General features: G+C 32.6%; 5 protein-coding genes and 1 long non-coding RNA gene across 6 annotated transcripts; 2 read left to right on the forward strand and 4 right to left on the reverse strand.

The window, feature by feature from the left end:
* Positions 1-15,234: 15,234 nt before the first annotated feature.
* On the reverse strand, positions 15,235-24,005 carry LOC122500036. Its single transcript, XR_006301432.1, has 3 exons — positions 22,623-24,005; positions 18,610-19,070; positions 15,235-15,837 (listed from the first exon to the last, which is right to left on the reverse strand). It is a non-coding gene; the product is annotated as an uncharacterized LOC122500036 (long non-coding RNA).
* A 38,485-nt stretch (positions 24,006-62,490) lies between these two features.
* LOC122500020 lies at positions 62,491-99,968 on the forward strand. Its single transcript, XM_043608697.1, has 4 exons — positions 62,491-64,098; positions 95,569-95,655; positions 95,813-95,899; positions 99,695-99,968. The coding sequence occupies exon 1, from the start codon at positions 62,541-62,543 to the stop codon at positions 63,999-64,001; it is 1,461 nt and encodes a 486-aa protein (XP_043464632.1). The 5' UTR covers positions 62,491-62,540; the 3' UTR covers positions 64,002-64,098; positions 95,569-95,655; positions 95,813-95,899; positions 99,695-99,968.
* LOC122499980 lies at positions 64,679-64,996 on the forward strand. Its single transcript, XM_043608604.1, has one exon. It carries the CDS (start codon positions 64,679-64,681, stop codon positions 64,994-64,996), a length of 318 nt encoding a protein of 105 aa, XP_043464539.1.
* On the reverse strand, positions 69,615-70,444 carry LOC122499981. Its single transcript, XM_043608605.1, has 3 exons — positions 70,407-70,444; positions 70,074-70,156; positions 69,615-69,808 (listed from the first exon to the last, which is right to left on the reverse strand). The coding sequence occupies exons 1-3, from the start codon at positions 70,442-70,444 to the stop codon at positions 69,615-69,617; spliced, it is 315 nt and encodes a 104-aa protein (XP_043464540.1).
* LOC122500021 (protein ALP1-like) lies at positions 74,794-108,897 on the reverse strand. The gene is made up of 5 exons (XM_043608698.1): positions 108,845-108,897; positions 77,771-78,050; positions 76,558-76,910; positions 76,185-76,404; positions 74,794-75,749 (listed from the first exon to the last, which is right to left on the reverse strand). The coding sequence occupies exons 3-5, from the start codon at positions 76,604-76,606 to the stop codon at positions 75,371-75,373; spliced, it is 648 nt and encodes a 215-aa protein (XP_043464633.1). The 5' UTR covers positions 76,607-76,910; positions 77,771-78,050; positions 108,845-108,897; the 3' UTR covers positions 74,794-75,370.
* Positions 108,898-126,945: 18,048 nt separating this feature from the next.
* LOC122499982 lies at positions 126,946-128,255 on the reverse strand. The gene is made up of 3 exons (XM_043608607.1): positions 128,241-128,255; positions 127,124-128,173; positions 126,946-127,017 (listed from the first exon to the last, which is right to left on the reverse strand). Exons 1-3 carry the CDS (start codon positions 128,253-128,255, stop codon positions 126,946-126,948), a joined length of 1,137 nt encoding a protein of 378 aa, XP_043464542.1.
* Positions 128,256-132,600: the final 4,345 nt, after the last annotated feature.

Here is a 132,600-nt window from a genome sequence, read left to right on the forward strand (position 1 = left end):
ATTTTTCGATTTTTTCTGACATTTTGACTAATAAACGAAGGGTCGCGAAAGGGCTAGGGCGATGAAACTTTTTTTACATATTCGAAGCATCAAGTGCATGTACTTCGCACAAAAAACGGGTAACCTTTCGAAAAAACCAATTTTTAAAAAAATATTTTTGAATTTTTTCAGAAATTTTGACTAATAAACGAAGGGTCGCGAAAGGGCTAGGGCGATGAAACCTTTTTTTCGAATTCAGGGCATCGACTACAGCAACTTCGCACAAAAAACGGGTGACTTTTCGAAAAAACCAATTTTTAAAAAAATATTTTTGAATTTTTTCAGAAATTTTGACTAATAAACGAAGGGTCGCGAAAGTGCTAGGGCGATGAAACTTTTTTTAGAAATTCGGGGCATCGACTACAGCAACTTCGCTTAAAAAACGGGTGACCTTTCGAAAAAACCAATTTTTAAAAAAATATTTTTCGATTTTTTCTTACATTTTGACTAATAAACGAAGGGTCGCGAAAGGGCTAGGGCGATAAAACTTTTTTTACATATTCGGGGCATCAAGTGCATGTACTTCGCACAAAAAACGGGTGACCTTTCGAAAAAACCAATTTTTAAAAAAATATTTTTGAATTTTTTCAGAAATTTTGACTAATAAACGAAGGGTCGCGAAAGGGCTAGGGCGATGAAACTTTTTTTACATATTCAGGGCATCAAGTGCATGTACTTTGCACAAAAAAAGGGTGACCTTTCGAAAAATCCAATTTTTAAAAAAATATTTTTGAATTTTTTCAGAAATTTTGACTAATAAACGAAGGGTCACGAAAGGGCTAGGGCGATGAAACTTTTTTTACGAATTCAGGGCATCGACTACAGCAACTTCGCACAAAAAACGGGTGACCTTTCGAAAAAACCAATTTTTAAAAAAATATTTTTCGATTTTTTCTGACATTTTGACTAATAAACGAAGGGTCGCGAAAGGGCTAGGGCGATGAAACTTTTTTTTCGAATTCAGGGCATCGACTACAGCAACTTCGCACAAAAAACGGGTGACTTTTCGAAAAAACCAATTTTTAAAAAAATATTTTTGAATTTTTTCAGAAATTTTGACTAATAAACGAAGGGTCGCGAAAGTGCTAGGGCGATGAAACTTTTTTTACGAATTCGGGGCATCGACTACAGCAACTTCGCTTAAAAAACGGGTGACCTTTCGAAAAAACCAATTTTTAAAAAAATATTTTTCGATTTTTTCTGACATTTTGACTAATAAACGAAGGGTCGCGAAAGGGCTAGGGCGATAAAACTTTTTTCACATATTCGGGGCATCAAGTGCATGTACTTTGCACAAAAAAGGGTGACCTTTCGAAAAAACCAATTTTTAAAAAAATATTTTTGAATTTTTTCAGAAATTTTGACTAATAAACGAAGGGTCGCGAAAGGGCTAGGGCGATGAAACTTTTTTTACATATTCGGGGCATCAAGTGCATGTACTTCGCACAAAAACCGGGTGACCTTTCGAAAAAACCAATTTTTAAAAAAATATTTTTGAATTTTTTCAGAAATTTTGACTAATAAACGAAGGGTCGCGAAATTGCTAGGGCGATGAAAATTTTTTTTACATATTCGGGGCATCAAGTGCATGTACTTTGCACAAAAAAAGGGTGATCTTTCGAAAAAACCAATTTTTAAAAAAATATTTTTCGATTTTTTCTGACACTTTGACTAGTAAACAAAGGGTCGCGAAAGGGCTACGGCGATAAAACTTTTTTTACATATTCGGGGCATCAAGTGCATGTACTTCGCACAAAAAACGGGTGACCTTTCGAAAAAACCAATTTTTAAAAAAATATTTTTGAATTTTTTCAGAAATTTTGACTAATAAACGAAGGGTCGCGAAAGGGCTAGGGCAATGAAACTATTTTTACGAATTCAAGGCATCGACTACAGCAACTTCGCACAAAAAACGGGTGACCTTTCGAAAAAACCAATTTTTAAAAAAATATTTTTCGATTTTTTCTTACATTTTGACTAATAAACGAAGGGTCGCGTAAGGGCTAGGGCGATAAAACGTTTTTTACATATTCGGGGCATCAAGTGCATGTACTTCGCACAAAAAACGGGTGACCTTTCGAAAAAAACCAATTTTTAAAAAAATATTTTTGAATTTTTTCAGAAATTTTGACTAATAAACGAAGGGTCGCGAAAGGTCTAGGGCGATGAAACTTTTTTTACATATTCAGGGCATCAAGTGCATGTACTTTGCACAAAAAAAGGGTGACCTTTCGAAAAATCCAATTTTTAAAAAAATATTTTTGAATTTTTTCAGAAATTTTGACTAATAAACGAAGGGTCACGAAAGGGCTAGGGCGATGAAACTTTTTTTACGAATTCAGGGCATCGACTACAGCAACTTCGCACAAAAAACGGGTGACCTTTCGAAAAAACCAATTTTTAAAAAAATATTTTTCGATTTTTTCTGACATTTTGACTAATAAACGAAAGGTCGCGAAAGGGCTAGGGCGATGAAACTTTTTTTTCGAATTCAGGGCATCGACTACAGCAACTTCGCACAAAAAACGGGTGACTTTTCGAAAAAACCTATTTTTAAAAAAATATTTTTGAATTTTTTCAGAAATTTTGACTAATAAACGAAGGGTCGCGAAAGTGCTAGGGCGATGAAACTTTTTTTACGAATTCGGGGCATCGACTACAGCAACTTCGCTTAAAAAACGGGTGACCTTTCGAAAAAACCAATTTTTAAAAAAATATTTTTCGATTTTTTCTGACATTTTGACTAATAAACGAAGGGTCGCGAAAGGGCTAGGGCGATAAAACTTTTTTCACATATTCGGGGCATCAAGTGCATGTACTTTGCACAAAAAAGGGTGACCTTTCGAAAAAACCAATTTTTAAAAAAATATTTTTGAATTTTTTCAGAAATTTTGACTAATAAACGAAGGGTCGCGAAAGGGCTAGGGCGATGAAATTTTTTTTACATATTCGGGGCATCAAGTGCATGTACTTCGCACAAAAACCGGGTGACCTTTCGAAAAAACCAATTTTTAAAAAAATATTTTTGAATTTTTTCAGAAATTTTGACTAATAAACGAAGGGTTGCGAAAGGGCTAGGGCGATGAAACTTTTATTACGAATTCAGGGCATCGACTACAGCAACTTCGCTTAAAAAACGGGTGACCTTTCGAAAAAACCAATTTTTAAAAAAATATTTTTCGATTTTTTCTGACATTTTGACTAAAAACGAAGAGTCGCGAAAGGGCTAGGGCGATGAAATTTTTTTTATATATTCGGAGCATCAAGTGCATTTACTTCGCACAAAAAACGGGTAACCTTTCGAAAAAACCAATTTTTAAAAAAATATTTTTGAATTTTTTCAGAAATTTTGACTAATAAACGAAGGGTCGCGAAAGGGCTAGGGCAATGAAACTTTTTTTACGAATTCAGGGCATCGACTACAGCAACTTCGCACAAAAAACAGGTGATCTTTCGATAAAACCAATTTTTAAAAAAATATTTTTGAATTTTTTCAGAAATTTTGACTAATAAACGAAGGGTCGCGAAAGGGCTAGGGCGATGAAACTTTTTTTACAAATTCAGGGCATCGACTACAGCAACTTCGCACAAAAAACGGGTGACCTTTCGAAAAAAACCAATTTTTAAAAAAAATTTTTTCGATTTTTTCTGACATTTTGACTAATAAACGAAGGGTCGCGAAAGGGCTAGGGCGATGAAACTTTTTTTACAAATTCAGGGCATCGACTACAGCAACTTCGCACAAAAAACGGGTGACCTTTCGAAAAAACCAATTTTTAAAAAAATATTTTTGAATTTTTTCAGAAATTTTGACTAATAAACGAAGGTTCGCGAAAGGGCTAGGGCGATGAAACTTTTTTTACATATTCAGGGCATCAAGTGCATGTACTTTGCACAAAAAAAGGGTGACCTTTCGAAAAAACCAATTTTTAAAAAAATATTTTTGAATTTTTTCAGAAATTTTGACTAATAAACGAAGGGTCGCGAAAGGGCTAGGGCGATGAAACTTTTTTTACGAATTCAGGGCATCGACTACAGCAACTTCGCACAAAAACCGGGTGACCTTTCGAAAAAATCAATTTTTAAAAAAATATTTTTGAATTTTTTCAGAAATTTTGACTAATAAACGAAGGGTCGCGAAAGGGCTAGGGCGATGAAACTTTTTTTACATATTCGGGGCATCAAGTGCATGTACTTGGCACAAAAACCGGGTGACCTTTCGAAAAAACCAATTTTTAAAAAAATATTTTTGAATTTTTTCAGAAATTTTGACTAATAAACGAAGGGTCGCGAAAGGGCTAGGGCAATGAAACTATTTTTACGAATTCAAGGCATCGACTACAGCAACTTCGCACAAAAAACGGGTGACCTTTCGAAAAAACCAATTTTTAAAAAAATATTTTTCGATTTTTTCTTACATTTTGACTAATAAACGAAGGGTCGCGTAAGGGCTAGGGCGATAAAACGTTTTTTACATATTCGGGGCATCAAGTGCATGTACTTCGCACAAAAAACGGGTGACCTTTCGAAAAAACCAATTTTTAAAAAAATATTTTTGAATTTTTTCAGAAATTTTGACTAATAAACGAAGGGTCGCGAAAGGGCTAGGGCGATGAAACTTTTTTTACATATTCAGGGCATCAAGTGCATGTACTTTGCACAAAAAAAGGGTGACCTTTCGAAAAATCCAATTTTTAAAAAAATATTTTTGAATTTTTTCAGAAATTTTGACTAATAAACGAAGGGTCACGAAAGGGCTAGGGCGATGAAACTTTTTTTACGAATTCAGGGCATCGACTACAGCAACTTCGCACAAAAAACGGGTGACCTTTCGAAAAAACCAATTTTTAAAAAAATATTTTTCGATTTTTTCTGACATTTTGACTAATAAACGAAGGGTCGCGAAAGGGCTAGGGCGATGAAACTTTTTTTTCGAATTCAGGGCATCGACTACAGCAACTTCGCACAAAAAACGGGTGACTTTTCGAAAAAACCAATTTTTAAAAAAATATTTTTGAATTTTTTCAGAAATTTTGACTAATAAACGAAGGGTCGCGAAAGGGCTAGGGCAATGAAACTATTTTTACGAATTCAAGGCATCGACTACAGCAACTTCGCACAAAAAACAGGTGACCTTTCGAAAAAACCAATTTTTAAAAAAATATTTTTCGATTTTTTCTGACATTTTGACTAATAAACGAAGGTTCGCGAAAGGGCTAAGGCGATGAAACTTTTTTTACATATTCGGGGCATCAAGTGCATGTACTTCGCACAAAAAACGGGTGACCTTTCGAAAAAACCAATTTTTAAAAATATATTTTTGAATTTTTTCAGAAATTTTGACTAATAAACGAAGGGTCGCGAAAGGGCTAGGGCAATGAAACTTTTTTTACGAATTCAGGGCATCGACTACAGCAACTTCGCACAAAAAACAGGTGATCTTTCGATAAAACCAATTTTTAAAAAAATATTTTTGAATTTTTTCAGAAATTTTGACTAATAAACGAAGGGTCGCGAAAGGGCTAGGGCGATGAAACTTTTTTTACAAATTCAGGGCATCGACTACAGCAACTTCGCACAAAAAACGGGTGACCTTTCGAAAAAACCAATTTTTAAAAAAAATTTTTTCGATTTTTTCTGACATTTTGACTAATAAACGAAGGGTCGCGAAAGGGCTAGGGCGATGAAACTTTTTTTACAAATTCAGGGCATCGACTACAGCAACTTCGCACAAAAAACGGGTGACCTTTCGAAAAAACCAATTTTTAAAAAAATATTTTTGAATTTTTTCAGAAATTTTGACTAATAAACGAAGGTTTGCGAAAGGGCTAGGGCGATGAAACTTTTTTTACATATTCAGGGCATCAAGTGCATGTACTTTGCACAAAAAAAGGGTGACCTTTCGAAAAAACCAATTTTTAAAAAAATATTTTTGAATTTTTTCAGAAATTTTGACTAATAAACGAAGGGTCGCGAAAGGGCTAGGGCGATGAAACTTTTTTTACGAATTCAGGGCATCGACTACAGCAACTTCGCACAAAAACCGGGTGACCTTTCGAAAAAATCAATTTTTAAAAAAATATTTTTGAATTTTTTCAGAAATTTTGACTAATAAACGAAGGGTCGCGAAAGGCCTAGGGCGATGAAACTTTTTTTACATATTCGGGGCATCAAGTGCATGTACTTGGCACAAAAACCGGGTGACCTTTCGAAAAAACCAATTTTTAAAAAAATATTTTTGAATTTTTTCAGAAATTTTGACTAATAAACGAAGGGTCGCGAAATTGCTAGGGCGATAAAACTTTTTTTACATATTCGGGGCATCAAGTGCATGTACTTTGCACAAAAAAAGGGTGACCTTTCGAAAAAACCAATTTTTAAAAAAATATTTTTCGATTTTTTCTGACACTTTGACTAATAAACAAAGGGTCGCGAAAGGGCTACGGCGATGAAACTTTTTTTACATATTCGGGGCATCAAGTGCATGTACTTCGCACAAAAAACGGGTGACCTTTCGAAAAAACCAATTTTCAAAAAAATATTTTTGAATTTTTTCAGAAATTTTGACTAATAAACGAAGGGTTGCGAAAGGGCTAGGGCGATGAAACTTTTTTTAACGAATTCAGGGCATCGACTACAGCAACTTCGCTTAAAAAACGGGTGACCTTTCGAAAAAACCAATTTTTAAAAAAATATTTTTCGATTTTTTCTGACATTTTGACTAAAAACGAAGAGTCGCAAAAGGGCTAGGGCGATAAAACTTTTTTTACGACTTCCGGGCATCGACTACAGCAACTTTGCATAAAAAACGGGTGACCTTTCGAAAAAACAAATTTTAAAAAAAATATTTTTCGATTTTTTCTGACATTTTGACTAATAAACGAAGGGTCGCGAAAGGGCTAGGGCGATGAAACTTTTTTTACAAATTCGGGGCATCGACTACAGCAACTTCGCACAAAAAACAGGTGACCTTTCGAAAAAACCAATTTTTAAAAAAATATTTTTCGATTTTTTCTGACATTTTGACTAATAAACGAAGGGTCGCGAAAGGGCTAGGGCGATGAAAATTTTTTTATATATTCGGGGCATCAAGTGCATGTACTTCGCACAAAAAACGGGTAACCTTTCGAAAAAACCAATTTTTAAAAAAATATTTTTGAATTTTTTCAGAAATTTTGACTAATAAACGAAGGGTCGCGAAAGGGCTAGGGCGATGAAACTTTTTTTACGAATTCAGGGCATCGACTACAGCAACTTCGCACAAAAAACGGGTGACCTTTCGAAAAAACCAATTTTTAAAAAAATATTTTTCGATTTTTTCTGACATTTTGACTAATAAACGAAGGGTCGCGAAAGGGCTAGGGCGATGAAACTTTTTTTACGAATTCGGGGCATCGACTACAGCAACTTCGCTTAAAAAACGGGTGACCTTTCGAAAAAACCAATTTTAAAAAAATATTTTTCTATTTTTTCTGACAATTTGACTAATAAACGAAGGGTCGCGAAAGGGCTACGGCGATGAAAATTTTTTTATATATTCGGGGCATCAAGTGCATGTACTTCGCACAAAAAACGGGTAACCTTTCGAAAAAACCAATTTTTAAAAAAATATTTTTGAATTTTTTCAGAAATTTTGACTAATAAACGAAGGGTCGCGAAAGGGCTAGGGCGATGAAACTTTTTTTACGAATTCAGGGCATCGACTACAGCAACTTCGCACAAAAAACGGGTGACCTTTCGAAAAAACCAATTTTTAAAAAAATATTTTTCGATTTTTTCTGACATTTAGACTAATAAACGAAGGGTCGCGAAAGGGCTAGGGCAATGAAACTTTTTTTACATCTTAGGGGCATTGAGTACAACTACTTTGCACAAAAAACTGGTGACCTTTCGAGTTTCTAAATTATTAAAAAAATATTTTTTTTTTGGAGGGCACTGTACCCCATAAACGAAGGTTTCCGAATGAGTTAGGGGGGCGAAACTTTGTAGGACCATGTTTGGCATCATTTTGAACAAGACTGCGTTGAAAAATTTTGACTTTTTTAATTTTTCGCTTTTTAAAACGTTGCGGACTTCAGCCTTATGTATTGATTGCATGTCTAAACTCATGGACATGTAAATTCCAGTCACGATTAGCATTTCCTATAAATGTTGATATCATGATTTTCAAAGTCCGATTACTTCTTTCTACCGGATTAGCTTGAGGGTGGTAAGGTGGTGTAGTAATATGTTTTACCCCATATTCCTCAAGTGTTTCTTTGACAGTCTTGTTGTCAAATTCTTTCCCATTGTCAGTCAAGAGAAAATCTGGTGTTTCCCATCTAAATAGGATTAATTCTTCTAAGGTCTTCGTCACCGGTTTTCCATCTGCGGATCTTAATGGTTTTAATTCAATCTATCTTGAAAATAGGCCTTGAAATACAATCAGATATTTACATTTACTTTTGCTTGGCGGGAATTCCATTGTATCTGCTGCAACTACTGCTCATGGTCTTTCTACAATTCTTTGTCCCATCATCCCATTTTGCGAGTCGTCCAGTCGGATCTTTTAAATTTTTCAACCACTTTAAAGCTGAATGGTCAGTAATGGCCTTGAATTTATATCCTTCAATGTAAGGTCTAAACTTTTGTATAGACCAAAGTAGTGCTAGGCACTCCTTTTCCGTCACAGAATAGTTCCTTTCAGCCCCGGTCAACACACGGCTGATATACATCACTGGATGTTTTCCATCATCAAATTCCTGAGTCAGAACGGCGCCAAGGGCATAACTACTTGCATCACACTGGATTGTTAATGGCAAATTAAAGTCGGGCCGAGCGAGTACTGGTGCTGTCGTCAATTTTGTTTTCAAAGTGTCGAAGGCTTCATGCTGTTCGTCTCCCCATTCCCATGTTCGTCCTTTATGCAACATCTTAAAAAGTGTCAGTCTGATCTCACTGTCATTTTTGATAAATCTTGAATACCATCCGACTATTCCTAGAAATCTCCTTAGTTGTTTAACATTCGTAGGTGGTGGAGGGCTTCGTACTGCTTCTGTCTTCTCTGGATCTGGTCGTAATCCTTCCCCGTCTAATAAATATCCCAAATATCGGACTTGTAAACATCTAAATTCACACTTATCAGGATTAACAGCCAGATTTGTTTTCCTAAGTTTCTCTAAAACGAATTCTAATCTTTTTATATGTTCGTCAAAGTTGTCCGTCACGATGATGATATCGTCAAGATATTTGAACACATAAGGTTCAACTTCTGGACCAAAAAGAGAGTCAATTAGTCTCTGAAAAGTACTTGAAGCATTCACAAGTCCAAAAGGCATTCGACAATATTGCCAAAGTCCTGATCCGGGGATAGCAAAAGCTGTATACTTTTTGCTTTCTTGGGATAATGGAATTTGGTGATAGGCTAGCGTCAAGTCAATGTCTGAAATGTATCTGGCTTTTCTCAATTTGTCCAAAATAGAGTCAATGGTCGGTAATGGGTACATATCCTTTATTGTGACCTTATTCACGTCTCTGAAGTCCAAACATTGTCGAAAATCACCATTTCCTCTAGGCGTCAAAACTGGAGCTGTCCTCCAATTGCTGCATGATGGCTGGATTACTTTTTTCTTATACAGTTCTGCTGTATTTTTCTGTGACCAAGTAATCATTATTGGCGACATACGTCTTTGTCTGTGTTGGACTGGGGTTTCTTCAGTTACCCTGATGTGATGTTCAGTCAAGTTGGTCATTGGTAGTTCTTCCGATGGCGGTAGTACTAATCTTCTCACCAGGTCTTGAATAATATCCTTTTGTTGGTCCGTCAACGCAGAGATACCAGCACATTCAGCATAAATTTCTTCTTCACCCTCGATAACATCTTTGACACAGAATACATGCCAATCACCATCAAATACTCTCCAGAGACCAGGTCCGAGTTGAACTTCCATATTTCAAGCTTTACAAAAGTCAATGCCCAGAATAATGTCTTGTGTAACTGAACTGAGAACATTAACGTCAAACTGTTTTGAATGTCCGTCAACTGTTACGTTCAGTTTTAACAACCTTGCTGTCTTTGTCTTCCCACCAATCGCACTCCTTATTGAGGTATTGCATGGCTGTAGTCGGTTCCTATATGGCTCTGCTACTCTGTCGCTGATCACAGATATCATCGCTCCAGGGTCAAATAGTGCCTCATAAGAATTGTTGCCGATGTGCATTCCCCTCCCTTGGAACATTTATACTGACCCTTTATCAGTATTATTCATCCCCTCAATTAAACTCCGCTTATAGAGTGGATAACTATCCCCACTCTTGGCCTCAATATCCCTAAATGAAAAATTAAATGAGTCTTTCTCATTCTTACTCTCTCCTTCATACCATGTCAATAGTTTGAATGAGTTTTTCTCATTTAATTCTTCAGATCCTATCCTATCCTTTTTCCAAATGAGTGGTATCTCCCCACTCTTGTCGTCTACTATCTCGTCGCCTATGTCCCAACTGCATGTTGCACCTTCATTAATAGGGAATGAATTTAAACCTTTAATTTTGTCTAATTTATCCCTATTTTTTCCAATTACTGTAACTTTTTCTTTGTCAAAAGAAACTGTAATTATTGGGTCTGAGGGAGGTTGATGGGGGGGGGGTACAGACAGTGTCTTCGCCCCCCATGGACAGTTTCCCAACGCATTTCTTACATTTATACAATTCGGGCAAGTCAAAAAATTTTCCCCTGGAGTTTTACAAACTAGTCAAATTTTAGTTTGTTTTACTCTACTAGGGCAATGTGTCGCGATATGCCCTGGCTGTTGGCATACAAAACATATTTTTAAAGGACATTCAGACACCCTATGTCCCACTGATTGGCAAGAGAAACATGCACCATAAAAAGGGATTGATGCATTTGTGTTACTTGTCGCACCAGTTTGACCTGCAGCAGGATTAACAGGGTTGTTATTTTGCTGCTTTTTCTTTCATTTCCCTGCCATCATAGCTGCATATAACATGGCTGGATTTGGAGTTGGTGTAGGTGTCACATTGGTGGTGGGGGACGTCTGGTTGAGAGCGTCAACTTTTTCGTCAGTTTTCTCAACTTTCTTCTCCCCTTTTGTCTTCTTGTCCTTTTTCTTCTTTTCACCCTTCTTTTTACTCTTCTTCTCACCCTCACTTGTCTTGACAACGCTTAGTCAGTGATTCTAAACTTGATGAGTCAACTTGTCTGCGGTAGGTGGGCGTAAGGCCTTTATAAGCAATTTTAACCTGTTGCTTGACTGGTAATGGTCTCTTTAAATGCCCCATTATTAGTCTTAAACTTGTCAAATATGAAGAAATCTTTTCTCCTTTTGCTTGTGTTCTGGCCCTATGTTCGTCAATTACCTTGTCATCGTCAACTGTTGTTAAAAATTCACGGCGAAAAGCTCTTTTGAACGTCTTCCATGTGTCAATTTCACGTCTAATAATCCTATACCAATGACTTGCTTGACCTTTTAAAATACTGGGAATTGAATGTACTAAGTCATCGTCGTCAATTACCATACAAATTTCACAATCTTTTAATCTGTCAAGGAAATCTTCAGGGTCAGCATTGTCTTCTCCAGAAAATTTAATATCCCAATTAATCAATGTTTTAATTGTTTTCGACCTATTAATTGCTATACTTTTGTCTAATTTTAATGATGTTTTACTTGAAATGTCTGAGTCTGAGTCACTTGATGAATCAGTAAATAATGTTCTTCGTACATTCTTTTCTTTGTATTTTTTATTAGTTCGTCGTTTGTACTTGTCCTTATTTTAAGAAATCTTTTTCTCCCTAGTCAAAAATTTGTCGTCTTTGTCTGAGTAATTTTCACTATCACTGTCGTCATTTGATATCCCCCCCTTGGACAAAAATTTTTTATTTGTCTGTACTGGTTGGGGAATATTTCTGTCACGTTTACTTTCTCTTGTCTTATCTTTATTTTGAATGGGTTGAGAAACATCAGTCTTGTCATTTTGTTCAAAATTCTGATTTTGATAATAATGTTGGACTTTTTCTCTTTTTAAATGAGGATTCATGTCATTTGGTGGCCATTCAAAATTATTTCCTAATCCAATGTAGTCATTATTTTTATGGATAGGGAGAAGAGTATTAGTCATTGTAGCTGAAATAATTGGCAGAGGTGTAGTCATGACTGTTGTAGTAATAGGTAAAGGAAGTGTATGGGAAGTTGTCGTCAAAATCGAGGTAGTAGGGATACTAGCTGTTGTCATGACTGGTATATGACTCATACTTGGGGAACTTTGTCTATTATACGATAAACTATTCTCCCCCCTCACTACTAACATTTCCTGATTTTTGTCAATTTCACCCAAATTACCTAAGTCTCTAATTTTGGGGCTGTCAATTTCCTCACCATTATCACTTGTCACTCCTGTACCCCTCGTCTGTCAAACATTTGGAATTTCTTCTTTTTTTGGCGGTGTATATGCTTCAAGAAGAAAAATTTTACTCGAATTCCCACAGTCATATTCTTCACAAAAGGGAATGTTTATTTCATCTGTAAAAATTGTTCTTAATTCAATTCGGAACAATCTTTCTCGGAGAACTTCTAATGTCCCTACAAGTGATAATTGTTTTGCAAGTAACATTGTCACTATTTGTCCTACTGGCATAGCAATAATAGATGTCCAGATATCTCTAATCTCGGGACTATCTAAAAGTATTGCCATCCTTTCTTTATAAACAATCATTTTTTCAATTGCGTGAGCCATCTCAATTGTCAAAAAAAATTTAAACAAATTCCAATGTCAAAAAAAATTTTATTACCTTAGTCAATTTTAAATTAGGGTAATTTTAAATTTTCACGATTTATCAAAAATCAGATTAAATTAATTTCAATTTGATTTTGAAAAATTTAGAGAAATTTTCCAATCATTAAAAATAAAAATTAATTTTTAGGGCCCAACACATGCTATACACGGTCCTGATACTATTCAATAATTTATTTAATTCATTTTATTCTTTATTACACTCAAAAAGGATAAAATTTTGAAAATTTGTTAATTACTAACAAAAAGGGGGCACGTCCCCAATTAATACGGCCCTGGTCCTTTTAAAATTTTCACTGTTTCGCGGCAGAAATTTTTATCTCCTTTCCTAAGTCAAATTTCTCTTGTCAATTTCTGCATGAGTAATATTTTTGAGCCTACGTGACTAATTTTTGTCATGCGCAATACTTTCCCTAATCGAAATTTTCCACTGACCGCCAATTTCTATGAACGAAAATGAATTTGGAAAACAACGCGAAAAATTATCACTACGCGCATGCGCTATATGTCACGTGACTACTATAATTTTTATTCAAAACCAAGCACGTGTTGGCTAATTATGTAAATAATAATGTCAAAAATATTTTATCACTCGCGAAAAATAAAGAAAAATTCACTGAATTTAATAAAATTAAAATTATTGAAATCGTCCAAGAGATACACGAGATATTCAACTTCAAAGAAAAATTCCTAACGTGAGGTTATGGCGTCTCTCGCCATGCCGTCAACAAAAATTCTCAAGTGTAAAAATATTTTGTTTTACACAATTATCTCCTCCTCTCCCAAAGTCAAACACACATATCCCAAAGTCATATCACAATAAATAATTTTCATGTCGGGTATTATTAATTATTGCAGGAAACAAACAATAATATCTTATTAACCCCTTGGCTGTCAACGAGATTTCCACTGTTTGGCCCAAAAATGTGTTGAAAAATTTTTTAATGGATTTTTATGAAACTTTGTACCCTAAGGTTTCTGGGGTCGCTGGTTACGAATCTGACATCAGTTTTTCGAAATTCAAAATGGCGGATCCAAGATGGCGGAAATTTTTTCAAAATTCGTCAAATTTGCTTGAAACTTGTTACTCGGGGGTTTTAAGGGTCACTGATTACGAATCTAACATTAGTTTTCCAAAATTCAAAATGGCGGATCCAATATGGCGGACAACGAAATAAAAAATTGATCAGATTGGCTTGAAACTGAATACTTGGGGATTTTCAGGGTCGCTGATTACGAATCTGAAATCAGTTTTTCAAAATTCAAAATATCTGGTTCAATATGACGAAATTTTTTTTTAAATTTATTGAATTTGTTTGAAACTGGTTAATCTGACATCAGTATTATAATTTTTGGTGAAATCAAATTTCGATAAATACCCTGAAAAACTAATGTCAGATTCGTAATCAGCGACCCTAAAAACCCCCGAGTATTCAGTTTCAAGCCAATCTGATCAATTTTTTATTTCGTTGTCCGCCATATTGGATCCGCCATTTTGAATTTTGGAAAACTAATGTTAGATTCGTAATCAGCGACCCTTAAAACCCCCGAGTAACAAATTTCAAGCAAATTCGACGAATTTTGAAAAAATTTCTGCCATTTTGGATCCGCCATTTTGAATTTCGAAAAACTGATGTCAGATTCGTAATCAGCGACCCCAAAAACCCCCGAGCACTACGTTTCAAGTCAATCTGATCAATTTTTTATTTTGTTGTCCGCCATATTGGATCCGCCATTTTGAATTTTGGAAAACGAATATCATATTCGTAATCAGCGACCTCGAAAACCCCCGAGTAACCGGTTTCAGGAACATTCAAGAAGTTTTTAATCACTTTTTTTAAGTTGCGCATATATGCGTCATGAACCACTTTTGGCCAGTTTAGTTTTGCGCATATATGCGTCAGCGACAGTCAACGGGTTAAAGAAAAATATCCAAATTCAAAATTTCAAAGAAGTCAAAATCACAAATATAATTTTAGTCGTGTTTCAAAATTTCCCATCAATGTACCCAACGTTGGGCGCCAAAATTTATGACGGTTGTTTTAATAATAAATTCAATCTTTTGTAAGTTAAATAAATTATATTCCCTTACTAGTCATAAATCAAAGACAACCAAACGTGATAGTCAGACGCCAGTCAATCTTCTTTGTAAAATTGACAAAAGTTAACATTCAAAATTTAAACAACAACAATATTACCAACAATAATCTCAGAGGAGATTCCGTCAGGAAATATAGAATTAAAAAGGGAAACAATTAATTCTCTGAGACACGACTCTTATAATAATACAATACACTTACTTTTACTTATCCGACGAAAAGATCCTCTACTCCAAGTCCAGAGAGATGAGTTTAATTAAATAAGTAGTCACTAATTTACTAATTTCACTATTATTTATTAATTTCTCTATTAAATTTACATCTCCATTATTTCTCGTTTCCTCAGTCAAATCAACACAAGTTTTCCTTGTACACTCTCTTCGACAGTCGTTATAATACTATATATTTCCATACATTTTTATCGTCTGCTAATAGACGCATTATATCATTTAACCATAAAGGGGAGTTTCTATTCCTCTATTAATTTCTAGTCAAAAGAATTTCCTACTAAAATTTCAAGGAAATAAAAGATAACAAAAGTAAGTTCATATTTTGACCAAAAGAAGGATATTAATTATAAGAAAAATAATATCATTAATTCAGTGACTTAACTACTATGTCACAGCATACAAATTCTTGAATTAGGTTCAGACATCTCTGCTTTTCCGAAGAATAGTGTAGATCATTGAGAACACCCCTTAATGTTGCGAGGCTCTTGTCGCATACGTGTATCCATGTAGTCACGAACTGACTCTTGACGATTTCAATCGTCAGACCATGTATTAAACTTGCTGCGTCTTCTGTTGTTTTGAGAAGAGCTTCACATTCCTTAAGAAGTGTTGCATTCGTCAACTTAGCCTTCTTTTGCGCCTCCTGGTCCAACTCAACGGTTTTTGGACGTTTACCAGGCATGCTTTAAAGAATAAAGCAAAATTTGTAAGTGGGGCAAAATTCCTCAATTGTCCTAACTTAAAATCGAAAGTCTTCAAATCGGGCTGATTTTTGCACAAACTTTAATACTATAGGAGAGAACTTTACCCATAAAATATTAAGATATTTTATTAAAAATTGTTGGGGGGAGAGGGGGTTAAAGTTTTTGGTAACGTGTGGACAGTGGATTCTTTTAGCTAATATATAGCTAAAATACAGTAGAGTGGACAAAATTTTGACCTATATGTTTTCGAAAGGTTTTTTCCTCCTCTTTCGAATGGTGTAAAATTTTTTTTTTTTAATTAACAATTTAACTAATTTTTTTCAAAATTAAAAATATTTTTCACTTTTTTTAAAAAAACGGCATTTTTTTCTCTTTTTTTGCTTTAAAATAAAGCTTAATATATGTACTTTCCATAACTGATTCTGAAAAAATGACGTTTTTTTTGTTTTCGAATTATTAATTAATTAATTAATAAAAATCAGTAAAAAATTACTAAAAAATGAAATATTTTTTAAGCAAGTAAACTTTTCTGAATTATGAGATTATCATCGTAAAGCTTACCTAATTCCGCATCCAACAAGTATAATTACACCTATTTTTACAAATAATTGTTAAATAAATAAATAATTGAAAATTTATTTATTAATTTTTTGAAAAAAGAACATTTTTTTCTTCTTTCTTGCTTTAAAATAAAGCTCAATATGTGTACTTTCAATACTCGATTAGGAAAAAGTGCCATTTTCTTTTGTGTTTCGAAAAATTAATTAATTAATTAATTAATTAATTAATTAGTTAATAATAGTAAGAAATTACTAAAAAATTAAATGTGTATGTGTGTATTATGTGTGTATGTCACAAAAATTGTGTACAAATTATCTCAAACAAATTTTGATGGATTGTCTTGAAATTTTGCAGGTTTATTGCAGTCATTAATACCTAAAATCTGACACAAGGATTTTCAAAAATATCTAAAAAAAAAAATTTTATACAATTTTTTTTAAATTCAAAAAAATTTTTTTTTTGTATTTTTGTAAATAATTTTTTTATCTGTTAATATTTTAATTAATTATTCTCAAAATTACATTCCTGACAAGAAAACGAATCGGTTGATGTATACAAAGTATATTTTTTATCAAAATTTATAAAAGTAATAGAAATTTTTCTTTTTCACAAAAAATTCAAATTTTGTATTTTTTCATAATTTATTTTATATTAATATTTTTAAATGATTATTCTATCATAAAAAAAGAAGCAATTTGCATATGAAATAGAGGTGTGCACTTAATCGAGTCGAACCGAACATTAATCGACTCGACAACAGAAAATTCGAATCATTTCGAATTGCAAAAGTTTGCAAACCGCAATATAATTACATTTAATTTATAAATTTATTTTGCTGCATCGAAAAGAAATTTCCTTAAGAAGAATGTATGCTTTGATTGTTATGCTTTTGAAAAATCATAATTTGGTTTTCATTTTTCATTTAAAAATTTTTTGATATAACAAAGGTTTTTTACAAGAAAAAATTACTAGAATCTATAAATCATTTATTTATGATAATGTTTGATTAAAATTAGAATAAAGTTTTAAACATAAAAAAACATTGTTATAAAAATAAATTAATATAAATTTTTTATTTTTAAACAAAATTGATAAATGTTTGTATGAATGTGTGTGTATGTTCCCGATTTTATGGGATAAATTTAATTTTATACATATGTTTAGATGGAGTTTGCTAGAATTTTGTAAGTGAATTACGTCACGAATTTATATTTTATATGTTGAGGAAGCTAAATGGTCATGAAATGAACAACTTGTTTATTTTTATTCTTATTTCAAGCAAAGCTTAATATGTATACTTTTAATACGCGATTAGGAAAAAATGACATTTTTCTTTTCGTATTATTTATTAATTAATTAATAAAAATTATTTTAAAAATTATAATTTTTCAAAGAAATAAACTTTTCTTAATTTTGCGCTTGCCAACGTAAAGCTTACCAACTTCCGCACCCAACAAGTTTATTTTTAACTATTTTTTATAAACAATTTCAAAAAATTAATAAATAAATTTTTAATTATTTATTTATTTAACAATTATTTGTAAAAATAGGTGTAATTATACTTGTTGGATGCGGAATTAGGTAAGCTTTACGATGATAATCTCATAATTCAGAAAAGTTTACTTGCTTAAAAAATATTTCATTTTTTAGTAATTTTTTACTGATTTTTATTAATTAATTAATTAATAATTCGAAAACAAAAAAAACGTCATTTTTTCAGAATCAGTTATGGAAAGTACATATATTAAGCTTTATTTTAAAGCAAAAAAAGAGAAAAAAAATGCCGTTTTTTTAAAAAAAGTGAAAAATATTTTTAATTTTGAAAAAAATTAGTTAAATTGTTAATTAAAAAAAAAAAATTTACACCATTCGAAAGAGGAGGAAAAAACCTTTCGAAAACATATAGGTCAAAATTTTGTCCACTCTACTGTATTTTAGCTATATATTAGCTAAAAGAATCCACTGTCCACACGTTACCAAAAACTTTAACCCCCTCTCCCCCCTACAATTTTTAATAAAATATCTTAATATTTTATGGGTAAAGTTCTCTCCCATAGTATTAAAGTTTGTGCAAAAATCAGCCCGATTTGAAGACTTTCGATTTTAAGTTAGGACAATTGAGGAATTTTGCCCCAAGTATAAAATTTAATATAAAAAAATAGTTAACAAATTTAAAAAATAAAATCTTACTTTAAAACTTTGTTTAAAATTGCTTCTTTTAAACAATGCTACCCTCTGTAACAGCGTTGCACTCCTCCACTCGGCAAAAACTTTTTCGACGGCGTTGAATCTCATCCACGCACACCTCGTTTGACCTTGATGAATTTCGATCTCAAAAACCTTTGACGATGTCGAATCTCGTCTTTAAAAACCTCCTTTAGCACCTTCTGCAAACTCGTCCAAGAAATCGATCACTGCTTCACTGGTTGTAGTTCCGTATCTCACAAGGAGGCTGGTACTTGTGCCGCTCCTCTGTCCAGCTCCACATTATGTACCCAACTTAGTGATAGAAAAGATGCGCACGCATGCATATTAGCAGTGGGGGTTCACAGCACTTGCCCACCATATCGGTAAAACAGTTCCCTACCTTACCAGCCGACTCAAAATTTTTGACAGAAATCTACCTTACCGACTGATGGTAATACAGAGATCTGCAATATCATAAAAGAGCCAATCCACTTTAATTCACCCCTTACTACTGGGAACACAACAAATTTGAATTTTTTTAAATTTATTTTTTGCAGAATCTATTTATTGCTTGCAGTTTTGTGCTTTATGAAAATCATGTTGGAGATACAGGAAATGTAATGTTCAGAAGGATTCAACTTACAAATTTTGAAGTAAAGCTTTATTCCCTATTTTTTCATACGACTTGTTCAATATGAAAATTATTCACTTGTGGTTTAAATATAATTTTTATTGAAAGTTACCAATGAATTTAATTGCAAATAAATTTTAAATTAATGTTTACCATTTATATTAACTAAAACAATTGTAAATCTTAAATATTTCTGTCTAAAAAGTATGTTAATCGAATTTTTAAAAAATAGATATCTGTTGAGCGAATTTAACCTACATTAGCAAAATTAGCCTCTCTTACGGTATTATATCAATTATTAAAATTCGAAATTTAACGTTTACTTGTCACGTATATGGGTAGTTCTACAAGCGAAGGAAGAAAATGAAGAAAATTTTGGCACAACATTTTTTTACGTTCAGGATTTAAAAAGTAGGTTAAATTCAAGTTAAAAGTATTATCAAAGTTTCCTAAAAGTGTCCAGTCAAAAAAATAAAAATTGTTAATTTAACATCTTAAGCACATGTGTATTTTGTCAGAAAGTGCAAGGAAACTGAGAATTCGGTCATCTTTCGTCTAAAAAATTAAAAAACAAGGCTCAGTAACAAAATACAGAATACTTCTTTGAAGCTTCTGGTTAATTCTGACTAAAGGTTTTTTATGCTCCTGTTGAATCCTGATGTTCATAAACTGTGATTATTTCTCATTAAATTCTTTTTTTTACTTACACCCCGTAACGAAATATATTGGGTAAATGTAAAATACCGTTAACGTTTCCAATTTATGTGTTACCTTTCTTTCACAACTTTTAAAACATTTCGTATCTTTAAAAATATTTAGATTTTTTTTACTCTAAATTAAAATCTTGATATGAATTTCTATTAATTTCAAATCATTTCGTACTTTTTGAAATATTTAGATTTTTCTTTAAAAAATTTTATTTTTTAACTTTAGACAAAGCTTGGAGCTTTGTCTTCTAAACAGATTTGCAAAATATTTCACAAAACCATTAATACGTTTAAATATCGATATATATTTTAGAAAATTTCAAAACATTTCGTGCTTTTTGAAAAATTTGGATTTTTTTCCTAACAATTACATAAATTTTTTTTACTTTAAGACAAACGTAGAGACTGAACGAAATTCAAATTTTTTTTTGAATTTAATTTTAAATTAAATTTTTAAAAAATTTATACTTTTTGAAATATTTAGATATTTCTTTAAAAAATAGAATTTTTTAATTTTAGAGAAACTTGGAGCCTTAACTTTTAAACAGATTTCTAAAATATTTTACAAAACCATTATTTCGTTTAATTATCTATATATGTATATTTTAGAAAATTTTAAAACATTTCTTACTTTTTGAAATATTTCTATTTTTCTCCAAAAAATCGATTTTTTTACTTTTAGACAAGCGTGGAGCCTAAACTTTAAAACGGATATGTGAAATATTGGATAAAAGTATTAATAGGGTTAAAATCTTGATACACATTTCAGGAAATTTCATTATTTTTCGCATTTTGTAAAATATTTAGATTTTTCTCCAAAATAATTAAAAAAGGAAAGAATTTTCTAAACAACTTTCCTCTTAATTACTTTATGTAATAATTAATGATATGAGAAAACATAAAAAGTTTTAAAATCTCAACATAAACATCTTTGATGCAAAAAGTTGCGCCAAATATAAATTGTTGTAATTGTCAAAAAAATTATTGAATTATCAATTATTCGCCTTAATAAAAAATTTTAAATCGAGGCAATTGAAAATCTTAGCGTCAATAATTTTTTAATCTTCTTGAATAGAAATTTTTTATTTAGACAAAGAAGTAATTTTTTTTCTTATGTTAATCATAAAATTAAATTTCACATTTGTTAACATTCAAAATTGAATGTATACTTGGTACAGTAGAACGGGGTGTAATAGACACATTTTTACATTTTAATTTATAAAATCTGAATTTATAATTTTATTTCAAATTTCCAATTGGCATTGAAAGTTTAGTTATTAAGCTTGAATATTCTTGACGGATATATTTTTTATCCCATGAAAGGACTAAGTTATAAGAGTTTTACGAAAGCTCTGCAAATGGTTTTTTTGTACCACCTGGTGGGGGGAGAAAGACACCTCGCGATTTTATCAAAATATGTTATTAATTTTGGTATTTTTATAGTTTTCCTTTATTTATATGACAAATAATCTTATTTTTAAAATATTTTAATAAATTTTAAAGAGCTTTTATCAAGGAAAATTGAATATTATGTTAAGTTGAGGCGCATCAATGTTCCACAAATCCCATTTGACATAATAACAATAGTATTTAATGTAGATAACTCCTCAGAAGATAAGATATATTTTCCCTCAGCATTACACACAAATACATCACAACATACTTGCGTTAATGAACTGCATAAAGCTGCAATAGAAGTGCTTGATCAAATTAGAGAAAAATTCAAAAACTCTACAAGTAATGCACAGAAAATACTACTTTTGACTCTTGCGCCAAAATCTTGGGGTCGAAGAAGGTTAGCCAGAGAATTTAATACCTCTAAGCGGCTAGCAAGAAAGGCTGAAATTTTGGTAGCGAAGCGTGGCATTTTAACATCGCCAAATCCAAAGAAAGGTAAAAAGTGAACTTCTGAAACCGAAAACTTAGTTTAAAATTTTTATACTAGCGATGAATAAAGTCGTATGCTACTTGGAATGAAAGACTATGTTTCGATTAAATTAAATAATGGATCTCGAGAAAAAATACAGAAAAGATTAATTTTATGTAATCTATCAGAATTATATGATGCTTTTAAAAGTAAAAATCCTGCAGTTAAAATTAGCCTATCAAAATTCTCTCGACTTAGACCTCGCAATTGTGTACTTGCTTGAGCTATCGGTACGCACACTGTTTGCGTATATGTGAAACATGAAAATGTAAACCTTATGATGGAAGCCGTAAATCTGAATGAACTGACCCAAGATACAATTTACCCGCTGATTTCTTATCATGACGCTATAAAGAAGATCGTATGTAGTAATGCCTCTCCAGAATGTTTTCTGGATGAATGCAAGTTATGTTCTGGTACAGATCCGCTTAATGATTTTTGAAATTTAGTGTTAATGAATCATTACATTGAAAATATTGAATATCAATCTTGGCAACATACTGACAGAAGTACGTTAGTAACTGAAATAACAGAAGTACTACTAACAGTAGTACTGTATTACAATGATGACAATAAGGAGCAACATCGATGTTTAGCTATCATATCAGATTGTCTCAATCACGACACAGTTGCTGTATATCAATTTCAGAAAATTATAATGACTTTGAAAGAGAATTTTAACCCAAAAAAATTGTTTTATTTTACAGATGGAGCCCCACAACAATTTAAAAACAAATATAATTTTACAAACCTAATGTTTCATAAGAAAGATTTTGGTATTCTATGTGAGTGGCACTTTTATGCCACTGCACATTGAAATGGACCAGGAGATGGCATCGGAGGAACTTTGAAAAGACTTGCACGCATTGCAAGTCTGCAAGCATCATCCAAAAATGCGATTTTGACAGCTGTTGATCTTTACCAATGGTCGAAGAAAAGCTTAACTGATATAACAGTGTTTTTCAGTAGTAAAGAAGACCATTCTGCTTGTGCTGAAGAACTTAGTACTCGTGTTGCATCTTCAAAAACGGTGCTTGTTACTCAAAAGTATCATTCTTTTATCCCTACTGAAGATTCAACTTTGTTTTAAAAAAATATTCGGCATCTCCAAAATTTGATGTTTTCCCAAAAATTAAAAGTGCACAAAAAATACACGAAACCGTAAGCGTACAGCATAAAAGACAAGTAAAGGTCTTTCTTATACAAAGAAGATGTTCAGAAAATGTAAGTGTTTAAAATATGTAATTACTAATTACTTATTTAATTATTATATACACTTGTAAATACGTTCTGGTACACTTCTAAGGCTAATTTACGGAGTACTGATGAGCTTCAAAAAAGCGAAACCAGAAAACCCATATTAAAAAATAAAATTTTTAATTAAATTCACTGTAATTTGAGACGTCTTTTTTTAAAGTGTGAAAGTCAGCAAAATTGTACACTTTATAAATAAAATATTTATGCGCAATAATTATAGTTTCGTGTGTAATCTATAGTTATCAGGATAATTCACTGCTGCAGATGAGCACGCACGCGCTGTGTTCGAATGCAGAAAATATTCTGTACGACTATCAGTTATTTCGATCCCATTTTTGGCCTTATATGTTTTTGTAGGAAAAAGTCAAGCTTTCGATTTATGATGTCGAAAAAAAATCAAAAATGCCAAAATGGGAGAAAAATTAAAAAATAACCTTAAAATTTAAAAATTTTAGACTAAATATTTTTATTTTTTTAAATCAATATTTTTTTTGAAAAGCTGACAAAAATTCTTTTTAAAGCACTCCTTGGGAACTAAAATTGATTAATTTTAGTAAAAGTTATAAAAATTTGAATTTTGACGCGCACGGAAAAAAGTGGAATTTTGAAACCTCTGTATCTTGAAGACCCGGCATAAAAGTCTTGCATTCTCCACAAATTTTAGAAAGGTCAACTAATACTTTAATTTGACAGAGTTACAAAATAATTGGGTGAAAAAATTTTTTAACGTGTTCACTTCAGGAATTTTTACTCATAGGTATCTGAAGTTCTGAACAAATGGCCAGATCTATGTATGTATGTGTCACAAAATATTGTGAAAAAATTATCACAGACACGTTTTGACGGATTGTTCTAAAATTTTGTAACCTTATTGCAGTTTTTAATACCTAAAATCTGACAGAAGAATTTCTAAATATATCCACAAATTTTTTAAAAAATATATATTTAAAAATTTTTAAAATTTTTTTTATATTTTTTGAAATAATGTTTAACTGTTTAGAAATTGTAACTAATTTTTGTCAAAATTATATTCCTGTCACGAAAAAAAATCGATTAATGTACATGAATTATGCATTTTACCAATATTTATATACACTACCTTCCACGAGTATCAGGACGATTACACGCGAGTCTATAAAAAACATGCCATGATTTTTTCAGTCATATCTCGAAAATAAAAGAAGATACAAAAAAACTTAAATACGGTTAGAAAGCTGAATAATTTTGCGTAAAATAAGCCGTCTTTGAAGTCATTTCGTTAACTATTTTTTGAGTTGTAGAGTGAGAAATAAATAAAAAAAATTATCAAATTTTCTCATTTTGGTCTCTTGACTTAAACTTTTACAAAAATCTATAAAAATTCGGATAAAATTTTTTTAAAAACATAAATCGTTGTTAGAATTTCAGCTTTAAAATAAGCCTTCAAAAATTAAAAAAGGTTAATCCGTGTTACGTTTGACTTCGTAACTATTTTTAATTTATTTTAATAAATTAAAAATTCTTATATTATATAACTTCATTAAAAAATTAGGTATTTTGTAATTATATTTAAGTACACTAGACATACAAATCATTCACACAAAGACAATTTAAACTATTTATCATTGAAAAGTAACAAATTTACTATTTGTTATCTTTAATTTTACCTAAATAGTAATTTGGATTTTTTTCTTTGTACCAACAATATTAAATGACATTTTATTTTATTAAAATTAAGAATCGTTAAGAAGTATGGACAACACACATATTTCGAAAGAGTTATTTTCCAGTGGAAAACTCTAAATGTATTGGTTTAAATACCAAGAAAAGGAACATGCATTAAAGAAGATTCTTTATAAAGAAATTAGAGAATATAAGCGATAAGCAATTTTGATGACAATAGTGTCATTTTTCAAGTGACATAACTTGGATTATTTGAGGAAAAACACAGAAGTCTAAGAGTAATAACAATATATAAAATATGTTATTTTTATTGGTGAGTAAAAATTGTCAAATAACTACTATTATTCACACACACATTGAGAGTCATACACAATACTATTTTACATGAATTTAATAAATTCTAAAAAACCTTTTTCTGTTTATATTAACTAAATATAAAATGTGCAATAACTATTGCTAAAGAGTTATAGCTAGTTATTTGGAATAACTATAATTGTCAATATATGTAAAAATATAAGATACACATTATTATTTCTAATCTTGGAGAATTTAAAGTTGAATAAACTGTGAGAATCACATTACACACACATTGTAGTGTTTTATTACAATTAACTTTTTCACACCTGTCTTTTTTACTTTATTCCTTTTATTTAAATATAACTACCGTCTATCTGGGATTATTGAACAATAATAATCTAAGAAAGGGTCCACTTCCTTTAAATAAATAAATTATTTTTGAAGGGCGAATAACGTTTTACCTTGAGACATTTTTTTATTTAAATTTTTGTGTTTAATTAATTTGTTAGCAAATTGTTAAAACTAATTTTTGTAAAAATAAGAATTTTGATTAATAAATTAAAGTATTCAAAATTCATCCTTAACAATCTGTCTTCAAAATATCATTAAAAATGTGAAACCGTGTTGCGACCGATTGGTGCATTGAAATTTAACTGTGACGACTCGATTCTGGCTTCGCGCGGCTGCAAATGAGAGAGAAAGCAGGGACGAATTCATGCGGGGGAACGATGAACGTTCGAGTTTCTTTATATTCTACGTGAAACATCATTATTTATTGTTTCCCAGCATTCGCAGCCGCGCGAAGCCAGATTCGAGTCGTAACAGTTGAATTTCAATGCACCGATAGGTCGCACACCGCTTCACATTTTTAATGATATATCGAAGACGAATTAACCTTTTTTAGTTTTCAAAGGCTTCTTTACAGATGAAATTCTAACACAGATTTCTGTGTTATTAAAAAAATTTTGTATAAATTTTTCTAGATTTTTGAAAAAGTTGAAGCCTAGAGGCCAAAATGAGAAAATTTGATATTCCCTGTAAAAAAAAAGTATTGGGAGGTACGGGATTCCGTATTGCAAGTGCCAACCTGCCAATGCGGTATTCGTGAATTACCGCATTGGGTGTCCTGGTGAATACGGAAATCAAGGGGTCCCAATGCGGTGCAAGTTTTAAGCTTTAAAAAAACGAAAATACGTGACAGGAGGAAATAATTAGTGTCAGTGCAGAAATATGCGAGTTAAAGGAATGAGAAAATAATAATAGTCAGTGTAAAAATGAAACTTTAAGAAAAAAAGGTAAGTTGAACTGTCAAATATGAGTCCAATGCGGCGTAGGCTGCTTTCAATGCGGTACACAATCGGTACATAGTGCAAGTCGCCAGTAGAGGGCAGAAGCAAGCAGAGCGAACACAGTGGCCCAGCTGACATATGATTTGCATTACATTACTTTCCAATTTTTTATTTTAAAATAACCACGTTTCTGCATGAATCTAAACAATATTTTTGATTATTGTAATTTAGAAGATGCTTACCAATTGTACGTTGGCAGATTTAGTGAAAAGTGTCTGTGTACGGAGACAAATGTGTTAGAAAATGTTTGTTTACCTATTTCACGCTATTAAAACCAGTCAAAGTTGCTTTTGCTGTGGCGCATTGAAATCAGCCTATGCCGCATTGGGCCCATATTTGACAGTTCAATTTACCTTTTTTTCTTAAAATTTCATTTTCACACTCACTATTATTATTTTCTCATTCCTTTAACTCGCATATTTCTCCACTGACACTAATTATTTCCTCCTGTCACGTATTTTCGTTTTTTTAAAGCTTAAAACTGGCACCGCATTGGAACCCCTTGATTTCCGTATTCACCACGACACCCAATGCGGTAATTCGCGAATACCGCATTGGCAGGTTGGCACTCGCAATGCGGAATCCCGTACCTCCCAATACTTTTTTTACAAGGTTTTTTTTATTTATTTCTCAATCTACAACTCAAAAAATAGTTAACGAAATGACTTCAAAGAGGTTTATTTAACGCAAAATTTAATCAGCTTTCTCACCGTATTTAAGTTTTTTTGTATCTCTTTTTATTTCCCAGATGTGATTGAAAGAGTAATATAATAGCATGTTTTTTCATAGAGTCTCGTGTAATCGTCTTGATACTAGTGCAGTAGTGTAATTTAAAGCTATAATATTAAACAAAAAAATGTAATTTTAATGTTTGCTAAAAGCTATTTTATATTCAACAAAAAAATAAAATTTCAAAGTTTTAATTTTTTGTTCACTATAAAATAGCTTTTAATTATATAAATATTGGTAAAATGTATATTTTATGTATATCAATCGATTTATTTTTGTGCCAGGAATATAATTTTCACTAAAATTAGTTACAATTTCTAAATAGGAAAACATTATTTCAATAAATAGAAAAAACAATTTTTGAAATATTTGTAAAGAAAATTTGTGGATATATTTAGAAATTCTTCTGTCAGATTTTAGGTATTAAGGACTGCAATAAATAAATAAATAAATTTTCACAGAAAACAAAAAGTATTTTATTTAAATCGAAATGTTGAAAAAACATTTCTATTTGGCCTTAAGAATGTGTCCACCAAAAAGCAGAAAAAAAATTATTTTTTATAAAAGTTATTGCAAAATTAATTTTTTAGCAACTTTTTAAACAAAATTTTATTTCTCCGAAATGAATAAACCGATTTAAATGAACCAAGCGGGAACATCAAGGGGATAAAATATACTTTCGTTTAGAAAATTTTTAAAAAGTTTTTTTTTAATAATTATTTAATAAATTTTTTATAAACAATTAATTTTTTTTTATGTTCTACGCCTTTTAAAAATTTGAAAAAAATATTAACATACACTTAAAACTATAAAAAATCAAAATCCGCTGAGAAAATTTTGGAGCGACAATTATTTTAAAAGTTATAAAAAAATTATATTGAACGGAGATGCGATTTTGATGGTTTTCTAAATTAAAACATTATTTTTAACTACGAAATGAACAAAAAACACTGTCAAATTAACATTTTTATTCAATTATATAACCATAAAAATTGATAAAAATGATCAAAAACTAGGTTCAGCGTTGATGCACAACACCGCGCTAATATAATTTGTTTATAACTTTTAAAATAATTGTCGCTCCAAAATTTTCTCAACGGATTTTGATTTTTTATAGTTTTAAGTGTATGTTAATATTTTTTTAAATTTTTAAAATGCGTAGAACATTAAAAAAAATTAATTGTTTATAAAAAATTTATTATATAATTTTAAAAAAATTAACTTTTTAAAAATTTTCTAATTCTAAACGAAAGTATATGTTATCCCCTTTATATTCCCGCTTGGTTCATTTAAATCAGTTAATTCATTTAGGAGAAATAAAATTTTGTTTAAAAAGTTGCAAAAAAATTAATTTTGCAATAACTTTTATAAAAAATAAATTTTTTTTCTATTTTTTGGTGGACACATTCTTAAGGTCAAATAGAAATGTTTTTTCAACATTTCGATTAAAAAAAATACTTTTTATTTTCTGTGAAAATTTCACGAATTCTGACCCAAATTGTTGTAATTTTTAAAAAAATTATTGAATTATCAATTATTCGTCTTAATAAAAAATTTTAATTCGAGGCAATTGACAATCTTGGCGTCAATAATTTTTTTAACCTTCTTGAATAGAAATTTTTTATTTAGACAAAGAAGTAATTTTTTTTCTTATGTTAATCATAACATTAAATTTCATATTTGTTACCTTTCTAAATTGAATGTAAACTTGGTAATCTTTTATTTCAATAATTTTTTTGACAATTACAACAATTTTTACTCGGTGGAACTTTTTGCATCAAAGATGTTTTTGTTGGGATTATTGTTTTAATAAACATGTTAGAAAATAAATATAAATCGAAAAAAATAATAATAAACTACCTAAATGTTATTTTCTTCTAGAAGTTGTACATTTGTGCACTGCTTGACCCGACTGCTGGATTAAGTCTTCTGGATGTGATTGAGACTCATCAATTTTTTCATCTGGAATTTTGAATTCTTGATCTTCTACACAGTTGTCTAAGATATTGTCTGGACTTTTTTCGCTTATTTCTTTATCACTTTCGTGATCGCTTTCTCCTCCTTCTGGACTTTGTGCTGATTCTAGCATGCGGACTACTTTTATAATTTCTAGTTCTGGTATCGGAATTCTGTATATATCTTTGTGAATTTTAGGGTCATGCCCTAAATGGTTTGCAAGGTCATTGACTTGGTTTTCAGAAATGTTCATTTTTAGGCAGTGAGTTCCTATGTGTTTCCTCAATTTTGTACTTCGAAGAGTGTGTTCAATATTAGCCCCACATTCTACACTAAAACGTTTCATTAATAGGTACGCTTTGTAGTACTTATGTCTCTGCAACTTTTTAAGAACGTCTTGTTTTTTCGAACTCAAAGGCAGTCCGAACAAATAAGGATTGTTTTCTGTAACGCCGGCTTGAATTCGGTGTTTTAATAAAATTTGGATGTAATTTACTAATTGAAGTGACAAAATAACAGGTACTGGACGACTTAATTTCCCCCTTATTGCAAATCTTGAATATTTTTGAACGGCTTCCTTGGCATCATTCGATAAGCTTCTAAAAATGTCTCTTTTGCTGCTCTCATCAACAGTGGAACGAGATTGAAAGTCGGAAATTAGAATCCTCTCGATCTCCCCAGGCCTGGGTCGATTAAATAGTTGAAGCATTAATAAAATCACTTCTGCCAAAGAAATCCAGTCTGTAAATAAGAACTCATTTACTAATTTTATATCGAAAGAAAATCGATATTAATAATTCCTCCGCATCGAACTTGCTTAATGCAACGCTCTTTTATTGTTAGAGGTGCAAGATTGTGGAATAAATTGGATCCAGCGTTGAGAGATGCACCTAATCTATTAGCGTTTAAAAACTGTTTTTTGAATTATTATTCAGAGAAAACAATGGAACATTTAATATTACATGTTGGTAGGATTTCTTATTATTAGCATATATTTTCTAAATCTTTTAGTTGGTTTCCATATATTTAGTAAAGTTGTTACATTTTTTATATATAATTTCTTTAATATTGTTATCAATTTTTTTTGTTTCTATTAGAAGCCGAGCCATTACTCTAAGTCTACTTCTTATCATTTCTTCTAAATATTCGGCTCTATAAAAATTACACAACTGATTCCCATAAATAATTAAAATTTCGTCAAATCTTATTAATTTACCGACTGTGTCTTCTTTTAATCTTGGTAATATAGCCGTTCTCATTCTGGTACTGGCCATTTTGTGAAAACTGTTAAAGGTCATTCGACCTAATTTGACTCCAATTTTGTCGCGTGAATTATCAATCTGTGTGCAGAATTTGAAATTTCTCCTGTAAGTTAATTTTCCGAAAAAACCAAAACATTTAGGGCAAGGTAAGAACTAATCCCCTGTTTTTTCTCCCTTTGTTCTTTTGCTTACAATTAATTCTTTGTCACTCTTTTCAGAATCTATGGAATACTGGTAATTGCCTTGTTTTCTTAATTAAGCTAAAATTGCATTTCGATCCGGATGATTTACTGGTAAAAGAAGTGCCTCGTGAACCTGTTTCTCATTTTTGTGTACCGTCTCAAGGTGTCGTGCAATTTTTTGCAATTTCTTTTTGCAAAAAATACAAATATTATATCTCTTACTTTCAATACTTTTAACAGTTAATTCATCATCTTTTGGCGCTGCTTGACCAACGGGTAATACATTTCTAGATATATTAAATATTATTTTATTTGATTGAGTTAAAGAAGGTTTAGGATCATTTGCAGATGCCTTATTTTCGTTCCTGGGTTGGTCGTTTTCAATCACAGGCGGTCCAGATGAATTATTATTTGTCGCATGAGTGGCATCAGAAATTAATTGAATTTCGTTTCTTGCTCTCTCTATTTCATCTGAATCATAATCCGAAGTTTCGTAAGCTGATGATCTTTGAATATCTGCCAAAATAAAACAATACATTTTATGTACATGTGAAAGTACTAGTATCTGATAATATTTTTACAGAGTATTTTAAAAACATTTAAATTATTTATATTATTTATTGTTACTTAAGGTATTTGTCGCGTAAATTCGTTTTCGACAGAATTTTTTTAAATTTCACATAATTATTCTTTGGATATTTATCTACAAAATAAGGCCTATTAAAATAAAATTGACCGTCTGTAAGTATCAAAAAATGAAATCAAAGTTTCGATTTTTAACATGTACGGTATAGGAAAACCATATGAAAACCACAGATTTTTAATTTTTGCACTTATACTAATCGACAGATTTTTTAGAAAAACTAAAGTTTTATTTATTGAACCAAAATGAACTTTTATAAAAAAAATTAAAATTTTTCACCGTCTTGTTTAAAAGATATTTAACATCAAACTTGAAAAATTATTTTAACATTTACTGTAAATGACAGGTGAATTTGTAAACGTGGCAATAGCGCTTGTTAAATACTACAGCTTGTCTGCTACTTTTGGCGCGAAATTTTAAAGACGGCCATACGCCAAACTTGCGACGTTGCCACGATCGTTTTTGCATGCGAGAGGTTATGAATATACTTTGAGAACATCTGTGTGTCAAACTGTACGTCAGCAAAAGTTTTTCGGAAACTCGCATTCATAATCGTTTCATAAGTACAGTCAACGGATACAAACTTTTGACAGTGACCAGTCGCGCGACAAATACCTTAAAGATTTTTAAACAATTTCATTAAAATAATTTTAACTCATTATTTTATTACATAAACTGAAAAAAAATTGTGGTTAAATCAGTGAGTAAATAATATACAAATATAATATATTTGTCGAATGTTCAAAACATCGAATTATCAATTTGTCGAATGCTCAAAACATAGAATTGTTAATTCGTCGAATGCTTAAATCATCGGATTTTCAATTCGTCAAGTGTTCAAGACGTCAAATGTTCAAAACGTCTAATGCTAAAAACATCGAATTGTCAAATCGTCGAATGCTCAGAACATCGAATTGTCAGTTCGTCGAATGCTCAAATAGTCGAAACGCCATCTGTTCGAATTTGCCAAGTAGTAAAATGGTAAAGTAGTCAAATATTTAAATAGTCGAAGCGCCATCTATTCGAATTGCCAAGTAGTAGAATGGCGAATGGACAAATATTCGAAACGCCATCTGTTAGTAGAATGGTAAAGTAGTTGAGTGTTCAAAACGTCGAATCGTCAATTCGTCGAATGCTAAAAACATCGAATTGTCAGTTCGTCGAATGCTCAAAATGTCGAAATGTCAATTCGTAGAATCGTCAAAACGTCGAATTGCCAAAATTTCGAAAAATTTGTTTGATTTAAGTTAACATTAACTTAAAACAAGTGGACTATTTGCCCATTCGAATACTTTACCATTCTACTACTTGGCAATTCGAATAGATGGCGCTTCGACTATTTGAACATTCGACTACTTTACCATTCTATTACTTGACAATTCGAACAGATAGCGTTTCGACTATTTGAGCATTCGACGAACTGACAATTCGATATTCTGAGCATTCGACGATTTGACAATTCGATGTTTTTAGCATTCGACGTTTTGAACATTCGATGTTTTGAACATTGGACGAATTGAAAATTCGATGATTTGAGCATTCGACGAACTGACAATTCGATGTTCTAAGCATTCGACAAATTGATAATTCGATGTTTTAAACATTCGACAAATTGACAATTCGATGTTTTAACATTCGACTAAAAGACGATTCGATGTTTTTAGCATTTGACGTTTTGTCCATTCGACTACTTGGTATTCGACTATTTGAACATTCAACGACTTAGCGTTTATGGGAAATGCATGCGTCTCAAAATTGTCTCACAAAAGTTTAGGTGAAATGAAATTTATGTTGTTTGGATCATATGTCATTTGATATTTCGAGAAAGTGAACTTTATGTACTCTGACGATTAAGGAGAATAAGAATTATAAAAAATTACATATCGGAAAAACAAAATTTAGGACATTTACATTTTCTGTTTTATGTGAATTATGTGAAATAGCAAATAGTGTTAGTAAATTTTAGGTTATGATGATATTAGTAAAATAACAATTATAATTTATGAAATTTAGAAAAATGAAATTTAGGTAAAATAATATTTTGAAACAATAGTAATTATATTAAATAGAAATGTGATTAGATAGGAATTCTAGACAATTAAAATTCAAACATTTAATACTTCTAACCAATAGTCATTAGTCAGAATAAAAATTATGTTGAAAAACAATGTGATTATTTAAAAATTAGAATCAATGATTATTCGACAAAATGAAAATTATGTTGAATGGTATTTCGAAATATGAAAATTATGTGAATTGACGATTCGATAATAAGAATTTCGATGTTTTGAATATTATAAAATTGAATTTTGGGGAATAATCATGCGCCCCAGAAGATATACCTTTGCCGAAAGGTATGGTAACAGCTTGTTCACGTCTCCATTTAGCAGCACTTTTCTTAGCGTCTAGTAATTCCCCAGTAACTTGTGATCTAAGATCACCTCTCACTTGCCTTTTTTTGTGTGGTGAAAATTGTGTTGAGCATTTTTTAATTTACAATTAAAAATTGTATCGTCCTTTTTTCCTGGCTTTAAAAATAATTGTCCAGTTAAAATACCTCCACATTCCACACACTTTCCATCAAAACTCGAATAGCATTTTGAATCCTTGCGTTTATAAATTTTTGCACGTTTAAAACTAAAGGAACATTCTATGTGCGTTTGCTCATATATTTTTTGGGCAAAAATGTTTGACCATTTCTTTTGCTTTAATACATCAGAAATTTTTTAGTATACTTTGTGACTTGGTATAAACGGACGTCCAAAATCATTAATTGATCGAAAACTCTGATCAGTTAGAATAGATTCCAGTTTTATTTTGTCATACATTTTTCCGATTTTATGCTTCGAATTGATCTATGCTAAAACAAGAATTAATAATAAGTTTTTTTATAAATGTTATAATATAAATAAAACGTTAATATCTATTTTTACTAAAAGGAATATTTTTAAATCAGAGGAATTCTTATAAAAGACGTAAAAAATAATATTGCAATTAACCAAAACAAAAATATTTACTATATGTCTTGGTTTAATTTTAAATTATTAAAATTGATTTAAATTTTAAAAAAATATTCTTTTTGTATTCAACTTTTTTTAATGTAAACATTTTATAAACCTTGTTAATCCAACGCAGTATTGAGGTTATGTTTAATGCACTGTTTTTTAACACCGTTACGTACAAACTGTAGAATGACAAAAATGTGAAAAACCTATTATGGATGGTGGAAATAATTTATAATTACCCTTTAAAAACATCATATGAACCTTTCGCTCGAATAACGGCTTAACTGTTTTTGAGGCATTTTGGAAAATCTTAAAATTAACACTAATTTATAAATTATAAGTAATTTAAAGCATTACTATTTAATTTAACAGGTTTTGCTTTAAACAATTTCAATCAAACATTATAATTTAGATGTTAATTAACTGGATGGTAAGCGTCTTTTAAAAAACGGCTTAAATCAACTTAAGTCGTTAATCGAGCGAACGGTTCATATATAGATTGAGTTATGTGATTGACTGGAAACTATTGTGATTGTATGTAAATTGTCCGAATTCTGCCATTAAAAAATGTTACATATACGCACACAAATATATTTCACTATACAGTTCAAAAACAAGAACTGCTTAGCACACAATTATTATTTTCATTTCCATGCAGGCATCACTATTTCAATAAAATCGCTAAGAAAGAAATTTTTCTAAATTAAAATCAATATAATGTAACACAAAATGCTAACATAGATACAAAGAGATTCGACCAACTATAGCGACAAATATGGCGACTGTAAACAAAAGTAACTGCGCATGCGCCACTCTTACTCTTCCTGTGGTATAAAATAGCTCGTTTTTAGGGTTTCGTGGCCAAGGGCCAAAACCCTTATAGCGAGACTTCGGTGTCCGTCCGTAGTTCTTACGTCTTAAGTTTTAAGTCTTATGTATTAAGTCTTATAGCGAGACTTCGGTATAAGATGTTCTTAAGTCTTAAGTTTTAAGTCTTATGTATTAAGTCTTATGCCTTAAGTCTTATGTCTTAAGTCTTATGTCTTAAGTCGTAAGTCTTAAGCCTGAAGCCTGAAGCCTTAAGCCTTATGTCTTATGTCTTATGTCTTATGTCTTATGTCTTATGTCTTATGTCTTATGTCTTATGTCTTATGTCTTATTAAGACAACATAACAACCGTTGCCATGGAAACCGTTACTATGGTAATAAAAAAATTTCAGTCTTAAGTACAAAAAAAATTTCTAAATAAATTATTATTTATTTATTTTTTTGTCATTTTAGGCCACGAAACCCTATGATGTAGGCGCATTGCGCCTGCTTCTCTGACTGATTTTTTGAAAATTTTAAATGTAAAAAACCTAACAAGAAAACAATAAAAAGAATTTTTATTTATGAAATAAATTGTCTATAAATTAGAAAATATTGTATTTTAATCTACATTAATTTTGCTAAATTCCTTTAGTTTATAATTGAAGGGATTTAATAATAATTTGTAAGAATAATTTCAAAAGTCATTACGGATAATATTTTAAATGTAAATAAAAGAAAATTTAAACAAAACTATTTAGAAATCTGCATTTCTTTCTTTAAAAAATAAAATATGTAAATCCTTTTAATTAATAAAAAAATTTTGTATTTGAATAAATGTATATAATATTTAACCCTTTCGTGCCCCCAGGAAACACAGCCAGTGGGTTTTATTAAAACTTGTTACTCGGAGGGTTTTAGGGGTCCCTGATTACGAACCTTAAGTCAGATTTTAAAAATTTTCAAAATTCAAAATGGCGGATCCAATATGGCGGACATTTTTTCAAAATTGTTTAAATTTGCACAAAATGTGTTACTCGGGGGTTTTCAGGGTCGTTGATTACGAATCTGAAGTCAGATTTTTGAAATTCAATATGTCAACCCTGAAAAACCCCAAATAACATGTTTCAAGCGAATATGAGCAATTTAAAAAAAAAATGTCTATCAACTTGAATTTTGAAAATTTTGAAAAACTGACTTTCGATTCGTAATCAGCGACCCCGAAAACCCCTGAGTAAGAAGTTTTAAGCGAATTTGAGCATATTTTGAAAAATTAAATTTTGCTATTTTTATAACAATATTATGCCTATTGTTTATAATAATTATAATAATACTATGTAGTTTTTTATTTTTTTATGAATAGTAGTGACGTTGGTGATTAAAAAAAGCTATATTAATTGATAATAGGTTTAAAATTATAAGAGTTTTATTTAATTTTGTAAGTGGTACATATATGTACCGGAGGTACGAAAGGGTTAAGGTTATAGATTTACTACATTAATATTATACCACTTAACGCCTAATTTCTTACATACTTTAAAAAAAAAAAAAAAGTTCAAAAGTAATAAAATTATTCTTATAAAAGTTCAATTATTTTCAAAAGTTAAAAAAATTCTTATTAAAAACACAATCACCTTTATAAATAATAAAATTCTCCTCCAAAATTCAATTACTAAAAAATTGTCCTGATTTAAATGATTTTCAAAAGTAGGTACTATTTTGAAAAATTTCCTAAAAGAATTTTATTTTTTAATAAAATTGAACTTAAATATTTGCAAATTATTTTCCTAAATAATTAGACTTGCACAGGAATTCAATTATTAACAAATTTTTTATTAATTTCTTCTCAATAATTAAATTAATTTCATAAATAATAAGTTCTTTTTATGAAATTAATTAAAATTATTTATTATTGTATTTAAATAATTGAATAATTTTAAAAAGGTTTCAAATTAAAATATTTGACAATTTGAATTTTCTATATTTTTAACTTGTAATTTTGAAGAATTAATTTCTTTGAAAAAATTTAATTTAATTTTTTTTAATTATTTGAAGGTAAATGGAAATTTTTCCTTTATTTTTTAAAAATTTAAGAATTTCCAATTTCTTTTTCAATTAAAATTTGCAATTGACGAATAGAATTTATAAAATTTATAAAAATTGAGAATTTTTTACAAAAATATTAAGAAACGGGAATAAGTAATGTTTTTTTTCCAAAAGAAATTTTTTATAAAAAAGCATATGGGCGAATCCACGGAACCGTGCGATTTAAACATAAAAATATAAATATTTTTTAATTACAAGCACACTTTTCATTTTTAGATATATAAGTTCGAAATTTATTCAAGAACAAAATTTTCTGTGCGTGAATCATTTTTATTTACTGCTGAAAGCATTATAATTAAAAAAGTATATGGAAATTTTTATTAGCAAGATGTCATTTTTGAACGGAAAAAACAAATGAAGACAACTGAAATATTTATAATAAATAATCAATTATATTCTAGTCGATTTTTCTAAGTAGAAAGTTTTTAAAAATGTTTTTACCTATTTTTATTTATTTCTTATAATTTACTTCAATAGGAATGATTGTTTATTTGTATATTTATTTTTTATTTCTTTTACAAGTTTTTAAGTGCAAAAAATAAAATTATAAGGTATTTAACAATTCAAAATATTTATTTTCATAAAATATTCTTAACATTTTACTTTTTAAAACTTTTTTAAATTGAAAATCAAAAAGATTATTATATTAACTGTTCAAAATCTCTGTTAAAAAAAAATTCGTATCATTTTATTTTTTTAAACATTTATTTAGATTCTTTTTTGAAGCTTTGCCATTTTTGTTAGTCTCGTTTTTCCTTTTACGTTCATTCGTGATTTTGATTTGTCCTTCTTCGTGATCGTTTGACATTTTTCGTTTTTTGCTGGTATTTTTAGGTCCATTCGGGTTTTCGGTTTGTACTTTTTTAAGGACACTTTTCCTTTTAACAGCAGAAATAGTTTTTCTCTCCTCGAAAGTCCACTTATTGGGATGCAAGGGAAAATGACAACACGGTTGATCGTAAAGAGCATTAAATAAACAATAAGAACAACTTAAATGGTTTAAGTAAAGCGTTTTGCTGTCTTGTTGTGTCCAAATGATTTGAAAAATCTTTTGCGTATTGGGAACAGCCTGAAGTTGTAATTTTACATTTAAATCCATTTTAATAATATCGCTTTCATGCACCAAAAAGGCTTTAATCTTCTCGGAAGATGTGTTTATTATATTAGCCATTGACTCAGCGGTGATGACATCTTTACCTTGTGATACTGTTCTATCCCACAACGCCTTCACAGTACCACCAATCCCATCTGCAGTACTTTTTCCGTGGCCAGGTGAAGTAAAATCTATGATGCATATTTCAGTTTCATATCTTCACAATGTTTTCTAAATAAATAAAAATTCGTTTTATTCTTATACTGGGTTGAAGGGCCGTCGCTTTGGAAGTGTATTGCACAAAAATCTGGTACAGTTTCTTTAATTAAGTTCAATATTGGATTTAAATGTGTCCAAATCGAGGCAGCGTCGTGACGAAGACATTCGGAAATGGTACAAAATGAATTGCATGATACTTTTTCAGATAATACATCTTTGTAATAGAAAGCACCAGTATGCAAAGATATTTGCTTTTTCGACGCTCCAAAATGGGCACTTTGAATTTCTTCGGTATATTTGCAAATGTAATTTTGCGAAAAGTCAATCACGATATAAACTTCATTTGGTTTCAGATCATTACGGATGTTTGCAGTCGCTCTAAACTGATGATTTGTGATATATACATGTTTTAAGTATTCAGGAATCGATGCGTTAGTTTCGTTTACTAATTCGTTGACGTTACAAGTGATCTTCTCTTTAGATGTTATTTTTACATTGTAATTGAGGCCCTTTGCTCCTAATCTACTAACACCTTTGGTTTGCCATTTGAAGTACCAAGTTGGATCGGAATTTTTATCACTTGCTATACTTTTGACTTCACATTTCTCGCATTCTCCATAATGACAATTTTTATCTTCAACATCACAGACAATTGATTTTATAAATAACCGCGATGATGAGCTGGAGAGTAGATTTGAAGCTTGCAATCTTTGGAGTAAAAAATTCATGTTGGCATGAACTTTACATAAACAAGTGTCACGGCCGGTAACTTTTCGATTTACAATCCAAAAAGGTTTTGCATTGTAAAATGATCCTCTCGAGATTTTAAATGATCCCTGTGAGTTAAATTTTTCCCACAAATTATCCATCGTATCCAATAAAAATCTCTTCCTTTTAGTCATTTCGCCTTTTGTAATTGTATCTTTAACTCCAGGAGCAATCGCCGAGTTTTCATCTTCTTCTAAAAACGTTTGAACCTTTTGTAACATTTCATTTTTAATAGAAATTTTTCTTTTACGCGATTTTTCGAATTCTAATGTTTTCAAGTTATTGTATTTTTTTTGGGTAGTCATAGAAATTAAATGCTTCATGTTTTGCATGCATTTATATTTTTTAACAATTTTTCCCGAAATACATTGCGCATAAATCGATCGTTCCTTCTCACTTGTTAAGATTTTTCTTTTTTCCATTAATTGTCGATTAAGAGCCGCAGCATACAATAATTCTTTTCTAATTTCACTGGGTCCTTTGCGTTCAATTCTCTTAACATTTTCCAAAATATCGTCTTTGTTTTTCTTTTGTAATCGGTGAAATCGCATTTTCCATTTACTAATAATTGTATTTTTCTTTTTGATGATGTTAATTAATTTCTTATTTTCCCTGCGTAATTTTTCCTCTCTAGCTCGAGTAAATCGTACGGTTCTTTCAAGACGTTCTATAGTATTTGTTTTGTAATTTTTATTCACATTGTCGATGTTTTTATTTTTCAAATCCGGCGTATCATGAGATTCTACATTATTAGCAGATAAATTATTAAAATTTGTCGAATCATTTACTGCTACGTTATCAACAAACATATGAAGAGAAGGTTCATTACTGCTTTGATTACTTTCTGAAGAAGCAAGTGAACGAAAATCATCAGTTACGGGAATTGCCTCTGTTTGATTGCTAAAATAAATATTATTCTTAATTTTAATTCTAAGAGTTTTTAATTTAGATAATAACATGGTTGCCACAAAATCTAGATTTCAAAATTCCAGGCTTTTTCCAGGTTTTCCAGGTCAAAAATATTAAAAATTCCAGGTTAAAATTTAGGAAATATTTGTGATGAAAAAACAAGTATTTTACAAAACAGTGTTAACAATATTTTTCAATTTATTTTTTTTAAATTATATGGTTTTTTCTATTGAAACTACTTTATTTCATATTCAAGAGTAAGAATTTAAGTTGCGCAAAATTAATTTGAAAATATTAAAATCTTTCTTCTTTGAATTTTACTCGGGCCGATATGTAAAATTTGAATATATTTATAAAAGCAATAATATTCCTCCTTTTTATAAATAATATAATTATATGGAAAAATTAAACATCAGATCTTAAACTTTATTTTAATGTGCATTAAAATTTTTATAAGAATATTTTTAATGTATAAAAACATTATTAATCATCATGATGTAATTTTAACTTAAATTGAAGACAAAATTTAAACATTTTTATCACATATAAAACGGAGGTCCAAAAATGTTTAAAATGCACATAATGATAGAAAAATTTTTATACTTTCTGGCACTATTTTTAAAAAATTTCTAAGAATTTGAAAAAAAACATAAAAACTTAGTTTTCTTATAGAAGTCCTATTAGAGAAATATTAAAAAGAATTTGGAGATGAAATTATTTTAGTTACTGCAAATTCAGTTGAATAAAATTGTTTAATTTTTTTTAATGATAAGTAAGTGATAAATTTTTACTATGAAAATGGTTAATAATATTAGAGAGTAGATTTCATAAAATTAATCGAGACATCAAAAATGTCACTTTCAGAAGAATTAGTCATAATTAGAACATTCAAGTCATGTCTAAATCAAATCATTTTTATCTTTAAACTTTGTTCAAAATCTTGAACAAAAAACAACTAGTAACAAAAAATTTTGACAATAGTAATACTAATAAAGATATAAATTCCTTCTTTTAGAACAATCTTAACAACATTTTTCAGTTTTAGTCAATAATTAAAAAGAAAAATTAAATTAATTTAAAGAGAAGATAACATGGAAAAGGAAAATTGTATGTTAACATTTTTAAAGAAAAATAACATGTTGAATGGAATTTTTCTTAATATCTTTCATTACCAAAAAAAAATTCCAGAAATTTGTTTAAATTCCATGCTATTTCCAGGTTTTCCAGGTTGTGTGGCAACCATGAATAATAATGTAATAATAAAATAAGCTTACATTTTTAACATCAATTCATTTTTTTCTTTTTCATTACGCTTTTCATCGTTGTATTTTTTCTCACGAAGTAATTCTTTAGCTCGTTCGTCAGCAGCTTCTTTACGCTTTTTTCTTTGTTGATCTCTTTTTAATAATAATTTTTCTTCTCTCTTTGCTTTTAGTGTTTCATCTATATTTGATTTATTAATAGGTTATATTTTATATTTATTTTTACATGAAATTAATAATATTATTACAAATATTCAGTTAATTTTTAAAATCTTAATATTATTTAATTACGAATTGCAATTGTAATTTACTTATTTTAGTTTAATTTTTTATTTTATTTATAATTTGCTTACCCATTGTGAAAAATATTTTCTAACCTGTATTTTTAGAAATTGACATTTCTGAATATAAACAAACATATCGACCTTCCAACAAATGAAAACTGATATATTCACACTTATGAGATCGAGTCTTTTCAAGATAAAAATTTCACAACATTTTTATATTTAATATTTTTTAAATTATTTAATTGGAATACATATTTAGCATTTAGAATTATGAAAATTTATAATAATATCCACCGTTCACACAAAGTTTCAACCGATTATTTTTTAAGCTGTAAGTGTGCCATTAAAAAAAGTATAAATTTAGAATCATTCACGTTTGAAGGTGTAGACATAATTATTGTTTTATTATCTTTATTTTTAATGGCACACGGTTAAGTAAGGTCTCAAATTATTTATTTTTTCATAAGGAATAAGCTCATTCAAAAAAAATTATAATTTCATTTCCGCTGAAAGCACAAAATGAAAAAAACCTTGGACTTCCTGTTACTGAAAAATGGGAGTAACATTGTTTGAATTGCTGCCATTTAGTTTTAATAAAGGAGCACATATTTCTTTCGATATGCAATAGATTTTAGAATATTAGAAGAATTATTTACAACTTTTTTTGGACGATTTTGATTTACGCTGAAAAAGTTATCCACGTTTAAATCGAAGAGAAGCCCAAAGTAACAAATCAAATTTAATTTTTTAAGTACACATATGACTTTTTATTTCACATAAAGATTATAAAAATTATGGTTTTATTTGATTATTCTGTTATATATGTTATCCAAGAGACATTGACATTAACAAAAATTATATAATGTTAAAAAAAATTGTTTAAATGAGGAGTAACATGAAATCGCACGGTTCCGTGGATTCGCCCATATACAAAACAAAATCTATCTGTTAATCAAATTTTTTTTACATTTTCTAATTTCAAATATTATTTTATTATAAATGATGAAAAAAACATGCATATTTTCGATTTGTCAAACAATATTTTCTAAAGAAAAAAACAAAAGCATACATAAAAGTCAAACTTCAGGTGTGGAAAAAAAGAATGAATAAATTCTCGATTATTATAGTTAATAATAATTCTTGGTGCGTAATCAGGAAAATATAAATACACTAATTGTAACAAAACAAATTATTTTATTTATATATAGTAATGATGCTATCACTCGGTCGATAAAATATTAAGATGATGAAAAAAATCGATCACTCCGAGTCAGGATTCAAAAAACAAAGAAGAAGTAATTTCTTTTAACGTTTCAACAGCACGGCTGTCCTCTTTAGAAACGTAAGAAAAAATTATAAATCATTTAAGTCACACATAGCCTATACAAGACGAACGTCTTCGTCGAAGCAAGAACGATTAGACACTTTAGATTAGATGTGTGACTTAAATAATTTATAATTTTTTCTTACGTTTCTGAAGAGGACAGCCTGTTGAAACGTAAGAAGAAATTACTTCTTTCTATCTTGTTTTTTGAATCCTGACTCGGAGTGATCGATTTTTTTTTCAACATCTTAAATTATTTTATTGTTTAAATCAAACTTAAAATATCTTTGCTATACAGTCAAACATTTTTGAATTTAATTCAAGCATATTTTTTGTGTTTTTAAAAAATTGTTATAAAGGTTTTTTGTCCAATACTATCGGAGGTTAACAGAACTCTGATTAGAACTCATGAAACTCTTAATATATAAAAGATTAAATTTTTTATGGAACTTCAAAGTCTCGTAGTTCAGTAGTTTTTGGGTTTTGAAAAAATTGTTATAAAGGTTTTTTGTCCAATACTATCGGAGGTTAACATAACTCTGATCAGAACTCATAAAACTCTTAATATATAAAAGATCAAATTTTTTATGGAACTTCAAAGTCTTGTAGTTCAGTAGTTTTTGTGTTTTAAAAAATTTATATAAAGGTTTTTTGTCTAATACTATCGGAGGTTAACAGAACTTTAATCAGAACTTATGGAACTCTCATTATATAAAAAATCAAATTTTTTTGAAACTGAAAAGTCTTGTAGTTCAGTAGTTTTTAGGTTTTAAAAAATTTTTATAAGAGTTTTTTTTTAACTCGAGGGGGGGCCTTACAGAACTCTGATCATAATTTTTTTAACGGATCATAATTGAATTTTCGAAAAATTATAGCGTTTTTTCAATTTTTATTTTTTACTTTTGATTATCAGAACTATTCAAGTAAACTGTAGGGAACTCTAGAACTCTCTTAAAACTACCCAGAACTCTAATTATTATAAATCCATTTTTGCAATAGTGGGAGGCTGCGTAAAGTTGGCCCCTCATTATGAAAAAACCTATTTTTTACCATTTAATCACCAGAACTATTTTTAAAAACTATCAGGAACTCTACAATAGTAGAGGAAGCCTGGCCTCTAAAGAAAATTTAATTTTTTTGAAAGTGGGGGGACAAATTCACATACATGCCTACAGTGTATAATTTTTAATCTATTTGAGTGTTCTTTAGTTTAAATTAAAGGGTCTACGCCGTAGAACAGTTTTAAAAAGTTAATTCTAAAAAAAATCCCACAGTGATGCTTGCAAGTGATTTTTGAAAATGTTTTGAAACTCATTTAACACATCAGGCCCATTTCAGGACTATTTGTAAAATCTTCTCTATACTATAAGGTATAAATAAATTTATAAAAAATTTTTTAAAATACGGTCCAAAGTTGTAAAAAAATTACTTTGTTTATAAAAAAAAATTTTTAATAAAAAATTAAAAAAAAAATTTTGTTTTCATTTTTTAAAAGTCGAAAGATAACTAAAACTTTCAATCTTTGACAACTTTTCCCTAAACTCAATATTTTCAGACTTATAAGCGACTGAATAATATAGGTCTACAATTAAAAGTACAAAATTTCAAAAATTCATAACTCGAAAATTTGGACAATTAACCCGTTGACTGTCGCTGACGCATATATGCGCAAAACTAAGACTGGCCAAAAGTGTTCATGACGCATATGTGCGAAACTTAAAAAAGGTGATTAAAAACTTCTTAAATGTTCCTGAAACCGGTTACTCGGGGGTTTTCGAGGTCGCTGATTACGAATATGACATTCATTTTCCAAAATTCAAAATGGCGGATCTAATATGGCGGACAACAAAATAAAAAATATGATCAGATTGACTTGAAACTGAATAATTGGGGGTTTTTGAGGTCGCTGATTACAAATTAGGGTGTATCGAAAAACCATTTTTTTCGATACTGATATCGGCTCGTACTGGAAAATGTGCTGCTAGTATACGTGTTGAACGGTGTAAAATATGATTTATCTGCGACTTGATCTTCAGGGTCCTCATTGTCCTTGAAAATTAACCCCTTGGCTGTCAACGAGATTTCCACTGTTTGGCCCAAAAGTGTGTTGAAAAAATTTTTAATGGATTTTTATGAAACTTTGTACCCTAAGGTTTCTGGGGTCGCTGATTACGAATCTGACATCAGTTTTTCGAAATTCAAAATGTCGGATCCAAGATGGCGGAAATTTTTTCAAAATTCGTCAAATTTTATTAAAACTTGTTACTCGGGGGTTTTAAGGGTCACTGATTACGAATCTAACATTAGTTTCCCAAAATTCAAAATGGCGGATCCAATATGGCGGACAACGAAATAAAAAATTGATCAGATTGGCTTGAAACTGAATACTTGGGGATTTTCAGGGTCGCTGATTACGAATCTGAAATCAGTTTTTCAAAATTCAAAATATCTGGTTCAATATGACGAAAATTTTTTTAACATTTATTAAATTTGTTTGAAACTGGTTAATCTGACATCAGTATTATAATTTTTGGTGAAATCAAATTTCGATAAATACCCTGAAAAACTAATGTCAGATTCGTAATCAGCGACCCTTAAAACCCCCGAGTAACAAATTTCAAGCAAATTCGACGAATTTTGAAAAAATTTCTGCCATTTTGGATCCGCCATTTTGAATTTCGAAAAACTGATGTCAGATTCGTAATCAGCGACCCCAAAAACCCCCGAGCACTACGTTTCAAGTCAAGCTGACAAATTTTTTATTTTGTTGTCCGCCATATTGGATCCGCCATTTTGAATTTTGGAAAACGAATATCATATTCGTAATCAGCGACCTCGAAAACCCCCGAGTAACCGGTTTCAGGAACATTCAAGAAGTTTTTAATCACTTTTTTTAAGTTGCGCATATATGCGTCATGAACCACTTTTGGCCAGTTTAGTTTTGCGCATATATGCGCATATATGCGATGAAGAGGCCCATGTAGGTATACGATGGCACTAAAGGTAAGTCTGAACAACTATTAATGCCTGGTAACCATTTAGAAGTATCCCAGCCCGCGTTAAATAACAGAATAAATTACACAGGTCAATAGAAAAAGACTTACTTTTTTTATAAGATATCGGAATGGTTTCCGATGTATTTTTGGACGCTGAACACGATCCCGAATTCCAAAATTGCCCATCACGTCAGGATTTTGAGAAAAGTGGGGGTTAAGACCCCAAAAACGCTTTTTTGAGGATTTTCAACATTTTTTTCTCTTTAACCTGACGTGCTAGAGACTTCCAAAAGGTCTTAAATTAAAGCTTGTAATGTGCACTACAAGACTCATATCCATAAAATAACAAAAATTAAGATTTCTTTCAAAAAATGGGGTTGAAGACACTAAAAAATGTGTGTTTTTGGATTGCTTTAATAGACTTCTTGCAATTGCTTGAATTCGATTGAAAATGGTTACTTAGTGTTTTTGGGGTCACTGATTACGAATCCGATATTAGTTTTCAAAAATTCAAAATGGCGAATTCGTAATCAGCGACCTCAAAAACCCTGGAGTAACAAACTATCAAGCGAATCCAAGCAATTATTAATTTTTACTTCTGCCATCTTGGTTTCGCCATTTTAAATTTTTTAAAACTAATTTCGGATTCGTAATCAACGACACCAAAAACCCCGAGTAACAATTTTCAAGCGAATCCAAGCAATTGCATTAAGTCTATTAAAGCGATCCAAAAACACACCTTTTTGTGTCTTCAACTCCATTTTTTTAAAAAGCTTTAAATTTTATTTATTTTATGGATATGGGTCTTGTAGTGCACACTACAAGCTTTAATTTAAGACCTTGTGGATGTCTCTAGCACGTCAGGTTAAAGAGAAAAAAAATGTTGAAAATCCTCAAAAAAAGCGTTTTTGGGGTCTTTACCCACACTTTTCTCAAAATCCTGACGTGATGGGCAATTTTGGAATTCGGAATCGTGTTCAGCGTCCAAAAATACATCGGAAACCATTCCGATATCTCATAAAAAAAGTAAGTCTTTTTTGTTGACCTGTGTTATCAAAATCAGCCTATAATTTGCTTTAGTGTGGCACTCAGCTTTTTTCCAGTAAAGGAAAAAACTCAGGACTTACCACGTGAAGGTGTTTCTTATGAAACCGTCCCTTCTTTCTGCACCAGTTACAGCTTTAGATGCTTTTGTGACTAGCTGAACTGTTCTTTCTACTGCTTAAGTGTGGCAAGGAAAGTGAGGCAAATTGTTTTCGACGAAGAATGGATCATCAATGGCGTTTTCTAGATCATTGTCTGTAAAGCGACGCAGCACTGAAGGAAAAGTTACTTTTAGCTTTTTCCACTCTATTAGATCAGTCTAGTCATCTGCCTTAAAATTTATTTTTTGCGGGAGGTACTCTCTTATAGTGTTGTTCTGAATTACCTGTCGTGCTTCCTTTAACATATTTAGGGATGATTGCCTGAGTGTCTTGCGACTGTCATGAAGCATAGTTACCAGTAAGTTTTCTGGATGCAGAGCATAGGCATTTCTTTCTATTACGGGATCAATTATGTCTCTCATTTTCATTGGTAAGTATCGAGAGAGCTGTATCTCTTTCCACACATGTAAGCTGGAATAGTAAAATTTAACTCTACTTTAACAGAAAACCAAACTTGTGCATAAACCTTCAGTATGAATTCTGTTAAATTTTGTAGGTTTTTTGAGGGCTTTTCTGTGGTAACATACAAACGGAGAATTCGGCAAGCTGCTGTGAGCCACCTTGCGTGGATTAGAGGACCAGGTTTCATCTAAGCAAGAGAGTCTGATACTTTTCCCGAAGACACTGATTGACACATATTGTAAAGGTACAGCTGATAATTGCTCAGAAGATGTCCATCAACATTAGGAAGATCTGATCTTATTACTCTAAATTTAACTACAGGCATACTTTCACAGTTCTTCAATTGAATTCCAATAGGACCAGAAAAACACTTCGGACCCACTGTTTTTCCATCTAACTGACAAGTAACACTACCCAAGTGTCATATGCCGATTTTTTTGAAACTTGGTTTTACTACTAAAACTTAAAAAAATATTTGACACGTATTTCTTTATATCGGCTCGTTTTGAGTTTTAAGGGTAGAAAACACCCTTTTAATTTTTAAGGGATGAAATCAGTTTCTCAGAAAATACTCTTTAGATTTCAATGACACTTGTTACTCGGGGGTTTTCGGGGTCGCTGATTACGAAAATGAAGTCAGATTTTAAAAATTCAAAATGGCGGATCTAATATTGCGGTTATTAAAGTTAAAAATCAATCAGATTTGCTTGAAAATCGCCACTTGAGGGTTTTCGAGGTCGCTGATTACTATTCTAATGTCACTTACTTTATTCTTTGATTACTGACAAAAGTTGAAGTTTATCTTTTCTTTTTTTTTGTTTCAATTATACTGCACAAGTTTGCTAGTTTGCTTTTCTCATCGATTAAAGAATTTCGTCTTTGGTCAGTGTTTAGAAAAATCTCTGTAAGTTTAAAATGTTCACGATTATTACAAACAGTTTTGATAGAATAGAATATAATATTGATTCATTCAGCACAAATAATAAAAAATCTCCTGCAAAGTATCAATAATTTAATTGAGAAATCCATAAATACAAAAATAGCAATAATTGATCTGTATGATATTTAATGCTACAATAATAGAAGTGTGTATCCCGCTACAATCATTCCTGATTCTGAAATTGATATTAATTGAGAATGTTTTAAAATTGATGTAATAAATTGAAAATTGTCGTAGATATTAAATAAAAAATGCTGTAGAATTTTAGCGTTTGGGTAAGGCTGACATGGGCGAATTTCCCTTTTTTACGGTTCGAAGAATTCTCGTCAAATTTGTTCACAGAAAGATGCTGTGAAACTCTTAAAAGGGCAGATTGAAATTTTTGTACTTAAGGGTGTCCGGTTGACCCGCGAGAATTTAGAAAAAATTAAAATTAACCCTTATGGGGAACTGCATCGGGAACCAACGCAACCTTCAATGCTGCGGTATCGTCGTTGAGCGGGGCACAGTGGGCCAGGATCGTTGAATTTTGACCAAAAATGCAATTTTTTAACTTTCAAATATGCACTAAAGAATTTATCCACAGTATTTAATAGTAAATAAGGAATTTATTGCATAAAGGATTTGTTAAATAATAATAAATTGTGTCTACTAGAACTATTTAAAGTTTAACATTTAAGATAAAATAATAAAATGTTTTTGATTGAAATACTTAATATATTTAGAAATAAATAAATTATTTTTTTATAAGTACTTATTTTTTCTCATCAACAGATATATTGAAGTAAAAAAATTAATAGTTACTTTAAAAAAATAAAATTTATTAAAATGTAGCTCCATTGAAGTTAACAAATAGTGGATTTTTCAATAGAGTGCCGACTTTCAGTTAGTCGAGCTCCTCCGTTCCGCATAATATTTAGAAAAACAAGTTATAGAACGATTACTTAGCATGTCTACTTTGACGCCAATATGTGCCATTTTGCGCCTTTTCATATTTTTTCAACACAACAAGAATATTGCAATAAACATATAAATATATGCAATAAATATATAAAGACAATTTTCCAAATTAATCAATTATGATGAACAGTGGTATTTAACGGTTTTTTGTGTCGCTGATTACGAATCTGATGTCAGATTTCAAAAATTCAAAATGGCGGATCAAATATGGCGGACATAAAAATTTTAAAATCAATAAATTTGAATTAAACATAGGTATCTATGGGTTTTTTGCATAGAGTTATTAGAATAGAGTGCGCGAGTTATACCTTTTACCGTGAGAGGCATTCTTAGGCGCATAGAAAGAGACAAAAGCATGAAAGTAGACCCCTTATCTTACCTTGTTTAAGGGCGCATGTGCAAGAATAAAAGTTTCTGGTTAGGTTTTTGTCTAAAAAGATCGCATGAAAAATCGTTTTAAATATAATAAAATTAAATGTAAAATAAATATTTTATAATAAATAGGGTAGTGTGGGATTAAAAAGTCATGTTGAAAAAAGCTATTTGGCTGTTATTTGAAGTTAAGACGCAACTTTTGATTCTAGTTTGGATTTCGTATCGATAATATTATAGTAATTGGAATTTTTAATTTTGAGCTGCTTATTTCGATGAGTATAAATTGAAAGCAGGTAAACTTAACATAAAATACCATTTTTCCTGCTAAAAATGTTTTTAAATTATTTATTTGTCACGTAAATAAAAGAAAAATATAATTGCCAGCAAGCAACAGTTGTTTTGATGCATCAGCTGTTTCACTATCGCGCATGCGTTATTAGAGAAAAAAAGAAAAGGGGTCTACTTTTCGTATGGCTGTCTCCGTCTATGCGCCTAAGAAACATTTTGGTCGCTTGCGCACTCTATTGTAATAACTCTATGGTTTTTTGGGTCGCTGATTACGAATCTGATGTCAGATTTCAAAAAATCAAAATGCCGGTTATAAAATTTTTTAAATTAATTAATTTTAATGAAACATAGGTATGTAGAGGTTTTTCGGGTTGCTGATTACGAAACTGTTGTCAGATTTTAAAAATGTAAAAATGAGCACTGTGTTTCTGAAATCAGATTTAGATATAAAATGGAGTGTTTACTTGATCCATGGAAATAAAAGCAGATTCTCCAATAGGACTACATGCGCACCTGATATACCCACGCGATAAACTATATACCTATAAGTAAGCATCATTTGTAAAAAAAAACCAAAAAAACTAAAAAAAATTTTAAAATATAAAAAAAATACAAAATGGGATCTTTACCTATAACCTCCTCGTGGTAGATCCTGGAAACTAAAGTGCGTTTTATTTTTGTAGACTAATAACAGGAAATTTTTTTTTATTTTCTGAATTGTATAGACACTAGTTTTGTAATCACCAAACTTAAAATCTCCAAAGCAAAAAATTATAAGCGAATCTCACCCAATCTAAAATCCACTTTAATTATTACATCAGATTCGTAATCAGCGACCTAAAAAACCCCTAGGTACAAAGTTTCATAAAAAACGATTAATTTTAAAAATTGTATGTCTGCCATTTTGGATCCGCCATTTTAAATTTTTGAAATCTGACATCAGATTCGTAATCAGCGACCCAAAAAACCCATAGATACCTATGTTTAATTTAAATTTATTGATTTTAAAATTTTATGTCCGTCATATTGAATCCGCCATTTTGAATTTTTGAAATCTGACTTTAGATTCGTAATCAGCGACCTAAAAAACCTTTAGATACTTATGCTTCATTAAAATTGATTCATATAAAAAAATTTATGTCCGCCATTTTGGATCCGCCATTTTGAATTTTTGAAATCTGACTTCAGATTCGTAATCAGCGACCCCAAAAACTGTAGGTAGCATACTTGTTATTCGTAAATATCTTGCTTTTTTAAATAATGATTTTTGGCCAAAAATCAACAATTCTGGACCACTGTGCGGGGGGGGGTTGGTACATGGCAGTGAGGCGGACGATGGGGGCCTTTGAGCTGACATCGTGGTTAGGAGAGAATTGGCAGGCAGGCGGTGGGGGACCCAGGGCGGCTGGAGATTAGCTTCCTTCCTTCCTTCCTTCTCCTTCTGGCTGCTGGTCGAGGCTCGTACGAAGGAAAGATGGGAAATAGGTGTAAGGAGAAAAATTAAGCAGACTTGCGTGAAATTCAAGTTAGCTTTTATTAATGCCCAAATCTTAGGAGACATAAGTCTTATTTAACATAAAATCATTTAATATAATTAACATGAGTCAGAAATCTTACTGGACATAACACACATTAGTTATAATTTCCATTTGAAATACTTTGTAGTTAACATAAAATATACTTGACATAAATTCTTTTTGACATAAAGTTTACATACCATAAACTTAATTTAACATAAATCATATTTGACGTAAAAATCAGTTGTCAAAAATTTTGTTTTAACTAAATTTTATATTACAGAAGTGTTACTTTATATAAAATATAATTGACATATGTTTTCTTTAAAATAACAAAAATTTGACATCAATTCTAATAAAAATAATTTATATTTGACATAAGTTTCATGAAAAATAAATAGCATTTGACATAATTTGTTCTTGGCATAAAACTTACTAGAAATACTTCTAATTTATTAGATTTCATACTTAATATAATTTCAGTATAACATACATGTTACTGAATATAAGTTTCATTTAGTATAAAATTTATTTGTCATAATTTTCAAATGAAATAAGTTTTATTTGACATAAGTTTTATAAATGATAATTTTCACTTTATATAATTCTCACTTATAATAGAATTTATTTGACATAAATCTTATTTGTCACAAAACTTACTTCTTATAATTTTAATTTCATATAATTTTCACTAGATATAGCTTCCATTTAGTCTAAAACATATTTGACATAAATTTTAATTGAAATAATTGTTATTAGGTATAAGTTTGATTAAAGACAAATTTCATTTGACATAAATCATACTTAACATAGAACGCGCTAGACATATGTCTCATTTGTCATAATACATACTTTTTATAATTTTAATTTAAAATAATTGTTACCGAACATAAGTTTCATTTAGTATAAAACTTATTTACCATACATTTTATTTAATATTAAATTTTCTAGTCATAGTTTTTACTTAACATATAACACATTTTATATAAAGTTCATATTACATAAAAATCACCTGTTATATATTCTACTTTACAGAAATTTGGTTTCACATAAGTCTCAATAAATATAAATATAATTTGTCATAATTCCTCATTGACATAAATTTCTTTCTATATAATTCTTATTTGGCATAAAATTCAATTAATATAATTGTTATTAAACATAAAACTCAATTAACATAATTCTAATTAGACATATATTTTTGTAAACATAAAACTTAGTTGTCTTAAATTTAACTTAACCTAAATTGCATTTAATATAATATTTACTTACCAAAAATATAATTTGTCATAAATCTAAAATGCCATATTTTTCACTTGACATAAAAGTTTATTGCCCTAAATTAAATTTGTTATAAAATTCTATTGTTATAATTTTTATTTAACATAAAAATTATATAATATAAGGTGTATTTAGCATAAATTTTACTAGGTATAATTCTTATTTGACATAAACACATTTTACAGAATTCTCACTTGATGTAAAACTCATCTGTCACAAGTCTCATTTGACATAAAATTTATCAAATATAATTTTCATCTGTCAAAAAATTTATTTGACATAGGTTTCATTTGATATAAAAACCATTTACTATAAATTTTATAAGACATAAACTTTATTTAATATAAATTGTCTTTTAATAAATGTTATATTTTATAAATTTTAAATAATATAATTTTTATGTTTCATAAGTGTTTGTAAACATAACTTGCCTTTAACAGAAGTAACATAAAGCATAACTTTTAAATATAATAAGTATTTATTGAACTATATTCTTTTTGATATAAATCCCATTTGACATAAAATGGCGGAACTAAGAAATTTTGACTTTACATACCCATCCATGAGATATTGGGTTATAGTTTGAATACGTCGGTAAAGTAGAGTAGGTGTCTCTGTTTTCCAATTCTTCATTGCCAAAATATAATAGCGCCAAAATTTGAATTCTAAAATAATAAATCTTTTTTTCTTATTAGCCAAAGAAAACAATATTTATAATTTATGACCATCAATATTTATTTTATTTTATTTATATTATTAAAAATGTTTAGTAATGATAAAATAATTCAGTAACAATAAAAGTGATAAAATACATCTCTATTTTAATACTAAAGCCTTTCGAAGCCTTTTGTTCTTAAATGTTTTAAATATCAAAATTAATTAAATTCGAATTTAATGCTTTCAAGATTAAAAGTTAACAAAATTAATTTAAAGAAAATGAATTGAAAATAAGAATTATAATTTTCTTTGTAACTTTAAATTAACATTCTAAAATATAAAAATAAATAATTTGAAATTGTTGTAGAAAAATTAATTTTCATTATACTGAAAGTAATTTTTGAAATAAGTATTGAAAAAAAGTTTAAAAATTGCATTTTTGTCGAAAGTGACAGATAATATAGTGGCGAGCACACAGACAAATTGGATCTAAGTGTCAGTGGTCAAGAAGGTGGCGCCAAATCTAGCTTGTGGCCGAAGCTGAACTAAAAAAATATCTCAAACTCAAATTACTCCAATTTCATTCTTTAATAATATAATTTAATGTCGTTAATGGTATTTGTTTTATAAAAAAACAATGCTTTTAATTTATATTTATGTCTTCATCTATGTAAAATAGAAAAAATAACTCAGAATTTTTAAATAATTTTAGTTTCAAAAAGCTGAAATTTTAACTAATTCAGATAATAAAATAAATAATAAATTCATAAAATTTCAAATAGAATTTGAGATGAATTTAATTAAAATTGTATTGGATAAAATTGAATTCCTCTACAAAATTTTATAAAAAGTTTTGAAACTAATTATATTTTTCCAAAGAATTTTATTACATATTTATAAAAATATGTGACTTCTTGGCAAACATTTTATTTTTATGAACAACAAAATTTTTTCCAAAAAGTTATTATACAAAAACTTAAAAATACGTTTTAATCTGGGTGGCCGCTGAACCGGGAAAAGATAGTAAATTTTTATTTTGACCGTGAATTTTGAAATTATTTTTTAAAAACAATTATTTTTTTTATGCCACTAATCATTTTTTGCGCAAAAATAGAAATAATTACTTTAAAACTTATTAACTATTTTTTCATTAATAAAGAGTGAATGATCTTCCAAAAAATCGTTTAAGAATAAGAATAACTAAAAATCATATTAAAATATCAAGTAAAAAAGCAAGATCCTATTACGGTGAATGCAATAGTATAATAGATAGATTATGATAAGTAAATATTCAGCTGCCCTCTTATGTAAGCTGATAATAGATTCGGTCGGATTTTTATAGACAATAATGACACTCACAAATATAGTAAATATACTATTTATAAAATTGTTTAAACCGCTTATAAAAAGCCCTTAAAAAACTAGCCAAAATATAGCCGGGAAAAAATTGTGAATTTTTTTTATGAAAAAAATGGCCACCCTGGTTTTTATAATTCGAATATTGCCACATATTCATTGAATGAATCTGTATTAAAATTGATTATATTCTCGAGTAATTCTAGTGCAGTTGGTCTATTGTCCTGTTGCAGATTTCGCCATTGATGAATTATGTATTCGTTCCTCATAAGGATTATTTTCTTTTGCGGTCTAGTAACCCTATTGCCTTTCAACAAAGACGCAAAGTCTAACAATAATCCCTGTTGGAATTCTCCTAGTTTTTCTGAAACAATGATAAGAAATATGAATAATAATAATAATAAGAAGAATAATAATAATAATAATAATAATAATGCCTTTCAAAGACCAAGAGCCGCAACATCCAAATGTGGAAACTCCACAGCGGACGAAGAGTGTTATTGCAACCCGGGATAGCGCGGCTGCAGACACAAATAAGACGAAAAAGGTTAGTAAGCGCCCTAGGGAAAGAGTAAGCCCGGATGTGAGTCCACATCAAGCGACTCAACGTGAAAAGAGGATTAAGCGAAAGGATGCTCCACAGCTTAATCCTGAGTCGCTAGTTAAAGCAAAAGAGTCACCCTCAAGTAGTCCTAGTAAGACGTATGCCAAGACCGTCTGGAAAGACGGAGCGGACAATGAGGACGGCTTTAAGGTTGTTGGAAAGAGAAGAGAACGGGCTCCAAGAAAAACGCCATTAGGCGAGAAAAAAGAGCTCTTAAAACACTCTTTGAAGCTTAGAACCACGGAAGCGGTAAAAATCACGGCAAGAGACCCAAAATCTTATGAGGGTATCTTGCCGCTGATAAAATCAAAGGTTAAACCTGAAGATACAGGTACCGTGATCCAAAAAATCAGGAGAACTTTTAAACAGGAGGTTCTCCTGATAGTGAAAAAGGGTGGAGAGACCTTAAAATTTGCGGACAGTCTGTCCTCGGCCCTGCATGGCGTGGCTGAGGTCATACCTCTAGTAAATAAGAGGTCTCTAGAAATCAAAGACCTGGATGAAGCCACTACAGAGAGTGAGGTGACTTCAGCATTGAAGGAAAAGCTGGGAAAATCCGACCTGATTATGAAGTGCAAATTATTGCCGCGCTACAGAGGAACTAAGGTTGCTCTAATCCGCTTAGCAGAAACAGAAAGTGACATTCTGCTTAAACTTGGCCGAATCAAAATCGGCTGGATAAATGCTCCAATTCGCGAGCATGTTGAAGTAGCAAGGTGCCAAAAGTGCCTATGTTACGGACACAGAACCCTATCCTGCAAAGGCCCCGACAGAAGTAAAAACTGTCGGAGATGCGGCGGAGAGGGCCACCTCGCGAAGAGCTGTAACGTCAAGCCGAAGTGCCTTACTTGCTTGGACCTAGGGAAGCCGGAAACGGATCATGAGTCCGAAAAGAGAGCCTGCCCGGTTTACAGGGAAGAACTGCAAAAGATTAAAAGGGCAAATCCTTAAAATTTTTGCAGGTCAACCTGCATACAAGTAAGGATGCACAGCTGCTCCTAATACAAACAGCAAGGGAAAATGAGGTCGATATCCTGTTCTGCAGTGAGCAGTATCAAGGAAGTGACCTCGCCCCTTGGTATCAGGATAAGGCGAAGAGAGACGCCATAGAGCTGTGCAACTCGAAATTGTGGGTTGACAAGTTTCTGGAGACGAGCAGTGGGTTCGTGTGGATAGAGGTGGCTAATATACGTATGTATAGCTGCTACTTCTCACCCAACGACCCACTGACAAACTTCGAAGTCAATATCGAAGACCTAGAAGCGAGCCTCACAGAATCCAGGCTGGATGTCATCATCACTGGTGATTTTAACGCAAAGTCGCCAGAGTGGGGTGAGACGAGACTCGACAAGAGAGGAATTCGTATTGGAGAAATGATCTCCAGAAACGACTTATTGGCAGTAAACCGAGGTAATACATGGACTTTTAGACGAGGTGCGATCGGATCAATTATAGATCTAACAATCGCATCGTCTAAACTATTTAGCCGCATAACCGACTGGCGGGTCTCTGAGGAATATACCGCAAGTGACCAACAGTACATTGAGTTCTCAGTCTCGATGGGAGACACACGAGAAGGAAAAAGACAGGATGCTCCTAGTCGCAAAACCTCCTCGTGGAATATGAAGAGACTCGACAAGGAAAAGTTCGGCCGGTCCCAAAGAGAAGCCCTTTTAATTGAGGACTTGGGCTGGGTGAAGAGGCCGAGCAGTCTGGATGGGGAGGTGCGAGCGGTGAGGAACATGATAGTCACCGCTTGCAATGCGTCAATGCCACGCAAAGGCGCCACTCCCGTAAGAAAATCCTTGCACTGGTGGTCAGAGGAGCTAGCCTCCTTGAGAAAGGAATGCCTCAAAGCAAGAAGGACATATACCCGATCTAAGGGAGATCCCTTGCTGAAAGAGGCTTTCAAGGAGGCGAAAAAGGACCTCAAGAAAGAGATCCGTAAGTCGCGACGCCGTAGCTGGAAGGACCTAATCGAGGAAGTCGATAAGGACCCATGGGGTCTGGCTTTTAAAATCGTGTCTAAGAAATTAGTGACGAGGCAAAAGATCCCCGGCCTGGACAATCCCGATTGGGTCAGAAAGATAATAAGTTCTTTGTTTCCTCCTGCAGAACCATACCTTAGAAGGGACTGGAGTTCTTGCAAAGTCGAAGAGGAAGAACTCTTCACACTTAGTGAACTGCAAAAAGCAGGAAAAAGATTAAAAACAGGCAAGGCGCCTGGAATCGATGGGATAAGTAACGAGATCCTAAAGTTGGTAATCGACACTTCACCCCAGATTCTGCTTCGATGCTTCAATCTTTGCCTTGAGAGAGGAGAGTTCTTCCGCGACTGGAAGCGACAGAGGTTAGTCCTCCTAAGAAAAGGTGAAAAACCTCTAGATAAGGTTTCATCGTACAGGCCTATATGCCTGTTGGATACGATGGGTAAACTTCTAAAGGATATGGTTCTGCAGAGAATGCAAAGCCACTTGACCGGAGAGAATAGTCTATCAGATCACCAATTCGGTTTCCGTAAAGGCAAGTCCACAGTTGATGCCATCCAGGCAGTTGTGGACATAGCCAAAGCAGGAAAAAACAAATTGGGACCTAGGAAAAAGAAGAGCTTCTGCGCGTTGGTAGCAATTGACACACGCAACGCGTTTAATTCCGCAAGATGGAAAGATCTCATCGAGTCGATGAAAAAGAAAAATATGCCGCCCTACTTGTTGCGGATAATAGATAATTATCTTAGCGACAGGTGGGATATATATGAGGGAGACACCTGCACTCTCAGAGAAGAGATGCAGCGTGGGGCTCCTCAAGGCTCGAGGGTGGGTCCATTTGTATGGAATGTATCTTACGATGATTTTCTGCGAATGGATCTGCCCGAAGGTGCGATGATCATCGGCTTTGCGGACGACGCGTTGTTCGTGTGCACTTCCGAGAGTGAGGAGGCTCTTGGGACATTGGTGAACGAATGTCTGCGACTAGCAAAAAGCTGGCTGAATACCAGAGGTCTTGAAATGGCCCTGGAAAAGACCGAGACATTGCTGGTCACAGACAGACGTATTTATGAGCTCCCACGAATCGTGATAGACGGATTCGAGGTCAAGTGGAGTAAACAAATTAAATACCTTGGTGTGGAGTTGGATGGAAGGTTAAACTTCCACCACCACATGGCTACGGCGTCAAATAAGGCGATCGAGTGTGCGGCTAATCTTTCACGGTTAATGCCAAATGTTGGCGGACCCCGTTAACAAAAAAGAAGACTGGTGGCGAGTGTCGCCCATGCTAAAATGCTCTACGCAGCACCAGCATGGGCCCCATCCCTAAGGAGCAAAAGATGTGTTACCATCTGTGAAAAGATACTGTCGGCGCAGAGATCGATAACAACGCGTATCATCTCTGCATATAAGACGGTATCTACGAGTGCTGTGCAGGTCCTTGCAAGTGTCCCGCCAGCAGATCTTTTGGCGAGGGAAAGGGAAGAAATGTTTCTCTTTTCTAAAGAAAGCAGTTCCTTAGATAAGGAAATAAGACCAAGCAAGGGCCTGATCCGCAAAGAAGCGAGGCACAGACTCATAGAAAGATGGCAGGAAAGATGGGATGGTGAGGAAAAAGGTCGATGGACTTATCGCCTTATCCTGGCACTCGCCACCTGGATAAATAGGATACACAGTCAGGTTTCCTATTACTTGACTCAGGCGTTCACAGGTCACGGGTGTTTTAACTCGTACCTGTGTTGCTTTAAATTACGCGAGAACAGGGTATGTGCATATTGCCAGTTCCCTGAGGACAACGCGGAGCACACCCTCTTCTCATGCAAGAAATGGGACTTGGAGAGGCGAGCCATGTTCGAAGGTGTAAACAGTCAAGTTACACCGGAGAACATGGTATCGCTGATGACCCAGTCAGAAGAGAATTGGCGGCAAGTCGAGAACTTCATAATCTCGGTTATGTCGAGGAAGGATCTCGACGGCCGCCAAAAAGCGTAATTTAAACAGCTTTTAATTTTGTACGTTTGTTTTTTATTAATTTATTTTGTGATTTATTTGTCCTTATACATTTATTAATTCTTTGTGTTTTTTATTCATCTTTGTACAGTTTTAGGTTTTCAATATTTTATACGCGTTTATTTTTTCTTTTTTTTATATATCCGTTTGCAATTTTATCTTTTGACTTTTTACACTTTTTAGAATTTGCTTTTTTATTGTTGTGCTGTTAATTCCGCTTTTATATTGAAATAGTTTTGAATTTTTAACTATTAACGCAGGATGACCGCAGAGAAAAGCAGAAGGTCGCATTGGCGACAGAGTTGGAGCGCCACCCTCGAAGGCTAAAGTCTTACGACAGTTCCGAGGGAGGGTAAAGGGCTCCAAAGGAAGGGTTACGGGTTTTAGTGGGTCGGGCTGGTAGTAGGTCGCCAGTTTGTTAAATTTATTATAACATTTATTTATTTTTCTTTTTTTTATATTTCCTTTTGTTTTTTTTATCATACCAACCCCACATAACCTGGGAGTGCGGAATCCAAGGTATCTGTAGGCAGATTTCCCAAAAGTCCCTAAGCAAAAAAAAAATAAATAAATCATAATAATAATAATAATAATAATAATAATAAAAAATTAGTGACAAGGCATAAAACCCCTGGTTTAGATGATCCGATTTGGGTTCTGTAAATCATAAAGGCACTATTTCCCTATGTGGAACCTAGCCCCAGAGAGGACTACACTCACTGCGTAGTACGAGACGAGGAGCTCTTCACGATTAAGGAATTAAAAAAGGTAGCAAGGACGTTAAGAAACGGCAAAGCGCCGGGCAATGATTGGATACCAAGGGAAATCTTAAAAGAGATTGTCGCAGTGGATCCTGAGTTGCTTCTTGACGTCTTTAATACGTGCTTGACAACCGGAGAGTTCTTCGGTGAATGGAAAACGCAGAAGTTAATCCTTCTCAGGAAAGGCGATAAACCTCTGGATAAGGTAACATCGTTCAGACCAATTTGTTTATTGGATACGATGGGCAAATTTCTAGAGGGAATGGTTCTGCAGAGACTTCAGGAAATCCTGATAGGCGAAAATAGCCTATCGGAGAATCAATTTGGCTTTCGTAAAGGCAGTTCAACAGTTGACGCAATACTCACTGTTGTAAACCATGCAAAGAAAGTCAAAGAGGACAAGAAGAAGGGATTCTGCGCGCTTATTTCCATCGAAATACGTAATGCATTTAATTCCGCAAAGTGGGACAATTGCATCAAGGCGATGCGTCGTAAAGGGGTACCAACCTATCTGTTACGAATGATAGATAACTGTCTCAGCGACAGATGGGTTGAATACAAGAGCGATGCATGTCATCTCAAATATGAAATGACATGCGGAGCTCCCCAAGGATCAAAGGTAGGTCCATTCATATGGAACGTCATGTACGATGATTTCCTTAGAATTGAGTTACCTGAAGATACGATAATGGTTGGCTTTGCGGATGATGTCATTATAGTGTGTGGCGCGCGGACTTCTCGGATTCTAGAAATAAGGGTCAACGAAAGCTTGAGACGAGCAAAGCTCTGGTTAGATCTCAACGGCCTACAAATGGCTACAGAGAAGACAGAAGCTTTGCTTGTCACAGGTAAAAGATCCTTTGAGGTCCCGAAGATTCGGATAGGACAGACTGAAGTCTCCTGGGGAAATAGTTTAAAGTACCTGGGAGTGACGTTGGATCGAAAATTAAAGTTCGACCAACATTCTAAGATCACGTCACTGAATGCCGCCGACTGTATGGGGAATCTATCGAGAATGATGCCCAATGTCGGTGGCCTCAGGGAAAAGAAGCGCCGATTAGTGGCGACCGTGGTTCAAGTAAAGCAGCTCTATGCTGCCCTTTTAATGGGCTGAGTCCTTGAAGAACCGCGGCATCTCTGACGAGCTACTCTCCGCACAGGGTGGTTGTGCGCGGAGAGTGGTTTCAGCCTACAGAACGGTTTCAACGAGCGCTGCTCTAGTTCTTGCGAGTCTCCCGCCAGTGGACTTACTGGCGAGGGAAAGACAGGAAGTCTTTCAGCGTAACAAAGATCTAGTTACCTCGCAAGAGCAGAGTAGAAATCTCGCCAAAGCGGCTATCCGCAAAGAGGCGAGATGTAGACTCCTTGAACAATGGCAAGAGAGATGGGATGGGGATCTTAAAAGAAGGTAGACATATCGCCTGATCCCCAACCTCGCCACTTGGCTAGGAAGAAAGCACGGTGAAGTTGGCTACTACCTGACACAAGTGTTGTAAGGTCATGGATGTTTCCGACAGTACCTTCATAGGTTTAAGATTAAGAGAGTAGCAAAGTGCGTCTACTGTGACGCTGCAGTAGATGACGCGGAGCATACTCTCTTTTATTGCGGGCACTGGAGCCGTGATAGAATGGCCATGTTTACGGCAGTTGGCTTTGAAATCAACGTCGACAGCATGGTGTCTACCATGGTTCAGAACGTGGACTCGTGGAGGCATATTGAATCCTTCATTATTAAAGTAATGAAGGAAAAAGATAGAGACGGAAGACGAGGTTGACCGGAGGAATCCAGTGCTCAGCTGTGTGTGAGCGTGGGGGGAGGAAGTCATTTAGTTTTCCTCCCACCCACGCTCCCACATGGCTTGAGTGGGTTAATGGCATAGTTCCGCAGGTGGATTAAGAGTCCCAAATAAGACGGGAGTGGTTTTTAGTGGGTCGACCAGAAGAAGAGCGGTCATCCCCACATAACCTGGAATTCATTACTCAGGTATCTGAATTCGCAGATTTTCCACTTCCGACTACAAAAAAAATAATAATAATAATAATAATCTCCGCCGCTGGTTGTCCACTGCCGAACATCATCGATGTCTTCGATGTGCTGGGAGAAGTGGATGCATATCTACTGCCAGACATGATTGACATCATGGATATGTTCGGTAGACCTTGTCGTGGTGGCGGGGCTTTCAACTAAAGGACAACCAAACAGCAAGAAAAAATGAATTCAAAAAATTCTGAGAAGGTACCCCATGTGAGCAGGCCGGAAACGGGAAATCTCACCATCGGTCCCAGAACCGATGCTCAAGTGCGCGCGGATTGTGGGGGCGCACAATTTCTTGCAGTGCCACGAGTGATCGTGGAAAGGGTAGATCCACAGAACATCGTGGAAAATAAAAAAACGAGGAAAGGAAGCACGTCGAGCCTTCTGAGTGTGTCAAGCTGCAGTAGCGGAAAAACCGTTCATAGCGCTATCCACTCAGAAGTAGACGACGAGGCGATAGAAGAGACTCGCGAGATATGCTTTCGGCTCAGAAAGGAGGAGGCGACTTGTCTCGAAAAAATGGAGTTGGAGGTCGCAAAGATGATAAAATCTTGCGACATTCAGAAGACCGTCAATAGGACGGTAAAGGATGGACTCAAGGTCATCGACGTCCTGCTAAAGGAGGCAAGGGCAAAGCATGCCGCGGCCGATGAGTCGGACGTCGATTTGGCATGCGTTCTGAGCGGTGCGGAATACAACCGCAAGGACCGTAAGAAAGAGAGAGAGCGTTTCTATAGGCGTAATCTCAAAAGCGTCTTAAGAGATGCTCAGAAACGGAAGAGAGAGGGTGACAGTCCAGAAGAGACTCGAACCAAAACCGATAAGAGGAAGAAGGAGAAAGCTCCTCCAATGGAAACGGAAGTACCAGATCCAAAGATTCCTCAATTGGAAAGAATTGGGTCAAAAAGATCCACAGTTCTAATCCGAGTCGGTGAAGGATTGACGTATGCTGACGTTCTGGGTAAGCTTCGCAAAGAGGTCAACCCAGAGGACAGCCATACGAGAATAGTAGCAGCAAAAGCTACAAACAAGGGGGACCTTCTGATTAAGTTCAGAGGAGACTCCGATAAGGACGCTTTCACCGCTGAGGTCACCAAGGCGGTTGGAAGCATGGGTAAGGTGCAGTCATTAGATCGAAGAGTTACACTCGAGATCCGTGATTTGGATTGCCTTACCCAAGAAGATGAGGTGCAACAAGTGTTGTTTGAAGCAATGGGTAAGCCAGTAAACAGGAGAGTGACAGTCTCAGGACCCAACCGCCGAGGGATGAAGCTCGCGGTTGTAGTCACCAACCCGGAAGAGGCGAACAGGTTGGAGAAATTGGGACACGTAATAATTGGTTTTATGTGTTGCCCAATTAAAAAAAGAGTAATGGTCGTCCGGTGTCATCGATGCTTGGGATTCGGTCATATTGGAGCGAAATGCCAGAAGGTGGACAGATCGGCTGCGTGCTTTAAGTGCGGTGAAGCCGGTCACAGATTCTCCAACTGTAAGAAGAGCCCAAGTTGCTTTTTATGCAAAGAAAAGTTTGGCAATAAGGTGTCAACTACCCATATTGCAGGCAGCGGAGGATGCGGAGTCTTCAGGACGGCCCTTGAGGAGGCGAAGAAGACTCTCGCAAGAACTAGAAGCAAATAAAAAGTATTAAAAGGAGCAAGTCGAGAACTTCGTAACCTCGGTTATGTCGAGGAAGAATCTCGACGGCAGCCAACAGGCGTGATTTAAGCAGCTTTTGGTAAGTTTGTTTTTTATTAATTTATTTTGTGATTTATTTGTTCTTATACATTTTTTAATTTGTTTTGTGTTTTTTATTCGTCTTTATACAGTTTTATCTTTTCAACATTATATACGTGTTTACTTTTTTTTCTTTTCTTTTTTATATCCGTTTACAATTTTATCTTTGACTTTTTACACTTCTTTAAAAATTTGTTTTTTATTATTGTTGTGCTGTGAATTCCGCTTGGATTTTGTAATAGTTACAAAAAATTATTTTTTTAACTATGGACGCAGGAGGACCGCAGAAAAAGGGAGAAGGTCGCATTAGCCGAGATTCGCTCTCTTGAAGAAAGCATAAGAGCTTTCGACGGGGATGTCCTTATTGCGGGGGATTTCAATAGTAAGTCCCCCGAGTGGGGAGAGACCCGTCAGGAATCTTGGTCACTGATATGGTCTCTGCGAATAACCTGGTGGTGATGAACCGGGGAAAAGAGCTCACTTTTAGGCGGGGAGCGTCAGGGTCAAATCTTGACCTGACATTTGCAACTCGCCACCTGGCCCGTAGAATCAGAAATTGGAAGGTATTGGATCAGGTGACCATGAGCGACCACCAGTACATTGAGTTTTCAGTCTCCGAGGAGAATATGGGAGGGAACAATTGCCCACAAATGAACAAAAAGAAACCCTCCTGGAACCTTAGGAGACTCGATAGGAAGAAGTTGGCAAAGTCCTTAGTTGAGGCTCGCCTTATTAGGAGACTCAACTGGCATAGGCAGCCAACTTCTGTAAAGGGCATAGTGCGAGAGGCGAGGCAAATAATAGTGGATGCTTGCAACCACTCTATGCCTCGCCGGCACCAAACAAAAGCTAGGAAGGGTGCTCTGTACTGGTGGAGCGATGAATTAGCCCGCTTTTAAGGAAAGTTTTCAATGCAGCGAGAAGGAAATATACCCACTCGAAGGGAGACTTCACGCTGCAAGAAGATTGGCATAAAGCCAGGCGAATCTTCAAGCGGGCTATAAGGAGTAGCCAACGAAAGTGCTGGAAGGACCTAATCGGGAAGACCGAGAATGAACCATGGGGTTTGGCGTTTAAAATTGTTACTAAGAAATTAGTTTCAAAACAAAAAACCCTGGGTCTAGGGAATCCGATTTGGGTCCAAAACATCATAAGAGCGCTGTTTCCCCATGTGGAACCGAGCCCCAGGGAGGACTATACTTGCGTAGTACAGATGGAGGAGCTCTTCACGCTTGAAGAACTAAAAAAGGCGGCAAGGGCGTTGAAAAATGGCAAGGCGCCAGGCAGGGATGGAATACCAAGCGAGATCCTAAAAGAGGTCGTCGCGGTATACCCAGAGTTGCTTCTCAACGTCTTTAATGCGTGTTTAAAAGCCGGAGAGTTCCTCAGTGACTGGAAAGTGCAAAAGTTGGTTCTCTTTAGGAAAGGCGATAAACCCCTGGATAAAGTCTCATCGTTCAGACTAATTTGTTTATTGGACACGATGGGCAAACTTCTAGAGGGGATGGTTTTAGAAAGACTTCAGGGAATCCTGGTAGGCGAAAGTAGCCTATCAAAGAACCAGTTTGGCTTCCGGAAAGGCCGGTCAACAGTTGATGCAATACTTTCTGTTGTGAAACTGGCAAAGGAAGTCAATCAGGGGAAGAGGAAAGGTTTCTGTGCTCTTGTTTCCATCGACATCCGGAATGCGTTTAATTCCGCGAGATGGGACATCTGCATTGAGTCAATGAGACGCAAAGGAGTGCCGACTTATCTGTTGCGAATGATAGACAACTATCTTAGTGACAGATGGGTCGTGTACGAAGGCAATGTGTTCCATCTCAAGGAAGAGATGACCTGCGGGGCACCACAGGGGTCTAAGGTGGGTCCATTCATATGGAACGTCATGTACGACGATCTTCTGAGAATGGAGCTGCCCGAAGACACGATCCTGAAAGCCTTTGCGGATGACGTACTTCTGGTGTGTACAGCGCAGGAAACCAAATTCCTCGAGATAAAACTCGATAAAGGACTGCGACGAGTAGAGCGTTGGTTGTCTCGTCATGGCCTGCAAATGGCCTTAGAGAAGACCGAGGCTCTGCTTGTTACAGTCCGGCGAGTTTTTGAAGCCCCAAAGGTAAAAAAAGGTGGAACTGAAGTCTCATGGGGAAATCAACTTAAGTACCTGGGAGTGACGTTGGACCAAAGGTTAAGCTTCGGTCCTCACGTGAACATCACAGCACTCAAGGCCGCCGAATGTATGGGTAAACTATCTAGGTTAATGCCCAACATTGGTGGTCCCAGGGAAAAGAAGCGGCGCTTGGTGGCGACCGTGGGTCTAGAAAAGCAGCTTTATGCTGCCCCTGTATGGGCTGATGCCCTTAAGACCCACGCCATCTTGGACAGATTGCTCTCTGTGCAGACAGGGAGCACACGAAGAGTAATCTCAGCCTACAGGACGGTGTCTGATTGCGCTGCTCTAGTTCTTGAGAGTACACCGCCAACAGATTTGTTGGCAAAAGAAAGACAGGAAGTCTTTCAGCTCAATAAAGAACGAGTTGTCTCGCAGGAACAACAGAGCGGCGGTAGCCTAAAGATGGCTATCCGCAAATCGGCAAGAATCAGACTAGTCGATAGTTGGCAGGCAAGATGGGATGGGGAATCCAAAGGAAGGTGGACATACCGCCTGATTCTCCACCTCGCCACCTGGTTAGAAAGAAAGCACGGCGAGGTTGGCTATTACCTTACGCAAGCGATGACTGGTCACGGCTGCTTCGGTCAGTACCTTCATAGATTTAAGATCAGAGAAGAGGCGAAATGTGTGTATTGCGGCGCTGAAATAGACGACGCGGAACACACTCTCTTATCCTGCCATGTTTGACGCGGTGAAAACTCAATTCACCGCTGATGACATGGTCTCAACTATGCTCCAAAGCGCGGACTCTTGGCGTCACATCGAGTTCTTCATTACATCGGTAATGAAGACAAAAGATGTGGACGGAAGAAGAAGTTGACCTGGAGTAATCACTGGGGTCGATTCGCGGGAGGGGGAGGAGGAACTAATTCTCGTTCCTCCTCCCACTCCCGCGACTCCCCCCCGGTTGTTAATGAAAAGATTGTTTTTTTTAACAATGGACAGAGAGGAGTAAGAGAGAGGACTTCCACTTGCGAAGTAAAGCCATTAGGTAGTCCCGCAAGTGGAAATAGAGTCCTGGTAAAGGGGAGTTGGTTTTAGTGGGTCGACAGAGCCTTAGGCTAACTTGTTTTAGCTGAAGCTACACTTTGTAGTGGCTCGGAGTTCATCCCCACATAACCTTATGGTACGGGCCATGAGGTATCTGATAATGAACAGATTTCCAACTTCCCTCGTAAAAAATAATAATAATAATAATAATAATAATTTTTTTTTATATATCCGTTCGCAATTTTATCTTTTGACTGTTTACACTTGATTAAACATTTTTTTTATTATTGTTGTGCTGTTAATTCCGCTTTTATATTGAAATAGTTTAAAATTTTTAACTATTAACGCAGGATAACCGCAGAGACAAGCAGAAAGTCGCATTAGCGACAGAGTTGGAGCGCCACCCTCGAAGGCTACAGTCTTACGACAGTTCCGAGGGAGGGTAAAGGGCTCCAAAAGAAGGGTTACGGGTTTTAGTGGGTCGGGCTGGTAGTAGGTCGCCAGTTTGTTAAATTTATTATAACATTTATTTATTTTTCTTTTCTAATATTTCTTTTTGTTTTTTTTATCATACCAACCCCACATAACCTTGGAGTGCGAAATCCAAGGTATCTGTAGGCAGATTTCCCAAAAGTCCCTAAGCAAAAAAAAAAAAATAATAATAATAATAATAATAATCGACAGAGTAAAAAACCGGCCTCTACGCTAATGCAGAACGAGGAAAAGGTAAATTCTGTCACGCCGTCAAAGGAAGACACTCCTGACCACTGGAGTGCTGTAGTCTCTAGGAAGGAGAGGCGGAAAAATAAATTCGCGAAGGACGAAGCAAAGGAATTCTCGAGTGGTCAGGGGAAAAAAAAGAGAAGAAAGACCGACGCCATTAGGGTGTCGATGGAAAACGGTAAGGCTCCTCCAAAGGAACTTATAGCAGAGCTTTTCGCCACGGTCAACCCCGCTGAAACGAAAACTGAGGTTCTGTCCATTCGAAGAACCGAGAAGCAGGATTTACTATTCGTTCTTAAAAGGGGACAGGATTTCTCGACCTTCAGCGGGAAGGTGACCGAGGCTCTCAAAGGAAAGGCGAGGGTTTCTCCTCTGGTGACAAAGAGATCACTAGAGATTAGAGACTTGGACGAGACAACAGAGATCCAGGATGTCACCAACGCCTTAAAAAAGGCTTTGGGCAGGACCGACCTGGAGATCTCCTGCAGACTCATCACCCTGCGTGGAGCGGTGAAGATGGCAGTAGTCCAACTGCCAGAAGCAGACGCTGATGCTCTGCTTGAGGCCGGTAAGGTCCATTCCACAATGGGTGAAACGCAAAGTGAACGCAGACGCAACGCAGACGCAGCGCGCTTGGTATGACGTCATGAAGTGGTGTTGCCAACTGTTGAATAATCCTAACCTATTTCGTGATCTCTTTTTCGTGTCTGCGGAAATTAGAAAAAAATGAGTTTCAACACATTTTTTGTATCAATATCGTTGTTGAATTAAGACCTTTTTTAAGATGATAATTACAATTATTATAAAAGTATAATTTGTTTTCAATTAAAATGTGCTTTGATTTTACTTAAAAATTTGAATTAATTGAAAAAAATTTTTATTAAAATAACTGCTCAAAAATTTTTTGATTTAAAAATTGAGGAGAAATATGTAATAATTATTTAAAAAAATAACTAAAAAAAGTAGTTTGTTTTGAATAATTTAAAGCAGTTAATACCAGTTTTCGAGAAACTTCATTTTTTTAGATAACGTTGTCAGAATAAGTTAGAAAATATTGTATGACATTATTAAGAGTATATTTTTATTTAAAATCTTATAAGGGCAAATCGTCTTCTCATGTTCATGTCATTTCTTTTTCGAATGACAATGCATTCGATATATATAATTGCAATCTAAAGTTTTAAATATGATCAACATACGTCAAATATGTAAGTCAATTACATTTTGCACTATTTATTATAAATCGAAAGAAAATGAAAAAGCTAAAAATAATTTACTTTAAATGATCACAAATTATTGTTATGAATTACTTTACATGCACTTTACAAATTTACTTTACAAAACTTTACAAACTTTACAAATGAATTACTTTACAAATCACAGAAATAATTCCAAAGGATGTAAAACTGTCAATTTAACTTGCCACAAATTCTGAATGGAATCCTAAATTTTTTTGAAAAAATTTTTACTTCAAAGAGTACATGAAACCTATAACTAATTATCAATGTTTTGTTATCTGTATCAGCAGGAAATCAGGTTCATAACATGATAAGTCGTAATAAAAGCTACAATATGGCAGCAGTTTTTTCTTTTATTGAATGCAAATTAAACAAAAAGTATGAATACAATATTTAGCGACCTTCTTTCTTTTCATCAATCATTTTTTTTAATCTGAAGTAGGCTTCCTTCCTTTTCTTCTCCGGAATTTTCAGCCATTCAGCACGAATAACCAGCATGTAATTGTTCGTTATTAAAGAACTATGACGAAGTATTTCAGATACTTCAGAATTTGGATAATCTTCTTCGTCACTATCTATGTAGATGTCTAAAAGTTCATTAAAGTTATTTATTTTAATAATAAATTTTAAAACAATGAGAGATGTACAAAAAATTTTATTTATAAATCAAAAACATTTCCTCATTATTTAAATTTTCGAAATAACTTTTTTTTTAAACTCATAAGTCTGTGTTGTAAAATTAATAATCTCTTCTAAAAATTTTATCATTATTTTATAAATAAGTTGAACAATTTCTATCATAGAATTATGCACTTGATAAAGATAATTTCATTTGAAAAAAATTGTAATCACCTTCATCAAGATCACTTCCATCTTCTTCTTCTGAACTTCCGCTTTTTTCGTTTTCTTTATCTCCTTTAATGTTCGATTCTGTACTAAATTAAAAAAAAACAAATATATTAATTTTATGTAAATAAAATTTATTTTTAAAACTTGAATTAAAAATCATTACTCAACAATAAAATAATATAAGAAAAATGAAACTATGGAAGTCAATTTAGTTTTAAAAACAGCACATTCTATACTTCATTCATACAAATATCAAGAAAACAAATTATTGATAATTTTTGACCATTTTGCCTATTTAAAAGTTGATAATTTGAAAAGAGAGATTCCAGTTTATACCTTGTGGAGCAATTTAACCCATTTTTATTCTTACACATTTTATGAGAAAAAATGTCATCTTTTTTATTGAAGCAATTTTTAAAATTGAAAAAATATGAACTTTTTTTCAAAAATTGAAAAATTGAATTTATTTTTTGGAAAAGAGGGGTTAAAAATATTTCTTTTAAAAAGAGGTTTTTGACAAAAGACAGTAAATAAAAAATGCTTGAAAATTAACTAGTTAAAAATTGAATTTTTCAACTTTTTCTTGTTATTTTGTGCTTGATTATTTAAATATACATATTAAAATGTATAGTAATATCAAAAGTCTATTTATTTACGCCATGTGTTTCGTAAATGGTTACCTGAAATTTCTTTTTCCAGTTCAATACACATTTCTGATGCTATATTGTTCCAAGCATCTTTTTTTTGTAAATATCTTTAAAATCATTTAATGACTTATCATATAATATTGGTTGCTTTGACACCAATATTATTAATATACTCGTTTCATCCGTGTCATCCATAATTTTTAAATTCAAAGTAACGACTGAAATAAAAATTGATATATTTTTCAATTGTCAAAAATTTTAATATTCACTTTATGTAATTGTAATTTTGCTAACTGTAAAAAATCTTGAATTTATTTTTAAAATAACATATTTTCGAAAAAAAATTTATGGAGGTTAATTTTCGTCTTAATATTATATGCTTAAGTATTTACAAACATCAATAAGCGAAATGTTTTGAAAAAAATTTTTAAAAATTTACAATTTTTTTGTAGCCAAAAGTTGAAATTTCATAAAAAAAATTTTGATCAACGTTATTAAAATTTTTTGTAATAAAGTATTGATAGTGATCACACTTTTTCAGTCAAACTAATTTAAAGGAAAGTTAAATTGAGGTTAATTAGTTTCATTTTTTATATTGAGGTTATGTCAAGGGTATGGTTCTTCTAAATTCATTTTATTTGCGTTAAAGAAATCTTAATTAACATAAATCTTTGGATACTTCAATTTCCTGCTCCAATTATTAGTCAACTTATCCCACAATATTTCTTATATCCTACAACACTCAATAAACATGAATATTTTTATTTTTACCTACCACACAATAAGAAAATTTTGCACAAAAAAATAGTGAAGAATATTATTTTTCCTTGGCTAGTGACAAACTAAGTCATTAGATGTTGCACAACATTTAAATCTTCTAAAGAATTTACACCTCTCGACTGTAGCGCCTCTTCTTTTGGGCAGCTTACAAAATTTTTTTGTTTTTTAATTTGAAGACATTTTTTCTCCTGAGAAAATTACGAGACGCCTCTGTACTTGCGTATCGACGGCATCGAACTCGATCGTTTGCATCGTAGTGTCAATCGTGCTATAGATTATTTTCTTCTTAGTGACTTAAATGCATTGAACAATGTCTTTAAAGGATAATAATGATCTGTTTAACAAAAAATTAATCGAGATAGTCGAATTAAATCCATGGATTTTTAATAAAAGCTATGGAAGTTTTGTATCAGACAAGGACAAGGATAATATGTGGAATGAAATAGATCAGACGTTAAGGAATCAAGGAATCAATGTTCAAATAAGTGAGTGAATTTATTTATTGCAAATAATTCAGTTTGTGCATTTATTTGTACGGGTATCAGATTTGCATAAAAATTAAAATGAAACTCTTGTTTTTTTTATTACAATGTCTTGTATAATTATTAATAACATGTTAATGTAAGTAGAAAATGTTCAAAAAATGAGATATTTCAGATGGATCCAAGCTTCGCTGGAAATGTTTGAGGGATACATTCGTGCGGAATGATAAACTATTAAATCCAAAATAGAATCTTTACGGAAACATGCTTTTTTTAAAACCATTTATATCACATAAGAGGTAAGATACAAATACTTGATTTTACTATTTTTGTCGAAAAGACCTGAAAAGTTTTGAAATTCAAAATTGATTCCCTACTTAACTAAATTTTATCTTGTTTGGGATTAGAAAAAAAAATTGTACAACATTTGTACAGTGAATTTTAACAGAATCTACACATTTTCTAGGATAAGGTATTAAAAAATAAATTAACGTGTTCTGTTAACACTTAAAAAATATTTTACCATAAATAAAATTTTTTTGAAATATATGTAGTATTTATTTGCATACTGTACATAGTTTTTCTAAAATAAAGATCCCAATATTTCTTGATACAAAAAGAGCAATAAAAACTTAAATAAAATTTTATATATATTATGTTAAAGGAATGATAACTTTTAGAAAACCTTAAAAAACTTATTCAATTTTTTCAAGTGACAGCAAATTGAAGTGTACTTCTGCTCCTTCTACCTCTACATTATCTGCAGCACCAAATATGACCGCTTCAACTTTCACACAAGTCTCTAACGAAGGTTGGCAATTCTCATTAGTTTTTTATTTCTTTTATTTATTAATAATTATTGTTTTATCAATTACACCATAATGCTTTCAAAATTGTATATGAATTAATTTCTTAAATGTTGAATAGTGATTTTTTACAGACTTAAAAACACAGTTTTAGAAAAGATTAACTGCAATCCCAATTTAATTATAAAATAACATTTCAACATTGACTGTGTATTCCAGGATAATGTTTCCTAAACATTATAGAATATTTTGTTCTATATTGAGTTTAATATTTTTTTAGAAATAAATTATTGAATATTAAATAATTCGCTAAATTTTCATGTGATTATTTTGATTAGTGAAAATATATACTCCTTTGTCTTTATAAAATTTCTTATGTTGAAGTATAATTTAAAACATTATTCGCCATTCCATATTGCACAATTATTAATAAATTATAATACAAACTTTGAAGAAGAAGTTTTAATTGATTTCTTTTCTAGGACACAATTATTCGCAATTGCAAATGGTGCAAATACCGTTTCTTCAAAATAAAGAAAGTGTTTCCGAGGAGACTAATGCTGACGTTCATAGTGATAATGGCAATCTGTTGAACATTCCAATTAATGAAGATTTGAATGCTTTTGAAAACAAAAATTGTAACCAGACAGATTTCTCACCCGAGAAACAATTTCTTAACGAAAATGAATTCACATCAAGGAACGACATTTCAAATGAACAAGGAACTTCTTCTACTGCAGTTTCAAAAGATCTTGTTCCCCAAATGGTTTTGAAGCAGCCTGTATTTTCTTCTACAGATAGTTCTTTCGACACTTCACAAAATTTCCACAGTCAAAGTTAGAAATGAAACAATTTTTGAAAATAATTTAACGGAAAGGTTTTCTCAACATATTTCACAAAACAGCTGCAGCAATGATATTTTAATGAAAGATCAAAGAAGTTCTTCGTGCATTTTACCAAAAGCGTCTTTTATCGATAAGCCTGTCGCCGAATGTTCAAAACTCTCTCAAAATGTTATTGGAGACCCTAAGAAAGCAAGTACACCATCTGAAACAATGTCAATTTTCAGAAAAGTCAAGCGCAATCTTCCAACCGTGACTGTGAAAGAGAGATGTACTTCAAAAAAAAGAATACAGATATCAGATGAAGCTGACATCACTGTAAAGAAGAAAAAATTAATTGTACCAAAGTATGATAAATTTGCTGTGAAGAAATTGAAAAATAAAAATAAAAATGAAAAGGTCCAAGACGCAATAATGAATTGTTCTAAGAAAATTGAGACAATGGCTTCCAAATGTTCTGGTTTAATTGATTTGAAAAAAGAAATTGCAAAAAAGAAATTTTACGAAAATTCCAAACAATCACATCAGCATAAACCAGCAACAGTGCCTACAGACGGTTTTCTGCAGCTCTTGGAAGCAGATTGGATTTCTCTTTCGGATAATCAACAAAGAGAATTATTTCCTTTAATGCTGGACGAAATGGAAAAATTGATTCGGGAATAGTACCGCAATTTCTAATTGTTCATCCTTTAAACGTTTATTTTGTTTTTAACATTTTTTAATATTTATTATTAATTATTACTAAAAGAGATTGTTTTAATGTGTTCAACAAGTAATATTTTTGTATAGTCTTTGAAAAAACTAGTAACTTTTAAATGACAAGTATTTAAAATTGAAGACTGAAAAAGTAGTATTTTCCTAATAAGTTTGTGGGAAATGTAAAAAAGGCAGAATTCGTGATATAGAAATCTATGCTGTGATAATTGTATTTAATTACGACAGATTGATAAAAAGATTTCAATTATTAGATAAATATCAGAGTAACAAATGGTAAAAAATTGTAACATATTTTCCAGTAATGTGTTCAATATCTATGTACTTGTGTTTCTTAACATATCATTCATAAAAATCATATTCTTCAATTTGAAGAATTAATAAGTCGAAATTCGAAAGGACTTTTTTCATTTATTAATCTGTCTGAAAAATAAGACAATAAAAAATTCGTGATGAAAAAATCTTAGCAGTAATAAAGTTGCACATATTATACGTAGACAAGTTTGTGAGCTGAAGCAACATTTTGTGGATGTTATATCTACGTGCATAACTTCAAATTTATGTTTTTAAAACATTGTGTATACATATTATTTGAATAGATTAAATTATTATCAAACACAACTTTTCTTCCACTTATTTCACATAAGAAATTGTTTGAGTTCAAATTTTAAGTTTTCGAGCAACAGTAGCTTAAAACAAATTTTCTATTTCATTTTTCATATAACCGTCATTGAAAATAATAAAATATATTTTATGAATAAATTAAAGCGATCAGGTAGAAAGAAAACAAAAATCGAATTCGTTACGTTGTACGAAATAAGAGCTAGATAACATTGTAGTAATAATAATTTATAACGATTCAATTGCATAACAATTGTGCTCAACTGAACAGAATTTATTATTCATTTCTTAAAGATAAAAATATTTCATTAACAACTAATTATAATTTCGGAGTCTGAAGGCGATGTCAGTCTTTCAAATTATTCAAATGTCTTATAAATTCGAAAACTTTCATAAAACTCTTGAATACTAATGATTCACAAAATAATTAGCTAATGAGATTCGTACTTCATTTTCGTTTATGTCAGCATTCACAATGATATCTTGATCATAACCATTGTTGTTTTCGTAGTCATTTAAAGGTAATTCGTCATTCAAATTATTCTCTTCTTCTTCTGCTGCATTATTGGCACGAATAAACTGATCCATTAACCTCTCAGGAAAATATTGTTGTTGCTCTTCATAAGCTGCCAATTCTCGAGTTATAATAAAGTTATGGAGGCATACCAATGCCTGTACTATGGAAATCGATGTTTTTAATTTGAAAGCCATTTTCTTTTGTAAGATTTGCCATCGTGCTGACAGAATACCAAACGCACATTCTATGGTTTGTCGTGCTCTAGACAATCTAAAATAAGTAAATTAACGTTAATCACAATGAAAAAATTTGTAAGTTATAATTTCTTTTTCAAATTCCTTAACATTTTTTAGGATACCTACAAAAAAGCAAAAATTATATTTGAATATAATGAAAACACTAAAATTTAGAAACTCTAAGCTGAGAAACATTTGTTAAATTTCTATTTATTTCACTTAATATAAATAATTGAAAACCATTCCTTGCAGAATGAAAGGATGTCAATATGCTATCACATATTTTAACTCATTTTTCACTTTCCTTAAGTAAAATATTATAATAAAATCATATTTTGTTGCTACAATAAAAAATTTTGAATGAATATAAGACCACTGTGCTGATTCTAAATAATAATTTTTCCCAATATTATAAATTAGATCATTTTTTTATAAAGATACAAAATGTCATGTCTAAGGGAGAAATTACCGATAATTGAATAATTTTTGTAATGGCGTAAGAGGTCGATTCCTCTTATATGGTACCATCATATATGGTCTTAATGTGAAGATACCATCTCCAACTATGAAATAGGATGACATAATATTTGAATTTGGTAAGTTCACAGGATTTGGTATATTGGCTATATTATTTTCTAATCGCCGATAAAATTCCGTATGTTGAAATGCCGAGACATCGCTTACACTACCTATAATGAAAAATAAGGAAGTTATTAGTTTAATTTTATCATTCAGAAACAGAGCTGATGTCGAAGTTTTTTTATCTGTCAGATGTTAAAAATAGAAAATTCTTTGATATATTATCACGTTTGATAGATGAGAAATCTTTTGCATGTACTTGCCGTAATCGCCAATGTCGACCCAAGAGAAACGACAAAAAGCATCACACATCGCCAACAATTTGAAGCTAAAAAACTTCTTGTAGTTGAAGAAAAGTGTGCCTGAATTTACTGGCGCCTTTATAGAAATTTCTTTCCCATCTATAGCTCCGATACAGTGTGGCAGCTCCCACTTCACTCGGAATCCTTGTGAATTCACTATCCAGTCATCAACACCTAAATTTCCTTTCAAATACAAAGGTTGCAGACTTTCTCAAATAATTGGGCATACTTCTGAAATTATGCTGTATGTGGTGGATAAGCCAATTCGGAAAAAGTTACTTATGCTGTAAAAAGTGTCACCGTGAGCTAGAATACTGAAATAATTAAACATTATTATGCTTGATCACATTTTTAAATTTTATTATAATGTAAATAAATGCACTATGTGTCGTAAATTTAAATACGCTAATCACAAATAAGCAATAAAAATTAATAACAGTTCTTTGATTGAAATGGAGATTAATTTCAAATTTCAAGATCTTGAATAGCTTACACTTGGATAAATTCGAGGATTTGGAAATTTTAATAGTTTATTTATTTATTTATTTTTATTTATTATAGCCTTTATTGTTTTAACACAATTTTTGTAGTATAAAAAACATGACAAAATTCTGAATTTGTAACTCTTTTCGAAACGACATAAAAACAAAAAAGTTTCTTCTATTCTAAATTGAAATGACTTTTTTAAAAAAATAGTGGATTTCAAAGTGATTTACTGTCAGTTTTCTTGAGTTTGAGAGACATAAAAAATTAATTTTTCAGAACAGATATGATTGAGAATAGGTTTTATAAAAGAAATTTTATTTTGTATTACTCAAAATGATTTATTTTACTGGAATAACATCGAACGAAGTTTTTCTTTCGGTAATGAAAAAACGTTAATGAAAGAACATTGAATATTCTAAGATTTAGAATTTTTAATTATTCAAATATCTTTCAAAAAAAGTTAAACCCATTTCGTAATAGGCTATTCAATTGTAAATAAAGAAACAAGTTTTTGTTTTGAGCTTATTTCAAAAATGATAACTTTCCCAAAAGTAACTTGTTTTGATAAATTAAAGAAATTTCAATAAACAAATTTTTGAATTGTTCAATTACTTATTAACTAACCGATATCACAACTGCGAGTTAAAACACTAAGTAAATTCATCATTTTTACATTAAAACTACTTACTTTAATGTTACTGCTAACCGAAGTCTTGTTGACAATGGTTGTCGTAGACTTCTCTTTTGAAGTCGGTGTTGAATTAAATTATGTAGCTCTTCAAATTGTTCAACACTCATGCGGACCATTTTTTGAAAATGTTCATGATCATTGATTAAAAAATATTCAAAAACAGCATCGCATGCTCCAAACAAATCTCTCATATGAGTTTTGATATGAGGTCTAACCCACCATCGACGAAATACTTCCTTGCTCAAAGTCGCATAAAGTCTTATTAAATTCAACCACTCTAAACAAATTAAAATTATTTCCACAAAATCCTCCATTTTTTTCTAAATATTTCAATTAATTTTCTATTTTCAATTCAATATTTATAAGTGACACACAAGACTACGAAATAGGTTATGATTATTTAACAATTCCGGTCTTAAGAGAAAAATTGTTTTCAAATTAAAAAACAAAAAAATTTTGTAAGCTGCCCAAAAGAAGAGGCGCTACAGTCAAGAGGTGTAAATTCTTTAGAAGATTTAAATGTTGTGCAACATCTAATGACTTAGTTTGTCACTAGCCAAGGAAAAATAATATTCTTCACTATTTTTTTGTGCAAAATTTTCTTATTGTGTGGTAGGTAAAAATAAAAATATTCATGTTTATTGAGTGTTGTAGGATATAAGAAATATTGTGGGATAAGTTGACTTATAATTGGAGCAGGAAATTGAAGTATCTAAAGATTTATGTTAATTAAGATTTCTTTAACGCAAATAAAATGAATTTAGAAGAACCATACCCTTGACATAACCTCAATATAAAAAATGCTTGACTTTCCTTTAAATTAGTTTGACTGAAAAAGTGTGATCTTTATCAATAATTTATTACAAAAAATTTTAATAACGCTGACAATTGAAAAATATATCAATTTTTATTTCAGTCGTTACTTTGAATTTAAAAATTATGGATGACACGGATGAAACGAGTATATTAATAATATTGGTGTCAAAGCAACCAATATTATATGATAAGTCATTAAATGATTTTAAAGATATTTACAAAAAAAAGATGCTTGGAACAATATAGCATCAGAAATGTGTATTGAACTCGAAAAAGAAATTTCAGGTAAACTTTATACTTTCAACATTGATTTACTTATGTTTATTAGAGTTCAAATTTTCATAAAATAATTAATAACTAAGTTATAAAGTATAATTTAACCTTCATTGCATTAAAGATAACATAGATATAGCTTTTCATTATAATAATTCTAGTTTCAGACATTATGGCAAGATGGTCAACATTGAAAAAAAAATTCGCAGAAGAGCGAAAGAAAATTAGAGAGTATGAGCAATCGGGATCAGCTGCGGAAGATAAATTCTCCACTTGGAAATATTATGATGAAATGGAGTTCTATGCACCATTTACGAAACACATGGCGTAAATAAATAGACTTTTGATATTACTATACATTTTAATATGTATATTTAAATAATCAAGCACAAAATAACAAGAAAAAGTTGAAAAATTCAATTTTTAACTAGTTAATTTTCAAGCATTTTTTATTTACTGTCTTTTGTCAAAAACCTCTTTTTAAAAGAAATATTTTTAACCCCTCTTTTCCAAAAAATAAATTCAATTTTTCAATTTTTGAAAAAAAGTTCATATTTTTTCAATTTTAAAAATTGCTTCAATAAAAAAGATGACATTTTTTCTCATAAAATGTGTAAGAATAAAAATGGGTTAAATTGCTCCACAAGGTATAAACTGGAATCTCTCTTTTCAAATTATCAACTTTTAAATAGGCAAAATGGTCAATAATACGCCCGAGCATGAGGAAACAACACTACAGTCAGAGAATGAGGAAATAAATGATTCTTTCAATGTAGTAAATCCACGTAAAAGAGGACGCAAAATCGGCACGAAAAACAATGTAATTAAAAAATTAAAAACTCTAAAGAAGAATGATCAAGAAAAAGGAAATAAGCAGATCGATTATTTTCTAAAACATCAAGATCAAGAATCTAGGAATGCTGAGACAACTGCAAAAAAATGAAACAAGAAGAAGAGCAATGCCATACGATTAATGTTCTGGAACGCAAGAGGGATAAATAGTTTCTATGACATACGTGATAAGGTGAGGAACGAGGATATTGTGTTCATCTGTGAAACATGGTTGACAACAATGGACAAGTCAAACTTTCTATCACGGAAACCGGGAATGGAAATTATTTTCAGCCCAGCTGTCAAGACGGAAAAATTTGGAAGACCAAAAGGAGGATTATTAATATTATGGGATTCAAGGTTATTTAAAGTAAATATTATAAAATCAACAAGTCAGTATATAATAATTAAAATTAATGTTCAAAATAGAAATTTAATTGCAGGAATTGTATATTTAAATCCAAATTCTGATATAGTTAAAGATTTAAGTGAACTCAATGATACAATTAACGTGATAAAAAATCAATATCCAAATCTTCCTTTCTATCTTGGCGGTGATTTTAACTCGAGAGTTTCAGATTTAAATCAAATTGATAACGAAGTAGAAATAGAAAATATAAATGTCTCAAATGAACGTAAAAATTTGGATATTGAAATTAATAATAGGGGAAAAAAACTTGTAGAATGTTTGGAAATAAACGGTTTTATTTTGTTGAACGGAAGAACGGCGGGAGATTATCCGGCAAACTATACATATTTAGTTAATAATAAAAAATCAGTAATAGATTTAATTTGGGCCAATTTCCATAGTTTAAATTTAATAGAAAAATTAGAAGTTTGGACTACTTTTTCACGCTCGGATCATTTCCCGGTGGTTCTAACATTAAACATGTTTTTGAGTAATAATGAAGTGTGTATAAAATATAAATGGAACGAAAATTCAACTAATGAATACATGAACCTAGTTTCATCATCTATAAATGTTAACGATTCTAATGAAACAATTGATCAAATGGCCATAAAATTAATTGAAATTATAAAAAATAGCGCAGATAAAGTAGGAATGAGAGTAAATTCAATGAGACAATTCAGTCAATCTAAAATTTGGTTTGATAAAGAGTGTGTGGAAAAAAAGAAATTATTGAATTTGATGTTAAAAGATTGCAAGTCTGATAATTTTGTAACTAAAAAATTAATTGAATATAATGAAATGAAAAAAAACTACCAAAAACTACTTAAAAGTAAAAAAGATAACTATAAAAGAAATGAATTAGACTTGCTTTCTGGTGCGAAAAACCCTAAGATCTTCTGGAAAATTATTAATAAATACAATAGAAAAAATTTTAATTTTGAGAGTATAGACTTAGCAACATGGAGTAATTTTCTTGGAGATATGTTTCCCCCGCGAGATCACTCTAACTATTTATTACAAATGCCAATTTTTGAAAATCCAATTCTTGATTCTCCAATATCTGAAAGCGAGATTATTTTTAGTATGAATAAATGTAAAAATAATAAATCCCCCGGGCCTGATGGGATATCTTACGAATTTTTCAAGAATCTTCCAGCGAATTGTATACAATATATTAGTAAACTATTTAATAAAATATTGAGCACAACTGAAATACCGAAAGCGTGGATTGATTTACACTTTAAAATGATTTATAAAAAAGGAAATAAAAAAGACCCGAATAACTTTAGAACAATTGCACTTTTAAATAATATATTAAAAATTTTCACACAGATTATAAACGAAAGATTAAATAAATGGATAGAAATAGAGAATTTGCTTCCTGAAGCACAGGCGGGATTTAGAAGAAACCGAAGTTGTAACGATAACATCTTTACTTTAAATTCTTTAATTCAGACCCGTTTGTATTGTAGTAAAGGTAAATTGTTTGCTCTTTTTGTAGACTTCAAAAATGCGTTTCCGTCTGTCTCACATAAATTGCTGTGGCATAAATTGTTTGCTATAGGAATGAGTTCTAAAATTATTAAGCTATTAATGAATTTTTACTCTAAAGCTAACGTAGCGATTAAAGGAGAAAGAGGAACGACGGAACTGGTTGAGGTCACAAGAGGATTAATGCAAGGGGAAACGACGAGTCCAAATTTGTTTAATTTATTTATTGCCGATTGCGAAGAATATTTCATTTCTAGGGGAATCAGAGGAGTAGCAGTGACTCACGCGGTGGAAATATTGATCCTTAAATATGCCGATGATTTAATTCTTCTTGCAGACTCGAAAGTAATGATGCAACGAATACTTAATTGTTTGCTGGAGTATTCTGAGGAAAATGAGTTAGAAGTTAGTGTTAAGAAAACAAACTTGGTAGTTTTCCAGAAAGGAGGGTATGGTTATAAGAAAAAATGTTCTTATTTAAACTATGGAAAGGAGAAAATAGAAATTGTAAAGCAGTATACGTATCTGGGAATCTTGTTTAATGAAAGAGCAGTCTTTGCGCAGACAACAAATCATTTCGTAGCAAAAGCAAATATGGCTATTGGTTCAATGATAAGGTTAATTTATAAATTAAAACCTGACTCCTGGGATTCAATAGAAAGGTTGTTCAAAAGTTCTGTTGGTAATTCACTTTTATATGCTGCACAAACTTGGGGTTTGAGGTACATTGACGAATTAGAAAAAGTACATGTAAATTATTATAAACAAATATTGCAGATTCCTCAGTGTACACCAGGGTATGCAGTTAGAATTGAAACAGGTAGCCCACACATTGAACTAAAAGTTTTTAAATTGATTGTTAATTGGATACTAAAAGTGCTTGAAATGTCAGAAAATCGATACCCTCGAATATGCTTTGAGAGACTCAGGGAATTATCCTTGAAAGAATCTTCTACTGAAAGATTTAACTGGGCTCTTCAAGCTAAACAATTTTTTGTCAAAGTTGGTGCTGAAGAGATTTGGAATGATCTTTCCTTAGAAATCTTAAGAGTAAAAAAGAAAAGTCTAATTTCTTCCTATGAAAAAATGTTATATCAAAATGATATTATAAGTGTACAAAATTCGCATTCATTGTCAATTTATCCAAACCTTAATTTGTATATAGGTCCACAAAAGTATCTGAAATATAGGACCCCCCTGAGTTTCTTAAGGGTATTTTCGCAGGTCCGCCTGCTTAACAAATTTCAGAAAAGAATTATTGTAAATAAAAAGTGTTTAAAATTTGCTGAGAATAAATTCTGTTATTGTATGAGTAGGAAGTCTTTAAACGACGAATACCATTTGATAGTTGAGTGTGATTGTTTTAATGATATAAGATCCCAATATATATCCCAGGAGACAGATGAAGAAAAGATCAAGAATGATTGGATGAAATTGTTGAATAGTGTGGACATATCTTCAATTAAAAAAGTTGTAAATTTTATAAATGAACTTGCTCTTCGTATAGAATTTTATTAAAAATAAAAAAAAAGACTCTTTTGTATAGATTTTGTAAATCTGAAGACAAATAAATATATATGAGGTCTAACCCACCATCGACGAAATACTTCCTTGCTCAAAGTCGCATAAAGTCTTATTAAATTCAACCACTCTAAACAAATTAAAATTATTTCCACAAAATCCTCCATTTTTTTCTAAATATTTCAATTAATTTTCTATTTTCAATTCAATATTTATAAGTGACACACAAGACTACGAAATAGGTTATGATTATTTAACAATTCCGGTCTTAAGAGAAAAATTGTTTTCAAATTAAAAAACAAAAAAATTTTGTAAGCTGCCCAAAAGAAGAGGCGCTACAGTCAAGAGGTGTAAATTCTTTAGAAGATTTAAATGTTGTGCAACATCTAATGACTTAGTTTGTCACTAGCCAAGGAAAAATAATATTCTTCACTATTTTTTTGTGCAAAATTTTCTTATTGTGTGGTAGGTAAAAATAAAAATATTCATGTTTATTGAGTGTTGTAGGATATAAGAAATATTGTGGGATAAGTTGACTTATAATTGGAGCAGGAAATTGAAGTATCTAAAGATTTATGTTAATTAAGATTTCTTTAACGCAAATAAAATGAATTTAGAAGAACCATACCCTTGACATAACCTCAATATAAAAAATGCTTGACTTTCCTTTAAATTAGTTTGACTGAAAAAGTGTGATCTTTATCAATAATTTATTACAAAAAATTTTAATAACGCTGACAATTGAAAAATATATCAATTTTTATTTCAGTCGTTACTTTGAATTTAAAAATTATGGATGACACGGATAAAACGAGTATATTAATAATATTGGTGTCAAAGCAACCAATATTATATGATAAGTCATTAAATGATTTTAAAGATATTTACAAAAAAAAGATGCTTGGAACAATATAGCATCAGAAATGTGTATTGAACTCAAAAAGAAATTTCAGGTAAACTTTATACTTTCAACATTGATTTACTTATGTTTATTAGAGTTCAAATTTTCATAAAATAATTAATAACTAAGTTATAAAGTATAATTTAACCTTCATTGCATTAAAGATAACATAGATATAGCTTTTCATTATAATAATTCTAGTTTCAGACATTATGGCAAGATGGTCAACATTGAAAAAAAAATTCGCAGAAGAGCGAAAGAAAATTAGAGAGTATGAGCAATCGGGATCAGCTGCGGAAGATAAATTCTCCACTTGGAAATATTATGATGAAATGGAGTTCTATGCACCATTTACGAAACACATGGCGTAAATAAATAGACTTTTGATATTACTATACATTTTAATATGTATATTTAAATAATCAAGCACAAAATAACAAGAAAAAGTTGAAAAATTCAATTTTTAACTAGTTAATTTTCAAGCATTTTTTATTTACTGTCTTTTGTCAAAAACCTCTTTTTAAAAGAAATATTTTTAACCCCTCTTTTCCAAAAAATAAATTCAATTTTTCAATTTTTGAAAAAAAGTTCATATTTTTTCAATTTTAAAAATTGATTCAATAAAAAAGATGACATTTTTTCTCATAAAATGTGTAAGAATAAAAATGGGTTAAATTGCTCCACAAGGTATAAACTGGAATCTCTCTTTTCAAATTATCAACTTTTAAATAGGCAAAATGGTCAAAAATTATCAATAATTTGTTTTCTTGATATTTGTATGAATGAAGTATAGAATGTGCTGTTTTTAAAACTAAATTGACTTCCATAGTTTCATTTTTCTTATATTATTTTATTGTTGAGTAATGATTTTTAATTCAAGTTTTAAAAATAAATTTTATTTACATAAAATTAATATATTTGTTTTTTTTTAATTTAGTACAGAATCGAACATTAAAGGAGATAAAGAAAACGAAAAAAGCGGAAGTTCAGAAGAAGAAGATGGAAGTGATCTTGATGAAGGTGATTACAATTTTTTTCAAATGAAATTATCTTTATCAAGTGCATAATTCTATGATAGAAATTGTTCAACTTATTTATAAAATAATGATAAAATTTTTAGAAGAGATTATTAATTTTACAACACAGACTTATGAGTTTAAAAAAAAAGTTATTTCGAAAATTTAAATAATGAGGAAATGTTTTTGATTTATAAATAAAATTTTTTGTACATCTCTCATTGTTTTAAAATTTATTATTAAAATAAATAACTTTAATGAACTTTTAGACATCTACATAGATAGTGACGAAGAAGATTATCCAAATTCTGAAGTATCTGAAATACTTCGTCATAGTTCTTTAATAACGAACAATTACATGCTGGTTATTCGTGCTGAATGGCTGAAAATTCCGGAGAAGAAAAGGAAGGAAGCCTACTTCAGATTAAAAAAAATGATTGATGAAAAGAAAGAAGGTCGCTAAATATTGTATTCATACTTTTTGTTTAATTTGCATTCAATAAAAGAAAAAACTGCTGCCATATTGTAGCTTCTATTACGACTTATCATGTTATGAACCTGATTTCCTGCTGATACAGATAACAAAACATTGATAATTAGTTATAGGTTTCATGTACTCTTTGAAGTAAAAATTTTTTCAAAAAAATTTAGGATTCCATTCAGAATTTGTGGCAAGTTAAATTGACAGTTTTACATCCTTTGGAATTATTTCTGTGATTTGTAAAGTAATTCATTTGTAAAGTTTGTAAAGTTTTGTAAAGTAAATTTGTAAAGTGCATGTAAAGTAATTCATAACAATAATTTGTGATCATTTAAAGTAAATTATTTTTAGCTTTTTCATTTTCTTTCGATTTATAATAAATAGTGCAAAATGTAATTGACTTACATATTTGTGCTATAATATTTGACGTATGTTGATCATATTTAAAACTTTAGATTGCAATTATATATATCGAATGCATTGTCATTCGAAAAAGAAATGACATGAACATGAGAAGACGATTTGTCCTTATAAGATTTTAAATAAAAATATAATTTTAATAATGTCATATAATATACAATATTTTCTAACTTATTCTGACAACGTTATCTAAAAAAATGAAGTTTCTCGAAAACTGGTATTAACTGCTTTAAATTATTCAAAACAAACTACTTTTTTTAGTTATTTTTTTAAATAATTATTACATATTTCTCCTCAATTTTTAAATCAAAAAATTTTTGAGCAGTTATTTTAATAAAAATTATTTTCAATTAATTCAAATTTTTAAGTAAAATCAAAGCACATTTTAATTAAAAACAAATTATACTTTTATAATAATTGTAATTATCATCTTAAAAAAGGTCTTAATTCAACAACGATATTGATACAAAAAATGTGTTGAAACTCATTTTTTTCTAATTTCCGCAGACACGAAAAAGAGATCACGAAATAGGTTAGGATTATTCAACAGTTGGCAACACCACTTCATGACGTCATACCAAGCGCGCTGCGTCTGCGTTGCGTCTGCGTTCACTTTGCGTTTCACCCATTGTGGAATGGACCTAAGGTACCGGTAGGTTGGATAAACTGTAGGATCCGCAGCAGGGTGGAAGTGGAAAGATGCCATAAATGCCTTAGTTATGGGCATATCGCAAGGGTCTGCAGAGGACCCGATAGGAGTAGAGCTTGCTAGAAGTGTGGCTCCTTAGACCATTCCCACAAGAACTGTGCAGGGGAATCCCATTGCACAACTTGTGAGGATAAAGGGATAAAGGAGACAAAGCACGCTCCAGGAAGCGGGCCCTGCCCCGTCTATAGGGAGGAACTGAAGAAGCTGAAGCAGAAGAGCTAAGATTTCTTCAGGTCAACCTCAGAAAGGGTAGTGTTGCCCAAAATCTCCTGATGCAGTCTGCCAGAGAGAGAGAGGAGTGGATATACTGCTCATTAGTGAGCAGTATAAGAAGCAAGGATTCTCAAACTGGTTTCAAGACTCATCAGGTAGATCAGCAATACATATATGTAATCCGGATATCACCGCCGGTTCATTCCTAGGTACGGACAGGGGATGTCCTCATTGCGGGAGATTTCAATAGTAAGTCGCCGGAATGGGGGGAGACTCGTCTGGACAGGAGAGGATTCTTGGTTTCCGATATGCTGGCGACGAATGGGCTGGTGGTGTTAAACCGGGGCCCCGAGTTCACGTTTAGGAGGGGAGAATCAGGATCTATCCTTGATTTAACAATCGCATCTCCCCGCCTAGCCCGCAGAATAAGAGAATGGAGGGTACTGGATGAGGAAACATTGAGTGACCACCAGTACATAGAGTTTTTAGTCTCTGAGGGAAAACTTCGAGGACGAACCGCACCAAAAAATGATAGCAAGGGAGCCTCTTGGAACCTCAGGAGACTAAACAGGGAGAAGCTGGCGGAGTCCCTAGAAGAGTCGCGACTTATTCGCAAGTCAAACTGGGTGAGGAAACCAGCTTCTTTAAAGGGTATAGTGCGAGAGGCGAGGCGGGTGATTGTTCAAGCTTGCAATCACTCTATGCCTCGCCGGCAGAAAAGAAAAACGGGAAAGGGATCTATGTACTGGTGGAATGAAGAACTGGCCTGTCTTAAGAGAGAGTGCCACGCAGCAAGGAGGCATTTTACCCACTCGAAGGGAAACCTCCAGCTGCGGGAAACATGGCATAAAGCAAGACGTACTTTTAAGCAGTCCGTGAAAAGTAGCCAACGCCGTTGCTGGAGGGACCTAATCGGAGATTCCGAGAAGGATCCGTGGGGTTTGGCCTTTAAGATTGTCGTTAAGAAATTAGTGACAAGGCATAAAACCCCTGGTTTAAATGATCCGATTTGGGTCCTGAAAATCATAAAGGCACTGTTTCCCTATGCGGAACCTAGCCCCAGAGAGGACTACACTCACTGCGTAGTACGAGACGAGGAGCTCTTCACGATTGAGGAATTAAAAAAGGTGGCAAAGACGTTAAGAAACGGCAAAGCGCCGGGCAATGATGGGATACCGAGCAAAATCTTAAAAGAGATTGTCGCAGTGGATTCTGAGTTGCTTCTTGACGTCTTTAATACGTGCTTGACAGACGGAGAGTTCTTCGGTGACTGGAAAACGCAGAAGTTGGTTGATAGACAACTATCTTAGCGACAGATGGGTTGAATACAAGAGCGATGCATGTCATCTCAAACATGAAATGACATGCGGAGCTCCCCAAGGATCAAAGGTAGGTCCATTCATATAGAACGTCATGTACGATGACTTCCTTAGAATTGAGTTACCTGAAGATACGATAATGGTTGGCTTTGCGGATGACGTCATTATAGTGTGTGGCGCGCGGACTTCTCGGATTCTAGAAATAAGGGTCAACGAAAGCTTAAGACGAGCAAAGCTCTGGTTAGATCTCAACGGCCTACAAATGGCTACAGAGAAGACAGAAGCTTTGCTTGTCACAGGTAAAAGATCCTTTGAGGTCCCGAAGATTCGGATAGGACAGACTGAAGTCTCCTGGGGAAACAGTTTAAAGTACCTGGGAGTGACGTTGGATCGAAAATTAAAATTCGACCAACATTCTAAGATCACGTCACTGAATGCCGCCGACTGCATGGGAAACCTATCTAGGATGATGCCCAATGTCGGTGGCCCCAGGGAAAAGAAACGCCGATTGGTGGCGACCGTGGTTCAAGCAAAGCAGCTCTACGCTGCCCCTGCATGGGCTGAGTCCCTAAAGAACCCGCGGCATCTCTGACGAGCTACTGTCCGCACAGGGTGGTTGTGCACGGAGAGTGGTTTCAGCCTACAGAACAGTTTCAACGAGCGCTGCTCTAGTTCTTGCGAGTCTCCCGCCAGTGGACTTACTGGCGAGGGAAAGACAGGAAGTCTTTCAGCGTAACAAAGATCTAGTTACCTCGCAAGAGCAGAGTAGAAATCTCGCCAAAGCGGCTATCCGCAAAGAGGCGAGATGTAGACTCCTTGAACAATGGCAAGAGAGATGGGATGGGGATCTTAAAGGAAGGTGGACATATCGCCTGATCCCCGACCTCGCCACTTGGCTAGGAAGAAAACACGGTGAAGTTGGCTACTACCTGACACAAGTGTTGTCAGGTCACGGATGTTTCCGACAGTACCTTCATAGGTTTAAAATTAAGAGAGTAGCAAAATGCGCCTACTGTGACGCTGCAGTAGATGACGCGGAGCATACTCTTTTTCACTGCGGGCACTGGGACCATGATAGGATGGCCATGTTTACGGCAGTTGGCTTTGAAATCAACGTCGACAACATGGTGTCTACCATGGTTCAGAACGTTGACTCGTGGATGCATATTGAATCCTTCATTATTAAAGTAATTAAGGAAAAAGATAGAAACGGCAGACGAGGTTGACCGGAGGAATCCAGTGCTCAGCTGTGTGTGAGCGTGGGGGGGAGGAAATCATTTAGTTTTTCCTCCCACCCACGCTCCCACATGGCTTGAGTGGGTAAATGGCAAGTTAAGGAGCACGGTAAGGGGACCCCACTTGCGAAGTTTAAGGCCTAACGGTAGTTCCGCAGGTGGATTAAGAGTCCCAAATAAGACGGGAGTGGTTTTTAGTGGGTCGACCAGAAGAAGAGCGGTCATCCCTACATAACCTGAAATTCATTACTCAGGTATCTGAATTCACAGGGTCCATCTTGGCCAGATGGTAGTACCCTGTTTAGGCTCGATCGTTCCCTCGATACGGGGCAAAGAATTAAAAAAAAAAGATAATATGGATAAAGAATCAATTAAATTACTCCAAATGGGTACCTCTGTAGAGGGTAATCCCACCACCGATTCTGATCGGGTTGAAGCCCCGGTAGTCGGTGCAGACGGCTCCAAGGATTTTGGAGGGAGCCAAAGCAAAAATTCTAAGGATGTGGGACTTAGCAGATTCGAAGAAAATGTTTTAGAACAGGTCGATCTGATCCCAAAAATACTTGACAGCATGTGGCGTGCTTGCAGGAAACAAGGAAACATTAGCAAGGATGTTCAGGATGGAATGGTGGAATTGGGGAAGGTGCACGAGGTGCTTCGCAGTAACCTGCGTTTTATACCTAGGCCCTTCATTAGCCCAAGCAAACCAGAGTCGAATCCTGAAATTCCTAGATCGATGTCTCACGCCACATCTGGCGAGAGCAAGCCCATCGACCCAAAGAAGCGCCCTAGAGAGTATGAAGGTTCGGAGACTGATTCTACTGTGACCACTCCCAAGGGTAAGAGGGTTAAGAGCAAGGAGACCAAGGCAAACCCTACTGTTATGGAGACGGAGGTGAGTAAGGCTGCTTCGGCCAAGGTTGCTTCTTATTCGGAGGCAACTGTGGAAATTAAGCCTGAAAACGAAAAAGACTTTGAAACCGTCTCCAATAGGAAACGGGACGCCCGTAAGAGAAAGGCCTTAAAGAAAGCGGAGGAGAGGGAGCGACTTCAGAAGCGCCCCTCCAAAATTAGAACAACGGAGGCAATAAAAATTTCGGCCCGGAATCCAGAGACCTACTATGATCTTATAAAGCTGGCAACAACTTCGGTAAATCCAGAGGAAACTGGCACAGAGATTGTGAAAATTAGGAGAACTCTTAAAAAGGAGGTTCTCGTTGTGGTAAAAAAGGGGGGTGAAACTTCAGTTCGCTCAGAATCTTACCTCCGTTCTTCAGGACAAGGCCGAGGTTACGGCTCTTGTCAGTAAAAAGACCCTCGAAATTCGGGAACTTGACAAAACAACTTCAGAAGAGGACGTTTTAACCGTCTTAAAGCAGAAGTTGCAAAAGCCCGAGTTAGATGTGACTTGCCGACTTCTGACACGTTTTGATGGTACGAAAGTGGCACTAGTAACTAGTAACGTGTACAGATTTGGGAAAAACGGAAGTCAACCATATCCCTGGAAGAATTTCCTGTCCGGTTTACAAGGAGGAACTGGAGAAACTTAAAAGGGCAAATCCCTAAAGCTCCTTCAAGTCAACCTGCATACAAGTAAGGATGCACAGGTGCTCCTGATGCAAACAGCTAGGGAAAATGAGGTCGATATCCTGTTCTGCAGTGAGCAGTATCAAGGAAGCGACCTCGCACCTTGGTATCAGGATAAGGCGAAGAGAGCCGCCATCAAGCTGTGCAACCCAGAATTGCGGGTTGACAAGTTCTGGGAGACAAGCAGCGGGTTTGTGTGGATAGAGGTGGCTAATATACGTATGTATAGCTGCTACTTCTCACCCAACGACCCGCTGACCACCTTCGAAGCCAATATAGAAGACCTAGAATCGAGCCTCATAGAATCCAAGCTGGATGTCATCATCACTGGCGATTTTAATGCAAAGTCGCCAGAGTGGGGTGAGACGAGGCTCGACAAGAGAGAAATTCTGATTGGAGAAATGATCTCCAAGAACCATTTATTAGTTGTAAACCGGGGAAAAACATTGACGTTTAGACGAGGTGCGATCGGATCGATTATAGATCTAACAATCGCATCGTCTAATATATTTAGCCGCATAAGCGACTGGCGGGTCTCTGAGGAATATACTGCAAGTGACCACCAGTACATTGAGTTCTCAGTCTCGATGGGAGACACACGAGGAGGAAAAAGACAGGATGCTCCTAGTCGCAAAACCTCCTCGTGGAATATGAAGATACTCGACAAGGAAAAGTTCGGCCAGTCCCTAAGAGAAGCCCTTTTAATTGAGGACTTGGGCTGGGTGAAGAGGCCGAGCAGTCTGGATGGGAAGGTGCGAGCGGTGAGGAACATGATAGTCACCGCTTGAAATGCGTCAATGCCACGCAAAGGCGCCACTCCCGTAAGAAAATCCTTGCACTGGTGGTCAGAGGAGCTAACCTCCTTGAGAAAGGAATGCCTCAAAGCAAGAAGGACATATACCCGATCTAAGGGAGATCCCTTGCTGAAAGAGGCTTTCAAGAAGGCGAAAAAGGACCTCAAGAAAGAGATCCGCAAGTCGCGACGCCGTAGCTGGAAGGACCTAATCGAGGAAGTCGATAAGGACCCATGGGGTCTGGCTTTTAAAATCGTAACTAAGAAATTAGTGACGAAGCAAAAGACCCCCGGCCTGGACAATCCCGATTGGGTCAGAAAGATAATAAGTTCTTTGTTTCCTCCTGCGGAGCCATACCTTAGAAGGGACTGGAGTTTTGGCAAAGTCGAAGAGGAAGAACTCTTCACACTTAGTGAACTGCAAAAAGCAGGCAAAAGATTGAAAACAGGCAAGGCGCCTGGAATCGATGGGATAAGTAACGAGATCCTAAAGCTGGTAATCGACACTTCACCCCAGATTCTGCTTCGATGCTTCAATCTTTGCCTTGAGAGAGGAGAGTTCTTCCGCGACTGGAAGCGACAGAGGTTAGTCCTCCTAAGGAAAGGTGAAAAACCTCTAGATAAGGTTTCATCGTACAGGCCTATATGCCTGCTAGATACGATGGGTAAACTTCTAGAGGATATGGTTCTGCAGAGAATGCAAAGCCACTTGACCGAAGAGAATCGTCTATCCGATCACCAATTTGGTTTCCGTAAAGGCAAGTCCACAGTCGATGCCATCCAGGCAGTTGTGGACATAGCCAAAGCAGGAAAAAACAAATTGGGACCTGGAAAAAAGAAGAGCTTCTGCGCGTTGTTAGCAATTGACATACGCAACGCGTTTAATTCCGCAAGATGGAAAGATCTCATCGAGTCGATGAAAAAGAAAAAGTTGCCGCCCTACTTGTTGCGGATAATGGATAATTATCTTAGCGACAGGTGGGTTATATATGAGGGAGACACCTGCACTCTCAGGGAAGAGATGCAGCGTGGGGCTCCTCAAGGCTCGAGGGTGGGTCCTTTTGTATGGAATGTATCTTATGATGATTTTCTGCGAATGGATCTGTCCGAAGGTGCGGTGATCATCGGCTTTGCGGACGACGCGTTGTTCGTGTGCACTGCCGAGAGTGAGGAGGCTCTTGGGACATTGGTGAACGAATGTCTGCGACTAGCAAAAAGCTGGCTGGATACCAGAGGTCTTGAAATGGCCCTGGAAAAGACCGAGGCACTGCTGGTCACAGACAGACGTGGTTATGAGCTCCCACGAATCGTGATAGACGGATTCGAGGTCAAGTGGAGTAAACAAATTAAATACCTTGGTGTGGAGTTGGATGGAAGGTTAAACTTCCACCACTACATGGCTACGGCGTCAAATAAGGCGATCGAGTGTGCGGCTAATCTTTCACGGTTAATGCCAAATGTTGGCGGACCCCGTGAACAAAAAAGAAGACTGGTGGCAAGTGTCGCCCATGCTAAAATGCTCTACGCAGCAGCAGCATGGGCCCCATCTCTGAGGAGCAAAAGATGTGTTACCATCTGTGAAAAGATACTATCGGCGCAGAGATCGATAACAACGCGTATCATCTCTGCACATAAGACGGTATCTACGAGTGCTGTGCAGGTCCTTGCAAGTGTCCCGCCTGCAGATCTTTTGGCGAGGGAAAGGGAAGAAATGTTTCTCTTTTCTAAAGAAAGAAGTTCCTTGGATGAGGAATTAAGACCAAGCAAGGGCCTGATCCGCAAAGAAGCGAGGCACAGGCTCATAGAAAGTATCGCTGATGACCCAGTCAGAAGAGAATTGGCGGCAAGTCGAGAACTTCATAATCTCGGTTATGTCGAGGAAGAATCTCGACGGCCGCCAAAAAGCGTAATTTAAACAGCTTTTAATTTGTTCATTTGTTTTTTATTAATTTATTTTGTGATTTATTTGTCCTTATACATTTTTTAATTGTTTGTGTTTTTTATTCATGTTTGTACAGTTTTGTTTTCAATATTTTATACGCGTTTATTTTTTGTTTTTTTATATATCCGTTTATAATTTTATCTTTTGACTTTTTAAACTTCTTAAAAAATTTTGTTTTTTATTGTTGTTGTTCTGTTAATTCCGCTTTTATATTGAAATAGTTTTAAATTTTTTAACTATTGACGCAGGAGAACCGCAGACACAGAACAAAGTCGCAGCAGCGATAGAGTTGGAGCGCCTCCCTCGAAGGCTAAAGTCTTACGACAGTTCCGAGGGAGGGTAAAGGGCTCCAAAAGAAGGGTTACGGGTTTTAGTGGGTCGGGCTGGTAGTAGGTCGACAGTTTATTAAATTTATTATAACATTTATTTATTTATCTTTTTTTTTTTAAATTCCCTTTTTTATTTATTTTACCAACCCCACATAATACAAAATCGGTTTTCAGATTCACAGGTACCTTATGAAGTACAATAGAAGTGAATGACTGTAAGGAAGTAAATAAAAAAAATCTTATACCCTCTTCTTTAAAAGATATTAGGTTTCATATTTATATTTTATCGAATTTATACTGAAAAACAAATTTTAATGGATACATATGAATTATAATAAACTACAACTTAATATAAAATCATTTTAGAAATATTTTTTAATATTAAAACATCACATTTATAAAAATTTCGTCAATTTCAATTTATAATTATTATTCAATTTCAAATGACAATTTCATCTCTATAATTAATTATTAAATTTTAAATTTCATACTAATAAATCTATCTTCATAAAAACATTTTAATTAATTAAAATTATGCTCTCACAAGTCTGTAATATATCCAAATTTACTTCTAAATTTCAAAAAAAGTTGGTATAATAATTTAAAGAATTTTGATGAACATTATTTACAATAAAAGTAATTCTTGCAGAACCTAATTGAAATAATTAAACTTTAATATAATAGAAATTTAAAGTATTTTTATTTAATATTTAAGTAATTTAATTAGAAAAATTGAAATCAAATTTATTTACTTTATCTAAAGTTATCAACGTTTATACCGACAAAATAAAAATAAAGAAATGAAAATTTATAAGTAATTATTTTCCAATCAGCCTTGATTGTATTGAAAAGCTTTTAAAAGATTAATGAGCATTATGTTCTTAATATAAAAAATTATGTGCTTCTTGTTCTAGAAATGTTTTTCATAAAATTTTAATTTTGTGGAACTAAAAGTCAATTTATTCACCAACACAAATTAGAAGCTGTTAGATTTTAAATAAGTAAACCATAAAAATAATGTCATTTGAAATAAAGAGAAGTTAAACATTTTTAAAGGAAAATAATTACTGTAGGTACTGAAATTAAATTAAATTTTTCTTTGTGCAGTTATTGTTGAATGTAACTCATAAATCAAAAATTATAATCAGTTTTAGTATGTTTTAATTCCGGTTTTAACTATCTGAGTCAGTAGTGCCAAGTGTTCAGCATAAGTAATTTCAATTGTATAAAAGATTCGAATTTTTAGAAATAAGTGTTTTGTTTAATTGCAAATTTATGTTATTTTTTTATAATTATAGATATCTGATTTGTGAAAATTTTTAATTTACAAAAATTTATAACGATACAAACCAGGATAAAACTTTTTCTTGAAATATGTGTATAATATTCATACAAATTGAAGTTGAAAGATTTATACTTTTTGAACATAATATTTTTATCTCATTGAAAATTCTACAACTATTTAAACTTTAGATTAATAAAATATTTCCAATCAAAATTTTTTAGTGATGGAAGACCACATGCAAAATAGAAATGATCGAGTTGCGGAATTCAATCGTATTATAATCGATGATTCGGATGAAGAAACTGAAGGTCAATATAATTTATCACTATATATTAAAATGAGTGCATAAATTTCATAAAAATTAAAATAAAAAGAATTTGTACTTTTTTAACATGACTTTTTTTAAAAATTCAGTTACTATTTGAATAACAGTTTAAACTAAATTTGCAATTGGAAATTTTCTAGCGGCTGTAGATCAGTTACAAAATAGAAATGATGGAGTTGCTCGAGTTAATCCTATTGAAAGTGATGAAACAGATGAAGACGATGAAGGTAATTTACAGAATTTTGTTAAAAATCAATAAGTTAAATAAATAACAGAAATTTTTTTTTCATAGTTTTACACGAATTTTGAATAATATCTTCTTATTACAAATTTTAAAAACTTTTTTAGATTGATTTGTATCAAAAGTACTAAAATGCCCGTTTTAATTGTTTTTACAACACCATAAATCTTTATTAATATTGATAACATTGATAGATATAGAGCATTCTATTTCAAAATCGTCCCCTTTATAAACAATAGTCATTGTAAAGTAATTTTTAAATATTTTAAAACATGTTGCTTCTGATGCAGCTTAAACATTCTAGTTTAATCTCCTATGAACATTATAATGGGTAATTTATGGATTTTTGAGAGATTAATTAAATTTTACAAGAATTTCAAAGATTATAATGTATCGAGTGGAATTTGTTTTTTCAAATTTTTAAACTATTTAACCTGTGACAGTTTTGTAAAATTTAGTTTAATTCTTAAAGGACCCCGCAGGATTTACATTAATTTTGACTCTCAGTAAATTTTTCTGTAACTTTGGGATTTTATAGTTCTTGCTATTCTCAATAATAACCCTCCTGCGCATAAAGACGACTATAGTCGTCCAAACAAAGTTGTTTCCGTATGCACAAGGACCAAACATTTTGGTTAATAACTTTTAAACAAATTATTCTAAATACATTTACTAAGTTGCAACTTAAAGCTTAAGACTCACAGATTGTCATACAATTCTTCAGAAGTTCATATTTATAAAATATTTGATAATAAATAATGAACAATGTTAGTGTAAAAATTAGAAAAAATAAGCTTAAATCATTAATTCTAAAAGTGGACAAATAAAAAAAAACGATTAGATTTTTACATAAATAAGTATATAATGGTGTTTCGGATCGCTGATTACATATATGAATTTTGAATTATAAAATTCAAAATGGCGGATCCAATATGGCGGACTAATTTTCAAAAAATTATTGAATTTTCTTGCAATTCGGTATATGGAGGTTTTTAGGGTCGCTGATTACGAATCTAAAGTCCATTTTTAAAAATTCAAAATGGCGGATCCAATATGGCGGATTAATTTTCAAAAAAATATTTAATTTTTTTGCAATTCGGTATATGGGGGTTTTTAGAGTTGCTGATTACGAATCTGAAGTTCATTTTTTAAAATTCAAAATGGCGGATCCAATATGGCGGCCAAATTTTCAAAAAGTTATTGAATTTTCTTGCAATTCGGTATATGGGGGTTTTTAGGGTCGCTGATTACGAATCTGAAGTTCATTTTTAAAAATTTAAAATGGCGGATCCAATATGGCGGCCAAATTTTCAAAAAGTTATTGTATTTTCTTGCAATTCGGTATATGGGGGTTTTTAGGGTCGCTGATTACGAACCTAGAGTCCATTTTTAAAAATTCAAAATGGCGGATCCAATATGGCGGACTAATTTTCAAAAAAATATTTAATTTTTTTGCAATTCGGTATATGGGGGTTTTTAGGGTCGCTGATTACGAATCTGAAGTTCGTTTTTAAAAATTCAAAATTTCAGATCTAATATAGCTGTTTAATTTTGAAATAATTGTTTAATTTTTCTTTAAATTGGAATCTGCAGTTGCTAAATTCCCACTTTATTACCAGTGAAATTTCACTGATTAAAATTTAGAAAGTGCATTTGGAGTTCTATCTAAAACTGCATGATTTAAATTCTATTGATTTTCAAGAACTAACTTTTCAGAATTTTATTCCGTAAAAGTTTACTTTAATTCTGTAGTAGTTATTCAAATTTTGGTCGTTTCAATAAAATATTTAGATAAACTAGTTCAAAATATTATTAAAAAATTGTTAATATAAATTATTATTGTTATTTACTAGCTTTTTACATAATGCACATGGATGATACAGTTTTTACCTAATTTTATAATTAGATCAGGTTTATAAGAACACCGATAGATAAAAGGAATAAAATTATTGATTAAACAATTTTTAAACAAATAACAAAAAGTAATTTGTTTAAGAAAATATTTAAATAAATTAATTTCTATTTGTTATCGGTATTTATAAAAATTTTAATAACTTTTAATATTTTGCACTCGCTGTAAACAAATTTGGTAAATAATAAGAATTATTTATTTAAAATTTTAAAAGTTAGTAAATACTAATAATTATTTGTCTAAAAATTGTTCGTACAATTTTATTCATATTTTTATTAGTAATTATATAAAGTACAATAAATTGCAAAATTTAGAAAAAAATGTATTATTCTAGGCTCACTATAAACGAAGTTTGTAAATAACAATATAGTTAACCTTCACGCTACCAACGATTTTTGTTTGTTTTTTTGCCAAAAACGATTAAAATTCATCAAAGTTTTTCCATATAATTATCTGTTAATAAAATTAATATATTTTAATAATGTTATTATGCATGTTGCATTTGTTTAAACAATTTAATATTGCAAAATCATATAATTTTCAAATAAACAGAGAGATTATAGCAAATATTTGACAACTTTTTATGTTTTCTTAGCTTTATTTAGAATTAAATCAATAAATTAAAGACAATATTTACTGAAACCAGTCATAAGTTTTATTAAAAAATTGTAATATTTTAATCACATAAGGATTAGAAAATTGCAAAATTAGAAAAGACTGCAACTTTCAAGGTGCATTCTTTAAAAATTTGGTAAATAACAAAAATTGTTTAAATAATAATTCAATTTTCATTCTTTATCTGTAATTATATAGATTTCAGTAAATTGCAAAATAAGGGAAAAATTGCAACTTTCAAGGTGCATTCTGTAAAAAGTTGGTAAATAACAACAATAATTTGTTTAAAAATTGTTTAAATAATAATTCAATTTTTATTCTTTATCTTTAATTATATAGATTTTAGTAAATTGCATAATTAGAAAACATTTTCAACTTTCAAGGTGCATCCTGTAAAATGTTGGTAAATAACAACAATAATTTGTTTAAAAATTGTTTAAATAATAATTCAATTTTTATTTAAAATTAAAAACGGACTGTAGATTCGTAATCAGCGACCCCAAAAACCCCCATATACCGAATTGCATAAAATTAAACATTTTTTGGAAAATTAGTCCGCTATATTGGATCCGCCATTTTGAATTTTTAAAAACGGACTTCAGATTCGTAATCAGCGACCCAAAAGACCTCCGTATACCAAATTGCAGGAAAATCTATTGTTGTGAAAAATGTATGCATTTGGTAACTACTGTTCGGGTAAAAACTCATTCTCAGGAGAGTTAACTTTACAATGGCAAAAATAATTTTTTAACAGTAAAATAACTTATAAAAAAATTAATTTTGAAAGATAATCTTTTAAATATCTCAAAACATGTCACCTCCAATTTTTTTTTGAAACTATATGTTGAAGTAAAGCTTAAATATTCAAGATTAATTTATTAAAAACAGTATAATGAGCAATTCAGAGAAAGGACACAGCAGAATTTACATTAGTTTTGGCTCCCAGTGGTTATCTTTTGTAACTTTAGATTTCAAAGTTAATGAGGGATTTTTCTTTTAAACCAACTAATAGTAAATAAAGTTTGGCTTTAATGAATAGGAGAAATAATTATTTAAAAATTGTCTTATAATGAAAATTGTTTATGAGAATGGTTATCTAGACTAATGATAGGGATTTAAATTTTAACATATACCTTTTGTATAATTATAATTATAAACAAAAATTAATAACAATTTAGTATTCTCAGACTTATTTTATTTGTAATTTCTAACAGAATTGGTTTTAATAATTATCTCTTTTTTCTGTTTACAAAGCAGATGCAAATAATTGTTGCATTTGTAAAGAAAGGGAGAGAACGCATGCTTTCATTCCGTGTGGGCACAAACAGATTTGTGACATTTGCAAAATAACATATAACAGAATGGGAATATCAACATGTCCTATGTGTAGGAAACGAATTATGTGCATCGTTAAAATTATCGGTTGAAAGCAACTTTTTCAAAAGGGTAAGAAGAAGGCAGAAATATTACAATTTATAAATGGTGTTTAGATTAATCTGGAGACTTGATATTAGTTGGAAAATGTTGTTTTTTAAATGATGCTTTTTTAAATTGTGTTGTATAGGTGATAAATAATCACTTTACTTTACTTAACTTTGAAATATTAGCATTCTATAGCGTCAGCTCTAAATTTCTACATACTTTTATAAAAGTTAAAAAAATCCTTAAAACTATATTTAAAGTTTTTATAGTTTTCATTCCTTTAAAAAATATTTAATTTTTATTAAAATTCAATCCCAAAATCTGTTGATATTTTTCTAACGAAATATTACAATTTCATTAATTTCATTTTACACTTAGTATATTAATCCTTGGAATATTAGAAAATTATAATAATTTTAATAATGTTATGATTCTGATACTTCTTATGACATAAAGTTTTTTATATCAATGTTTTTTAATTTTTATATAAAATATATTTTAATAATTTTAATCAAGAAGCTTTTTTATACCAATTATTTATTGATTTAGAATAATAAAGTATTCTTAATCTAAATGAATAGTGTGTCGTCCATTACAAAATATGTCATTAGAATAAATAAAAAAAAATTTAATATTTCTTCAATACAATTCTTTAAATTATCCTGTATTTATTAATCCAGAAAAGTTGTCTATGGTTTTAATTTTTTTCGTCTGGAGACATCAAAACATTTGTTTTAAAGCTATTGTTACACAATTTTTATATTAAAATTAGAATAAAAAGTAGATAGTTATAATAAAATAGATTCGATAAAATTCTTTGTTTAATTTAATTATTTTCTAAATTTTCAATTAAATTGATTAAAAAACATTATTGTCAAAAAATTTAAAGAAACTCGTCAAGAGAATTTAATTATTCATAAAAACTCTAATAAAAATTTTGGAAGACTGTTGTAGATTTATTTATGTGCGATGTCAAATAAATATAAATTTGATTAGAAAAACAAACGAGAAAAATTAGAACAAAGCTGGGAAATAACCAAGAATTTTGTTGAACAAAAATAGTAGAACTTAACAAAATTTAAATTTCGCGTCTCAAAGTCACGCGCCATTTTACTACAATGAGCGTGTGACCATGCGCAAACATAGACGTCTACAATTTGGACGGATATATTGCTCCTCACCGGCGTTCATCGAAAATAAGGCGAAACCTATTTATTTGTGAACGACGCAATTTTCAAAGGAAAAATCACATGATCATAAAGGTAATACACGTTTCATATTTATAATTTAGTTAAAGTTAGTTTGAATACTGTATTTTATGATATGTAATTAAAAGTCGAGCATTTAATTACTTGTATATTAATTGATTATTTGTTTGGGGTTTTCGATAGATTTTCTTCAAATTTCAAGAAATTGTTTCTTCGGCTGACCTTTAAATGTGATAAAACCTTTGTTTCAAAACCCTTTGTCATGTCATAAAACGAGATATTGTGATTGACATTTTTTTTATTTTAACATAATCGCAAGTAAAAGTTAAATTTTGAATTTGAATAATTAAAAATTTAGCATCGCAAAGGGTTTTGAAATTTTTACCACTTTTAAAAGGCACCCGAAGAAACAGTCCTTTCTTAAAAACGAGGTGCGTAAGATCGACTAACTTCAAGTGTAGAACTTTTTCTTGATTGGCTATTTTTTCAAAATCCTTTATTCCTTTATTTTGATTGGATAAAATTCAAAATCCTTTATTTTGATTGGATATAATCGAGACAACATTACTTACTGATGTCAAAGCAGCTAACTTCAAGTGTAGAACTTTTTTCTCATTGGCTGATTTTTGGCTGATTTTATAATGAGTGTTCCTCATTGGCTGAATTTTATAATGATGGTGACCTCACACTTTTAAATTTTCGTTTTTCTCTTTTTTAAAATTAAAATTAAAATAAATTAATTAAAATTTATTTATTAACTAAAAGTTAACCAAAAGTAGTTTAAGATAAAAATAATTTTTATTTATGATTTGGTTTGTAATAAATGAAAAGTTTTTTAATAATAAAATATATTTAATTTTATAATTCATTTTAGACGCTTCAAAATTGTTGCGCGCGCATCTTTTTTTCCAAACAATTGTTTGTTCGCTACGTAACCTCACCTCAGTGTGAAACGCATAGTTTTTTTTGGTTGGTATGAAAAATTACAAAATATTACAAGTGTCAGCAACTGTCAGCCATTTGCAAAGTGTGACAAGTGTATCGTTTCGATAAGAAGTATTGGCTGTTATTTGCTGAGTGATTTTTTTCTGAAAGTGTTGATTGTGAATTTTGTGGTTTTGTTTTTTTGTACATTTGAAAAAAGTTGCAATTTTTTTGTACATTTGAAAAAAGTTAAAGTGCATTGCATACGTTACGTACGTAAGTATTAAAATTAAAATACATGTAAATACAAATTAAATTTTTTGTTAATATTATTTGTATATATATTTATTAGGAAGAGTTTGTAAATATAATGTGTGAATTATTTGATTTATTAATTTAAAGGATTTAATTAATTTTATTAATTAAAGTTAAAGGTTAAAGTTAAATACATTAATTTAATTAAAGTTAAAGTTTTAAAGTTAAAGTTTAAAGGATACATTAATTTAATTAAAGTTAAAGTTTAAAGGATACATTAATTTAATTAAAGTTAAAGTTTAAAGGAATAAAGGACATTTGTCTGTTATTTTGATTTCTAAATGTAGAATATTGATTTTTTAAATTCTGATGTTTGTACATAATTATATTATAGTGGTAATAATTATTATTTAATATTGATTAATATTTGTTTTTTTAAATCTTAATTATTGATTTTTTAACATTTTGTTTTTTAACATTTTGGTAGTTAGTTATTATTTTGGAAAAAAACTTTATGAATATTAAAGATGTACTAAAAATAACATGTGATTACGAGATACCAGATACTTGATAAACAGAGATTTAGTCAAGAGGTACTAGATTAACAGATACTCTATTAACAGATACTAGATTAACAGATACAAAACAGAAAAATTTACCAAAAATATACTTATATTTAATAATATTAATAATATTAATAGATGAAGATACATTCTTTACATTCTTAATAATCTTTAATAAGAAAGGATAAGATAAAAATTTTAGTTACTGTTAAATGTGACAATAGTAACATTATTTACATGTGTTCTGAATTAATTAATTTTATGAAAAACTATTTTTTGAAAGCGATATCTTTTCAATAAATTGAAAGAAATCATGTCGAACAAAGAAGGAACTGTTAATTAAAGTGTTACAGATTTTAATATTATACTTACTGAAGGAGGAATGTTAAATGATACTCATATTGATGAATTCGAAAAATTATTGAGAAGAGAATCAAATTCTGCTTTTAGCATGCAAAGCACTTTGTATTTTTATACGCTTGAATTTATTAGTCCGATTGAAAAAGGTAAAAAGCATATTCAAATACTTTTTAGTGGACCTATCAAGAAAGGTCATTGGATTTGCACTTATTATGATGGAATGAGACTTTATATTTATGATAGTCGTAATGAAGGATGTTTAAATGAAGATCAAAGGAAATATTTAAGTAGATTATATCCTTTTAAACCTCCAGTAGTTTTCACAACTGTTAATCAACAACCAAACAATAGTCTTGCTTGTGGAATATATGCAATATCATTCGCAACATCGATATTTTTTAATATTATGCCCTACTCTGTCAATTACTATTATTATAACATGAGAAATCATTTAATGTTAATGTTCAAAAACAATCGTTTAAGTAAATTTCCGTCAGTAAGGTCGACTAATATTAGAACTATGACTGTTGAATGTAATTGGGAGTGTCTTCTTAGGAATCGAGCTAGAGAAAAAAGTTTCCAAAATGAAGAAAATAAAATTGTTGACAATAATTTATCATCGTTGAATTCAACCATCAATGTTTGTAAAAAAAATTTTGTTGATAGTTGTTTAGAAGATTTGCCTTTAATTCCAGCAAATGATGTTAATAATATTTCTATTGATTCAAGCAATGGAACGAAAGATACAAGATTAATAATAACTGAGAAGCAAGAAGAAAAAAGAGCTATGGTTCATTTTCCTGAAGAAGAGGAAAAATATAAAATCATAAAACGTCAAAAAAAGCTGCTTATCAAAAAAAATATCGACAAAAAAAGCGAGAAAATAATAAAATTTTTTGCTCTGAATCATTGGATTCTAATGAATTCATTAGTGCAGAGCAAACTTTAAATACGAGACCCCAAAGCACATCTACAGCTTTATCATCAGCAGAAGAAAATATTTCTACTTCTAAAGTTAAAACGTCAATTCGTGACAGAAATGTTGCTTACAAGCGCACCTCTCGACAAAATAAACATACTTCTGTTCAAAAACAAAATCAGTCTGATATTATTTCAAAGTCACATATAGAGATGGGTTATTGTAATGAAATGAACATTACACGTGATCATTCTTATGTAAAACTTTGTGAACATAAAGTTAACAGTGAATTATTTATAAAATCAAAAACTAATGATGATTGTAATGATTCAAGAAATGTTACAAAATATACTAATTTAAAAATGAAAATCAAGTAAAAAAAAGATCAATAATACGTTCTTTAGAGGAAGAAGAACAACATCAAGTCATGAAACGTCAAAAGAAAGCTGCTTATCAAAGAAAGTTTCGACAAAAAAACAAGAGAATAATAGAATTCTTAACCCTCAATCACTTCAAACAAAGGACAGTATTATTACAGTGTCAAAATCAAATATAAATTCAGAAAAATCCTCTACAACTGTTACTACATCTTTGGCAAAAGATAATGTAACTGTTACAGCAAATTTAGCAAATACTAATATTTCCGGTCTTTAAAAAAATGTAGCTTATCAAAAAACTCATAGCCAAAAAAAACGGGATTTTGCACAGAATCAAAATTTCTCTGACCTATTTGCACAGTCCTACCGTATGATGCATAAAAAAAATTAAAAAAACAATGACTGAAAATAATGCAGAAATTTAGCCTGAGATGCAATTATTATTTTCATTAAAGCCTGGGATGGATAGTAGACGTTATAATTTACAAAGTGTCAATGAATTTGCAGCAATTTTTACTACAACTGCTGATGGTGATATTCCAGAATCATATGTTACCGTATATAATAAGAATACAAAAAGCTTTACAATATATAAGTTCTATGAATCCCAATGTTGAGCCATGGATATATCCTTTATTTTATCCACATGGAACAAGAGGTTGGGACAAAAATCTGACCTGCGCTAATACAAATAAACGTGTATCAAGAGCTGCATACATCAGGCATAGAATGGCTTCTAGGGACAACAATGTATTTTTAAAGGGTGGTAGATTATTTCAGCAATGGATTGTCGACAGTTATGTGAAAATTAAAAAGGTAGGACAAATTTCTGTCGAAATAATCAAAAGAAACTTCGTGCAGATACTTACGAAGGTCTAATTGATCATTTACAAAGAAGAGCTGACGATTCGAACAATGAAGTTGGGAAAATTGTAATACTTCCATCATCTTTCACAGGTTCTCCGAGAAATATGTTACAGCATTACCAAGATGCAATGGCTATTGTGAGAAAATTTGGTAAACCTGATCTTTTTATTACGATGACGTGTAATCCAAACTGGCGTAAAATTAAGGAAAATTTATTACCTAACCAAACTGCCTTTGACAGACCAGATATTGTATCGCGTGTTTTTACCATGAAAAAAGATAAACTTATTAATACTATTGTAAAGGAACAATTATTTGGCGAAGTGATTGCTTATGTGTATGTCATTGAATATCAAAAACGTGGATTGCCGCATATGCATTTATTAGTGACTTTGAAACAAAATTATAAAATAACAACACCCGAGATTGTAGACAAATATATTTCGACAGAAATTCCAAGTCAATCAGAAAATGTTATACTTCATGACATCGTTATGAAAAATTTGATTCATGGCCCATGTGGAAATTGTTGTAAAGATAATAATAGTAAATGTTTGAAAGGTTACCCAAAACAATTCTGTTCTGAGACAATAATGGATGAAAACGGATACCCAACGTATCGCTGCCTTAATACAGGACAATACGATCGCCTAAATGGAGGAACTACAGATAATCAATACGTTATTCCATACAATCCTACATTACTTCAGTTATTTAATTGTCATATTAATGTAGAAGTAGTTTCAAGTATTAAATCCATAAAATATTTGTATAAATATATTTTTAAGGGACATGATGCTGCTGTAGTAATTACCGATAGTAGTAATAATACAAGTTCTTTAGAAGATGATGAAATAAAAAACTTTATTGAAACTCGATATGTTAGTCCTGTTGAAGCATGTGATAGAATATTTGGTAGACCATTACAGAGTAAAAGTCATTCTATTTTCCGATTACCTGTTCATTTAATTAATTGGCATACTGTAACCATTAGTGAAGAAGCAAATGATGATGCTATAAATGAAGCTTTACAGAAACGGACTATGTTATTAGAATATTTCGATTTAAATAGGCGTGATCCACAAGCTAGACAATATACATATGCAGAAATTCCATGTTATTATGTTTTTAAGAAAGAACGTGGTGAAAATGCATTAAAATGGGTGAAGCGTAAAGGGTCATTTAATGTCATTGGACGGATGTATTCAATTTCGCCCAGTCAATCAGAACTGTTTCATCTTAGATTACTTTTAATAGTAGTTAAAGGCGCTACAAGTTATGATCATCTGCGAACTGTCAACAATATTGTACATGACATTTTTCGTAGTGCATGTTTAGCATTAGGCCTTATTGAAGATGATAGAGAATGGGAACGTGCTTTTACAGAAGGAGAAGTATGGATGATGCCACAACAATTAAGACGTTTATTTGTGCGTATTTTAATTTATTGCCATCCAGTTCATCCAAACGAACTTTGGGAAAAGTTTAAAGAGGCTATGTCTGAAGATTATCAGAAAAATTATCCATCTAATGAAGCTCATAAAAGGGCATATAATGATATAATTAACTTTCTGTTGCATGAAGGATCAAATATTAGCAATTTTCCTGAAATGATACAGTTAAATGAAATAAGTATTGAAACAGAAAATCAAGCGAACAACGAAATGTCATTGCAACAACATAAAGAGATTGGTGAAATGCAATATGTGTCACTGAATTCCAAATAGAAGGATATTGTTGATGAAGTATTAAATGTAGTTATTCAAGATAAAAGAATACCATCTTCTTCATGTTATTACATTGATGGACCAGGTGGATCCGGAAAAACTTTTGTTTATACAACTTTATACCATTTGTTAAGAAGTAAAGGAAAATGTGTTTGTACTATGGCATTTACAGGCATTGCCGCAATATTACTTCCCCGTGGTAAAACTGTACATAAAACATTTGGGATGCCTGTTCCATTGTTCTATGATTCTACATCAAATATTAAAAGTCAATCTAAGGAAGCTACATTTTTGAAAGAGGTTGATGTCTTTATTTGGGATGAAGCTCCAATGGCGCCAAGATATGCTATGGAATTAATTGATAGAACATTACGCGATTTTATGAATGTTGATATGCCATTTAGTGGAAAAACTATGCTTTTGGGTGGTGATTTTAGACAATTATTGCCTGTTAAAGTTAATGCTACTAGAAGCAAATTAGTTAATTTATCTATTAAATCTAGCACATTATGGAGTCATTTTAAGGTGATATCATTAACAGAAAATATGAGAAATTTACCTGGTGAAAAAGAATTTTCAGAATATTTATTATCAGTTGGAAATGGTACTTTAAATGATAATGATAATAATATACTAGCACCAGAGCAATGTGTAGAAAATGGTGATATCATTCATAAAATATTTGGAGAATTAATTATCAATAATAAATACGATGATTTAGCAAAAGTAGCAATATTGTCTGCTCGAAATGTTGATGTTGATGAAATTAACAACAAGGTACTCGAACTGTTTGATAATAAAAGTGAGCGAATTTATACAAGTGTTGATAGTACCGAAAATTGTGATAATGGAAGTATAAATGATGCTATTTTACCAGAGTATTTGAATACTTTAAATCCATCAAATTTCCCGCCTTATGAATTACGATTAAGAGCCAATTGTATTGTCATGCTACTTCGAAATCTTAGTATTAATGAAGGTTTATGTAATGGAACACGAATGCAGGTATTAGAACTATCAAACAATCTGCTACGTTGTCGTATTTTAACAGGTGATAAGGTTGGAGATATTGTATTTATAAATCGTATTACGCTGTATTGTGAGGATATTTATCCTTTTACTTTCAAACGACGGCAATTTCCTATAAAATTAGCATTCGCAATAACAATAAATAAAAGCCAAGGACAAACTTTTGACAAGATTGGTGTAGACCTTCGTAAAAATGTATTTAATCATGGGCAAGTATATGTTGCATTTTCACGAGTTAAATCTTGGGAATCATTAATTATATATTTAGGAAATCAAAGACCTAATTTACTAATCAAGAATTATGTTTACACTGAATTATTGAAATAAAAGTAAATATTTTTTCTATAAAAATGTCTGAGTCGTTATATATTTTTTTTCTTAAAAAAGGAGTGTGTCTCAGTATGGCTGTCTTTACGCGTAAGACTTTCTTCGACGCTTCTTATTGGTAAATTATGTCATTTTTTTGTAATAAGATTCACACGTAAGATTTCTTTACACGTTTCTTTCTTATCAATTGGTCAAAGACGTTTTAATTTCCTAATTTCAAATAATAGTTCAAACTTCAGATAATTATTTAAGACACTTATTTGTACGTTTTTTAATGTACTGCCAACCAGTTCATCCAAATGAACTTTGAAAAAAGTTTAAAGATAATATTTCTCAAGATTATTAACGAAATTTTGCATCCCATGAATCTTATAGAAAAGCATATATTGAAATAAATTATTTTCTTCGAAATGACGGAGTACTTACATTTTTTGTATAATATTTACAGAAACCACACTTATATTTCTTTTTTATAGCAAAAGTAGGAACGATTTTAAGAAACAAAAGTAAATTTTTAATTTAATATCCTCTGTTTATGGCTTTCTTTGACAGTAGAGATGTTTTTTTGCTAGCTAAGTGAAAAATAGTTAAAAATTGTTTATTTAGTAACGTTTTTCTTTCATCACTATTTTTTAAAATATAAATTTACTATGGAAGATTTTAAATGTTACAAAATTTAATTAACAAATAGATTACTTTGATTATAAAAAGGTTTTCTATAACTTCATCGTACAAAACTTTTTATAAAATGTGCCATTCTTGAAATATACGCTTTTTTTTAAGCAAAGAAAAGTGTTGTTTTTTTATCAAAACCATAAACTTTAGAAATGATACATTTAGAAACAGATAAAAACAGAACTAGAATTGTAAAGGTATAAAAAATTGTTTTACGCACAACATAGGCTATTATTTTATTAAATTGAATAATATTTAAAAATTCCTATTATCAGAAACTGTCACTCAAATTGATACCTTAACAAACAAAAGACTGTAATTTAAAGAATAAAAACGCAAGAGAAAAAACGCGCGCGCGGCAGAGCGCGATCGTTCTCGTATCTCAAATTTGAAGAAAATCTATCAAAAATCAATTTCTTCAAGAGTAGTAGTCGGAAAAATACCTTAAAGGAATATTTTTATTACTTCTTAAATTTATAATTAAAAATAATAAAATATTTTTAAAGATATTTTATTAGCTTATGTAATTTTTAATGTACTCAGTAATATTTAATAATCTTTACATCCATAAATTATATCGTTCAAGTTTGAATTAAAAAAGTAATAATGTTATAAAAAATCTAATATACAGTCATAACAAACGTTAGTTCGTTGTCATATTTAAATACAACGTTAAATTTTTTAAAAAATTGAAAATTTAATATTTTATGCTTTCATTTAAATCAAATTTAAAATTTAATTCATCCTTTTTATAAAAAAAATACAAAATTTTGACATTGGACTAAATATAGTTTCAATTCTTTTCTCAGATTCTTTTTTAAATCTAGTTCCTATTTTCTATTAATGTCTCAATACAAATGTTTAATAGTTTTTTGGTGTAATAAATGTGTTTTTTTCTCTTGCTGGTCTAAAAATATATATTTGTTTTTAAAAAAATGACATGAGAACAACGTCTATGTCAATAACAAAGCTTTCGTCCTTCAAAGAAAGACCTCCTCAGTATGAATTATTATTTTTTTTTTTTACAATCAATGAAATCTAAAAAATAATAAATAATTATATAAATGCTATTAAAAAATAACATTCGGAAAATTAAATAATGTCAAAAATACAGATCCTTTCTTTTCTCATCTAAGATAACCTAAAAAACACTACCTGTTTCAACAGTCCTATTTTTTTGACTAAATAGTCAATATTAGCAACTACATTAAAATTTAAGTTGCACGTCATAATATTGCACGTTAAATTGCACATTTTTACATTTAGTTTAAATATGATTTCAAAAACAGCATAAGATATATATTAATTGTTTTTTGACATGTTCCTTTTAAATTGTCAAAACATAATTGTGAGAACAACCTAACCTCAATATGTCAGTTTAGATTATAACTTAAGGTATCATACACAGTCAAGAGATGAAGCGAGGGAACATCACTACACTGCCATTCTACAATTACAAAGTAATTCGAGAATTCTCCGGGAGAAAGTTTCCTAAAAAAATATCATAAAAATCAATCTCTCTAAATAGAGAAATAAGAGAACATACAAATATAAATGACAAATATTTTTTAGGACTGTTAGAATTTTGCTTCGACAATGCGTATTGCACTTTTCAAGGGAAGTTCTATAAACAAATTTTTGGAACGCCCATGGGTTCACCCTTATCCGGTGCCATTGCTGATCTTGTAATGGAGAAACTAGAATCGGATATTCTTAATAAATTAGATTTTGAATTTGTTTTCTATCGAAGATATGTTGATAATATCCTTATGTGCGTTCCAAAAAATAAAGTTAATGAACTGGTTGAAACCTTTAATAATTACCATCACAAACTTCAGTTTACAGTAGAAGTTGAAAATAACAATAGCATAAATTTCCTTGATGTTCTAATCATAAGAGAAAATAATAGACTAAAAACTAATTGGTACAGGAAGAGCACTTTTTCGGGGAGATACGTAAATTTTAATTCTAGCATCTGTATGAAGGATAAGATTTCAATTGTTTATTCTCTGGTTGATAGGGCAGTCAAACTTTCGGAGATTGAGTTCGTGAAAGACAACCTAAGCATTGTGTTTGACATCCTTAAGAGTAATGATTTTCCGGTTTCCTTTTTGAACAAGTATATTAACCTTAGATTTGAGAAAATTACAAAACCTCTGATTCCTCTTCCAAGCTTTATAAACGATTCGCAGAGCACCGTTTTCAACCGTGTTATCTCATTACCGTATATAAACGAGCTTTATGTTTTCTTTTTAAAATTGTTTAAAAGTTATAACATCAAAGTGGTTTTTCATTACAATAGGGATCCGTTTGGTTGCTTCTCAAAGAATAAGGACATCACTCCAGCTGGGCTTAAAAATCAGGTGGTTTATAAGATTCCTTGTGAATGCGGCAAAGTTTATATTGGACAAACTGTTAATTATTTTAAAAATAGAATAAATGATCACAAACGAGACTGTAAAAATGATAAAAGATCATCTTCGCTGGTTGCCCATTCTCATGAAAATAATCATATTTTCGATTTTGATAATGCTAAAATTATTTGTAGTGAATCAAATTATAGAAAAAGATTATTTAAGGAAATGTACTATATCGCTAAATTCGAGAATTCCGTTAATACCAGGACAGATATTGACAACTTAAGTGAATTATATTTTAATTTAATTTCAAAAACCGACGTTTAGAATTGTATTGTAGATTATTATTGTTGTTATTATTATCTTTGTTATTAATTTTTTAGAAAGATTGATTTTTGTGATATTTTTTTAGGAAACTTTCTCCTGGAGAATTCTCGAATTACTTTGTAATTGTAGAATGGCAGTGTGGTGATGTTCCCTCGCTTCATCTCTTGACTGTGTATGATACCTTAAGTTATAATCTAAACTGACATATTGAGGTTAGGTTGTTCTCACAATTATGTTTTGACAATTTAAAGGGAACATGTCAAAAAACAATTAATATATATCTTATGCTGTTTTTGAAATCATATTTAAACTAAATGTAAAAATGTGCAATTTAACGTGCAATATTATGACGTGCAACTTAAATTTTAATTTAGTTGCTAATATTGACTATTTAGTCAAAAAAATATGACTGTTGAAACAGGTAGTGTTTTTTAGGTTATCTTAGATGAGAAAAGAAAGGATCTGTATTTTTGACATTATTTAATTTTCCGAATGTTATTTTTTAATAGCATTTATAATTATTTATTATTTTTTAGATTTCATTGATTGTAAAAAAAAAAAATAATAATTCATACTGAGGAGGTCTTTCTTTGAAGGACGAAAGCTTTGTTATTGACATAGACGTTGTTCTCATGTCATTTTTTTAAAAACAAATATATATTTTTAGACCAGCAAGAGAAAAAAACACATTTATTACACCAAAAAACTAACTTATTTTATTCTGGTCAACACCAATTTACATCTTCTTAAATTACACAAATATTTAATGATAATTTTTTGGCTTATGTAAATAATTTTAAAATATTATAATTATATTGTTCTATAATTAACAACATTTTGAATTTCTTTATTACATGTCATAAAAAGATAGCAACTAATTCATCATACAGAAAAGTAATGGAATATTACATCAAAGATGGGTATATTTATAGAATCAGAAGCCAAAAGAATAATACAATGTAAGTGAACTAAAAATTTTTAAACAAGCAATTAATAGAAATAAAATGTATATAAATTTCATTATTAAGTTTATGTATTTTAAAACGATAACTTTCTTTTCATTTGTTAAATATTTAGAATATTTTATATTTAAATACTTTATCTATACTGACTTGCTTTTTTTACAGTTATTATGAGTGCATTTATTGCAAGAAAAGAAATTGCAATGCCTGTGGCGTGGAAAAAAATGGTGATTTCATTTTGCAAAAAGATCATAATCATGCTAAAAATGAAAGAGAAAAATTATTTAAGTCTTATGCCGAGCTATAAAGACTCATGATTGGAATTTCATAAAATACAAAGACATTTTGAGTTTGTTTTTAATGAAACTTTAAATTTTTAATAATATTTATGAATTATGAATTGAAAAATATACAAATTTTATTATTTAAACTGATTTTTATTTTTGAACACCTACACTACACGGAGAGAAGTTTGAACCTTGTTTGTTTGTTTTGTAACCTAAAATCACGGTGTGATCAGAGTTTTAGACGATGATTGGAAACTCAACCTAGTTTTCGACAAGATGTAGCGCTCTCTGACGGTGACTGTCACCGCCACTTGCGATTCGTGAATGGAAAAACTCGGTGAGATCACTAAGATTTACCGTGATCTTCCCCCTCTTTTAACCTTCTGAATTAGACACTGTCTTTTATGGTTCAGAGTTCTCTCCGTGTAAACTTTAGAATAAGTAACTTTTTCTCAAAATTAAATAAAATTTTTTTCAGAAGTTTATTATATAATTTAAAATAATTTCTGTTCTTCTAAAAATTAATAACGATATGATGTTTTACAAAAAATCATTATCTTGAAATATGTATCCATAAATTTTTTACGAATTAAAATAAAAGATTTTTTACTGTTTTAACATTCTATTTTTAAAAAATTTTAAATTTGAACTTTACTTTGATATAAAGTTGATATTGGAAAATTTCTTAAGCGCTCGGTGGTCAAATATAAAATAGAAATATGGAAGCTGCGCAAATAAATTATATTGAAATTGAATAAACGTATAAAGAAGATAGATATAATTCTACAATTTAGGGGAAATTGGGGAATTATGGGCCAATTTTTTTTTACTTTCTTTTATTCGTCCAAAGCAATTTTTTTATAAGCATTTTATGAATTTCCAATGCTTTATAATTACCTACAAGTCGTATAAAACAAGCATCTAAAAAATTGTATTCAAATATTTATTTTTTGATAGAGCTGTTTACTTGTAATGTATAATTAATGGAGTCTATTTTAATTAAAAGTATATAATAACATGTATTTAAAAACTCTAAATAATGAAACGTTTATATAAGTTTTACATTAAACTTGCAGAACAAGAGGACTTTTGTTGTACATATGTATATTTTGCTGCAAAATTGCTTGCAAATTTATTATAAACTTTTCAATTCAATAACTATCTTAAAGAAAAACCTGAACAAAATTTAAATATCGCGCCTTAAAGTGACGCGCCATTTTATTACAATGAGCGTGCGACCATGCGCAAATAAGTCTGCAATTCGGACGGATATATTAAAGTTCTGCTTATTTCCATAATACGGCACATGGTGTTCAAAGCAATTACATTGCATTCAGAAAAAGTTATTACAGTGTTTACTCCAATTAAACTTTTTATTTTCTTGCTACCCTTCAATTTATTATTTATGCGTTCTATTATTTCTTTTATTGATAATTTTACTTAATTTTTTTCTATTATGTGTTGTATTGCTCCTTACCGGCGTTGATCGAACGTATGGCGAAACTTATGTATTTGTGAACGACGGAATTTTTAAAAGAATCGACAATAGAAATCACAAGATCATAAAGGTAATACACTTGCATATTTATAATTTAGTTTAAATGATAGTTTGAATACACACTGTTTTTATAAAAATTAAAAGTCGAGCATTCAATAACTTGTATATTAATTAAATATTTGTTTGGGATCTATATACATAATAAACTAATGAAGAAATGTATAAACTTAAATGAATCTATATAATTATAATTTGTAAAAATATAAATTTTTATTTTAACTTTTTAAAGTAGTATAACATATTATTTATAAATTTATTTACAAATTTTGAAGAATTTGAATTTAATTGAATTAATTTATAGGTATTATTACCTTTTTTTAATTAATAGTAAACGAAAAATTCTTTCATAAAAATGTTTCCATTTCTGTTTATCAAAAATATTTGCTATTGCTATTCATGCTATTCATCTACAAGGTGTAGATAGTGACTTTCTTCATCACTATTTAATTATCTACTATATATATTTATCGTCGTTTATTCTTCGCAGAATAAATAAAACACATAAAAAAATGTAAATATAAAACCCAACAATTCAATTGAGAAATCAAATTTTTATTCAATTAGTAAATTTGTAAAATTTTAGGTTATGTTACGTCAATCGTTTCTTATTGTTAAAAAGTAATCACTTTTATTCAATTACAACTATTCATTGTTTAAAATGTTGAAAATTAAATTTTCTATGCTTCCATTAAATAGAATTTAAAATTTAATGTATCCTTTTTTATATGTAAAATATTATATTATGAAGTGTTGAACTACATCTTGTTTTGATTCTTTGTCAGATTCTTCCATAAATCTAATTACTTTCTCATTAAAAAAATTTGTAATTCCATTTTTAAGTATGCACTTAATTTTAATATTATAATTATAATTTCCTATAATTAACAATATAAATTTCATCATTACATTATATTAAAAGATGGCAGATGATGCATCGAGGGCAAAGACATTTAGAAGTCACGTTAGAAACGGATATCTATACAGAATTGAACGCCTTGATGCAAGAACCAGACATAGCTCCGAGAAAAGAGTGGGGGGTTGTCCCCTGGCAAAAAAATATTTAACTTCAAAATTTTTGAATTTTTAAATTTTATTCTTATAAAGAATAAAAAACTGCATCTTTTTTTCCTTTGAGAAAAAGTTGTAGAATTAATATTTTTTTAAATAAAATTGAAAAACTTGTTTTTTCTCAAACGAATTTTTAATTAAAATTTCATCTTCAACTCGCTGCCAAATCTACAATTTTGCATATTTTTCAATCAAATTTGGAATGGACACACTTTATATTATCCTTTTTGAGCATATATGTTTTAAAAATTTATATGTTTGTTTATAAACAAACTAAAAAATATTTATTAGCCAATGGTAAAATTTTAACACCATAATCTTTGAACGCTTCGTTTATCGAGGAAATTTTGAGCAAATGAAAACTTCCAGTGAAGAAGTTGTTCAAAATAGTATAAAAAAGTTTTCTGGAAATTATTAAATTATCAAAATTGATAGAAAAAATTCTAACAACGTTTAACTTTTCTCGCGCGGCGGACTCTAACGAAACGAATTTCTATATCTGGCGGAGCCAGCCAGGACTGTCTGTTTTTTCATTTCACAGCTTAGAATAATGAAAAAAAACAGTAATATGCTTTTTTCGGAAAACAATATTTTTTCATATCACTCAATATAAGAATAAATAAATTATTATATTAGCGTTAAAAATATTATTAAAATAATAAATATTAATTATTTTCATTATTCTAAGCTGTGAAATGAAAAAACAGACAGTCCTGGCTGGCTCCGCCAGATATAGAAATTCGTTTCGTTAGAGTCCGCCGCGCGAGAAAAGTTAAACGTTGTTAGAATTTTTTCTATCAATTTTGATAATTTAATAATTTCCAGAAAACTTTTTTATACTATTTTGAACAACTTCTTCACTGGAAGTTTTCATTTGCTCAAAATTTCCTCGATAAACGAAGCGTTCAAAGATTATGGTGTTGAAATTTTACCATTGGCTAATAAATATTTTTTAGTTTGTTTATAAACAAACATATAAATTTTTAAAACATATATGCTCAAAAAGGATAATATAAAGTGTGTCCATTCCAAATTTGATTGAAAAATATGCAAAATTGTAGATTTGGCAGCGAGTTGAAGATGAAATTTTAATTAAAAATTCGTTTGAGAAAAAACAAGTTTTTTAATTTTATTTAAAAAAATATTAATTCTACAACTTTTTCTCAAAGGAAAAAAGATGCATTTTTTTATTCTTTATAAGAATAAAATTTAAAAATTCAAAAATTTTGAAGTTGAATATTTTATTGCCAGGGGACTACCCCCCACTCTTTTCTCGGAGCTATGTCTGGTTCTTGCATCAAGGCGTTCAATTATTGATTCGGGTCACAAAATTCGATGTGATTCAAAAGCTGCCATGAAAGTGATAAATTTTTTTATTTTTCTTTAACGAAAATATTAAGTTGCAAAGTACGCAAAAATTCAGAAATCGCTAACCTTTTAAAATTAATATATCTTGTTCTTGTATAATTAAAAAAAATTTAAAAAGTCACAAAAACACCTAAAAACGTAGAGACTAATGTAGGTACTTAATGGATTTGTAAAATATTTGAGAACATCATTAATTGTGTTAAAATCGTAATATAAATTGCAGGACATTTCAATACATTTAGTACTTTTTAAAATATTTGGATTTTTGTAACAAAAAATTAGATATTTTGAAATTTAAACACACGTAGAGCCTGAAGTACTAAATAGTTAAATACCTATACTAAAACTTTAGTTATATATTTTACTTGGTAAACTTTTATTTCACTAATTATTTGAAAAATTGCAAAATTTTTACTTGGCGGAACTTTTTGCATCAAAAATATTTTTGTTGGGATAAATAAATAAAAAGAAGAATAATAAATATTTGAACATAATTCTTTTTATTTCTTTCCCCAGGAATTATACAAATTCATTTTCAAAAGAATTGATGTTCTTTTAAATTAAGACGCAACGCAGAAATATAATGTTCTGACTCAAATTAAATATATATTTTGTGTGTATGTGTAAATTAAAAAATGTCCTTGCGAACCAAATTACAATATATATTTATTATAAATTATATTACTTTACAATAACCGTAATTTTCATTTATCGTTAGCAAATTCTCTGCATTCATTTGTTTGTTTATATTTAAAATAAGACTATTTAGTAAAATTATTCGAATATAAAATAAAATCTAAAAGTTATTTAACTTTATTTTTCTTAAGTTAATTTATATTGTATTATTAATTTTTAAGCAGTATTTCTGTATACATACTACTCTGGTTTTCATTTTTTTTTAGTTATTATGAGTGCATTGAATATAAAAAAGGCACTTGTAATGCACGTGGTGTTGAAAAAAATGGCAATTTTGAATTAAAAGGAGAACACACTCATACTAAAAATGAAAAGGAAATAAAGAAACGAAAATTCAAACAAGAATTATGCCAAGCTGTTAAAACACAGGATTTAAATTTTAAAAAAATGTATGATTCAACTCGTTTGAAGTGAGTATTATTTTTACAGTTTAAAAAAAATTTTAAACTTAAAATAAGAAAATAAAATTTTTTTTAAAAAGAACTTTAATATTAAAAGTTAATTTAAATTATATAATATTATAAATATTTGCAATTAAATTACTTGAGCATACTTACATTGTTAAAAATCTGACTTCATATTTACATCAAAAAGATTTAAATGATGTTATTTCAATCTCACAAAGTGTGAATTCTTGCATTTCATTGCCTTCAAGTTTTTAGTAAATCCAATCAAATAAAAGTATTCACACTTTTTGAGATTGAAAGTAAATAATATTCAATCTTTCGGTGTGAAGTTGGAGTCTGATTTTTAACAGTGTAATCATGCATTTAAAATAATATTTTATTTTCAACAGTATTTCTTCTTGTTACTTTAGACATACTAAAGCGGCTGTTGACGTCACATTCAATTCGATTGAAAGTTCCATGTATAAATGCCGTAGAAGTACTTTGCCTACCTTGCCCCCGTATCCAGACTGTCTTCAATCCTATGCTGACATAATAAATTCAGAAAATTATCAGGAATGGAAGAATTTTCATAGTGGAGTTTTTACTGTCTCCCCTATTACTAGTGAAGACGGATCGACGTCAATAATATTTATTGACGAACAGTTTTCAAGGAAAATTATAACACAGAATAATTCATTGTATCTAGATGCAACGTACAAAATTAAAAGCTGTTTAAATTACGCTTTTTGGCGGCCGTCGAGATCCTTCCTCGACATAACCGAGATTATGAAGTTCTCGACTTGCCGCCAATTCTCTTCCGACTGGGTCATCAGCGATACCATGTTCTCCGGTGTAACTTGACTATTTACACCTTCGAACATGGCCCGCCTTTCCAAGTCCCATTTTCTGCATGAGAAGAGGGTGTGCTCCGCGTTGTCCTCAGGGAACTGGCAATATGCACACACCTCGTTCTCGCGTAATTTAAAGCGACACAGGTACGAGTTAAAACACCCGTGACCTGTAAACGCCTGAGTCAAGTAATAGGAAACCTGACCGTGTTTCCTATTTATCCAGGTGGCGAGTGCCGGGATAAGGCGATAAGTCCATCGACCTTTTTCCTCACCATCCCATCTTTCCTGCCATCTTTCTATGAGCCTGTGCCTCGCTTCTTTGCGGATCAGGCCCTTGCTTGGTCTTATTTCCTCATCTAAGGAACTGCTTTCTTTAGAAAAGAGAAACATTTCTTCCCTTTCCCTTGCCAAAAGATCTGCTGGCGGGACACTTGCAAGGACCTGCACAGCACTCGTAGATACCGTCTTATATGCAGAGATGATACGCGTTGTTATCGATCTCTGCGCAGACAGTACCTTTTCACAGATGGTTACACATCTTTTACTCCTTAGGGATGGGACCCACGCTGGTGCTGCATAGAGCATTTTAGCGTGAGCGACACTCGCCAACAGTCTCCGTTTTTGTTCACGGGGTCCGCCAACATTTGGCATTAGCCGTGAAAGATTAGCCGCACACTCGATCGCCTTATTTGACGCCGTAGCCATGTGGTGGTGGAAGTTTAACCTTCCATCCAACTCCACACCAAGATATTTAATTTGCTTACTCCACTTGACCTCGAATCCGTCTATCACGATTCGTGGAAGCTTATAACCACGTCTGTCTGTGACTAGCAGTGCCTCAGTCTTTTCCAGGGCCATTTCAAGACCTCTGGTATCCAGCCAGCTTTTTGCTAGTCGCAGACATTCGTTCACCAATGTCCCAAGAGCCTCCTCACTTTCGGCAGTGCACACGAACAACGCGTCGTCCGCAAAGCCGATGATCACCGCACCTTCGGGCAGATCCATTTGCAGAAAATCATCGTAAGATACATTCCATACAAATGGACCCACCCTCGAGCCTTGAGGAGCCCCACGCTGCATCTCTTCCCTGAGAGTGCAGGTGTCTCCCTCATATATAACCCACCTGTCGCTAAGATAATTATCCATTATCCGCAACAAGTAGGGCGGCATGTTTTTCTTTTCCATCGACTCGATGAGATCTTTCCATCTTGCGGAATTAAACGCGTTGCGTATGTCAATTGCTACCAACGCGCAGAAGCTCTTTTTTTTCCCAGGTCCCAATTTGTTTTTTCCTGCTTTGGCTTTGTCCACAACTGCCTGGATGGCATCAACTGTGGACTTGCCTTTACGGAAACCAAATTGGTGATCTGATAAACGATTCTCTTCGGTCAAGTGGCTTTGCATTCTCTGCAGAACCATATCCTCTAGAAGTTTACCCATCGTATCTAGCAGGCATATAGGCCTGTATGATGAGACTTTATCTAGAGGTTTTTCGCCTTTCCTCAAGAGGACTAACCTCTGTCGCATCCAGTCGCGGAAGAACTCTTCTCTCTCAAGGCAAAGATTGAAGCATCGAAGCAGAATCTGGAGTGAAGTGTCGATTACCAACTTTAGGATCTCGTTACTTATCCCATCGATTCCAGGCGCCTTGCCTGTTTTCAATCTTTTGCCTGCTTTGTGCAATTCGCTTGGAGATCATTTCTCCAATCAGAATTCCTCTCTTGTCGAGCTTCGTCTCACCCCACTCTGGCGACTTTGCATTAAAATCGCCAGTGATGATGACATCCAGCTTGGATTCTATGAGGCTCGATTCTAGGTCTTCTATATTGGCCTCGAAGGTGGTCAGCGGGTCGTTGGGTGAGAAGTAGCAGCTATACATACGTATATTAGCCACCTCTATCCACACAAACCCGCTGCTTGTCTCCAAGAACTTGTCAACCCGCAATTCTGGGTTGCACAGCTTGATGGCGGCTCTCTTCGCCTTATCCTGATACCAAGGTGCGAGGTCGCTTCCTTGATACTGCTCACTGCAGAACAGGATATCGACCTCATTTTCCCTAGCTGTTTGCATCAGGAGCACCTGTGCATCCTTACTTGTATGCAGGTTGACTTGAAGGAGCTTTAGCGATTTGCCCTTTTAAGTTTCTCCAGTTCCTCCTTGTAAACCGGGCAGGAAATTCTTCCAGGGATATGGTTGACTTCCGTTTTTCCCAAATCTGTACACGTAATGCACTTTGGCTTGTCGCCAGTATAACTCTTGGCGAAATGTCCCGCTTCGCCGCATCTCCGACAGTTTTTTGTTCTGTCGGGGCCCTTGCAAATTCGGGTCATGTGTCCATAGGCTAGGCACTTTTGACATCTTGTCACTTCTAAGTGCGTTCGGATGGATGCGTTTATCCAACCAATACGCACTTTGCCTAGCTTAAGCAGACTCTCGCTGTCCGTTTCACTCAAGCGTACTAGTGCCACTTTCGTACCACCAAAACGTGTCAGAAGTCGGCAAGTCACATCTAACTCGGGCTTTTGCAACTTCTGCTTTAAGACGGTTAAAACGTCCTCTTCTGAAGTTGTTTCGTCAAGTTCCCGAATTTCGAGGGTCTTTTTACTGACAAGAGCCGTAACCTCGGCCTTGTCCTGAAGAACGGAGGTAAGATTCTGAGCGAACTTTGAAGTTTCACCCCCCTTTTTTACCACAACGAGAACCTCCTTTTTAAGAGTTCTCCTAATTTTCACAATCTCTGTGCCAGTTTACTCTGGATTTACCGAAGTTGTTGCCAGCTTTATAAGATCATAGTAGGTCTCTGAATTCCGGGCCGAAATTTTTATTGCCTCCGTTGTTCTAATTTTAGGGGGGCGCTTCTGAAGTCGCTTCCTCTCCTCCGCTTTCTTCAAGGCCTTTCTCTTACGGGCCTCCCGTTTCCTATTGGAGACGGTTTCAAAGTCTTTTTCGTTTTCAGGCTTATTTTCCACAGTTGCCTCCGAATAAGAAGCAACCTTGGCCGAAGCAGCCTTACTCACCTCCGTCTCCATAACAGTAGAGTTTGGATTCCGCACTCCAAGGTTATGTGGGGTTGGTATGATAAAACAAAAGGAAATATAAAAAAAGAAAAGTAATATATATGGGGCAAAATTCCTCAATTGTCCTAACTTAAAATCGAAAGTCTTCAAATCGGGCTGATTTTTGCACAAACTTTAATACTATGGGAGAGAACTTTACCCATAAAATATTAAGATATTTTATTAAAAATTGTAGGGGGGAGAGGGGGTTAAAGTTTTTGGTAACGTGTGGACAGTGGATTCTTTTAGCTAATATATAGCTAAAATACAGTAGAGTGGACAAAATTTTGACCTATATGTTTTCCAAAGGTTTTTTCCTCCTCTTTCGAATGGTGTAAAAAATTTTTTTTTTAATTAACAATTTAACTAATTTTTTTCAAAATTAAAAATGTTTTTCACTTTTTTTTAAAAAACGGCATTTTTTTTTCTCTTTTTTTTGCTTTAAAATAAAGCTTAATATGTGTACTTTCTATAACTGATTCTGAAAAAATGACGTTTTTTTTGTTTTCGAATTATTAATTAATTAATTAATAAAAATCAGTAAAACATTACTAAAAAATGAAATATTTTTTAAGCAAGTAAACTTTTCTGAATTATGAGATTATCATCGTAAAGCTTACCTAATTCCGCATCCAACAAGTATAACTACACCTATTTTTACAAATAATTGTTAAATAAATAAATAATTGAAAATTTATTTATTAATTTTTTGAAATTGTTTATAAAAAATAGTTAAAAATAAACTTGTTGGGTGCGGAAGTTGGTAAGCTTTACGTTGGCAAGCGCAAAATTAAGAAAAGTTTATTTCTTTGAAAAATTATAATTTTTAAAATAATTTTTATTAATTAATTAATAAATAATACGAAAAGAAAAATGTCATTTTTTCCTAATCGCGTATTAAAAGTACACATATTAAGCTTTGCTTGAAAGATTCTAGTAATTTTTTCTTGTAAAAAACCTTTGTTATATCAAAAAATTTTTAAATGAAAAATGAAAACCAAATTATGATTTTTCAAAAGCATAACAATCAAAGCATACATTCTTCTTAAGGAAATTTCTTTTTGATGCAGCAAAATATATTCATAAATTAAATGTAATTATATTGTGGTTTGCAAACTTTTGCAATTCGAAATGATTCGAATTTTCTGTTGTCGAGTCGATTAATGTTCGGTTCGACTCGATTAAATGCACACCTCTATTTCATATGCAAATTGCTTCTTTTTTTATGATAGAATAGTCATTTAAAAATATTAATATAAAACAAATTATGAAAAAATACAAAATTTGAATTTTTTGTGAAAAAGAAAAATTTCTATTAATTTTATAAATTTTGATAAAAAATATACTTTGTATACATCAACCGATTCGTTTTCTTGTCAGGAATGTAATTTTGAGAATAATTAATTAAAATATTAACAGATAAAAAAATTATTTACAAAAATACAAAAAAATTTTTTTTTGAATTTAAAAAAAATTGTATAAATTTTTTTTTTTAGATATTTTTGAAAATCCTTGTGTCAGATTTTAGGTATTAATGACTGCAATAAACCTGCAAAATTTCAAGACAATCCATCAAAATTTGTTTGAGATAATTTGTACACAATTTTTGTGACATACACACACACATACACACATACACACACATATACATCTGGACATTTGCTCAGAATTGAATAAACATATGTTATAGATGAAAATGAGTCCATATAACCTTCTTTTGAAAAATTGAAAATCGTCACAAATGCAAAGCTTCCTTTTGAGGAAGCAAAAATGTCATTTTTCCAAAAATAAATAAATAAATAATCAATTTTTTATTTATTTAACAATGATTTATAAAAAACAGTTTAGTTTATGCTTGCTGGATGCGGAATTTTGTAAGCTTTACGATGATAAGCTCATAATTAATAAAAGTTTATTTGCTTGAAAAATATTTAATTTTTTAGTAATTTCTTACTATTATTAATTAATTAATTAATTATTCGAAACACAAAAGAAAACGGCACTTTTTCCTAATCGAGTATTGAAAGTACACATATTGAGCTTTATTTTAAAGCAAGGAAGAAGAAAAAAAGTTCTTTTTTCAAAAAATTAATAAATAAATTTTCAATTATTTATTTATTTAACAATTATTTGTAAAAATAGGTGTAATTATACTTGTTGGATGCGGAATTAGGTAAGCTTTACGATGATAATCTCATAATTCAGAAAAGTTTACTTGCTTAAAGAATATTTTATTTTTTAGTAATTTTTTACTGATTTTTATTAATTAATTAATTAATAATTCGAAAACAAAAAAAACGTCATTTTTTCAGAATCAGTTATGGAAAGTACACATATTAAGCTTTATTTTAAAGCAAAAAAAAGAGAAAAAAAATGCCGTTTTTTAAAAAAAAGTGAAAAATATTTTTAATTTTGAAAAAAATTAGTTAAATTGTTAATTAAAAAAAAAAATTTTTACACCATTCGAAAGAGGAGGAAAAAACCTTTCGAAAACATATAGGTCAAAATTTTGTCCACTCTACTGTATTTTAGCTATATATTAGCTAAAAGAATCCACTGTCCACACGTTACCAAAAACTTTAACCCCCTCTCCCCCCTACAATTTTTAATAAAATATCTTAATATTTTATGGGTAAAGTTCTCTCCCATAGTATTAAAGTTTGTGCAAAAATTAGCCCGATTTGAAGACTTTCGATTTTAAGTTAGGACAATTGAGGAATTTTGCCCCATATATATTATAGTAAATTTAATAAACTGGCGACCTACTACCAGCCCGACCCACTAAAACCCGTAACCCTTCTTCTGGAGCCCTTTACCCTCCCTCGGAACTGTCGTATGACTTTAGCCATCGAGGGTGGCGCTCCAACTCTGTCGCTAATGCGACCTTCTTTTTCTCTCTGCGGTTTTCCTGCTTCCATAATTAAAAATTTAAAACTATTTCAATATAAAAGCGGAATTAACAGCACAACAGTAATAAAAAAAACAAATGTTTAATTAAGTGTAAACAGTCAAAAGATAAAATTGCAAACGGATATACAAAAAAAAGAAAAAAAAACGCGTATATAATATTGAAAACATAAAACAAATTAAAAAATATAGAAGGACAAGTAAATCACAAAATAAATTGAATTAACTTGACTGTTTACACCTTCGAACATGGCCTGCCTCTCCAAGTCCCATTTCTTGCATGAGAAGAGGGTGTGCTCCGCGTTGTCCTCAGGGAACTGGCAATATGCACACACCTCGTCCTCGCGTAATTTAAAGCGGCACAGGTACGAGTTAAAACACTGGCAATATGCACACACCTCGTCCTCGCGTAATTTAAAGCGGCACAGGTACGAGTTAAAACACCCGTGACCTGTGAGCGCCTGAGTCAGATAATAGGAGACTTCTCTATGCTTTCGGTTTATCCAGGTAGTGAGTGTTGAAATCAGACGATAGGTCCATCTGCCCTTTTCCTCCCCATCCCATCTGTCCTGCCATGTCTCGATAAGTCTGTTTCTCGCGTGTTTGCGGATGCGGTCCTTGCTAGGTCTTTCTTCCTCTGGGTACTCGGGATTATTTTTTCTTTTAAAAAGAAGAAATACTTCCTCCCTTTCCCTTGCCATAAGATCTGCTGGCGGGACACTTGCAAGGACTTGCACAGCACTCGTCGAGACCGTCTTATACGCAGAGACGATACGGGTAGTAACACATCTCTGCGCAGACAGCATATTATCGCAAATGGTTTTGCTTCTTGTTTTAAGTGAGGGAGCCCACGCTGCTGCTGCGTAAAACAGCTTAGCGTGGGCAACACTAATCCCCAGTCTCCTTTTCCTTTCACGTGGTCCGCGAACGTTTGGCATAAGTCGTGCCAAGTCTGACGCACACTTTATCGCCTTATTCAAGGCCGTCGCTATATGGTAATGGAAGTTTAACCTTCCATCGAGCTCCACTCCTAAATACTTAATATGTTTACTCCACTTGACCTCGAATTCGTCTATCACGATTCGCCAAGTCTGACGCACACTTTATCGCCTTATTCAAGGCCGTCGCTATATGGTAATGGAAGTTTAACCTTCCATCGAGCTCCACTCCTAAATACTTAATATGTTTACTCCACTTGACCTCGAATTCGTCTATCACGATTCGTGGGAAACTATAACCACGTCTGTCTGTGACGAGCAGAGCTTCGGTTTTTTCCAAGGCCATTTGAAGACCTCTCGCATCCAACCAGCTTTTAACTCGCCGCAGACATTCGTTCACCAATGTCCCAAGGGCTTCCTCGCTTTCGGCTGAGCACACGACCAACGCATCGTCCGCAAAGCCGATGATGACCGCGCCTTCAGGTAGACCCATTCGCAGGAAGTTATCATAGGATACATTCCACACGAATGGTCCCACCCTCGAGCCTTGGGGGGCACCACTTTGCATCTCTTCCTTCAGAGTCCAGTTGTCCCCCTCATATATTACCCACCTGTCGCTAAAATAATCATTCATTATCCGCAACAAGTAGGGCGGTATTCTTTTCTCCATCATCGACTGGATGAGATCTTTCCATCGTGCGGAGTTAAACGCGTTACGTATGTCAATAGCCACCAATGCGCAGAAGCCCTTCTTCTTCTTTGGTCCCAATTTGTTTTTTCCCGCTTTGGCTATGTCCACAACTGCCTGAATGGCATCAACCGTGGACCTGCCTTTGCGGAAACCAAATTGGTAATCGGATAGACTATTCTCTCCGGTCAAATGGGTTTGCATTCTCTGCAGAACCTTTTCTTAGGAGGACTAGCCTCTGCCGCTTCCAGTCGCGGAAGAACTCTCCTTTCTGAAGGCAAAGATTGAAACATCGGAGCAGAATCTGGGGTGAAGTGTCGATAACCAATTTTAGGATCTCGTTACTTATCCCATCGATTCCAGGCGCCTTGCCTGTTTTCAATCTTCTACCTGCATTTCTCAATTCTGTAAGAGTGAAGAGTTCCTCCTCACCGACTTCGCAGGTACTCCAGTCCTTTCTAACCCACTGTTCTGCAGGAGGAAATAGAGCTCTTATAATCCTTCTGACCCAATCGGGATTGTCCAGGCCGGGGGTCTTTTGCCTCGTTCCTAATTTCTTAGTAACGATTTTAAAAACCAGACCCCATGGGTCCTTCTCGACATCATCAATTAGGTCTTTCCAGCAACGGCGTTGTGACGCTCGAATCTCTTTTTTCAGGCTTTTCTTGGCCTCCTTAAATACTTCCTTTAGCAAAGGATCTCCCTTAGAATGGGTATAATTCCTTCTAGCTTTGAAGCACGCTTTCCGCAAGGAGGCCAGCGCATCAGACCACCAGTGCACCGAGCTTTTCCGTGAAGGGGTTCGCTTACGACGCGGCATAGATGCATCGCAAGCTGTGGTGATGACTTTCCTTACCGCTCGCACCTCTGCATCCAGGGTATTTGGCCTCTTCACCCATCCCGATTCCTTAATAAGGCGGGCTTCTTCTAGGGCACGGACAAATTTCTCCTTATCGATTTTCTTCACATTCCATGAGGGGCACTTTCGACACGGAACTTCCTGTCTTTTGCCTCCTCCTGTGTCTCCCACTGAGACCGAAAACTCGATATACTGATGGTCACTTGCGGTATACTCCTCAGAGACTCGCCAGTCGCTTATGCGTTTGAATAAGGGAGTTGATGCTATCGTAAGATCAATGATGTATCCGATTGCACCCCTCCTGAACGTCCAAGCTCCTCCCCGGTTCACAGTAATTAAACTGTTTCTGGAGACCATTTCTCCGATCACTTTGCCTCTTTTATCGAACCTTGACTCGCCCCACTCCGGCGACTTAGCATTAAAATCGCCAGTGACAAGTACATCCAACCTGGATTCTCTAATGCTCGATTCGAGTTCTTCCATGTCGGCTTCGAAGTCCGTCAGTGGATCATTAGGCGAAAAGTAACAGCTATACATTCGTATGTCTCCAACTTCCACCCAGACAAATCCAATGCTCGTCTCCAGGTATCTGTCAACCCTCAGTTCGGGATTGCACACCTGGACAGCTGCCCTACCCGACTTATCTTGATACCAGGAACCTAGGTCGATTTTTCTGTATTGCTCGCTGCAGAACAGAATGTCGATACCCTTTTCCCTGGCCGTCTGCGTCAGAAGGGCCTGTGCCTCTCTGCACGTGTGCAGGTTGACCTGCAGAAGTTTTAAGGATTTGCCTTTTTAAATCTCTGCAACTCCTCTCTGTAAACCGGACAAGAACCTTTTCCGGCGACATGAAGTACGTCTGTCTTAGCCAAGTCAGAGCACGTCAAACACTTAGGCTGTTTGACAGAGCAATTCTTTGCGATATGACCCTCACCGCCGCATCTCCGACAGCTTTTAGTTCTGTCGGGGCCCTTGCAATTTCGAGTCACGAGTCCGTAAACAAGACACTTTTGGCATCTTGCTACCTCTAAATGCTATCTGACTGCAGCATTTATCCATCCTACTTTTATTTTGCCCACTTTTAGCAGAGAATCGCTCTCTGCTTCAGTCAGGCGGACCAACGCCACTTTTGTGCCACTAAAACGTGGCAAAAGTCTGCACTCTATGTCCAGGTCAGGCTTTTCCAGCTTTGTCCTCACGGCAGAAACAACGTCTTCACTTGTCGCTGTTTCGTCAAGTCCTTTTATCTCGAGAGTTCTTTTATTCACAAGAGGCATAACCTCGGCTTCAGTTTTTAAAACTGAAGCAAGAGCTCCTGCAAATTTCAAGATCTCTCCTCCTTTTTTTACCACGATCAGGGCCTCCTGATTAAAAGTTCTCCTGATCTGAAGGACCTCATTTCCAGATTCTTCTGGTTTTACGGCTGCAAACGCCTTTTTTAGGATTTCGTTGTAAGCCTTTGGGTCTTTCGCTGAAATCGTAATTGCTTCCGTTGTCCTAAGCTTCAAATGATGTTTGGGGAGCTCATTTTTCTTTCCTGTAAGCTTCTTCTTTGGAGGTCCTTTGTTTCCTCTGCTGACTACTTTAAATTCGTCAGATTCTGCCGATGCATTCCTTGAGGTGACTGAACCATAAGTCTCCCCTGAGGCCATCTTTTCACTTCCCTTTGTAAGTATAGGGTTTTGCGCTGGAGCTTCATTGCACTTAACCCTCTTTTCCACTGGAGTTTCCTTCTGAAGACTTGCCTCCGGACTTTCGTTCTCTCTGGGGCGTTTTCTATCAGTTATATCGCTTCCCTTAACAAACTCTTGAGTTCCTTTCTTTGGCGTACCAGGATTCGAGTTTGACGTATCCATACTTAGAGTATGAGGCTCAGGATTTTTAAACGGCTCAGGGATAAAACGCAAGTTGCTGCGAATCACCTCGTGCGCCCTCCCTATAGCCACTATACCATCCTGAACATCTTTACTTATGTTCTTTTGCTTCTTGCAGGCACGCCACATGCTTTCTAGTATTTTTGGAATCATGTCGACTTGCTCAACAACATTTCTTTCGAAGCTGCTGAGCTCCCTATCCAAGCAATTTAGGTTTTGGCCCCCCCCAAAATCCGTGGGGCCTGCGACGGTCTTAGAAAGACCGACGGGAGTATTGTCCCCTTGCGGGGTTCCTCCTTGGGGTAATTCATTAACACCTTGACTCATATTCATTAATTTTTTGGTTTTTTATATCAGGGAACCACCCTGTTGGTTGTCCTTTAGTGAAAAGCCCCGCCACCACGGCAAGGTCTACCGAACATATCCAAGATGCCAGTTGTGTCTGGCAGCGGACCCACCTCTCCCAACTCATCAAAGAAATCAATCATGTCCGGCAGTGGTCCCACTTCTCCCAGCCCATCAAAGAAATCAATGATGTTGGGCAGTGGATCCACTTCTCCCAGCACATCAAAGAAATCAATGACATTTGGCAGTGGATCCGCTTCTCCCAGCACGTCGAAGACATCGATGATGTTCGGTAGTGGACAACCATCGGCGGGGATTATTATTATTATTATTATTCCCCCCGATGGTTGGCACCTTGTCGCGGTGGGTGGGCTTTAAGGCAAACTGAAGGAGCTTTTCTTCCCCTTTTCTGCGGCAGGAAAGCTTTACCGGTTTTCCTCTATCTAAGATCAATCACTGACATGGAGAACTGATGCAATATTTTTATAGAAAAAAGGGAATAAGTGGCGAACTGTTTAGGGCTCATTCCTTTCTGCGGCCGATCGAGTTCTCGGTTGCTTCTCGGCTCCTTGCTCCTGCAGTGCTTAGTACCGATGAGGATTGACTTGCTAATCTGTGCGGTAAATCCTGTGTTTAACACTCGATTTCCAAACGGAGGCAGTGACCACTTGCGCGGGCTAAACCCCGTTGTCCTTGTGGTTCCAGCAACCCTAAGAAGGAATGTTCGTTTGGTCGTTCTTCCAGACTGGGGAAGCTGGTTTTCCAACTCTGCGAAAGGGACTGTTGGACTCTCGGACCTCCGTGCACCCTGCAAATAGCAGTACATTACGGAGGTTTCACTTTACACATATTTCACAAACATATCACATACTTACATGCTAAGGGAAGGAACCCCGAAAATAAATACAAACCTTTTTTGAGAATTATGAACAAGTTAAATACAGAAAATAAAGTTACCCAGCAGGGGAATTCGGAAGCCCCAGTGGCGTCGGTTCAGGGTGCGCAAGCAGGCCCTGAGGTGTCGAGATCCTATGACTGCAGTGATTCATCGGTGGCTCGCTTGGTTGATGAATCATTAATAGCTACAAGTGTTAGCTCGAAGTTAGAGGAAGAGACGATGGAAACAGAGAGCGTAATGCCCTGTACCTCCATCATGGAAACGGGAAAGGAGTCCTTTGAGGTGCGGACTGCTTCGCGGATCGTTGAGGGATGGGAAGTCATCCGTGGACTTTTTACGAAGCAGTCTGTCGTGATTGATCAACTCCTTCAATCACTTAAAATAGTGAACGAAGGAATGCTCAAAAATAACTCAAAGGAGGTTAAAATCAATGCCAGGGAGGCATACCAGTATGGTGGAAGCCTGAGAGGCATCATAGACGATTTAACGGAGGAGGGAGACAGCTTCTTTGATAAGTTACAGAAGGAAGACTCCCTTCTCCAGAAGAGAGCTCGAGGCCGTCAGGGTATAACGACCCTGGCAACTCTGAACTCAGAAAGAAAAGGAAAGAAGAGAGATGCCTCTGGGACCCCACCAGAAAAATCTGAAAAAAAGAAAGGCAAAACAGACGAGCTGGCCTCCGTGGAAAGCATGCCTGTTTCCAAAGAAACAAAAAATTTGAACTCTCTCCAGGAGAATGATAACTGGAAAGAGATCAAAGGAAAGAAAAACAAAAACAAAAAGAAAAAAGAGGTGGAAAATAGGGAGAAGAAACGAAAGTCAACACCCCCCTAAAAAGAAGGGAAAAAAGACGGATGCTATCGTGATATCCACGGAAGATCCGGATATAATGGCGAAAATGAAAGCGGCGGTTAAGCCTGCGGATACGCAGACGGAGATACTGTCGATTCGGAGGACCAAAAGGAACGATCTCCTTCTGGTTCTCAAAAGAGGACAGGGCGTCTCAGATTTCAGCAGTGCTTTAACCGCTGCGCTGAAAGGAAAGGCAGAGGTAAGGACTGTGGTTTCGACGAGGTCGATAGAAGTTATGGACCTCGACGAAAGCATAGTCGAAAATGAAGTTGTGGAGGCGTTTCTGGGTGCGCTAGGCAGCCCAAGCCTAGAAGTTCCTTGCCGGCTCCTCGCTCGGTACGGCAACACTAAAATGGCGATTCTTCAACTCCCGGAAACGGATGCAGAGTCGTTGTTGGGGGTTGGCCGAGTGAGGATTGGGTGGGTCAACTGCAGAGTCCACGCTAGGGTGGAAGTAGAGAGGTGCTTCAGATGCCTCTGTTACTGGCACCTGGCGGGAGGATGCAGTGGCCAAGACCGAAAGGCGGCTTGCTGGAGGTGTGGAAGTCTCGACCACAAGAAGAGTCAATGCAAGGCAGAAGCCAAGTGCATTGACTGTTCTGATCGTAGGCTGAAAGAGACGAAACACTCTTCGGGGAGCAGGGCATGCCCGTTGTACTGGAAGATGCTGACAGATCTGAAATCCAGAGCTTAGGTTTCTCCAAGTAAATCTTAGGAAGGGACAAATCGCGCAAGATCTCTTGATGCAGACTGCCAGAGAGAGGGGAGCTGACATATTGCTTTTCAGTGAGCAATATAGGAAGCCAGAATCCTCTGTCTGGTTTGAGGATGCATCAAAGAGATCAGGTATTCAAATATGTAACCCGGACATCGCCATCGGTGACTTTCTGGAGACCGATAGGGGGTTCGTTTGGATAGAGGTGGCCGAGGTACGTGTTTACAGCTGCTACTTCTCTCCAAATGATCCCCTCAAAAAGTTCGAGGCCGAGGTTCAGGCTCTTGAAGAAAGCATCAAAGCTTTCGGCGGGGATGTCCTCATTGCGGGAGACTTTAATAGTAAGTTGCCGGAATGGGGGGAGACCCGTTTAGACAAGAGGGGAACCTTGGTGTCGGACATGGTTGCAGCAAACGACTTGGTGGTGATGAATAGGGGACGAGAGTTCACGTTCAGACGCGGGGTATCAGGGTCCATCATTGATTTGACAATTGCGTCGCCCCGCGTGGCC

This window comes from Leptopilina heterotoma, unplaced genomic scaffold (assembly GCF_015476425.1).
Source record: "Leptopilina heterotoma isolate Lh14 unplaced genomic scaffold, ASM1547642v1 Lhet_180, whole genome shotgun sequence".
In the NCBI taxonomy this organism is placed as follows: Eukaryota; Metazoa; Arthropoda; class Insecta; order Hymenoptera; family Figitidae; genus Leptopilina; species Leptopilina heterotoma.

Excerpts from the sequence above, each read along its gene's own strand:
- LOC122500020 (XM_043608697.1), top strand. The coding sequence starts at position 62,541 with ATGAATTCAAAAAATTCTGAGAAGGTACCCCATGTGAGCAGGCCGGAA.
- LOC122499980 (XM_043608604.1), top strand. The coding sequence starts at position 64,679 with ATGAGCGACCACCAGTACATTGAGTTTTCAGTCTCCGAGGAGAATATG.
- LOC122499981 (XM_043608605.1), bottom strand. The coding sequence starts at position 70,444 with ATGTGTAAGAATAAAAATGGGTTAAATTGCTCCACAAG. Across the intron at positions 70,157-70,406 it reads GGGTTAAATTGCTCCACAAG|TACAGAATCGAACATTAAAG; the intron begins GTATAAACTGGA and ends TTTTTAATTTAG. Across the intron at positions 69,809-70,073 it reads TGGAAGTGATCTTGATGAAG|ACATCTACATAGATAGTGAC; the intron begins GTGATTACAATT and ends ATGAACTTTTAG.
- LOC122500021 (XM_043608698.1), bottom strand. The coding sequence starts at position 76,606 with ATGTGTGATGCTTTTTGTCGTTTCTCTTGGGTCGACATTGGCGATTAC. Across the intron at positions 76,405-76,557 it reads GGTCGACATTGGCGATTACG|GTAGTGTAAGCGATGTCTCG; the intron begins GCAAGTACATGC and ends TTTTCATTATAG. Across the intron at positions 75,750-76,184 it reads CAAAAATTATTCAATTATCG|ATTGTCTAGAGCACGACAAA; the intron begins GTAATTTCTCCC and ends TACTTATTTTAG.
- LOC122499982 (XM_043608607.1), bottom strand. Across the intron at positions 127,018-127,123 it reads AGAAGGACCCATGGGGTCTG|AACAGTGGGTTAGAAAGGAC; the intron begins GTTTTTAAAATC and ends TTCCTCCTGCAG.